The sequence below is a fragment of the Perognathus longimembris genome, chromosome 3 (assembly GCF_023159225.1).
Source record: "Perognathus longimembris pacificus isolate PPM17 chromosome 3, ASM2315922v1, whole genome shotgun sequence".
In the NCBI taxonomy this organism is placed as follows: domain Eukaryota; kingdom Metazoa; phylum Chordata; class Mammalia; order Rodentia; family Heteromyidae; genus Perognathus; species Perognathus longimembris.
In genome coordinates this window covers 15102689-15246867 of record NC_063163.1, presented here as the reverse complement: position 1 = coordinate 15246867, position 144179 = coordinate 15102689, and positions in this window count along the sequence as shown.

Sequence of the window (144179 nt, the reverse complement as noted above, 5' to 3'; positions counted from 1 at the left end):
CAGAAAATTAAGGTGCTTCCTTAAATTACTGAGTTGCTGTTTCTCCAGTTTGTTGATGTATATACTCAGAGATATAAATTTTCCTCTGAGTACTGCCTTTGCTGTGTCCCAAAGGAGCTGGTACTTTGTGTCCTCAACTTGGTTGAAGTCCATAAACATTTGAATTTCCGTTTTAATTTCTTCAATGATCCACTGATGGTTCAGCAGTGTGTTCTTTAGTCTCCATGAATTGTGGGATTTTCTGTGGTGGCTGAATGAGTTGAGCTCTAATTTTATTCCATTGTGGTCTGAGAGAATGCAGGGAATGATTTTGATACTTCTGAATTTGTACAGATTTTCTTTGTGCCCTAAGATGTGATATATTTTGGAGAATGTTCCATGTGCTGCCGAAAAGAATGTGTATTCTGTCCTTGCTGGGTGGAATATTCTGTAGATATTGATTAAGTCTAGTTGGTCTATGCAATTGTTTAGTTCTGTGGTTTCTTTGTTCAGTTTTTGGCGTGTTGATCTGTCCAGAGGTGATAGTGGAGTGTTAAAGTCCCCCACTATCATTGTGTTTGGGTCTATGAATGTTTTTAGAGCCAGTAGTGTTTGTTTGATGAAGTTGGGTGCTCCTGCATTTGGCGTGTAGATATTTAGGATGGTTATTTCTTCCTTTTGGAGAGATCCTTTTACTAGTATGTAGTAACCTTCTTTGTCTCTTCTTACCTTTTTTAATTTGAAGTCAATTTTGTCTGATACTAGGATTGCAACTCCAGCCTGCTTATGGGGGCCATTTGCTTGATAGATTTGTTTCCAGCCTTTCACTTTTAGAAGATGTTTACTTTTGCTGGATAGATGTGTCTCTTGGAGGCAGCAGAAAGATGGATCTTGATTTTTGATCCAACTTATGAGCCTATGTCGTTTGATTGGAGAATTAAGTCCATTAATGTTGACAGTTAGGATTGAGAGGTGATCGTTTGTTCCTTTCATTATCACTATCTTGTTTAAAGCTGTGTCTTCCCATTTCTTGATCTAGTGTTAACTAATTAGGGTTCATTTCTCTGTCTGTGTTGGGATCTTGATTATTTTCCCTGTATAGTACATCTTTAAGGATTTTGTGTAAAGCTGGTTTGGTGGAGATATATTGTTTCAGTTTTTCCTTATTGTGGAAGACTTTTATTTGACCTTCGGCTATGAAGGAGAGTTTGGCTGGGTACAGAATTCTTGGTTGGTAGTTATTTTTATTTAGAGTTTGGTATACTTCATTCCAGGCTCTCCTTGCTTTCATGGTCTCTGCTGAGAAGTCTGGGGTAATTCTGATTGCTTTTCCTTTATATGTGATTGTTTTCTTTGCCCTAACAGCTTTGAGTGTTTTTTCCTTGCACTCTGCTGAAGCTGTTTTGATCACAATGTGTCGGTGGGAAGTCCTATTCTGGTCTGGTCGATTTGGGGTTCTAAATGCTTCTTGTATGTGTATAGGCATTTCCTTCTGGATGTTTGGGAAGTTCTCAACTAATATTCTGTTAAATAGGTTGCCTATCCCATTAACCTCTTCCTCCAAGTTTTCCTCAATACCTATTATCCTTAAATTGGGCTTCCTGATCGTGTCTTGAATCTTCTGTAGCGATCTGTTTTGTTGCTTGGACTGGATTTGTATTGATTTTTGATCTTTCTCCATAGAGTCTAAGGAATCTTCAGCTCCTGAGATTCGATCCTCTGCTTCAGTTATTCGGGACTGTAGGCTAGCTACTTGATTTCAAATCTCTTTTCCTTCTGACTGGTCTTTCCTGATGATTTCCATGGCATTTCTTAGGTCCTGTATGGACTTCTTTACTTCATTAACTTCATTACTTTGGTTTTGAGTGTTGTCTCTCATATCTTTAAGCTGGGTAGCTATCTTTTCATTTGACTCTTGAAGCTCATTTATCTTTCTATTTGTGGATGCCATGAAATTCTCAATTAATTTTTGCTTTGCCTCCTAACGCTCTAACATAATTGAAGAGTTTCAAACTTTTCATTTATCATGTTTATCAGTAGACTTTGTAGAGCATTTTGGGGGTTTTCTATGTTTTTGATTGACTGCTCTGCTTCCTGCTTGTTTTGAGTGGGGGATAAGACTTCATTGTTTGCCATCTTTCTTGTGTTTCTTCTGCCCATTTGAATTGGGAATGCCAGTCTACCAGCACCTGTGAGCACCGTTTAAGACCCAAAGCAGCCCTTACCAAACACTGTTGTGTAAATCTTACAATTTCACAATTATATACAGATAAATTGTATACCTGTCTATAAAGATAGATTTGGTGTTCTTAAAGAATACAATTTCAATATAACAACCGATCCTGGGCCCTGTATTCAGTAGTTACTTATTTAATGTTACAACCCTATATGCAATTCTTGTTTTTATATTAAGTTCTTTTAGGACTGGCTTTCTCTATGAACCCCTTTGATTAACTCGTATTAAGCTGGGATACCCTCTATCCAATAACCAGGAGTCAATGGAACCTGGAGGTCCAGGCAGTAAGTCAGGAGGGTAAGTTGGAGGTAGTAAAGAGAATAGAGTAAAATGTATTGGGGGGGGTGGTGATTTTGGTTTAGTTTCAGTGACGTGGAAATGTGGAGAAGAGTAGAATCAGTAGAAAGAACAATGTTAAAATGACAGACACTGGAGAGTTAGCAGAGAAGGATGGAAGTGTTGTTTATAGGAAAGTAATTTTTAAAGGAAGAGGACGCAACGAGAGAAATAAAGTAAAAATACTGGAAGACAGATACACAAAACAGAGAAAAATTATTTAAAAAGGAAGCATACGTAAATAAAAAGGAAAATAACAGAAGAGGAACAACACAAACAAATAAACAAACACAAAAAAAACTTGATAAAACAAACCGGTAAAAATGGAAAACAAACAAACAAAAAAACAAACAAACCAAAAAACAAACAAACAAAAAAAACAACCAATGATGTTTCAGATGTGAAAAAATTAAAAAGAAAATTTGAAAAAAAGTTTAAAAAAATGTTTGAAAAGAAAAAGAAAGAGAAAAAGAGAAAAAAAAAAAAAAAGGTCCTCCTTGTTTGGGTGGTTTCTCCCCAGTCTCTCGTTTCCCTGCAATGGACTGCAGTCTATTTTCCTGATTGGCTGGTTTGACTTGATTTCAGTTGGCAAGGGGTGGTTCTGTGCTGACCTTCTCCCCTGTTGGTGCACTCGTGGGTCTCTGAGGTTCGCACAGCTTGCAGGCAGGCCTTGGGCATCCTCTGTAGATGGGGAGGTGAGCAGTCTCAGGAACTGTGGCTCCTCTGTCTGCTGTGGGGCTGCTGCCTTTGATGCCTGGTCTTGACTAGGCTGTGAACTCAGCAGGGCGGGGCGCCTCTGGCCTGTTTTGCTCGGCTGAGAGTTGCTTGCCTGAGGGAGGCAGCCTCCTTGGCATAGGTGGGTATGGAATGCAGCTCCGTTTTGGGCTGGGAATTGGGCTTCCTCTGTGATGGGACCGTTTAGCTGTCCCAGGAACTGTTTCTTTCTCCCTCTGGTGTTTCCGTGCCCCTGGTAGCTGCTCGCAGCTTTTGCTTTAAGTTTAGAAATTCCGGCGGGCAGGGCGGGGCACCTCTGGCTAAGCCCCGGACTCGCCTCCCGCCAGGACAGGGGGCGTTCTTCTGGGTGGGGCTGGTTCTCACTGATTCTGCCCCTCCTGCCCTTTTCAAAGATGGCTTTTTTGACCTCGCTTTCCCCAGGCCCGCTTCAGTTCCAGTCTGGTCTGACCCTATGCCAGTGGCAAAGATGGCGCTTTGCTCTGGAGGTGGGGACAGGGATGCCTTCCAGAAGCTGGACTGTGGGCACAAGTGAGGATAACTTTTGCGGGGTACTCACGCTGTCTCTGCGATGTCAGGTCCTCCGTGCTCAGCTGCCGTCTGGAGTATTTAACGCTTTAGCTGTGCGGAGTGCGGGGGGGGCTGTGCCCGGCACTGTGCCGGAGCTGGCGTGGTGGCGGGACGCCGCCAGGAGCTCAAATCTGTGTTTTCAGACGAGCAAAGTCGATTTTTCCTTCCTGTCCAGAATCCCTGTACTGTTAGAACTTACTTTGGTTGTCTTTCTAGGAGTAACAGTTTCTATGGGGTGAGAAAACTACGATATCAGAGGGAGCTCTGCAAGGGCTCTGCTTCACCTCTGCCGTCTTCCTCGGGCCCCTCTCACAAAAATCTTTTTTCATAATAAGGGGAACGAACAGACCTTAAGTTTTGCAGTGAAACAAACAAATAAACCCTAATAACAGATTTACAGTAGCATATGCCTCGTTAACTATAAGTATATGAAGTGTGTATTCTAGTCTTCAGATCTTAACTTACATACATTTTTAGGAAACACAATCTGTCCTGTATCTTGGTCACTTGAAATCCATTCTGCTTTTCAGTGGAAACAAATTCTTCCTGTAATTATTGAGACTGCCGAGGTTTTGCAGGTTAGACTCTGATTGGACCTGAGTGGCCCCCTTTTACTACAGAGTCACAGTTATGTAAGTACACTTTCTTAACATTGTTTACCATATTTTACATAAATACAGTATTTGATTTTTCTTTATATTTTAGGGAGGTGATATTAGGTAGCTGATAAAGAGATAGAAGACAGATAGATGTTAGATGGATAAGTAATAGATGATTACTAGATATAGACAGAAATGATGGTATATAGATTGGTAGATTGTTGGTGTCCTAGTCATTTTTCTTTGATCAAATATATTTCATTTTCAAAGTGATAGAAAACCATCGATATTAAATTAGATGAACAATAACCACAAACAACATATTGGTCCAGTGGTTTTTATATATACTTAGGTTTTGCTGCCAATTTAATTACAAAATATTTCACTCCCTTTTCATTTTGTCATTTCTGATAAGGCATTAAGAATTCAAATGTTCAATTTACAAAGACTGATTATATTTTTGTTCAAGTTACAGCTAACTCTCCCTTTATGTCCTGAGCATTCTATTGTATTCAGCCATAGCAAAGCATTGACAAGGAGTTTCATCATTTTATAAATGTGAGTGAATCAAATACTGATGCATGATGTACATCTATGCATCCTCTTGTTTAGTTACTTTTTATTTACTTGCTTTAAAACATATGGTCATTTTTGTTGCCACTGGCTGAAATTATCTGGATATTTTGATAAATATTAAAATGATAAGTTTATTTATTTGTATGGAGCCAAATTGTCTTCTCTCTCTCTGCAAGAGTCACTTTAAAAAATTATTTAATTTATAGACAAATTGATGTACAGAGGGTTTACAGTTTTGTATCTAAGGCAATGAGTACATTTTTGGTGAATGTGGTTACCGCCTCCCTCATTTTTCTCCCACCTTCTCACCAACTCACTTCCTTCCCCTTCCCCATGAGCTGTTCATTTGGTTTACAGCATATAATTTTCTACAGTATATGAAATTGCATTGGTTTGTCTTTTTATCCTTTGGTCTTTCCATGTTGATGCTCCCCTTCCCTTCCCTAGTTCCAATAAATGAACACACGATACCCAGGGTACTGAAATCAGTAACAGTGACATCAGTGGTAAAACCCTGGGGAAGAAAGACAAAAGAAAATGGCATAATTTCACATGACATTTAAAAAATAACAACAGTAATAAATCACTTATTTCCATTGGAGTACATTTTACTTAACATCATCTTATGTGTTCATAGCTAAGAGAATGGCCAAGAGACACATGAAGAAGTGCTCAACATCACTAGCCATAAGAAAGTGCAAATCAAGACAACATTGGGATTCCAAATCACCCCAACATCCATTATCAAGAAAACTAATAACAAGTAATGCTGGACAAGAGGTGGCCAAAAGGGAGGGCTACTGCACTGTTGATGTGAGTGTAAACTTGTTTAACAATTCTGGAAAGCAGTATGAAAGTTCCTCAAAAGAGATCCCCTATGACCCAGCAGCCCCACTCTTGGGCATCTACCCAAAAGATTACAAACAAGACCACACTGAAGCTACCTGCATAGCTATGTTCATCACAACACAATTTGTCATTGCTATAATATGGAACCAACCCAGATATCCCTCAGTAGAAAAATGTGTCAAGAAAATGTGGTACATAATACACAATGAAATAATATGCCTGTATCAGGAAGAATGGCATTGCCTCATTCATAAGGAAATGGAAGGACTTGGAAAAAATCATACTAAGTGAAGTGAGCCAGACTCAAAGAAATATAGACTCTATGGTTTCCCTCATTGGTAATAATTAGTACATGTCTAGGGTAGTCTTAGCAGAAGATCACTTTCCTTTTATACTTCTGCCTTCCCTGAAATGCATACCATATACCTTTATTATACACATATACACCAGAAACACACACACACATACTCATATATGCATACAAACATATATACATTTTATAGCAAAGTTGAAGATTTGAAATGTAGGCTGCTGTATTTAAAATGGACAATTGTAAAAACATACAGTAATTATTCCATACAAAGAAATCAAGCAGAATATGTCAGTACTATACACTGATGGATTAGTAATGTCACAAGAGAAATGCTAACCCAACAGACATGATCCATCTTTGCCTAAGAAAGAAAGCATTTGCATGTCACCGAACAAACAATCAGGCAGTAATGAGACACAATTAAGTAAATAATAAACAATACTAATAGGGAGGAGATTTGCTAGACATGGTAGAGGGCAGATGTTTGCAAAAGCTGAAACAGATTGGAGGTGAGATGAAAAGTAATAAAACAAATGCTTCCTGTCTACAACCTAACATATAAATCTCTATAACCCAGCATCATGACAACAAGAATAATTTGTGACTATGTAAATTCTCAGTAATAGTTGTCATGAGTATATATTAGTTTTACAAGGAGGGGTTTCATTCTGACAATACTATAGCAGTGTACAATGTCCTTCTAATCAAGATCTACCCATTCTATTTGATTCCTCATTTATTTTTTTATTTTTTTATTTTTGGCCAGTCCTGGGGACTGAACTCCAGGCCTGAGCACTGGCTTCTTTTTGCTCAAGGCTAGCACTCTACCACTTGAGCCACAGCGCCTCTTCTGGCTTTTTCTATATATGTGGTGCTGAGGAATCGAACCCAGGGCTTCGTGTATACGAGGCAACCACTCTACCAGTAGGCCATATTCCCAGCCCCTATTCCTCTTTTCTTAGGTTAAAAAAGTTCAGTAGACTTTATTGTTCCATGTTCAGTTTTAAGACAAGTGTAGCCACTCTAAATGGGTATGAAGTAAATTCCCTTTTGTCCTTATTATGTTGTCAGTGGATTGTTAGAAACACATGAGTTTAAATACATAAATCGTGTTTATAAATCTATATTACCACACTAAATCTACCAGCACAACCGTGTTCATTACGTTGTTTACCATAGCTAAGGTAAAACACAATAGAATTCTATGTTTCCATCAGAAAGAATGATATTTCTCCATTTGTAAGGAAATGAAAAGACTTAGAGAAAAAAATATATTAAACAAAGCAAATCAGACCCAAAGGAAAAAAAAAGGCTGTATGGTTTCACTCATTTGCAATAACTAGACTATGTCTAGTTGTGTCTAGCAGAGCATCTTACTAGCTCAATAGCTAGGTGCATATGACAGTATAGCAAAATATAAGGAAGCTTATAAAAATGCATTCTAAGAAATGGAAACAAATGTTTTTTTTTTTATAATGTACGGTTTCCAGGTATTTCTTTCTTTATTTTCCCTTTAGTTTATGTCCAGTTGTCATTGTTTTTGATTTCTATACATTTGTCTTGTCTATAAGTTTATCTAATTTGTGGAAGGGAAGGGTGATCACAGAAATGGTGGGCAGAGGGTGAAACAATGCAATAGTGTCACTAGACACTATTTTGGAAGTGAATTTATCAACTTGGTGGGGGTAGATAGTCAGAGAAAGTGGGAGAAAATGAAGGAGGGGTTAACACTGTTCCAAAAGAAATGTACATATTACCTATTTCCTTATGTAACAGTTACTCTCTGTACATTACCTTTACAATTAAAAATATTTTATTTATTTTTATTTAATAATACAAAGTCCAAGTACTATGGACCAGCATGAAAACTATAATAAACAAATAGATATCGGTCAGGGCTCAGTATGAGAGTGAGAACTATTTTCACTTTGTCCTATATCTAGCTTATTAGAAAGAATACAATATTGTTCTCCAGATTTACAAAAGGATTTTCAGCTTCCAATGTTTCCAATGTGCCATTCTTATTTCACCTATAGGGCTGTGTGGATAGAGCTATTTCTACACATCCTGCTGCCTTGAATGTTTTACCAAATGTTATAGAAATGGATTAAAGTTTATTAAGCTATTTATTCTCAAAATGTCAAAAATTGTAAACCACTCATCTCACTACTATAGTTCTCACATTAAAAGTTATCACTATATTTTTAATATATTTCAAAAAGATGCTAGTTATGTCTATATGTGTTGATTTGTCTGTAGTTATTCTTAAATGAATAAATGCATATTTCAAACTGTCCTCCATTTTAACTTAAAAATTGTCCATTTTATGATATATGATTCACATATACATAGTTGCTCTCAAGTCATCAATACATTTTAAGAGTAACAGATGATTTCTGTGAGAGAGTTATTTGGGTATTACATCTTTGACGCATCCCAAATGTTGTGGAATTGGATTTTGCCAATGAATCATACATGATTTTTCAGTTTCAACAACATTTTTCAGTATAATTATTAGATCTGGAGTTCTCTTGTAATGTCTCAGGTGAAGCCATGTGACAAGATCATCTCTCAGAAATCCATAAATGTTTCCAATATCTCTCATTTTTGGTCCCCAATCATATTATAACTATTGACAATTTCAAGAAATTTTAGTCCATTTTCTCTGTAATATTTGCCTCATGTTTTCTGAATATTAGAATTTTACTCATACATCATTGGCTTCACCTGTATTCCACTCAAAGTTCACTCAGACACTAAATTTATTTTGATCCCAGAAGACATAGAATTGTTAAATATTCTCAACAATTTTAGAGCCTTCTGGGAAGAAATAAAACGACACATCTCATGTCTAGTATTTCTCACACATTGTACTAGCTAATGAAGACAGTACTGCAACATCTACAGGAACAGAAAGCAAGGTTCAGGTCATGAAATTTTAATATGATAGTTTTCTTGTTTTGATGGGACTGGGGATGTTTGAATAGGATGTTCTATATGTGCAATCTTGGATTCACACTCAGTCCTTCCAGGTCTTTGATATGTACCAAGCTATCCTTGAACTTGTCATGCTATATCCATCTCTCTAGAGCTTGGGGTTATAAGTATAAGCCACCGCACACCATCATGTCATATATTTTATTTTTTATTCCATTTATGTATCTTAATGTAGAGATGCATGTATGAATGGGTATTTTTTATCTGCAGTAGCAAGGATTGACTTGAGGGTGTGAACACTTGACACACACCTATCAGTCCTATTGTTGGAATTAACAAGGGTGCAGGTGTGAGTTCCTTGTAGGTGCCGGTGAGAGCTAGTACCTGCTAATTTCAATTACATAAGTGCAAGACTCATATTTATGTATTAGTGAAATGTCAATTTTATGTCTTGGTGTGAGTACTCGATGGAAACATTCTAAATGAGTTATCTTGCAAATTTTTTCTTCCAAGCAAATGAAGTAACTTTAAGATATACCTGAATGAAAAAAATATTAGTTAAAGGCAATATTAGTTAAATATTAAAGATAGAGCTTCAAACCCTGTTTTGCTTATACCACTCATTTTTATGAGACAAACTCCAAGTTTTTCAAGTTACATATAAAATGATGAACACTGACATTTTTTCACTGGCACTAGACTTGGGAGTAATTGAAGGGTCTTTTCCTTTCCACTGTCCCCTCCACCCATCCTCAGTGATTTTCAAGTTTTAGAGTAAATGCATACCAACAATTGAATTTTATTCTTTTCAATATCACTAATTTTTGTACATTTTGAAATATATTATTCATAGTTAGAAATAAAGTGAATGCCAAAATATATTAATTTTATCAATGGTGATTTAACTTTTAAATTCTCTTCCTTAAATCTTCCTCAATGCACTAAGTTTAAGCTTTCAGTAAAATGTTGAATTACCGAATCTAGGTACATTTGTAGCTATATAGCACTTCACTTCGGACTGGAAAGCTATATATGTGTATGTTCAGTAGAACATACAGCCAAGGATGAATTATTATAAAAAACTCAAAGTAATGTACAACTAGTAAATACTATAATAAGCCATTGATAAAAACTTCCTTGGAGTTATATAGAACAGACTTTATAAAGACATCTTTGTGTCAATTAATTTACCAAAATGTCAAGAAAAAAGTCATTTTCTCTTTATGCTCAATCTTAGTTATTGTCTCAATTTTAGGTAATTCTTTATTGTAATAAATTTTATTACTGGAAATATAATCACAATGTCAATTACAGGATAAGAAACTGTTCAAGATATATCACATTGAATTTTACTCCTTCATGAATTACAGATGCAGCAAACCCAAACCCATCAAAACTAAATGGTGGAAGTGAACTTTCAAAGACAATTTTAAATGTTTTGTGTATCATTTATTGTGCCTCCTGTATCTCATTATATTTTTTTATATTAGATTTAAGTTTTTGTCAACACACATGCAACATATTTATAATGTTTTATGATAATTAGGAATAAATATTTGGAGTATTACGTCTGAATTTTCTCTATCTGTTTTGACATTTTTAATTGAACAAACTCCCAAAGGAATATCTTGAAGCACATGGAAATTTTTTCAAATGAAGTTTTGTTAAGGCCCTAAACAAATGGCTTTGGGGTAAGGATAAGGAAAAACAAATAGAAAAAACAGATTTAGTTCAAAGAACTTTAGTAATTATGCCAGCAGTAGATAATAAAGAAGCTAAAGATAAATATAGAATATTTTTTAGTTTCTTTTTCTTAAAAAACATCAGAATCTTAAAGTTCTAGTAAAAATGTGCTTTACAGTTTTCTCTGTACCAGGTACTTTGAGGTTTGGTTTTTTTTTTTTTTTTTTTTTTTTTTTTTTTTTTTTTTTTTTTTTATAAAGTGTAAAGAGATAAAAAGTTTGACATTGTTCCATATTGAAAGGCAGGGGGAAAGAAAACTAAAAGCAACACTATTCTGACCTTGAATATTTTTGAAGATTAATGAAGTAAGTTTAACAATATAGGCTTACGCTTTACAGTTTTATTTTAAAAAACAATATAAGCCAAAGAAAACCTCTCTGGGAATATAGAAGTAATAACGTCTTCCTGTATGTGCCTTCAAGAATTGTTTTTCAAACAAAAACTCTACCACTTTTTATTTTGTTATTAGCTTAAACCAGATTAATTTTTAAAATTATCTTTGGATCTGACTGATTCTCTCATTGAACAAAGCCAGTTCCTTCCTCAGTCTATAAGAAATCTATACCTTTATTAAAATCATAATAACTGTGGCTCAGGAACAAAAATGACATGAACAAAATAAATTAACCTTTAACATAAACATGATATTATATTTATATACAAATACATATCTACAATCAACATTGCACATTTGAAATCAACATGTATTCATTTACACAAATAATATTTTACTTGTGTACTTCAGATTTCTATTTCAGAAATAGATAAAACATTATAAATAGATTTAAAAGATTATAAAAAGATTTTAAATAGATTAGTAAATAGATAAAACTTTATAAGTTTAACTGAATCTATTGATGAAGAATAGGATTGAGGTCACCATTGATTGCTAATTTGGAGAAACTATTTTATGACAATTAAAAATTAATTTAAAATGTTTAACCCCCCTCCTTTATTTCCATGAAAATCTAAATTCATTCACTAAATTTATAAGGTGAAATAAGCAGTGGAAGAATATCAGAGGTGTATAAGTATCTATTTATATCTCAATATACTTTTCACATACCAGTATGGACTGTTTCATAATTATATAATTTTCAAATGTTAGTGTCAAATCAGAACTAGAACGATAACATTTTTGGAAATTTTCAAATTTTTGGTTTTGAAGAAAATTCTGTACACAATACAAAGATTAGTTATGTGTAGTAGAAATGAACTGTCTGTTTTTGAATATTCTTTTTCAAAATTAATTTACATTATTGTTATTATAAAGTTTTTGTACAGAGGGATTACAATTATTTGAGTCAGGTAATGAGTACATTTCCTTTTATACTGTGTCTTCTGTTCCCTTGCTCTCTCACAGTCCTTCCTTCCTGTTTGTACCCACCAGCTGTATAGTTCACTTTCATCAGAACTCCGGGAGGGTGGGGGAGGGCGAGAGGGAAGTTGAGAAGTGCATCAGTGGAGCTAACTGGACACAGATGAAAAACAAAAACCTTCTATTAAATTTTAAAAAATGCCATTACCAACATAAAATGATTTTGATACACTGCCAAAATCAAAGCAATAAAATTTGTAACTGGATGAAGGTATAGTGAGCAAAGTGAGAAGGCAAAGTGAGCAGCAATGAAGTTTTAATCTGAAAAGACATCTGCGTCGAATAACACAGTACCTGCAAAGCTGCAGATACATAGTCCGTACTCCACCTAGATTCTATGGATCTCATTTGCATTGAGTATCCTTGCATTATTGCTCCACTTCTGAATGCAGACAGTAGTTTGCAAATATACACGTGGGCCTCAACAAACCCATGGTCACTACAAATACAATGTTCATGGACAGAGAAGAAAATTATAAATGGGCTTAGAGAAACAGTATTTGCAATCTAGCCCTGTAATAGAAAAAGTTGGAATAGAATAGATGGATACAAACTATCATTTATCTATGATACTGAATAAAATGTAAGAATTACAAAGTGAAGTGCAAATTCATTAGTGAAAATATTTTCACTGAAAAATATGAAATAATTATGATCAAAGGGTGGTATTTAAAATTTAATGTACTTTGCTAATAAAAATCAGGAATCCCTAAATATCATAGTGTGCTTACGTACCCAGTCCAAGTTACCAACACCACTGCTCTTGTACTGCATTTGTTGTTAAGAGTGAAAAAATTGACCTGAAGGAAATAGTTAAGAAAATATATATTATTCAGAACCAAGGCATTCCTGAGGCATTTTTGGAGGAGAAGATTATATTGATAAGCAGAGGCTCAAATCTGAAAACCTTTATCTGCGACACTTTTGTCAATTAGGTTTCTCAAAGAGTTAGGAAAAGGAAAAGAGTAAGAATGGAATTTTATATCATCTGAAATGATTCTTTCAGTACTTTTGAAATCTGACAAGAATATTTGAAATGAATATCTGAGTCAAAATCACACCCACGCCAATTGCAAGTTACAAATTTGCATGTTTTTACTTATTTATTTATTTGCCTCAGAAACTTCACTATGGAGAGGGTTCAGATTTAAAATTTACTGAAATATTATAGATAAAACAGCCAGATACTTGAATGCACTAAACACCATAAACAAGTGTCATGATTACACTTTTCATGAATAATGCTTCAAACATATCAGATACATGGCGACCTGGTGATAATTGCTCCCAAGTGGGAGCAAATGAGAAAGTTAAGAGAGACCCTTATATAGCTGCTCAGGCAACATCCTTAGATTCTTGAGAGGCTGAGATTAAGAGGATGAAAATTCATGTCCAGCTGATCAAGGAGTCCACCCAATGGGTATGATGGTTTGTGACTGTCATTCTTGCTATGATTACAGTTAGGAATGTGAGCATGCAGGAAGATATATCCTATTTCAAAACAACTGTTCCAAAAAAAGCACTAAAGACATTACTCAGAGATAGTCAACTAGCCATTATGACCCACACGGAGTCACACACACAAATACACACCACACCATAGTGGATTGTTCAGGAAGTATTTAATAAAATAAAATTTCTAAAACATCTAACTCACCAAGAGAAGTTTGTCAAACCTGGGGAAACTACATACAGATAAAGAAATGAAATAATAACAACAAGAAACAAACAAGATACACAACAGCATTCAGAAAACACCTCTTAATGCTGTAGTGTCAGTCTCCTGGATTCAGTGATGGAAGAACACAGCATGCCTCATATAGGTTTAATATTGTCTATACAAGTTCCACATGTTGAAATTAAGGAAATAAAATCCATGTTGTTTAAGAGAAATTCCATATTGATAATAAGGAATTATATTTTCCTGCAATGCTTTGGTGTCTGCACTCAAACAACTTCATGAACTGTTAAACTCCTCAGCTTTTGGACGCTTCTTAAGAGGTCTACCTATCTCACAAAACTATTTGGTGTAACCCAACTGAACAACTTGTGGGGGAAGAGGGAAAAGGGGAGGGGAGAAGGGAGGAAATGAGGGAGGATGTAACAAATTGTACAAGAAATGTACCCACTGCCTTATGTATGAAGCTGTAACTCCTCTGTGCATCACTTTGACAATAAATAAGTAATTATTCAGAAAAAAAAGGAGGTCTACCTAGCTGGAGTGAACGGAAGTTGGACTGAGAATGTGTGAAAGAAGTGGGAAATAATATCTCTTTAAATTTCTTCCCTGGTGACTAAGAACCTATTGAAGATCTCTATTAAGTAGAAGAACTACTAAAATAGAAGGCTTAATTTTACAGTGCTCGACATCTACATGTTCTCAAGAAATTATTGCTGATGGCAGACTTTACCTTGAAATTCTCATATGTAAAATATTCATACTCTTGGAAACAGTAGCTTTTCTGTTATCTAATAAAACTTCCCAGATGATTTTTAATTCACTGAAAAGATCTATAGTAAAAGGACATGCATGCATATCTTGATTTTTCTGCTAAACATATTTGCCCATTATAGTTTCTCAATAATTGTTTGAATTTAATATTGGTGAATTTCAACTCTGTATTTGATAACTCATGGTACAGAGGATCTTTGTCCTAATTCTTGTCCATCTTCACAAGTCACAAACTGTTCTATATAAGTTGGTTAATCAATACTTTTAGTTTTAGTAGTGAAAAAAGTTAAAACTTCTTTAACAAAAAAATATTTTTTCAGCTGCATATCTGTAAAATCAAAGTGAAAGCTCTTGCTGAAGGCAAGGCTGACTCTTGAAGTTCAAAGATGTCATCAGTTGTCTGCTTCTTTCTTGTTCACTTTGATCCATTTTAAGTATATTTAAAACTTAATTCTCTAGCATGCTTTCTTCCATATGTTTGTCTGAGTATATACATGGACAACTCTAGGATCATCTAGTAGTCAGTAATAATCATATAAAAAAAGAGACTTCTGCTTTCCTAGTGTCTGTCGTGAAACCACGAAAAAGAATTGTATCATTGGTGCAAATTTTAATTCAATCACTATATCTAGGCAGGTATTCTTGGTTATCCCAGGTCATCTGCATAAAAATATGATATGGATATCCTTTTCAACTGGGGACGAGGCCAGTCTCTAAAAGTCAACCTATATTTATGTAGTCATAGAACATGTATTTGATTCTTTTGAGCTCTTTCTTTCTCTGCATTTCACCTCATTCTCTCAGATTGCTTGGGAAATTGGACTTTTTATTTATTATTTTAACACATGTTTGCCAGTGAGTTTTTCCTAAGCAGTACTTGGGAATTGTACTTGAGTAAGGCACTGATAAACTATGCTCACTGCAGGTGCATCAGCATTGCTGCAATTTTATTGTGAACAGAGTAAAACCCAACCTGTTTTAAAGTGAGCTATTATGGTGAGCTGGGGAATAGAAGCTTCTGAAATGATTTAGACATCTCATTTCTGATCAAAGGAAAGGAAAATGCAACCAAACCTTAATCATCCTATTTGGTTAGAGTGTCATAATTTGAGGACTTGTGTCTAGTGATTACCATTCTATCAGCAAGAGTTACTGAGCTAATTGTTATTTTAACTATGGAAATTATTAATGATGTGTCTGTTCCCATAAATTTCACTTATAAAACAAATAATCAGAGCTCCATGTCAAAAGTTGATTACTGATTTAACACCATGATTCCACACAAGTTTCTTGATTGCCTTTAAAGGAGACTATTTACAAAGATATCACACTGTGTGATTAGAGAATGTTCCACTTTTCTTAATGACAAGTCCTTAGAAATGTATGCATGCAAATCATAATCCATGATTTATTTCCAAAAGGGAAATATAACAGGTGAATCTGCTTTCTAAGCAAATATATATTCTGTGCTGTGCCAAAACTGATGTTACATTCACATGACAATTCTTTTTTTTTCATATGGGAGTTTAAATGATTAAGACTGATATGCTGTATAATCTTACTGTAGTTTTGGATGTAATGATGTATTATTTTATTTCCATCCTTTCTAAGACCTTTAAGATGTGAAAAGATGCTACCATGGAAAGCTTTAATACTCAAATTTAAAATCTGTGAGTGTTCTGGACTAAATAACTAGTTGTTTAATTTTATAGAAACAGTTTGTTATAAACACCAATGCAAACAATGAAAATATTTTGCATTTCCCTCTATATGTGGATGTATATAATATGTACATATAAAATGGATGTATATAGAATGTAGATATGTGTATCTTGGCATATGTGTATGTATACACATACATATGCATAATTATTTTTGATGGGTGAAGGTAAACATGCATCTACATTTATGTGTATGTATATATATGTATATATGTATATATTTACACATATGTGTAAATATATACATATGTGTAAATATATACATATATACACACATTCAGAGAAGTAAGAAAATAGCTGAGAAGGAAACACTCAATATGTTGGATATGAAATATGGGATACACGTTGTCTTCACAAATTTACTTATAATTTACAAAAAACTGGCTAATTATAAGGATCAGTAGTAACAATTTATACAGAAGTATCTTAGAAACCAAGACAAAAAGTTGTGATATGATAAAAATATTAAACCCTATTATAGACACACTATGGAATGCAGACATCAATCCTTTGTAGATTTGACAATGGAAGAGGAAATTTGTCGTCCTTGAATACATAACTATTTTTCCCTCTTGCTGCGCCATTTCCCATCCACCCCACCATTTTCTAGTTACCTCATTGCGAGTCTTTGTGATTTCTGCAAGAAGTACTTCAGATCACACATAAGCCAATCTCCCACAGTCAGTAAGGCAAAATTCTTCTCTATGCCTAGATACAGATAATATTCAGATGCACTTCTGTTACAGAAATACTTGTTTCTATATCCTTAGACTCCATGGCATGAACAGTCAAAGAGCCTTCCTTGTCTTCCAAATTTTATACAGAATGGCATTTCTTCCTATCACCTTAGATAAGAAGCTTTCCAAATGTGTCACTAATCATAATAGGGAGGGGCACTTGGAAATGAATCAGAAGTCAATTTAATATTCATTAGATAAGAGCTTTCAGGAATGAGATGGTGAGAAATTCAGACTTGTCATAAATGCTTGCTAAATATTATCCTGTATCTACTGTAGCATTTAAAATGCATGCTTGAAGGGTGCTGGTGGTTCACACTTGTAATACTAATTAGTCAAGAGTAGGAGATATGAGGATCATGATTTGAAGCCTGCCTAGGAAGCAAAGTTCACAAGACTCTCAGTTCTAGTTCACTAGCAAAAAGCTGGAAGAGAGGTGTGCTTCAAGAAAAAAAATGCAACAGGCTTAAGGGGAAAAGCCAAGTGAGAGCATGGAGCCTTGAGTTCATGACTCGATACAGATGCAAAATAACAACATGAAAGTGTCCCCTACTTTTCAAAATCAACCAAAGCCCCATTAATAGTGGTAAAAAGGCTTGAAATATGGCCTAGTGGCAAGTGTGCTTGCCTCGTATACACGAAGCCCTGGGTTCAATTCCCCAGCACCACATATATAGAAAATGGCCAGAAGTGGCCCTATGGCTCAAGTGGCAGAGTGCTAGCCTTGAGCAAAAAGGAAGCTAGGGACAGTGCTCAGGCCCTGAGTCCAAGCCCAAGGACTGGCCAAAAAAAAAAAAAAATCGCGGTAAAAATGTGCAATCTTAAAGTAGACTCCTAACTTTAATGTATTCGTATATAGACAATTTTTAAACTTCGTAGCGACCTATCATTAAACTCATAAAATCAGAGAGAAAAATTAAAATGATTTTAATATTTTGAAGCAATATGAAAATATATAATACTTGTAAATTTCATATTATCTGTTACCAAGATTATTATGATTTGGAAAAATTAAATGACATAACCAGCAATGTAGAGGACATGCTGATATTAATTGCCCTATTTTTAAATAAATCTCCCAGATATTTTTTCAATTTTATTAAACTGTCATCATTTTAGAGAGGGGAATATATAGGAAAATATATAGTGTATAGAGTATTTGATTACTCTTCTAAAAATTAACAAAAGAGAAACAGCAGTAGAGAAAGTTTATCATTAAATTATAATATATGCACATCTGAAATTCCATAGTGAAATTCCTTGTTATAATCAGTACATACTGAAAAAAACTGATTGCCTCCCAAACTGACCATTTGGGAAGCAGATGCCTGTGGGCTCAGTATGTAAATAGAATGGGTAAATACAGTGTAAGTAGTGTAATATCATGCATACTAATACAATGAAACCAGTTGATTTTTCTTAGACTAGGGAAGGAGGTTAAGAGAGAGCAGTAGAGTTTTAAATTTGATTGATATTCATTGCATGCATGGAAATGTTACAATGAGCCGCTACCCCTTGTACAGCAAAGAAGACTGGTTAAAATGTAAAAAAAAGTATAAATGATAAATTCTTAACTAAAATATTAAAGTCTTTTTCAACACTTGTCATCTGCTTTTCGCATACATTCATAAACCCATATAACCCTTAGTGTTTTCTAAGGGCAAAAACTCTTTAGTCCTTCCAAAGCTCTTGAATCCTGTTCACAAAATGCCTTCTTGAAACCTCTGTAATTATTCATAATTGCTTCCTGATTGTTTCTTTTGTTCATTCTTAGTTCAAGAACAGAATAATGCATGTTAGTCTGGAATTATGAAATATTAGAATTAACAATAGTAATAATATAGATGTTATGTGTATGGGTTATAGAGTCTAATTTGAGATTACTTTTTGACTTTTAACTAAACATCTTTATGCAGTACAATATTTTATGTTTAATTTTTCTTATCTAAAAGCCAGATGATCATATCCACGTGAAACTATTCTCATGATATAAATAGCATAATTTAAGCATTTACCTCAAGACCTGGCACACAAGAGTCAAATAATTGTCACTGGCAATGATTATGGTTCCTTCTGGGGATAAATTGCTTACCTATAATTCAATATTATTAAAGGTAACCATACAATTAAACACAGCAATATGATTTCTACTCTATTGTACTCATTGGCTCTGTTTTTAAAGTACAATATTATTGGGAATAAGAATTGCAGAGACAATTTCATATGCCAACAGAAGTGACTTCTTTGGGTCATGAACTCATGTAGGTTCGTCCTCCAAATATGAGTTATAATAAAATGTGCTATATGGGTAGTAAGTGGTAAAAAAAAGGTTATATTATCTAATTTCTCATAACAGAACTGTAAACTTTATCCATCTTTACCTTTTAAATAATATTCATTCGAGAGAAAACAGTATGCCTTAACTCACAGCTAATTTCCATTCCTGATCACATGATTAGTACCACCTTCAATCACTTCCCTTGCTTATTTACTGTTCTGCACCATATATCCCCCTTTAATTTCTCAAAGAACATAGATTTTTCATTCTAATGGAATCCCTCTTCTATAGCCCACAGGAATTTGATATGTCTCAAGATTAGGTGCCCCTACCTCTCATGTAAAAACAACGCTAATTGATAAAATGAGGAGAAAAAAAATATAACTGAATCCAAATGAGGAGAAGTATAAGCAACCAACCAGAAATATTTATATATGGAAGGTCTTCAGGTGTATACCTTAAAGAAAGGAACGCATACATAGCTAACATTAAATACTAGAATGGTTTTCCCTGATGATAACTCTATAAGCCAAAAGGCAAGCTTTCTGTGAGGTGCCTTTTCTCTTATCCTCTCTCTTCTCTTCAAGCACCCATCAAAATTTTAGATTAGTAAATCTATCTAAGGAAAACAAGAGATAGGTAAAAAGACTAACATACGAAAATTAAGTTTTTAAAATTTTGTTCGGTATTGCTTCACAAGCCAGGAGCATATGCTGTGTTTTGTTTTGCCTGGCTAACTTCAAAGCCCTAGATTTTACTTGCCTTACCTTGTGCAATCAATCTTCTCTAAAACACCCATACACATACCCTGGAGACCAGGCCAGGCGTCATTCTTAGTTGAGCTTAAAACATGTTGCTTTTTTCCAATTAACTCTGTAATTTACTGCAGACAGCCTGTAGTTTCTTCTTATCTCACTGTAAATAGTGACATAAACTAGATAAAATAGAGTGGTGTAGACAATGGTTGGCATCTATTTCACAGCTATTTCTTCAAAACTAATATCAGAGCTGAAGACACACAAAGCGATTACTAAGATCAGGCTTTCACCTTTTGTTGTCTTGGAAAATTTTGAAACTACTTAACTGTCATAATCTTAGACTATTATAAAGATAATCAGTTGGACAAAATGACGCTTAATTCTCTTCCTGTCAGCCATAATTAAGGGATTTAGTTGTAAGTGTAATGCTTTGAAGGAAATAATTATTTGTACTTGATTGAGTTGAGGACATCACAATTAATTACTAAACTTTGGTCAGGAAACACTGGTCTGCATTATTTTAATTTGTTTTCTTCATGTTCCATGACAATAGGCTTTTCCTCCTACTAAGTAACAAATGTTAATTTACTTGGCTAAACTGTTAATACTCTTGTAGCTAATGCCTTTTCTTCTATATAAGTTTTTCTTGAACATATTACATGACATAAAATAAAATTAAAATTCTGTTTTTTGGAATTCTATCCTTCAAATATTTCTGGATGCGTTTTCCTTTGTCTTTGGGAATATTGATTACATAGTAATAAAACTGGGCATTGTAAAAGTATTAATGTGTGAGAAAGTATTCATTTTCATGTATTGTTTTGCATATACTGTTTTATTATAAATAAAATGGCTTATGAACTCATGCATATTTTTATTTAGATGTTAATAACTTTTAACCTATGCTGGGAGCTGAATGATAAGTGCTTTATTTTATTATTATACAGCATAGTTAATTAGGTAGGTAATTAGAATATGTTCTTATTTAATGCAAAGAAGTGCATTCATTCTTGTACATTGTGGCTTACATTCTTATATAGGTGTCTTTATGAAAAACTAAGGAGCATATAATATTGATCTGAATATCAGAAAGTATTTCACTTCTAAAAGCACATATTTATGAGATTTATGGGAATAGTATTTATGAGAAAACTGAATTAAGTTTCTTTTGCTTATTTAAGAATAAGAAAGGATTCTTATCAGATACATTAAATATAGAAGTAAATTAAAAGTCATTCTAAAAGTATATATGAACCCACCAATTGGAAAATATTTTACATTTGATATACATACACACACACACACACACACACACACACACACACACACACCTATGCCTTAAGGTTGCTTTAGGAAAAAAAACAAATCTGGAAACATAATATATCCTTTGGAAAAGAGTGAGGTAGAAAGTCCTCAGGTAGGAAATACATGCTGAGATTTACTTGCTACTGTAATAGTAGTGAGAGATGACATCGTTAAGAAGTAGTTATTCTATCAATGGTCCACCTTTCTGGATAGGATAAATATAATTTTCAAGTCCATGTTCAGCTTCAATTTTTCCTGTCTTAGACCTGGATCATTAGTCCATATTTCCTCTGATGGCTCTTAAGGCTCCGTTTTAAGAGAATGGCCCTACAGGAGACCAAAACTGCTGACATTTTTTCTTTAGACAAACTTGCCTTCAGAGTTGTGAGATAATAAGTGATGTTTATACACTTCCTAGTCTGGAGTATTCTGTTACGTAAGCAGAGTCAATCGAGACACAAAGGAATCCCCAGAAGATTAGCACTCTTACCCTGAGAGTCTGGACATGACGCACTCAGTTCCACTCTCAGATACATGGCATAGTGGTATTTGGCAAAGTGAACAAAAAAGTTTTCCATTTTCTCCACCAGTCTCATCTTTAAAGTGATAGAAAAGACAAAAAAAATTCACTTTCTCACAAAATGAATTCATGGGCCTCTTATCGTCTTTCCACATTCCAGATTTCAGAACGGCTTGCCAAATCCAAAAGTGCTAAAATAGGATTAAGATTGAAGTACTGAATCAATGAACATATCTAAGACTCAAAGATTAGATTAGTCCTACAAAGAGAAGAGTGAATTATCACTGAATATTACAAGTAGGTAAAAAATAGACACTAGAAAAATAATTTTAAAATTGGCTTTGTTAATCTTACTTGTGTCAGAACCTACACCATGAAAATTTTGTCAACAGCCTTGACTATATGCATGTCTGTTTCCTTTAGAATATCTGTATGTATACACATAATATGTTATATGCATATATTATATATACTATACAATATATTATATATGCATATATGGTATGTATATGCATAAAAACACCCATATATATGACATATCTATATTTGCATTTACAGACAAAAATCCACAGTTTTTTTCTTACAAATAATACTGAATATATATGAGTAATTTCCTTTAGAAATGAATTTATAAATTTCCTATTAACAATTTTCTATTGTTCTTTTAAGTGGATAATTTCATAGTTATATTTTATACAATTGCTGCTTGCCTATAATCTAACTAAATTTACATTAACTCTTTTTATTCCTTTTCTTTTTTTAATTGAAAGAAAACTTGAATCAATAGTAGCAGAAATATAAATTAATCCAGTCACTATGGAAATTAGTATAAATGTCCTTCAAAAATCCAAAATAAGCCAGATGTCTGTGGTTTACTTCTGGAATCCTATCTATTCAGGAATCTGAGATTTGAAAATCAATGGTGGAAGCATGGCAGGTTAACAAATCTAAGAGGTGCTTTTCTCCAATTAACAAGCAGAGAGTCAGAAGTAAACATGTGACTCAAGTGGTAGAGAACCAAACTGGAGCTAAGCAAGCACTCAAGGCCTTTAGTGCAAGCCCCAGTGCCATCACCAGAAAAGAAATTAAAAAAAAAATAGAATTTCCATATGATTCATCCATACTACATTTGTTTCTATACCCAAGTAAATCAAAGTCAGTTTACTTGCGAACTAGTCACTAAAATAAAATTATTCATTTGAACTTAATGTCCATCTGTGGATGAGTGTTTCAAGCATATGGGGGCAGGATATCAATTTAAATTTGCTATTATTTACCTCTAATAAAATATTTTTTCATTATTTTATTTGAAAGAAAACTTGTCAGAAACGCAGAAATCAGTAGAAAGCAAAACCTCTTATAGTCAGTTGTCTGTATCTGTCACTGGATATATCTACCAATTTTATCTGTGTAATATTTGTAGCACTTGGAAAATTACTAGTGTAATTTCCCCTACAATAACATAGCCCATTCAATTTGTGTTAGGTTTCAGAGCCTTTTCTCTTACTATTGGCTACTAGGACCATTAGGACATATTTTGCTTTGTCCCCAGAATAAGTTTGGCAATCTAACTTTTAAAAAGATGAATAACAGTTAATATCATTTGTTGTTGTGGAAACATCTATAGGTAGATTGATTTACGTTTCATTGAGTACTGTTTTCCACAGCGCACAGCTATAGTTAATGACACTAGGAAAAAGTAATCGCTGCCAGGAGGCCTTAGGAATGTTGTCTGAGATTGTATCTTCGAGCCAATTACTATTTTCTTTAACAGTTGATGCACTTTTTGAGGAAATTGTAATTCATTACAATAGTCAGAAAAGAGGCTGTTTGGATTACTAAAATAGAGGAATTGTGCCAGATTTCTGAGAGTTGGAACTGAATAAATTACACTGTATTCACAACCCAAAATGCATAGAGTTCAAATAAATATTCTATTCATTCATCCACATTTAAAAAAATAACCAATTTCGTAATTTGAGGAATCACTTTCTGATCAAGGACTTACAGTATAGTCTTTATCCAGTATTATGCTAATCAATATTTCAAGCACTTAAATTACTCTTAGTAATGATGGAATTTTCATGCATTGCAGTGGGGGAGGGGGACATTGTATTTTGTGTGTGTGTGTGTGTGTGTGTGTGTGTCATACTCACTTTTCTGGCTTGCATAAGAGAAGGTATGTGTAAGTAATATAGGGAACAAAGAAAGTAAAAGATAGAAACCATATTATTTCTATCACTAGAAGGTTCATTTTATACATGCTTTTAATTTTTGTAACTTGAGACAAAGACAAAGATTGGTAGTCACATACAATGAAAATACGAAGGAGGAGGAGGAGGTGGGGAGGAGGGGGAGGAGGGGGGAGGAGGAGAGGAAGAGGGGAGGGGGGAGGGGGGAGGGGGAGGGCTGAGGGGGAGGGGGGAGGGGGAGGAGGAGGAGGAGGGGGAGGGGGGAGGAGGGGGAGGAGGGGGAGGAGGGGGAGGAGGGAGGAGGAGGAGGAGGAGGAGGAGGAGGAGGAGGAGGAGGAGGAGGAGGAGGAGGAGGAGGAGGAGGAGGAGGAGGAGATAGTTAGGCCGGCATTGATTTACTTAGATATGGATGAACTTTCCTTTTTTTGTTCTTAATTCTACAAAGATTGTTGTGCTTTTATCTGACATTATTTCGAATTCTTATGTATTTCTATATAATAGAAAACATTAAAGGAGAAAAGTAGCAATTCGTATTTATTTAATCTTTAAATATTTGTACAAAAGAGTTGCCATTTAACAAGGCAGTTTTTTAATACAATGCATATCGATCAGTGTCCTCCATTTCAACATTTTCACCCCCTTTGATCCACTCCTTCCCTTACGTTTCTTAATTTTGCAATGTATATAATTGATTCTTGAATGTATTCGCCCCTCCTTCCTCTCTATAATATATCTATTTCTTTTTCTCTTCAATCTTTTCTTCATTTATCCAGTGGTAAATCTGTATAATTTTAATCTGGAAGTGAAGTAAAAATGATATTATGAGGAAAAATAATACCTTAAATACCTTAAAGAATACAGTCTCTTGTTTTTGAAATTTACCGAATTGCTCATAATAATCAGGAGTTAAATTTATAGTACTTTGTTATTTGTTTTGGAATGCTTTACGGAAATAATTGACAAAAAAAGGCATTTATACACTCATATGTATGAGTTAAAACTCTGTATAAAATGGATAATTGTAATGTTACTAAAAATAAAATCCTCTGATGTTCAAAAATATTATAAAGAGTAATAAATAAACTAGTTTTCTGTGTATAAATATAATAAATTGTGAATCTTGCTTTTGATAAGAGTCTCAATATCTATCCTACATCATGTAGAGGAATAAAATGTCTTATTTTACCATTTTTAAGTATTATCACCAAGGTTACTGCTTACATAACTGCATTCTTCATTAAACTTTCCTATTTGGGGTTAAATTCAAGCATATCTTTAATAACATGAATTCCTATTGCCAATGAACAGTATATTACAGCCTTCATGTTTGTCATATTTAAATTTTGACAGAATAGAAAACATGCAATTAATGTATTATGCATGTAAAACTGTTATTTTTTACATTTTTCTGCAAAGAAAACAACTTAAATATACTCCCACTCTTTTGTAGTTATTTAACAGGCATATTGAACTTGAATCCAAATTTAGTACCAATTAGTAAACTGCCTCCCTAGCCTCTTTGCTGAGAAACTTCTTCAGAAGAACTTCAAATAATATTGAAGCCTGATTTTGACATTTATCCAAGTTGTAAAGTAAGTTTTTGTTAATCCTGATACTTTTAATTTTCCTTCATAATAAAAGGGAGATTTTACCAAGAGATCCTGAAAATGCCAAATAACCTTCTCCCACTATTGGTTTGGCAGCATCCAATGATATTATAGCTCTAATTTTACTTTGGCCATTATGAAAGAGTATTAAACCACAATACATTGGGATTTGTCACTCATAATAAAAAAGGTATGTGGCGAGTTTCAAGAAAAGTTCAGAAGAATTTATTGTGGGTTTTGCTTATTTTAAATTTCATTATTAAAGTTCCAGTCATTTATAGCAGAACATATCTCAATATCAAGGTTCTAGAGATCTTATATTTTACATTGTGTATTTGTTTTCAACTTTACTGACAAGTGAGCAAGAATTTAACTGTTTCTGAATATACATTCAGTTATTGCCACAGATACTTGAGAAGGAAAAAGTATCATGATTTCTAAATATATGCAAATATTATGAAAAACATGTAGGGTATTTAGAGATAATGACAAAAAGAAGTAAAATTTCCTACACAGAGGTTCTATATGATAATATTCACTTATTTTAAGAAAAAATATGTACCTTTATGGGAAGAGTATTCCATGCATATTTTTATGGAAATTATATCTATCTATCTGTTACTAATGTATTACTAATAAATTACTAATATACATTACATGAATATATATATGTAGCCATTACGAGATCAGTCTTTCTAGTTTCTTTTTTCTTGACACTTTTTCCAGAAACTACAAAACTATATTCAAATTTGATACAATGATACATCTTTGAGATGAACACCACTTTTTAAGAGATATTTATAAGTTGGCTTCCTTGTACTTACTCTATGTCACACATTACACACAAGAAAGCCTAGGTTTCCATGCATGCGTCTAGGTGTGGTGGCTTATATCTGTGATCACACCTACTCTGGAGTCAAAATTATGAGGCCTCCTGATTCTGAACCCAACCTGAGCAAAACTCACAAAGTTCCTTCTCAAATAATAAAAGCAGGATAGAATGGTGTGTTCTTGTCATTATAACTATGTAGGAAGCACAAATAGGAGGAAGAGAGCTCATGCCAATCCAGAAATCAGTATGAGAATTTTCTCCATGATAATCAAAGCATAAAAAGACTGAATTCCTGACTTAAGTATCCTTGCCTCACCAAGAATGGTGTGAGTTCACATCCAATATTGCTAACCACTCCACTAAAAATAGTATTCATTGAGGTTACAAAACATTACTTATTGATTCCAAGTATTAAATTTGTTGATATTTCTTAAAATGCACTGGACATAATAAATTATACAGGTCTCTAGGCATTCACACACAGTCAGACCAAAAGAGGAAACTTAATAAAAGAACAGGAAGGCACAATGACTATGTGCATCTGATCATATAGAATAATATTTACTGCATTAAACTCCAGAAAATGGAAAGAAGAGAATTTTTCCTTTTTGCTGTTTTTCTTTTCTTTTCTTTTAGTTTTGTTTTTTGTTTGTTTTTTTGTGTGTGTGTGTGTGTGTGTGTGTGTGTGTGTGTGTGTGTGTGCGTGTTTGTGTGTGTGTTTGTCTTTATGTGCTTGGGCATGTAAGGGGGAGAGGACAGAAACAGAGGAAAAAATGTTAAACAAATACAGCAATGATGGTCACTGTACACTATTTTGAAAATAAACCGTGAATCATGTAGATGAGATGGGAGGGAAAGTCAGGGAGAGTAAGGGACAGAGTAACATTCTCCAAAAGTAACTGGATTCTTTGCCCAACTTATGTAAAGGTAATTCTGATTACTAAAGATTCTAAAAATATTTTTAAAATATATTTACATTCAATGTATAGGTCTCAGTGCCCATCAAAGTGGAAAAAAATGTACCTCTCTAACTCTAAAATGTATATTTACTGAAATGCCAGTAGAAGATATTATCTTCATAAATGTCCAGCCTCTATTTATTCCTTGTGTTGTTTTGTTGTTGTTGTTGTTGTTTTGCCAGTCCTGGAGCTTGAACTCTGGGCCTGAGCACTGTCCCTGCCTTCTTTTTGCTCAAGCCTAGTGCTCTGCCAACTTGAGCCACAGCACCACTTCTGGCCTTCCTATATATGTGGTGCTGAGGAATCGAACCTAGGGCTTCATGTATATGGGGCAAGCCCTCTTGCAACTAGGCCATATTCCCAGCCCATAGCCTCTACTAATTCCTAATAAACATTTTTTCTGCTCAAGAAAAAGGACAGAAATGTGTACATATTTAGGTATAAATGTCTGTAGATCTTACCAATGAAATATTGTAAATTAAATAGGTATTTAAATAAAAATAATGGAAACATTGCAGAATGACCATTAATTCTTTATTCCATTAATTTATGTTGATTGTAATATTCTGTTCTCTAATGAAATATCCTGTTTCTATTTCGTTAGATAGCAGGATAGATAGATAGATAGGTAGTTAATGTATAGGAGAAAATATTTCTAATTCATACAAAGTCTAAGTTTGCAAGAATACTTGATTGCTTCCATTTGTAAGAGAGATATGTCTGTTAAGAACACAACCCTGTAAATTTCCCAGAGAGTAATAATAATACATCATTTTACACTGTAATCACTATGTCATGTGACATTATTAAAAAGATAACATTAATATTCCTACTGATTTTTACTATTATTTACAGTATGTAGATATGTGTGAATCTATTGTGCTGTATTTTTCTCATTTATTCTTTGAAGAAATATTTATTGACCACATATTTTAGCTTAGATATTGGATATACAAAAATGAGCAGAGCAGTAGAAAAACATAAATAAGTGAAGACATGCTCCCTGCTGGATCTATGAGTAGTTTATTATACACATATTCTAGGATACAAGGAGAATTATGGACTGGACATAGTAAATCAGCAATCATCACTTTAAAGGTGGAATATAAAGCTTTGATGCACGAAAAAGGCCTCAAAATGGATAATACTCTAATCACGAATTAAATTTATAGAGGCTGAGAAGATGAGTTGGTGAAGAACTTGGAAGATACCAGGAATGAAAGGTGAAAGGTTTTAGAAAGCCACTCAGCTGTACTCTGGCTTGTCTAGAGACTTACAACACATGGATGGGTGACAGGGAGGAACACAGAGTAAGTATTCTGAAATACCTCAGCTGTATGACCCAGCCCTTCTTATATCTCATCATGTGTGCTGATCTCCTAGAAATGCAGAAGGGTTAAAAGCTTATTGAAGAAGATCAGCAAAGTTCATCTTCTGGAACTGGTCAGGTGAATGACAGAATAACTGATCCACAGGAAAAGAAAGTTAAGTCATATAGCATCAGTGATGTTTCTCACACCTATAATGAAAGGGAGGAAAAAAAAGGAGAGGAGGACAAAGCAAGTAATAACAATAATATTATATACAATTATTTAAGAGAAATATCATCAAAGGGGAAGCTACAATAGTTAAATGCAGAGAGATTAAAAAATTCTAGTTCTTAGATTATTTCAGACATTGGAGCCACTTTTGCTATAAAAGGAATTAAAATACTTTAAATGTAATTGTTATCAAGTTCTATGGAATTAACCTGGACTTGTGTAGCTGAGGAAAACCATATCTAGAGAAATAGAGTTGCAGGAAAATTTCAGTCATGTGGAAATTGGAACTGAATGAAGGCAGTTTGATTTGAAATGAATTCCTGGCATGGTTCATTTTTGAACCTGGGAATGCGATATGGAGGGTGTGTTGATGACCCTAAAAAGTAAGAGTTTCTCAAAGTAGCATTTGTAGATATGAAAGCAGTGTAGTCTCAGGAAGAAAGTAATTGAAATGAATCATGTGAAATGAAGACTCCTGCATACCTGGGAATACAGATGTACACCACCATATCCAGCTTATTTGCTGAAGTAAGGTCTTGAGTGTTTTTCTTTCTTTCTTTCTTTTATTTATTTATTTTGCCAAATCTTCTCGGGAATCATGATTTGTTGGGGGTTTTTAGCCTCCCGGGCTCTCCTGTCCTGCAGGAGAGATGGAAAAACATGCCCCACCCTGAAGGGCCAGGAAGAGGAAAAGAGGGCTGACAGCCTGCCACCCAGCCCCCCTCTCAATGGAGGATGCACAGACAGTCCAGGAGCCAGTCAGTGCTAAGACTCCTTTAATGGTGGCAATGAACTTCTCTTTTAAATGGGTTGGAGGGTGGCAGAAGGGGAGGGGTACGTGCACCTATGTAGGGGCTGTGATTGGACACCTGAGCTGTCCATCAGAGTGGAGCTCCGAGGGACCTCCCTAAGGGGTGGCCTAATTCTACATCACAGCCCACAGGACTGCCTCCGGGTTCACCACCAGGTGCTATCTTGGCTACACATGGTCTGAGGCGGGAGGCGGGAGGCGGGGCTGGTTAGAGCAGCCTTTCCAGTTCCAGACCCCGAAGGCAGGCGGGGCTACCAGCCAGGTGGCCCCAGGGCTGGGAAAAGAGGTGGTGCCAGGTAAAACCGCCTTGTAATGAGGCTAGGCTTCTGGGTGGGTGTGCCCCACAATGATTCACCCATCTCCACCTCTTGAATATATGGATCACTCCCCATCCATCACTACCCCTTGGACCTTGGCTTGGAACATATTTTGGCAATGGTAGAAAAAATATGGGTCTCAGTTCAGGCTTAGTGAAAATTACATCTTACCTCTTTGAGTCATGGGTTTCAATCTGGGATAGGGACAAGAGACAACTGGCCAAGTTTCTGAAATCAATTTGACTCCTTTGCATGTCACTGGAGAAGTGAAGAACAATTCTCAGATCTCTAGCTACTAATAGAATTTAGGCATAAGCCACCAGCACCCAGCTCTGTGATTATATTACAAATTTCTCATAATAGGCATTACAAAGAAAATGAATTACTAGCTATCAGATTATGTATGGGCATTTTCAAATAAGTTAGGGATACCATTTAAGTCAGTTTTAAAAAATATTTTGTTAGAAATATTTAGGTAGAATCAGTGTGAATCTTTTACATGATATTTTTTAGTAACAGCATCAAAACCTGTTTGTTTTGCCTTATGAAATAACATGCTAGCACCTACTTTTCATGTAATTGTCTTTGAAAAGAAAGGTGGATTAGAAATAGATTTCTCATGGGTATAAAGTCATGGAGTGGAATCACTGTAACAAGAAGCCCCTTGGGCAGGCAGAGCAAGCTATCTGTCTCGCTGATGTTCTGCATCCTGAACAGACACTTTAATTTTCTCAGAACAAGCCTAGGGAAAACCTAAAAGAAGTAAAGTCATTCCACAAACCAACTGGGGTTCACCAAGATTTTATCAGTCACCAGTCACATCCATTCTAAGGAACTGGATACTGAATGTTGAGATTATACACACTGGAAACAACAAGAGGAATTGGACACATGCACCAAATAAACATTTATCGATTAAGGGGAGGTAGAATTGTGAATGGATGTAGAGTTCCCTTTGGTTCATAGTAAAATTGATATATTTTCTTTAGATCAAAGATTGTTTATTCATATGTTCTCATAGTGATGTACACAGGGGTTACAATTTCATACGTAAGGCAGTAAGTATATACTTATCAACCTTTTTACCTCTTCCCTCACTTTTATCCCATCTTCCCCCATCTCCAATTCAGCCCCTCCCCAGTTGTACAGTTGGTTTACAGCATATTGTCTTGTAATTAATGCTCTTGCATTTGTTCACCTTTAACCTTTCTGTTTTCAAGTCAAACACTCTACTACTTGAGCGACAGATGCACTTCTGGATTATTTTTTGTGGTTAATTGGGGATGAGAAACTCTAAGACATTCCTGCCTAGGCTGACTTCAAACCAAAATCCTCAGATCTAAGCCTTCTGAGTAGCTAGGATTAAAGGTATGAACCACCAGCACCTGGCTCTAGGATTTCTTGCTTTTTTTTCTCATATATGTATTCATATATATGTACATTTTAAAGACAGAATTTCACCACCTTTATGTCTAAATTGGCCTTGAATTTGTGAATCTACTTTATCTATGTTTCAAGCTGCTGAGATCATAGGCCCATGATAGTACTCCTGGATTTGAAGTGCTAATTCTTAATTTTCCCATTGAAAATAAGGTTTAGGCGAAATAATTGAATACATTTAAATTTTCTGTCTGTATGAGGTAACATAAACTGAGACAGTATTTCATTGTATAAACCATATCAATCTCTTGACATTTACAATTTTGGTGTTATGTTACTTTTCATAATTAATGAATTATATTAGTATCCTGTCAAACTCTGTTTTCTATAAGGTTTTGAAAAACCTTATAGGTTCATCCTAGATACAGATGTGTCCATACATACTCACATATAAATTCTCCAGCACAGTCCCTTCCCTACATTGTTCATGCTGCTTTCTTCCTCCTGGTCCAATATTTGTTTAGCATACTTCAAAAAGCTTCTTTACAGTCTTTTTTTTTAATTCAAATTTTTATTATCAAACTGATGTACAGAGAGGTTACAGTTTCATACGTTAGGCATTGGATGCATTTCTTGTACTGTTTGTTACCTTGTCCCTCATACCCCCCTCCCTCCCCCCCTTTCCCTTCCCCCCCCCCCCCCGGAGGTGTTCAGTTCACTTACACCAAACAGTTTTGCAAGTATTGCTTTTGTAGTTGTTTCTCTTTTTTTACCATGTGTCTCTCAAATTTGGTATTCCCTTTGAATTTCCTACTTCCAATACCAGTAAACACGGTTTCCAATATACTCAGATAAGATTACAAAGATAGTGTAGGTACAACCACAGGAGGTGATACAAGAACATCATCAATAACAGAAGCTACAGATACACATAGGACGTTGAAAGTAGTTACAACTGTGATATAACAATTGTTTCCATAACATGGAGTTCATTTCAGTTAGCATCATCTTATGTGTTCATAAGGGTATAGCTATTGGGCCTTGTGATGCTCTGCTATGACTTGCCTAAACCTGTAATAATTATTCCCAATAAGGGAGGCCATAGAGCCCATGTTTCTTTGGGTCTGGCTCACTTCACTTAGTATAACTTTTTCCAAGTCCTTCCATTTCCTTACAAATGGAACAATGTCATTCTTTCTGATAGAGGCATAAAATTCCATTGTGTATATGTACCACATTTTCCTGATCCATTCGACTACTGAGGGGCATCTGGGTTGGTTCCAGATTATTGCTATGACAAATTGTGCTGCGATGAACATTGTTGTGCTGGTGGCATTACTGTGATTTTGTTTGTGGTCTTTTGGATAGATACCCAAAAGTGGGGCTGCTGGGTCATATGGGAGTTCTATATTGAGCCTTCTGAGGAATCTCCATACTGCTTGCCAGAGTGGCTGAACCAGTTTACATTCCCACCAACAATGAAGTAGGGTTCCCTTTTGGCCACATCCCCTCCAACAATTGTTATTATTAGTTTTCTTGATATATGACATTCTTGCTGGGGTGAGATGGAATCTCAATGTTGTTTTGATTTGCATTTCCTTTATGGCCAGTGATGTAGAGCATTTTTTCATATGTCTATTGGCCATTCTCATTTCCTCATCAGAGAAGTTTCATTGTAAGTCTTTAGCCCACTTGATGAGGGGGCTATTGGTTCTTTGCGGTTTTGTTTTGGAAGAAGGTAATTTTTTTAGTTCTGCATATATTTTAGAGATGAGGCCTTTGTCTGTTGACTGTCCGGTAAAGATCTTTTCCCAGTTTGTGGGCTTTCTGTTTATCTTTCGAGCTATGTCCTTTGCCATGCAGAAGCTCTGCAGTTTGATGCAGTCCCATTTGTCCAACCTTTCTTTGATTTGTAGCCTTTCTGGGTCTTTGTTAAGGAAGTTCCGTCCTGCGCCAAGGAGCCCAAGTGTTTCTCCTACTCCTTCCTTTAGTGTTTCCAGGGTGTCTGTTTTGATTTCAAGGTCTTTAATCCATTTGGAATTGATTTTGGTACAGGGTGATATATAAGGATCTAGTTTTAGTTTGTTGCATGTGTTGAGCCAGTTTTGCCAGCACCACTTGTTAAAGAGGCTATCTTTCTTCCATACTTTTGTTTTAGCTCCTTTATCAAAGATTAAGTAGGCGTAGTTCTGTGGGTTTAATTCTGGGTATTCAATTCTGTTCCATTGGTCTTCAGGCCTGTTCCGGTGCCAATACCAAGCTGTTTTTATTACTATAGCTTTATAATACAGCTTGAAGTTGGGTATTGTGATTCCTCCAGCACTGTTCTTTCTGCTTAGGATTGTTTTTGCTTTTCTAGGTCTTTTATTGTTCCATATGAATTTCTGGATTGCTTCCTCTATTTCATTAAAGAATGGTGTTGGGATATTAATGGGTATTGCATTGAATTTGTAGATAGCCTTTGGCAATATTGCCATTTTGATTATATTAATCCTCCCAATCCAGGAGCATGAGAGGTTTTTCCATTTTCTTAGTTCTGACTTAATTTCATTTTTCAAGCTTTTAAAGGTCTCATCAAAGAGGTCTTTCACTTCTTTGGTTAAGGTTATTCCTATGTATTTTATGTTTTTGGGAGCTATTGCAAAAGGAGTTGCTTTCCTGATTTCAGCCTCGGTCTTCAGGTTGTTAGCATAGAGAAAGGCCATTGATTTTTGAAGGTTTATTTTATACCCTGCAACTTTGCCAAAGTGTTGGATCAGCTCTAGTAGCTCGGGGGTAGAGTCTATGGGATTCTTTAGGTATAGGATCATGTCATCTGCGAAGAGAGAAAGTTTAACTTCATCTTTTCCTATTTGGATCCCCTTTATATTTTCTTCTTGCCTAATTGCTCTGGCTAGGAATTCTAGTACTATGTTGAAGAGCAGGGGAGAGACTGGACATCCCTGCCTTGTTCCTGATTTTAAAGGGAATGGCTTTAGTTTTTCACCATTTAGAGTTATGCTGGGTGCTGGATTTTATCGAACCCTTTTTCCGCATCCAGTGATAAAACCATGTGGTTCTTTACCTTGCTCCGGTTGATGTGGTGGATTACATTAATTGACTTGCGTATATTAAACCAACTTTGCATCCCTGGGATGAATCCAGTTTGATCGTGGTGTATGATTTTTTTGATGACCTGTTGAAGTCGGTTGGCCAGAATTTTGATGAGAATTTTTGCATCTATGTTCATCAGGGAGATTGGTCTGAAGCCCTCTTTCCGTGATGAGTCTCTGCCTGGTTTTGGGATGAGGGTTATACTGGCTTCATAAAATGAGTCTGGTAGTGAACTTTCTCTTTCAATTTCATTGAATAGTTTGAGAAATATTGGAGTGAGTTCTGTTTTGAAGGCCTTGTAGAATTCTGCAGTGAATCCGTCTGGACCTGGGCTTTTCTTGGATGGGAGATCATTTATTGCCGTTCCTATTTCAATACTGGATATGGGTCTGTTTAGAAGGTTTAAATCTTCATGGTTCAGTTTGGGGGTATCAATTTTTTCTAGGAAATCATCCATTTTTTCCAAGTTCTCGAATTTGTTGTCATAAAGGTTTGCAAAATAGTCCCTTATTATTTTTTGAATTTCAGTTATTTCTGTGGTGATGTTACCTGTTTCCACCACAGAAAATCCCACAATTCATGGAGACTAAAGAACACACTGCTGAACCATCAGTGGGTCATTGAAGAAATTAAAACGGAAATTCAAATGTTTATGGACTTCAACCAAGTTGAGGACACAAAGTACCAGCTCCTTTGGGACACAGCAAAGGCAGTACTCAGAGGAAAATTTATATCTCTGAGTACATACATCAGCAACCTGGAGAAACAGCAACTCAGTAATTTAAGGAATCACCTTAATTTTCTGGAGAGAGAACAGCAAGCCAAACCCCAAGTCAATAGACGGAAGCAAATAATTAAAATCAAATCAGAATTAAATCAATTAGAGACGAAAAAAACCATCGAAAGAATCAACAAAACAAAGAGTTGGTTCTTTGAAAAAATCAACAAGATAGACAGACCCCTGGCAAACCTGACCAAAAAACGAAGGCAGAACACTCAAATAAACAAGATAAGAGATGAAACAGGTAGCATCACCACAGAAATAACCGAAATTCAGAGAATAATAAGGGACTATCTTTCCAGTCTTTATCCCTTCATTTTATGTCCTGTTGTTCTTGTGTCCTCCATGGAATGGAGAGAATACTACCCAAAATCACTTGTCTGGACCCAATTAAATCTTATCAAGACTTTTAGATCTACCGTATCTATCCACATTCTGCTGATTGTGGTGACTCCATAGAGACATCAATTTTGTTTAGATATCCTAATGGAATCTAACACTAGGGCATCACACAGCATTGATTCTAAGTAAATATTTTTAACTACAAAAGAAATAAAGCAATAGTCTTACCAAATATCTCCTCACTCATAAATGTTTTTCCTTTGATAATGAGGGAACCCAGTGGTTCTCTGGGACATCTAGGTGGACATTTAAAGAAAGGTTTTAAATACAGCTTTGGTACAGTTTATAGACAGCTTTCAAAGTTATAAAATAATTACTTTGCAAGCCAAGGTTTATGTAAAGCTGTGCCATTTTGTTTTAATGTGCTTTTAATGTGCTTCATATATTTGAACGTTTTGGGTTTTTGTGGGGGAAATCACTGTACATAATACTCATTGTGGATTTAAATGTTACTTACACCTCAGTACACAGTCATTTTGAGGTATAATGTCAGATTTTAAATTACCTGCTTTCTGCTAGACTTATAGACAAGTTTTAGCATCATTTTATTGGATTTACAAACAGAAACTAACTATCCTTTGCTCTCTGCTTTTCCCTTGGCTTCCAGTGTACCTCATGTTCACCTGTTTTGGTATTGTCAGTGACAGTTTTCATTTTCCTCACAAGTTAGAGAATAATTTATGAGTGTCCTTAATCACTTTCACATAGAGAAGACCTTATATATTTACTACAGTTAATTGACTCCCACACAATTCTTAAAACAAATAACATTTGTAAACCTCTATGGTACTAATTTCTCAATACAAAAACTCAACATGGCAAGCAGATGCATTTCCCAAAGTTGACAGCATAGCTAAAATTTCTGAAAGTTTTTTTTTCAATCTTCTTTGTTGCACTTGAAATCTTTATGTCAGTATTTGTAATAAGCTTGTGTTTCTTCTTGGTCTTCTCATTTTATTTATTTTCTCCTCTTTCTCTCCTCCTCTTGTTTTCTTTATTCTTTTTATCCTCCAATAATAAGCTTATACTCTCATTTCTGGAACATCTATCAAATTTACTCACATAGGGTTAGATGCCTACAATTTACATTTTGTGTACATTATGAATACTTGAAATTTATTGTATTTACACAGGACTTTTCATATACCATCTTGTAATCTCCTGTCTCAAATTGCTTTTGCAATATCATTTACCTTCTCAAATGGATATTCCACTTGTATACTATTTTAGACCAAAATTGGCATTAATATAGAAATCCTTCCTTTTCTTTGAAATACTTTAATTAAAAATATTATTTCTTATTAATAAGCAAGCTCAAATAGCATTATATATTTAGACATAATAATTTTAATTTTGTGCCAAAGTGTTACCATGTTCCACTTGCACTGTTAATATAGATTCCTACTTTCTTTCTATTTTCTGTCTTTTCTACATTCACACTGTGCTCAATACAGTAGCAGTACAGTATTGACACAAAAACAGAACTACAGAACAATGCCACAGAAGGAAGAGAAGGCGGGCTGGGGATATGGCCTAGTGGCAAGAGTGCTTGCCTCATATACACGAAGCCCTGGGTTCAATTCCCCAACACCACATACACAGAAAATGGCAAGAAGTGGTGCTATTGTTCAAGTGTCAGAGTGCTAGCCTTGAGCAAAAAGAAGCCAGGGATAGTGCTCAGGTCCTGAGACCAAGCCCCAGCACTGGTATAAAAAAAAAAAAGAGGGCTGGGGATATGGCCTAGTGGCAAGAGTGCCTGCCTCATATACATGAGGCCCTGGGTTCGATTCCCCAGCACCACATATACAGAAAATGGCCAGAAGTGGTGCTGTGGCTCAAGTGGCAGAGTGCTAGCCTTGAGCAAAAAGAAGCCAGGGACAATGCTCAGGCCCTGAGTCCAAGCCCCGGGACTGGCAAAAAAAAAAAAGAATGAAGAGAAGGCTTAGAAATAACTATGCACATTAATAGAAAACCAATTTGCAGAAAGAACAATCTTTTAAATAAGTGTTGGTGAGAAATGTGAATATACAGAAGAATGAATTATATCCCTTTTGCTCTGGAATTACAAATGGTTAAGTTAAAATGGACCAAAACCTCAAGAACCTAATGTAACAGCATAAAACTACTTGGAGAAAATATGGTAAGTGTTTTAGTATAATTTTTCAATATATTTCATCTGTACAAAAGCTTATTTTGTCTATCATCCCAAGTACAGAGAGAAGATAGAACTTAAACTTTGAAAGTTAAAACAAATGATGCTTTTTTTCTCATTATGAAAGCTAGAACAAATTTATAAATGTACATGTAAACAAATAGGAACTATAGAAAAATATACACAAATGTATTAAACAACGTATGATATTTGCAAAGGTAAATTCAAATTCTGAAATTCCTTAGGAAACTCACAGTCAAAAACTGAGTATTGGAAAATTGGAATTGAGGGGGCAAGAAAGCCAAAGAGAGGAGGACAGATAAATGAAAGAGCAAGGGAGAAAATGTAATTATAATATCCAATGCATACCCTACAAAATTGGCAAGATTGAGAAGAAGAGTTGGGTTGATAGGGATGCAGGAAAATTATGAAAGGTGACATGAATCAAGGTGCATTATATTCATAAATGGATTGGTTGAATGGTAATTGATTTGTACAAATACTTAAAGACACTGAAAATGAAATTAAAAAACAGGAAAATTTTCTGCATAGTAAAGAAACAAACCACCAAGTAAGGACACAACACATATGTTGAGAGAAAATATTTACAAACTGCACATCAACCAATGGATATAATATCCACATTTTATAAAGAACTTAAATTACTCAAAAGAATAAAATCAAATAATCTTAACTATAAATGAGTTAAAGAACTAAATCAGTATTTCTTAAAAGAAGGCATGTGAGTGTTCTTGCAAACACTTTATCTTAAGTTAAAGTCTCACAATATTTGTTAAAATATCACTGACATCTTTGTCTTTTAACTCTGTCATACTAAATCTGGGATTTAACATAGTTTAAGAAATCTTTTCCTCCTCAGCTGATTCAGAGACAATTAAAACTGAGTGAACATTCGAACACCATCACAGTTCACATTGCATCTAGATAAAAATAAAAGATTAATGAAGTAAAACTCTTTGTTTTAAGACAAAAATGAAGCCTACTGCGAAATGCTTCTAAATGGTGCATAAAAGTTTTATGAATCAGGCACAAGGAACTAGTATAAAATGATAAAATAATTAATGATATTCATTGGACTTCCAGGAGTAGAGTGAGAGTTGTGCATTCAAGGCTTCCATCACTGGAAACAACTGAGAGGCAGAATGAATTACCATTGAGCTCTAACAGCAAGTACAATTTATTGCTGGAAGGTTTTGTTTCACTTATATGAGTAGAACAAATAAGATGTGTGAAGAATTAATTTTCTGGAAGTCAGATGCACTAGGAAGACCTTTAAAAAGGCAATAGAAATCAGAAAAGAAAATGCCTCAGTACTCCATCACATTGATAAAGTGGATGGCCAAAATATGATAATCAATTTAGTAGTAGTGTTAAGCTTCTTATCTTCAATGAACAAAATATGCCATAAGTCATTGGAGATTAAAACGATCTCCTGAAAAATACATTCATTAGTTTACAGCATACAATATGTCATGAGTGAGTTCATTTTCTATATGCAGTTTGCCTGAGTAAATTACCAGATATATCAAAAGAAATGGAAACACATCTAACATTAAATTCATACAGCAGACAAAACTCATTATGGTACTATGTTTTAACTTTAATTTCATTGTATAGGAATCGTACAGAAGGGTTACAATTACATAAGTAAGGCAACAAGTATTTTCTTGTTGAACATTATTACTCCCTCTCTTGTTTTTCTCCCACTTTTCCTACCCCCACACCCCCACAAGTTGTAAAGTTCATTTCCAACATAGTGATGAGACTACTTTAATATTTTAAAAACTTCATTATTTACTGGGCAATAAAAAATTCAGATTACACATTTTTCAGAAATGAGAACATGATCGAGTAAAAGAAATGGACGTGCCATATATGTGGACAATGGGAGAAAATTGATAACCTCTACTGTGAAGTAATTGTGTACTCAATTGTCTGCCTAAGAGTGACAGGGTGAAAGCTTAAGCTTTTGGTGGTAAAGAAGATTGTCTGAGCAAGATGGAAATGTGTTAAATGTAACCAAATCTAGATTTCAAGTACTTATAACTAGATTTTATGTTATACATTTGGATAATTTGACAAAGTGATAATAGACTCCAGTGAGAAGAGAACGAAATTATATCACATCTGAATAGAAAAATCTCATTTGAAGACTCAACTACTCTCCTGTTTAGCTAGAGTATTATACTTTAATGAGAAACAGGCACTCAGATGCCAATCAGCAAGTCTAGACACTATTTCAATATTGTGTGACCAGATGAAACTCTAAATTTGATTTTCATGTTCAGAAAATTAATAAGCAGCAGTCATAGCATATGTGCAATTCCCCTTATAAAGAACTGAAGAAAGACAAGAATACTTTTTCTTTCTGCACTTCGGCAGTTTAACACTTGCCCACAGATATTATGTATTTATTTTTCCAAATTTTATATTGTTCATGTTATGTTGTCTTACGCTATTTAGAAACTTCAAAGCAATGTAAATATATCTGGATGTGTTAGACTATATAATGTTAACACTATCAACTATGAATTACCTGTTGAAAAAAGTCATGTGATTTCCCATCCTATAATTGTTGCACTGTTTTCAGTAGGAGAGTATTGACATTAAATAGTCTATTAAGACATCAGATCTGAGTTGGGCTCTTTACTTTTGGGGGTGATGAAATCCTCAACTCTCAAGTCTTGTTTTTAGCATTTCCTGCAAGTTCCTCTTTAGTGAATGATAAAGCATAATTTAGACTCACAATGTCAGGGAAAGGTCACTCATCATTAATTAATACCTGCTAAAATTTAATGTATTACTGGAGACTGGCAAGTGTGAGGAAGCTCAATTTATAAGAAATTATAAAATGGACACTAATATCCTCATTTGGAAATCATTCCTCTCTCCAGTCCTTCTTTGGGTGGCAGTCTGCAAGCGAAAATGAAGCTTTTTGGAATGCTTCCATTTCCTTTTCATATTTAACTTCTCTTCTAGGCCAAAAGTGAAACAAAGCTTGCTGGGCACTTATCTATACTTCAGACTAAAATTCTATGTGTATAAATTCTAGTTGAAACAATGCAATCACTGCAATAGTAGGTCACCATTAGGTTTTACTGTGAGTGGTTCAAACAGTTGTTTCTCTAAGGAAACCATCATTTGATAGTTCTTTTTTGCTACTGTTTTCCCAGTAATTCATTGTTGTTTCACATCACAATGATTTTATGGGGTTCCTGCAAGTATTCATTTAGAGAATTTTCATATCCATTCCAAAAATAAGGTGTCTTATCATTAATGTTGGGTGTTACTTTTTGCTTAGAGACACAATATCACAATACCATCTTATATCTGTTTCTCAGGAGTCAAGAGGAAGCAGGACCACCTGAGCACAAGAGTTCAAGGTCAGCCTTGGCAACATATTAAGATGTCCATCTCAAAATGTATTTACAAATAAAAAACCAGTATATCTATCATAGTGCATGTTGTTTATTGCATGATAATTACAATATTTTGTAAATCACAAAGCTTAGTCAGTCCCTCACAAGTAAGGACTGACTTTATATCAGTTAATTCTTACATTAAAATAAATGTAGCATTCAACTTTTATAAACTCTGTCTCTGTTTCTCTGTCTTGTGCTTCTTCAATCTTCAGGCTTATACACAGGGACAAGGCATTGCCCCTTAGATTTTTTTCCTCAAGTCTACCATTCTAGCACTTATGCCACAGCTCCATTTCAGGTTTGTTTTTTGCCTTTCGTGAATATTAGATAAGATACTCCTGTGAGAATCCTGCTCCAGCTGGAGTCCAATCACAGTCCTCAGATCTCAGCCTCCTGAGTAAGGAGGAGGGCAGGAGGCAGACACCAGTGCTTGTCTTTAAGATCTTCCTATTAGCGTTTAGAAGACCTTTCCCCAGGCTGTTGTTCAGTAGATGCATTGCATTTCGCAAACATGATGTATTGTTTACAGCATCAAACCTTTTAATGTATATTTTGTTCAGCTACATAATTTTTTTTTCTGAATGATGCCTTCTTCCTAAGAACTGAACCCTGTCTAAATTCTAGCTTTATTTTAATAATAATCCAACCTAATAGTTGTTTTTTGCAAAAAATATTTTAGTAATGTCCAAATTAGTGATACAAACTCTATGCGCATTATAAATAGCAATTATCATTGGAATTTTTACAACACATTAAATCTATTTCTCAATATATTTAATATTCAATTTATATTTTGATATATTTATGATACTACTTTTGTTCTCTCAGTAGACTGAAAAAAGGATCTAAAGTAGAAATACACAATTTTTTCAGTTCTTTAAGTATGACCAAAGCCATAGCAAATTCTTTTTTTTTGCCAGTCCTGGGCTTTGGACTCAGGGCCTGAGCACTGTCCCTGGCTTCTTTGGCTTCTTTTTGCTCTAGGCTAGCACGCTGCCACTTGAGCCACAGCGCCACTTCTGGCCATTTTCTGTATATGTGGTGCTGGGGCTTCAAGTATACAAGGCAAGCGCTCTTGCCACTAGGCCATATCCCCAGCCCGGCAAATTCTTAGTAAAATGAAAGCTATGTCTAAATATATGTTAAATGGACGAATGTACAGTAAAGGCTTTAATGTTTCAATATGTGTTGAGAAAGCAAGAGAAAATTTAGAGTCTTGGATGCAGCCCTATGTTAAAGTATTTGCTAAGTAAGTACAAGGACCTAGATTCAATTTTCATGATTATATTCTACATGAAAAATCTTTTACTATTCCGATATTTTAATAAGTAGGATTTAAAGAAGTCATGCATTTCTGCTTAAATTTCTAGTAACTGTAAACTGATGCTGAAACCAAAATCACAAGAACTTAACAAAGGTAAAATCCTAAATAAGTATGCTGGACCTACTCTTGCCAATCACAATTTTATCGGCATAATGATATGTTGCACTTGATGGTAACTTTATTTATGCCGTTCCATTGAATGACATGGGTCCAAAAATACTCTGACATTCTTTCACATAGCATTCTGACATTCTTTCCATATGACTTCACTATAATTATACACATGTACAAAACTGATTTGAGTTTGTACTGTACATATGAATAAAGGTAGTTTTCATTACATTTCTATCAAAGTGAGTTAAAGGTAGGTATATCAGAATGTCAGAATATCATGATGAGGGGAGCTTTTTCCAACGACATGTGTTCTAGCATCCTTCACCTGAGGGAATTTAGAAATGCAGATGTCCTAAATTGTATGTGCCTACTCATCTGTAAACCTCTAACTGTATCACAATTGTTGTCCCTGGATTTATACCAGATATCTTACGTATTTCACAGCTGCAAACACATTTAAATCTATTCACTCAAGTAAAAGAGCTATGCTTCAAGAAAAAGGATAAAAGTATTGTGGAAAGCAATACTTTCTCAGGTATATGTTTAAGAAGCAATCTTTCTCTTCCTGTTTTGTCATTATTGCTTTTTGGTAAATCTTTTAGATGATTAATAGTGAGGATTTATCCCTATCTCCCAAGCGTAGATGAAAACTGCAACTCATTTCTTTTCAATTCTAAGTTAATATTACCTTTTTCAGTCTTCTTTGATTTTAGAGAATAATGATTACTATTTTCTGCAGAAAGAAAAAAATAAGACTTTAAAATTCAGGAACACGGAAAGATTTGTCTGTATCTTCCATTCTGTCTTAGGGGAAAAAAAGAAGTCCACACTGTGGTAATTTCTGCTCAGATTTCTTTTTTTCTTTTCTTTTTTTTTTCATTTCTGCTGAAGAGCTTTGGACTAGAGATGCAACTGATAGATGGGTAAAACCTTTACATATTTATAGCATGCTGATTAGTACTAATTACAGAAGCACATAGGTGTGGAATTTATTTTCAAGAGAGCTAGAATCAAATTTATAATACATTTACATTCAGTTAACTATACAACGGAACTTTCTTCATTTTTAGATTTGAAGATAAAATTGTTTTCTTCAACCAAATGCTAAATGGTACTTCAAATCTCGATGTAGGGTTGATATAAGAAGTTTATGTACCAAATTATTTTTTTAAATGGTAAGCCTCAATAAGAATAATGTTTATCTTAGAGCTTTGACATTCACACATTTACACAGCAAGAAACTTTAATGTCTTTGATTTTATGAGTCTGACACACTGACAGTTTTTTTACACATAATTGTATTTTTTTCTTTTAAGTCATTCTGAAGTTATGTGTTCTTAACAAATTAAAATTATATTTATTTGCGTAATTATTTTCAATGAAACATGGGGCAATAGTGATTTATAATTTCATCTATATTATTTATAATTCAGGAGATACTTGTGGTTTTCTCTCTCTTCTTCCCTATGGAGACAATCAGCATGTCTACTAGTGGCTACTTTGGAAGGAGGTTAATGTCACAGATAAATGTCTAGGTGACTCTCATTGAATATGTATTGAAGTGAGAAATTGAGAAGTAAATCCATAAGGAAACAGATACATTTTGAATCTTTAAATCATTGAAGGCTCAGAGATTTTGCTACTACAGTATAAGATAATCTCAGTGATTCATAACCCTCTTCACATTGGTCAAATTGTGATTAAAATTTGAAGACATAAAGCTTTGCTAAGCTAATCTCAAGAGTATGATTTCATAAAGCATCCATTTATTGTTCATTCCAGTTAGTGATTTTAGGTATGTAAATTTCTTAGTTGGCATGTTTAATCTACATGAATGACAGAACACTTGCATAGATTTTTTTGGTTTATTATTTCCTTTGGTGGAAGAAGAGGTGAATGTAGTCAACAATCTATTGCATATGCTATAAAACTGAGACAAGGGAGGGAGGAGTGGGTAGGGAAAGGATGGGTGAGAATGCTGACAGGAATGACATTGATCAAGATACATTATATTCATAAAGTGCTTTGTTAAATGGCAACTCCTTTGTACAACTACATAGAGAAAACAATAAAAAGAAGAAAAGAGAATAAAAGGCCCTTTGTTGTATATTGCATTTTGAAAGATGACATTGTATTTCTATATAGAGACAATTAAGTATTGTATAACTTTGAAAATTCAATATCCTAAATAGGTGTTTCCTGTTCGCATTGTGACAAATGAAATACAGTTAATAATTAATATTCTTTCAAAATTAATTTCTTGTGTTACTCACTACAAGGTATTTTGTCTTCTTTTCATTTACTTAAAAATAAGTTTATATTCAGACATATACTTTTATTTCCTTGGGAACCTTTTTATTGTATGAATGTGAACATTTCAGTAAATACATTATAAGTTAGCCATTGCAACTGGGTCTTTGTTGTTTTGTTTTGTTTTGTTTTGTTTTTGGCCAGTCCTGGCACATGAACTCAGGGCCTGATCACTGCCCCTGACTTCCTTTTGGTCAAGGCTAGCTCTCTACCACTTGAGCCACAGTGCCAGACCTGGCCTTTTCGATATATGGGGTGCTGAGGAATCAAATCCAGGGCTTCATGTATATAAGGGGAGCACTTTACTACTAGGCCATATACCCAGCCCACAACTAGGTCTTCAACAGAAAAGAGTCACATATTTACTTCATGGTTCTTTTGCTAATAATTGCTCAAATTTCTCTATTCTGAAATCTCACATTTGTTTTTACCCCTTCTTTTCCCTAGACCTCACATGCTATGCAAAATGTAAAAGTATAAGAAGAAGCTGTCATAAACCCCAGCTGGCTTGCAAGTGTACCTACAACCATATTCTCTTGTTTCTTTCCTCCTGATCAGAGCAGACATTTGATTGTACAAGTGGAAGGTAAAGATTCTTCTGTATTGCCTACCATGTACTCTAGGTACCTGTTCATCATTGCTGTTTCTTCTGCTTTTTCAAGATTTTTCACCTTTTCTACTCACCTGAATACATCTCAAAACATGTCTGAGAGCACAGTTATATCTATCATATAGAATCTATAAACAAAGTCTCTCACATTGTTTCTGAAGAAAATTAAGATCCTCTCACCATGTGATTACTTATCCCAAATATGTTTAAGTTTTTCTTAAATTTCATTTATGATTTTGAATTTAATTTATTCTTTTTAGGAAGTTGTGCAAAGGAGATACCATTCACCAAAGCAGTTTGTGATTATAGCGCCTAAGATTCTGTCTTCCTTTAAAAAGCTAGAAAATTTTAATTGCAATATTTCTTCATTTATTACTTTCAACAACATAGAAGCAAATGTGGTGAAACAATTATTTCAGACCATTTAAAATAATTTTCTTACCCAAGTCATCAAATACTCAGAAATATCAACTTGTCACTTTTCTATTTATGTTCTCTGCTTAGTTTAGCTTGTCAGTTCTGTAGCATAATTTCTCATTAGGATAGCCAACAATTCACAGACATCATTCCTAATTATGAAAGTTCTTCAATTCAACACACCATGATCTTGAGTAAGGCAGAAAAGTAATTAGAACTCCAGAAGAGGTTAGTAAAATATACTTTTCCTTTTCATTGGCAAAGTTAAATAAAGATTTTTATTAGACAAAAAAGTGTTTAAAGTACAGTAATGTTAAGACAAATAAAACTTGACTGTGTAGATCTGTTACTTTCTTATACTGCTGCTGTGATATTGAATTTTAACACTGCCACCTGTCTTTACTTTCTATATATATATATATATATATTATCAAACTGAATTACAGAGAGGTTACAGTTTCATACATTAGGCACTGGATACATTTCTTGTACTGTTTGTTACCTCGTCCCTCATTCTTTCTTTGATGCTTCATCTGAATGCATCCAAACTTTTATGTGGCATTGACACTGCCCTGAAAATTTCCATGTTATAGTTCAGCTCTCAACTTTAAAAGAAGTCAATGTATAATTTGATATTATCTTCCTTTGAATTGATACTTGGGTTTGAAATTCTTGACATTAGCTACATAGTGATTAAGCAATCTGCAAAAAAAAATAGAGAACTCATTTTTCTGAGACAGAAAATTTATTTGGTAGTATAAAATGACCAAATACATATTCTATACTCAGTAAATTTTATACCACAATTGCCACCTGATAGTAAATAAAAAGTGTGTCTCAAACTATTTTTAGGTATATATTAGATGGAAAAATGGAACAAAATTATTGTGCAAAAAACCAGAAGAAAAATATGAAAATAAAAAATTTGGAAGAAATCAGAAGCTACCATGGCCTATTTTTATACATTGCTGTTCATTTTTATTAATGTTAAGGTAGATTTACTTCCCTGATAACTGATAATCCTCTGTGATAACTCTGATATAAACTTACTAGAAAACCACATTAAAATACCTGATATTTGGGGGAGGTTATTAATTCCACTATTTTTCAAAGAATACATACACACAATGGGACAATCTTATTATAAACCACAAAAAATTAAAATTTCATTGGTGAAATTAACCCAAATCTATAGAATTGAGAATTCCTGTCTACTCAGTTCATGTTACTGGGAGCAGATAGGTCAGTGGTTGCATCTACTAACTGCAGGGATCCTAGCCTTTTTCCACTTCTTAGTCCTTTGGTACCCTCTGGCTTCCTAGCAGACTGATAAGGAGAAAGTACAGGAAGCAAGGACAACTTCCTCCATGCCTACACAGAAGAATCTCTCATCATTGTCACTGAATTCCAGCAAGTAAAGCAGGTCACTGATCTCCAGTTAGTCTCTAGGGGAACAAAAAGAACAGTGCTGATGGGAGATCTACCCTTTATCTTTTATGTTAAGTACCACTAGTGTGTTTCCTTGTTTAACATTTTCTTTTCAGGACACTTTATGTTAGTTTTCTTAAGTTTAGACCTTATCCAAAAATGGTCTTTTATCAGCAATTTTTTTTAAAGTTCAATTTTACCTTAATATAAATTAAATTACTCTCCTGGTTCCAGGTGAACGAAAGTAATTATTGATATCTATCTGACTTTAGTCTGCATCTGACTCATATTCTTCAGAATTAAACGTGGAAATGAAGGCTTTTCTCTCAAGGGTTTATTTTTCCTCTTAAAATAAATGACACGAATTACTTCTTCTTTCAGAATTATCTTTCCCCAAGTGTTGCTGATGGTTTCTTTTTTCAAAAAAAAAAATTACTTTGCATTAGCAAGTGCCATCCAGATGAAAAGCCCATTTCAACTTGACATTAATTTTACACTCAGTGCATAATACTCGACCTTGTCATTAGGGCAACTATAAACCATCATGTCTGAAATGCAATTTTCCTACTACAGTGCTATTTGTCCTTCTCATACTTATACCCTGATGTGTACAGCTGATCTTTCCTGTCATCTTTGTCCCTTTTCTATATTGTTCTTTTATTCAGCACCTCTCATCACTAATATGCCTTTTGTTTTTTGTTTTTTTTTTTTTAATTTTTATTGTCAAACTGATGTACAGAGAGGTTACAGTTTCATACGTTAGGCATTGGATACATTTCTTGTACTGTTTGTTACCGCCTCCCTCATTCCCCTCTCCCCCCACCCCCTTTCCGTTTACTAATAAGCCTTTTGTTTACAAAGATAAAGTTGTTTCCAGTATGAAGACATACTTACGTTCTTTTTCTCATTGTTTCTTAACAAAATAACAGGAGCAACCACAAACCTTTGAGTAGCCAAAATATTTGCAAGTTTAAGCCTAGAGCTATCACATGTGGAGGATTGGTTGGTAAGTTGTTAAACAGGTCCATATTGTCATTTCCCTTTCTGTACTTGATCCGGTGATCTTCCTTACAGGCTGTGAATAACTGGTTTTTAGTATTAAAGCTCTCGTGCAGCCTGTTGGGTTATAGTCTATTTGCATCAAAGGTTATTCTTCTAAATTAGTTTCACTGACAAAAGAACCACCTTGCCCCCAAAAGCAAGATAAAACTCAATGTACTTACTTGAAATGATATGGTACCTAAGTAGAGTATCCCTTCTCTTCATCCTTTTCTATGTACTCCCCATCTCTACCTGCTCTTCCCCTCCCCTTCTTTCTTCTCTTCCCCTCTTTTTTACCCCTCCATCTTCTTTTTCCCTCCCTTCCTATTCAGTAGTTTACAAACATATCCTCCCTTCCTCCTCTTTCTTCTCACCTTTTCCCTCTCCTTCCTCCCCTCCTGTCTTCCTCCCTCTTCCAGATATCCTTGGAAGATGTATTTTGAGAAATAATGAGACATCTTCATATATTTGAATTCATTTTATACTAAACTTCAAAAACCCGTTTAATATGTTAATAAACATATAGTGCATATTTTTTACATTCTCTTGTAGCTTCTTATTGATTCTAGGTGACTCATCGAAATTTTACATTAGTTTTCAATTTTTTTCTCTTGCCTGTGAATATTTCTTTTGCCAAATAAATTTTTTATACTTATCACTTACTCTACAAAATAAGTGAAAATGTTGGTAGGAGAATTTTAAGATTAAGTAGCTGTAAATTCTTTATCATATTATCATTCCCTTTTCAATACATGTTTCCTCACTGAGAAATTCAAAGTTTTATATCTAGACCAAAATTGACATGATTTAGTGACTGAATCTAAGAAATGTTTAAAATTTTTAAATAATGTTTCACAGAATCTTTATATGTGGCATGGAAAAAAATGTGCCAATCTATTGAAGACTATATAGAGGATCCAATTCCTTGCGTGTAAAACCTCTACTTTTCTGACTCTTTTTGTTGTTGTTGTTGAATTTGTGGCATTTATTGATGGCTTAATATGTGCCAAGCCCTTTATATTTTTTAAACCTCAAGATTAGTACATACTAACTTATATTTTTATTTCACATGGAAAGATCTGAGGAATATACCAAACTCATAGTGTTTGTTTAGTGATACCGGAATGAGTTAGTTTGATCCAAGAGAAAATTTTCTTTTGTGTATAAGCTCTGAAAATTTTCAGAAAATATATAGTGCAATTTTATTTTTACTCTATTCATATAATTTTACAAAGGAATGGCCATCCCACAAATCAGTTTATAAGTATAATGCATCTTTTTCAATGTCACCCCTTTTATAATTCTAATTTTTTATAATGTTTCATTTTTCTGGCTCTTAATTACTTTATCTGATTCCATGCATAATCCCCTGAAAACCAAGGAAACACAGTGTTAAACTCCTCATAAAGTCTGTCTTATTTTGCAAGAGCATACTGTCTAGTCAATTCCATCCTTCTTGCATAGATTTGGTTTGTGGCCTTCTTACATCAAGACTTCACTCTCACAACTTTAAGTTCATCAAATATTCCACTATTGGGCAATAACTTGGAAAGTAGTAAGAAAGCAGGATTTAAAAATCAAATAAAAATAAATATTATAATCTCCTTTCTTAGAATGGAATGCCAAAGTGAATGAAAACAAAAACCTGACATCTATTGTATATTCTTGGTCCTCAGAATGCTGACAATAATAAATGTGAGAGAATAAAAGTATGATTGGGTTGATTATTGATATTTTTATTACATTTCTATGTTGTCAAGACAAAGCTAAACTGTTATCATATTCATCTTTCCCTGTCTTTGCTGATATTTCCTCCACCCCTTTGGAATTATTCATGGAATAATTGGAATTATGAATTGGAATTGGAATTATGAATAAAGTTGAAGTTAAGCGAATTTCTAAGGTTGAACTATAGTTAACCTAGCAATAGATAGTTGCTTTTATAATTAATAAATTTTACATTTAATTTATAAATTTACAATGTATCAATTGTGCATACATCTAAAAATACTTTATGGGTAATGCAAGCTTTATGGTTCTTTAAATTGCATAGCATAATACTCAAATAACAAGCATTAAAAACAACATATTTTTCTAGTAACTAAAGCTTATTAGAACTTATATATTAAATTTGGAGTTGTTAAAAGATTTTACAATGTTTCACATTACTAATCTATAGCCATTTTTTTAATATAGGAGAAAAAATATTTTACAGGACTCAATGTCCAAATATATTGAAACCTGGAAGATACTGAAAAAGTTTTGAGAGAAGAGAAAGCTAAAAAGAAAAACAGTAAAAAATGAAAAGCACATTTATTTACATTTCTATAGAGTTTAGACCTCAAAAATGGAAATTAGATGATATGATTTTTCATATTAAGCCACCTAAACAGGGTTAAGTAGTGGTTAGAGAATGTCTACCTATGTGATATTGTAAAGAAAACAGGGAGAATTTGATGAAAGTATATTATAAACATATTTTTTTTTCCAAAAGAAAATAAATGAGTGTGAATGAGAAAAAATGGAAACAAAATGAGGAAGATATCTTAACTTAGAAATTCAATATTACATCTATAGATAATTTTATTTGGGAAAAAAAGATAGAAAGAAATGAATAGCTCATTTACACATTATTTTACTCATAATTTGTTTAGTGTATTATGCTGCAGGCCCTCAGCAAAGTGACAGGAATACAGGCAATGCCAACCATGTGTATGAGGTCCACTGGGACCTCGGTCAGTCAAATGGCAAATACAATACTGTAATGAATGTACTTTGATCCTTGGCTTTTAGTTTTGTTGGCAGTACTGTGGGTTTGAACTCAGGAGTTTGAACTTGGCCTTGCTATGGCAGAACTTTAGCCCTGTAATGAATATTTTAAGAAAGATAATCCCAGATGGCTATAAAAGGCCTAACTGGGTCATAAAGGTGTCAGCAGGATTACTTTCTGGAGTCTCTGAGAAAAGCAAAAAAAAAAAAAAAAAAAAAAAGGAAAGAAAAGAATCTCTCCTTACTCAATTCTGTTGCTGCCAGAATTTGTTTCTCTGCAGAAGTTAAATTAAGACTATACCCTGTTTCTTTTCCACTCCTCACTTCATTATTCCCAATCCTAGGACCATTCCTAACTCAGATAGGCTGTTATATTCCTTATAGCACCTGTCTAAATTTTTTGTTTCCTGTATTTTTGTTCTTGTTATGTCAAGCCAACAAGCCACAATCAGTGTATGCAGTGAATTTCTCTAACTTGCTCTTCATAGTTCTTCTTTTACTACTAAAGAAAGGATCAAAGGATTGGATGGAGCCCACATAGATAATGCCAAATATTCTTCCCACTTCAATGTCTTTCTTTATCTTTATTATTTACATATTGAATTATGTTTGACAGGGTAGATTGGGGTATCTTTGTTAATAGAGGATGATGGTTTGTCTCCCATCCTTAACTCAGACTGAATTAATGAGTAATGGTACAGTCAAAGAAACAGGAGGTAGGCTTTAAAAATACCAAATTATATATATATTTCCTCAAAGTAAATAAAATATTCCTATGTGAATTAAAAATTACTATAGCAATTAAATTAAGGGAAAATGTGCTATTTATAGAAAATGAGAGGTTTTAATTCTGAGTAACATAAATGACATTGTTGAGATAATGGAGTTTAGAATTGATGTAGATATCAAAGCAGCTGGGCAGATGTTGAAGAAAACTGAGCCTTTCCTGTTTCCACGCTTGGACACTTGACCTTCATTTAAAAAGTACCATAATGCCACAAAAGTGTTTTAAGAAATAAAATTGCATCATATGCTCTTTTATAAATCTTACTTGTAGTGGCATCAGAAAGAACTGGAGTACAAGATTAAAAAGTGAAACAGCCATACTCACAAGACAATATGTTGAAAATTAACTGTACAGCTCAGTGACGGGGGCAAGGTGGGAGAAAAATGAGGAAGGGGGTCAAAGTGTGAAAAGAAATACACTCACTATCTTATGTATGTAACTATACCTCACCCTCCGTAAATAACCTTGACAATAAAATTAAATTAAAAAACAAAAACAAAACAAGTGGAGAAATAGATAAAACTTAGGTAGTTCAAACTCCAAATGAAAAGATAAATGGTACCATCCTGGCCATGGGCATCACAGAGATGGCCTTACAAGAGAATGGATTCTAACAATGTTCTAGAGTATAATTTAAGTGGGGCAACTTAACAACCAACTGTAGGTTGAGGATAAAGTTAATGGAGATGAAAGAATTTCTTCAATATCTGTGGCTTAGAAAGCTGTAAGTAGGGAACCCATATTGGCTCATGCCCTTTTCGATGTGTTTCTGAGAAATTATTAACTGTTTGCTGCACTGGCTCCCGTGTCCCACAGGGAGATTTCTGCTTGAACAAAGCCTTTAACCTAAGAGGGTCAAGTCTTCTTGAAGCATATGTGTAACTGTAAACAGCTACCATCCTTGTTGCAATGATGGTAATAACTCAGGAAGGTTACAGTCCTCAGCTCTTCTGCAACAAGTGAGACACACCTAGATGTGTGTCAAAATTAAAATTAAAGCGTTAAAGGCAGGTTGAAGTAACCACACATAGTAGGCCAAGAGGAATTGAAAAACCTGACTTCAGTCAATTCTACCTGGAAATAAACATCTGACCTTCTGCAACTTCTCAATATTTCCCCCAATTTATACTGAAACCCCTTTAGAGCAAATGAAGACAGGAAAACAGCTGAGTTTTGTGTAGTGCATCCTGGTCATTGTGAGACTGATATTCAGGCATCTCAGAAAGATTTCCAGAGATAAGTTAACCATAGTTTTACTATTATCAGATGCAATAAGCTGTTCACAAGCTTCCTTTAAGTAGGCTGCTCAGAGATTGCCACAGATGCCTGTCATTTAAGCAGATATAGACACATACTCCCTATGGAAGGCAGCGCATAAGTTAAAAATTCTTTCTGATTCACTCTACACTGCAGGTCAAAATAACATCACTTGCCAAGAAAATGACCTGTTTCTTCGTCCAAAGAGGGATGCTAAATCATACCAGACAATTGGCCATGCCTCCTGCCAGGAATTTAATTTAATCACATTCTTGGCCCTCTTTCAGAATGAAGTTTTAAGCTGGAATTAAACACACTAACTTTATGGGCGTTGCCTGTAGACCAAAGAATCCCAATACTCAGTGGTATGGGAAAAATTGTTAAAATACATACAGAAATACACATAGTAATAGCATTAGAAATATATCAATGTGGTATTATATTATTATATTAATATGTTTAGTCAAACTTCCTTTCAAACTTCCCTTACAGATGAAAACAATAGCAAGACTTTACAAAACTACTTAAATTTAACTGGTCTTCAAGATTCCCACGGGGATTAAATTACCCTTTTCTTTTATTTCTTTTATATTATGAGGGAGTATATCCAAAATAGATTCACAGAAATGGTCAATGCATTCCTTCTGTTTCTGCTCCATCCTTATTTACTTTCTATTGCTCATGATTTCTGAGTGGATCTTAACGTAGTGAGTAATATTTTGTTTAGTGCATCTTTAAGTTTATTGTACTTGTATTTTCAATATTTCATTTGGAGCATCACTTATGAATGAAATTTTACTCAACAATTTGGTCAATAGCTAACGAATGCATGTCTTTAACATACTATTTGTCATTTTGTAGGGCATTACTCTATTTACTTGTTTTATGAAATAAGTTCTTTGCAGTCTGAAGCTAAGTACCTCCTAGCAAACTTCAAACTCAATTGAATATTCATTGAAATTATGCTGCATTGATTGATATAATTAATAAATTAATGTTCCCATGTTCTGTCTATGTTATATAAAATTGGATAATGATGTGTTCAACTAATGAAAAATTGAATGAGTAAACATAATTATTTTGATGAAGATATTTAATCTTATTTTATATTACTATTGCTTTAATACTTTTTCTTGAAAAATTGTAAAAGCATGGAACTAAAAACATGAGCACATGGAGAATGAAAACTTTTACACACAATTAGCAATTACATTCAGATTCATTGCTGTCACATTGAGAAGGGTACAAATCTCAGCTACTTACAGATGCTAACCAAAGATGAATAAATGTTGAGCAGATCCAGTAGTTTGTCCAGAAAACATAAAGATTATCAAAGAGTGAAACAGAAAAGAAACAAATTGGGAGTGTAAAATACATAATGGGAAACATCTTCTGACTTATTTCACAGGGCAGTGCTAGGGAAAAGACAACGGGAAGGTAATGAGGTGTGGAAGAATTGTAGTGCCAGCTAACTGAAGGAGAAAACCCTTGAATATTGCAGTAAATGAATTGTATAGAGCTTAGAATAAGCCAATATGAAACACTTTAAAAAGCATTTTTAATTAGAAAGTAAATTACACCATATGTAGATAAAGGGAAGATTTGGAAAATAAGTACAAAATGAAAAATAATATGTCTTTCTGCTTTAAATTACTGAAATAATGCATGTCCATGCTTTTAGAGTACCATTGACTAGTAACATTGATGTGACAACCCCGGGAAAGCAACAAAAAATATGTACATCATTCAGAGTATGCAAATGTTAAAATTTTCCTGTAACTGCACATAGGAATTGAAATATTTCTTTATTTTACCATTTTATCTTCATTGTTGATTCATTCTTGCTGTTATGCTCTAATTTCCACAGCAAGCAAAAAGCTCTGTGATTATCAGATGACTGTGCTGGTCTTTACTTATTTTTTTCTTTTATTTTTTATTTTTCTTATTTATAGTCAAAGTGATGTACAGAGAGGTTACAGTTTCATATGTTAAGCATTGGATATTTTTCTTGTATTGTTTGTTACTTTTGAAGCAGTGAAATTCATGCTGGTGTTAATAGCTAGCATATTTGAAGGTTTTCTCTATGATTGTTTTCTCTAATAATTTCCCTCCTAGAACATAGTTTTGAATTAGGCTAAGAAGTATATTCAGTGGTAAAAAATCCTTCAAAACACAGTCCAGTTTTCAGACAGCTGTTCTATACTATCACTATTTATGTGTATAAATTATAATTATAAATTACATAACTTTATTTTAATTCTAGGTTAAAAGAACATTGCTTTTAAAATCTACCATGTTTAACCTAGTAAGCATCTGACAAAAAACAACTAAAAATAATAGGATTCTTTCTGCTCTGCCCCCCCTCACCAGTTTACCTGATTATACAATTTCACCTCTTTTGAGTAAACCAAACTGTCTTATAAATTTGAATCTTATTGGTTGATTTCTCATCTATGTGTTACACAGTATATCTTCTGTCTATTTATTCCCTATCCCATAACTGATACATTCTATTAAGAGAATATAATTAATTTGAAGTTTATTAATATATAGAAAATGGATATGCTTTCAGATATATCTATTAATTCTTCTTTAGAAATTAAAAATAATAATAACAAACCTAAAGGCTATAGTTTTGAAGTATATAGGTTTTTCTCCACTAGTATGTACTTTATTAAGTAGTAGGTGTTGGGTAACATCCTTACCAAAATTCATACTTTTTAATCTGTTTTTGTCCTTTTATATCTTTGCTTATCTTTAGTTTCATTTTACCTTTAAGTAGTTGTGCAAAGGAGTTAATCATTCAAAAAATGAGTTTGTACATTCACTACATCATGACAAATATCATCCCTTTCACCATTCTCTTCTCTCTCAACCCAAATCCTCCATAAGTTTTATTAATTTCATAGAATATGTACTGAATAAAAAGACTGAATTTTCCCTACCTTTCTAACTAAGTGCATTTGTCTACTCCTCCCCTTAATAATCTCTCTGTCACCTTTCAAGTACCAGTCTCCTAGTATTCATTTAAGTTAGACTGTGAGTTAGTTTTTCTCCACTTGAATTCTCCCCTACAAATATTATAATTTGCTTAACTTATTTGTGTACATTTGCCTTATCATTATATGTGTTTACCCACAAATTTATAAAATAGGTTTTGCTTCTATATATGAATGAAAATATATATCTTTTGTTGCTCGGGCCCAGATTACTTCAGTTAACATACTTTATTTATTTTTTCAGATCCATTCATTTCTTTACAAATGATGCAATGCTTTTTTCCTAACAAATGAGGAAAATTCTATTGTACATATATACTACATTTTCTTGATCTCATCACTCATTAATGGCCATCTGGGCTGATTTCACATCTTGGCTCTGGTGAATAACAAAGCTATGATCATGGTTTTGTACCTTGCTTTCCTATATCCTACTTTGTCAACTTTTGGATGAATTCCCTTAATGGTATTTCTGGTATTTCCACATTTTTTTTTTTCAGAAACCATCAAACTGCTTTCCAGAGTGGCTGAGCAAGTTTCCATGACCAACAACAGTGTGTTAAGGTTCTTTTCCACACTTAACCCTGTTACCCGCTGTTGTGTGTATACTTTCAGATGGTCATTCTAACTGGGGTGAGATGGAATCTCAGTGTTGGTTTAATGTTCATTCCCTTTATGGGTTTTCTGAATATAATATACAATAACAAATATATAGAAGCATAGATACATACATGGCAAACCCCACAAAATCAAATGGTGTAAGGTTTAAAATCTTCAGTTCAGAAATGAAGTTTTCCTTCAGTGAAGGTTATAAAAACATGACAGCCATTACCACCAATAGCTATTCATGTATATTCCAGAATTTTCAAGACTAAACTAAAGTTATTCCTTGATTATTCCAAGAGGGTTGTGGTTGTGAATAGAGCTAATATAGTTACCATCTTCACCATGGGAATGTGGCGTCCAGGGATCTTCATTCATTCTTGTAATTGAAGTATCCTAGATGTCACAGTTTTCTACTGGATAAAAGGATTCTTAATGAAAAGGTAGAGCCTCATTTATCAGTCTGCACATTTAAATTAAATATTTATAGATGCAAAATAAGGGAAAATTCTATGGGGGAAGTGGGGCGTTTTCATGACGGGAAATAAGACATAGGGCCAACAAAGCAGTGTCATTTGGATATGAGATTTTCAGGAACTATGTTTAAAATATAATGATAAAAGTTACAGGAATGAAATACTGATTTTAGAATTGCTATTCAATTCTTTGCATAAAGAGTGTTGAAGATGGTTCACAATGTCTTTTCGTTTAGCTTCTTTTGATGTGTCATAATGTGTACATTACATATAAAATGTTTACCATTCTCTCTGTTGTATGTGGTCCATTCACCACATTGACATTAGGTATTATAATTGGACAGGGCGTGGCAGCTTGCTCACTGATAACAATATGTTTTCCCAAGAAAAATATACTATGCTCTTCATCTTTCAGGAAGTATGTTTGAACAGATAAACAGTCAGTTATTTCCTAGAAATAATCTGCTATAATTTGGGGAAATTGAAGAAATTGCTTAAAGGAATTGCCTGGTGACATGATTAAAGCATAGTTAGCAATAGTTACCAACAGAGTGTATATCTTCTACATTAAATTGCATAATGTAACATAAAGTATCTAAATGATATACATTTTAGTTATTAGAAATGTTGCATTGTTATAAAATTCTTAAAATTGTGTATTCATATTTATTGCTGCGGTGAGAAATAATCATACAATGTGGCTTTTCACAGCACAAATATATTACTTATAATTCTATAGATAAGAAGTCCAGCACAAATTAGATTATTGATATAATACCTCTCATTCTGGTGATCTTGGGTAAGGGGAACACAGTCTTTTTGAAACAATGACATTGTTTGTTTTCATAGCAAATTCAGACCAGTAAACACTGTCAAAAGATATTTACAAAATCGAAAAGAAATATTAATTGAACCAGGTGTCCTTTCAAAGGCAATACCCTCCTGAAATGATGGTCTCCTAAGGATTTTATTCCAGAAGCAAGTGCATCAGCATCATCTATGAATGCACTTGGAGAGTGGACACATTTTCAAAAGTAGCCGATTGAAGATGTATATCACTGTGCATGTTGAATATAATATTATTATATAAGAAGAGAGACATATTCCTGGCCACCTTTTAAGGTTAAGTCATGGAAGCATTTTACAACTAAATCAGACAGGAATATGTCTATAACAAGTTAGCTTTGGTCATAAAAATGGCAAACAGGAATACTGAGTATATAATATTCTCCTATGGTTAGACTCATGGAAGACCAAAGAAGGTGGAAATCTGTAAATCTACCCTTTTGTAAATGTGAGCAGCAACAAAACTATTATAACATCTACACACGTAAGAGGGAAGATGGGTTTTTTTTTATCTATTTCATGTTTTCATAACTATGATATATGTTAAGAGAAGTTTAAAAGAAAGCACTAGTTTGGTGATAAGAAATTATAAGCAAGTTATAGAGAAGAAAAATCTTTTTAGACCAAAAAAGTTTTAAATTTAAATAAGTTTTTCCTAAAAGCAAAAGAATTTCCATAATTGGAAACAGACAGATGAGTACAAAACTAGAAGAATGAAAGCATGTCACTGAAGTCAGCATTAAAGTTGGGATATAATTAATGGAGTTTGGTTGGATATGAGAAGGAGTAACAAAATTTTATGTAAGAGGATGCTTTAGGGACAAAAATAATTTTTAAATAGTAAAATAAAGTTTTCTTTATAGGTATATTTAAAATAAAAGTTAAGCAAATTGGGATAAATCCAGAAGAGTAGAGTTTGTCTTAAAGATTCTACTATATATTTTTGTGATGGAGCAACATATGTTGAAATCAATAAGGATAAAAAGAAATTTCACCTTCTGCAAGATATATGCCATGTCATGTGACTGATAGAACTCCACAAGTAACTTCTGTGAGAGAGAAAATAACTCCATTTGACACTTGATTGGTCAAAATCACATTGGTTTAATTTGCTCTGTGCTCACATAAAAACCTGATGTTTGGGTGCCTCACTTCATAACAATTTTGCTACTATTGTCTGTTTCTCTGAATTTGAGGACCAAAATCAAGCACAATTAACATTGTGGAAAAAACATTGAAGCAATTTCTGAACTGAGTAGGGAGACAGTGCAAAAAAATATATACTCATTACATGACTTAGGTAACTGTAATCCTCCTGTGTAACTCTTACAATGAATAATACAGAAAGAAAGAAAGAAAGAAAGAAAGAAAGAAAGAAAGAAAGAAAGAAAGAAAGAAAGAAAGAAAGAAAGAAAAGAAAAGAGAGAGAGGGAGAAGAAAGGAAGGAAGGAAGGAAGGAAGGAAGGAAGGAAGGAAGGAAGGAAGGAAGGAAGGAAGGAAGATAATGAACAAATGCAATAATTAAGATCTCCAAAAGGGATTTCCTTTTTTATTTTTCCAAAGCATTAACATTTATTTTACCATTGTTTAAACACGATTCTTTTTGCTTGTTTTTGTTTCATTTGACTTAAGAGAAACAATTAAAGGAAAAATGAGATAAAAAAGCAGATGTACTCACTGCCTTACATATGAATTTGTAACCCTTCTGTGCCATACTTTGACAATAAAGAAAAAAAGTTTAATAAAAAAATAAATAAAGCTAACATAATTAACCCATGAAGGTTTTTTCAAAAAAAAAAAAAAAACAGAGAGAAAGAAAACAAAAGAGTGAGGAAAAATTCTCATCAGGGATGTTTAGGTAAACTTAATACTAGAAAATATGACATAAATAACACTGAAATATCTGATAAGGTTATAAAGTGGTATGATTGCAATGCATCAGACTGAGGCCAGGCTTTATTTGCTGAAATCTGGGCATGACAAGTAACTTACCATGAAGAGTGACTCCTTTTAGTATCAGGTCTGTACCAGATGCTTGAAAAGTAAGATAAAAAAGTAAATCTTTCCACTTATTCCATAATGTGCGAAAAGCGTTGAGACAGCATTATGCTTTGTGTATTATTTTATACTTCTTAAAAGATGTTGGTGTCTGGAAAAGAGAATTTGTGGAATTTGAATCACTTTTTAATATCTGAGAAAAAATGTTGTATTCTTGTTGGGATTTATTATTTTTACCTAGCTGAGATAATATGTAAATTTAATTAAACATTTAAAAATAAAAAATAAAATGCCCAAGTTTTATAAATAATTCTATAAACTATTGTCTGTTTTAGTCTACTTTTCTAGTTAGGTATTTTTAAAACTTAAGACCTGTTTAGGTATTCTGGAACATATTCAAAGCCGAATATTAAAAGCAAATAATTTATTATAACAAAGCCGAGTTAGAGATTTTTAAATGACACCTTTTATTTATGTATTTATTTGTTTGCTTATTTGTTTATTATCTTTGCCAGTACTAGGGCTTGAACTCAGGGCCTGAGCAGTGTCCCTAGCTCCCTTTTGCTCAAGGCTAGCACCCTACATCTGAGCAATAGGGCCACTACCTGCTTTTTCTGTTTTTTTTTTTTTTTTTTTTTTTTTTTTTTTTTTTTTTTTTTTTTTTGTGGTGTTGAGGAATGAAACCCAGGATTTGTGCATGCCAGGCAAGCACTCTCCTGCTAAGCCCCAATCCCAGGCCCCTACATGACACCTTTTAAAATACAAGTTTTCATATCTAAAATACTAGTCGGCTCAGTTGTAGACTTTGAAACAGAAAAGAATCCTTAGCAATAGGAACTATTTTGTAAGAGCATATTTTAGAGGAAAAGGAGTTCATTTGACTATTGTATTAGTAATACAATTTCTCTTCAGCTTAAAATCAGCTACCTCTTCCTCACATTCTTTGATTCATATGTTTGGGTTCCAACAACTAAGTCTTTTGTCTTTTGAGAGAGTTAAATTTAACAGCATGCAGTTTTTGCACGGTATGTTTAAATGAGACCTCTCAATAACTCAGTAACATCATTTTGTTAACAGATGCAGAACTCAGATTTACATGCTTTGTGAAGCCTGTTACTATGCTAAGATTTCTATGAACTTAATCTAAATTTATCAGTATTTTCTTCCTTTTCCAATGGTACAATTATAACCATGACATTATTATATTTTGTAAGGAATCATCAAAAATACTTGTCTTAGTCATTAACACAGAACATAAATATATTTATGGATAAAATTAGAAGTACACTTAACTTCATTTATATAATGCTATAGTAATCAAAATCAGTCAATATTTTACTCTACTCCAGAGATTGTAACCCTAAGGCGTAAATATTCATTCAGCTAGAATTTTTACTGAAGCAAAATATATCACTCAACACCAAGTAACATGAAATTTTGTTATTTCATAATACTAGAATGTCAGGAATTCAACGTAATTATATAGATGGTATGAAGGATTGGAGTTGGAATTAAAAGACAGGAAAATAGATTCTTATGTTCACTTACAGCACAATATGGCATATTTAGAAGAAACAATGTAAGAATACTTTTAAAATATTTCAGTTTTTCATGAATTTTAGAATATGATATTTTTTCATAAGACTTAGTAATGAGAAATATACATAAAACCAATATAATTTGAATAAAAATGCTGGAAAATATATAAACACATGTTCTATTAATAAGTAGTGTACCAATGTACCAGATGTTTAACTAGAAGGACTTTCAGTTTAAAGCAATTAAAATAGAGTTCATTTCCATTTAGATCAGAATGTACATTCTACAAATTATTTTATTGTTTAAGAAGCAAATATTATGTAACTATTCAAACTATGAAAATTGGAAAATGTGGAAGAAAGAGATATAAAGATCTTATTCTCTCTTTTATGAACTAAGTGTAACTCTTCAGATATATGTGTTATGAGAACATAAATAAGAACAAAATTCTTCAACTGATGCTCTTTGAATTTTAAAAAAGAAGCATTTCCTGATACATTTTTAGCCAGTCTGAGTGAGTAAGATTCCTGCCCTTGTTCATAATTATCCTATTCTGTTATGGCCAAAGACATTCATGAATAAGTTGAAGAGCTGATGCTGAGGTGAACTTTGTTATACCACATAATAATCTGTGTGTGTGTGTGTGTGTGTGTGTGTGTGTGTGTGTGTGTGTGTGTGTGTTTGTGTGTAATAAGTAAACCCCCAAACTTGACCTCATCAGCATCATGATCTGGATAATGGATCTTGTTAGTACCAAATAGACCTCATCCATATTCCATTGTGGAACACATTTCAGTCTCAATTCATAATTGATTAAATTTCCATTAATCATTATTAAAGATTTCTGTGTGCAAATGAAATGGCATTTAGTTCATTTCACATATAATTGAGTTCTAACTGAGCAGCAACTGACTCATGTAATTGTTAAGTACTGCTTAAATGTAGACTAGCACAGGTACAATTGTGTAAGTAAAGTTTTCTTTACCACTCTTGCCTATTAACTTTGGTATATTAGATCACTAGTTAATGTTCAACAAGGTAAACAATCTGCCCATCCCTGACCTAATTCTTCATCCTTGAGTAATATTATCCCTTCAGAAAACTGAATACGCTTTTGAACACCCTTTTCAATATTTATTTATTTATTTCTTCACCAAATGTGGGGTTTGGATTGGGTAATTCTTCTTGACTGTTTTCACTCCAGCCACAGATCCACTTCTGGATGTTTGGGGATTAACCAGAGATAAGAGTATAATGATCTTTCCTGCACTGGCTGGTTCCAACCCTGGATATTTGATCTCAATCTCCTGAGTAGCTAGGATCACAAGCATGAGCCACAATCAATGGCTTTGATTAATTTTTTTTTTGGTAATTGCAGTGTTTTTTGTTTCTGTTTTTCAGTTCTACAGACTTATAATAAAAAGAAGACCTGGGATAATCTGTTAGAATAAATGCCTTTAAAAGATGTTATTTCCAAGTCTGAGCAATGCCTTCTGACAGAGGAAAAACATTTCATTTAACCTAATCACAATAACAAAACAAGTTCCTGTCATTTTTTCTTTTCTATTTCCATTTGAAACTAGAACCCCTCATCAACAAATATTTTTGAGTGTACTTTTGCATTAATTTACTCAGTTTTAAGATCCAGCATTATTTTCCTTTCCTAACATAAGTGTGTGATCATCATTGCTTGTGAATTCATATTTATAATTTTACTGACATACATAATTCATTTATAAGCTTAAAATAAACATTAAAAAGACTTTGGTAGCCATTCGTTGGCATCATTGAGTGGAAAAATATTGCGTGACCTAGTGAGCAGGTTTGACCATGAAGAGTCATATTTAATCTTGAATCCTATTAATAAATAACTTCCCTACAGTGACTTTAGCACCACCATTTCCACTATTTTGTCATTTTTAGACAGACAAATAGAGGGACAGGTAGGTAGGTAGATGGATGGATGGATGGATGGATGGATATGTTCATATATACATACATAGATGATAGATATGATATATTGAAGTTGATATGGATATAGATATACAAGCAATCTGTTCCTCAGAAAAACAATCTTCACCTGATCTGCCTTTTCACCCCAGACCTCTTATGTTCATTTATATTTATAGCTGAAGAAAACTTTAGCATGAAGAATACAGAGAAGTGTGTGCATTCTGTCTTGTTTAGACCTTGAAATCTGTTTTTCTCTTAAAAACAGATGTGATGTGTATAAATTAACTTTAAAAATGTTAAGTTAGACTCAGGTGAATCCTTTAACATAAGATTCTTCACCTTGCAAAATAAATTACTTTACTATTTCAGTAATTTCTCTCCAGTAAATTTAATACATGATCTATTTCTTTCAACTATTACACAACTTTAGGGAACACATTATTTTGATGCATATTTATACAGGAAGTTCTAATATTAGCACTGGGATGATGATCAATTTTAAAAAGTACCTACTGTATCTGAAAGGTATGCCATGTAGCAGGCTTCATTTATTTTTGTTTTAATTTATAACAATTGTGGAACTCAAATATGTGTGACACTCATTACAAAGCTCTTTGTGACTTAATATGTAGATGTAGTCTCTGTATACACTGAAGGCAATGCATTTATCTCAATATTAGAAATAAGATAAACAGATTTGTCTAAGTTTTTAGCCTGAACATGCGGAGATTATAATTACTAGATCCTTGAGCAATATAGACCCTTCTATCCATTATTCACATAGCTGTTATGCAAGTACAGATTTTGATCTTCACATTGCAAGAATCACAAACTTGGTATTTATACACTATAATCTGGAAGAGAATATGCTACAATGAATGATAGGAAGAGCACATTTTTGTTATGAATGGGTCGTTAGTATCCTGTATTAGCTTTTTTTTTTTTTTTTGCCAGTCCTGGGGCTTGAACTCAGGGCCTGAGCACTGTCTCTGGCTTCTTTTTGCTCAAGCCTAGAACGCTACCTCTTGAGCCACAGTGCCACTTCTGGCTTTTTCTATATATATGGTGCTGAGGAATCAAACCCAGGGCTTCATGTATGCGAGGCAAGCACTCTAAAACAAGGCCATATTCCCAACGGAGAAGTAGCTTTTATGCTACTAAACACTATTGGATGAGACTTGTCATTAGTTGGTGTTTCTTCTTTTAAATCTTTGCCTTCTCTATTCACTCTTTCTCTTCTTCAGTTCTGTCTGCGTATCTGTGTCTCCTATGCCCTCCAGGTCCTGGAACTCTCCTCTTGAATGACTGACAGCAGACATTATTTATGATTTGCATTAGAGGGCTTCACAATTCTGTTTCCCTGGGAGAGAATGTCAGATATTTTTCACAATGTTTCATTTTGTTATTTCAACCAACAGTGTGATAGAACTAAGAATGTGTATTATACCACAATGCATGAAATGTATATACTCAGATATGCTCGTATTTATATGCTCATATACAAATATGCTCATATACATACATGCTCATATACTACACTGAAAGCAAATACTTGGCCATATCTCCTTTACTCCTCTTTAAGTTTTGTAGAACTAGAGAGGGAAATACTGAGATGGAATTAAAAATTTTGCTTTGCCATATATAATTTATAATTTTTGCCATTTTGTTTCACTTCTGTCTAAAATGTCTGTGAACGTTTGAAATAGGACCTTAAAGAATGTCAGAAATTAACATATCCTTATTTTATTTATAATTCAAGCTATTTTTGTATATCATGTCTAGTATTATAATATAAAATGTGAATAAAGCATAAGTAAAATATGACCTGCATCATATATGCTATATTATACACATAATATTCCTTTGCTCAGACATTATTAAGAAAGCAAATATACTTCTGAGAAAAAAAATAATTCAGTAGTAAACATAAGTTTTTTTCATGATGCCTTCTGCCATCATAAACTGCGTAGTGAATTTCTATGGAGAAGCAGAATTACCAAGAACAAAAATTAGAATTACCCTGGGAAGAGTGATATCCAAAAATATGACAGGCTATGTAGGTTCATGTGATACAAAGTCCACAAGAAGGGATTAGAAGACCTAGAATTAGGATCATGATTATTAGAAGGGTTAAAGAACATGTGAAAGTTTATATAGACGGTGGTAACAGGAGACTGCAACCAGAGTTGTCATTCTTGTCATTACCAAGTAGCATTGCTAAACATGCATGATAGCATCACCTGGGTAAACATTTCAAGCATTCTTGTAACACCCTAAGAAACATAAGAAGGGGAGCTGAAAAGCAATCATTTATCACAGATGTTACACAGTGGTTTTATGGGAAGCAGAGATGGTTATTTTTATTACGGAATCATTATTCCTATTTCATTGCACTATTCTGAATTACTGGAAAAATGTAAATATAATTCCTAATTTCTTGCCTTATGAGATTCTGTAAGCATAGTGATTTTCAGTAATTCTATTAGATTAATTCAAATATCATTCAAATGCTTACTACAGATGTGATACTACTATCCATTTTAAAACAATCTATATTCTAGATTTCAGTTCCAGTTTGCCTTTGTAACAGTTAGTTTTCACTTTGATTGAATTTCTGCTTCCTTATTTGCATAAAAAATCTGTTACATCATGTTCCATTCCAAACAGGACTTAACATATACTTTGGCACTGAAAAACTAGATGGTCATTTCTTGTTATCTCAGATTGATAGCAGTAGCTCTCTTAATTTTATGTTTACAATTCTCAGAATCATCAATCATTTTAGTCTTTTTTACATTATTTCTGTACAGCTCCCAGAATTTCTTATACTTGATATTAATTAATTGATTCCTTTGAAATATTACCTATTTGAACTATTACCTATTTGTCCTTCATACACAACCTGGTAAATACTATGAGCTTTCTGATTAACTAAAACTACCCATGAATCTTGTGCGGGACATACTTTCTCATGCATGTCATCCTAATGGCTAGATTGGGTCAATGTAGGAGCTCTGCCTTTTCTACCAAATCGTCCTTAATTATAGTAGACTTGGTTATAGCTTGTGTTTTCGAAGACAGTTCCAGCAGCTATTTAAAAAAATCCTCTCATGGATATTTAATATATAGATGAATCACATTTTTCATTGTAAGACCTAAACCATAGTAAGATGTCTTTTTCAAGTACAGCTTTTAGCGTGAAAAGCTCTATGAAAGTTTGCTTGCACATAACCTTGCATTTATTGTGTTATTTTATTGTTTTGCTTGATTCCACTTGTGTGATTTTGCGGTGTTTGGCTTGCCTGAACATGGATTGAGAATTGCTGTGAGAAGCCTGGAATAGCTGCTTTTCTTTACCAGGTATAACAAAGCAGGTAAGATCTAAAGTCAACATTGATGATAAGCAATATGATACACATATTGAGGCTAAAGAATATTTTCCAATCAAACTTTGTCCTGCACATTATTGTGGCTAAAATATTTTGACTTTATATCATTGTATATTCCCTTCCCCAGTTCTAATACCCATATAAACAGTATCCAGGGTATTCAATCCCTCTGGAAAGCAGTGTGGAGGTTCCTAAGAAGGCTCCCCTTTGACCCAGCAGCCCCACTTTTGGGCATCTAACCCAAGGGACAGTTTTTATTTGTCAAATAAAATCTATATCAAAGTACCCTCTAGTAAGAATATTGCATATGGAATAGAATTTCATTAGTAATGAGATTCTGTTCAACAAATTTAGCATTAGAATCCCAAAAGGAGCAATAGTATTAGCGATGCTTTTTTGATGAAAGATACAATTGTGTACCATGATTTTAAACAGTTTTCTTGAATTAAACATAAGAGAATATTTGGATGGTGAAAGTGAGAATGTACAGAGTTCTTGTCACTATTTTCTTCAAGAAAATTGTGATTCATAATATAGAGTCAATATGCATGTGGCTAGGAAAACCATGTAATGTTTTTATACTAATAAAATCCTCCTAGGAAATATAAATGATTTATTGTATTATATCTAGTAGTTGCATGGCTGCAAAAATTAAGTAGATGTTATATAAATCTCCTACTCCTAAATTAAACAATTTATTATCAGAAGAAAAACAAAGTCAATATCAATCAATATGCATATGCAATACATTTTGACCAATGATGTGATTTTTTTGGTGGTTTGATTAATGGATAGTTAAATATCAGTTGCTCTTCGAGATCTTCCATTTTTACTCAAGAATATAACAAAGGGGAGAAAGGATTAAGGAATGGTATTGATGTAGGAATGGAGGGAAACATGAGAAAATTAAGAAATGTTAATACATTGAAAAGGAATAATAATCAAGTAATAAAACCAGAATGATGATATAAAAAAGAAAATAAGCATAGTAGTGAATACTGAAGACAAGAAAAGATGTTATAGAAAGGCAAACATAAGGGTGGTGAAAGAAGGGATAGCAGAATAACAAAGATAGAAAGCAGTAAGAAAAAAAATAAAATGGAAATCAGGACCAAGGGGGTAGGAATACAGTACAATAATCCTACATCTGCAACAATTAATTCATTGCAGTAAATATTAAAATAGTATGTGCTTTTACTCTAATATGCTTAATTGCTTAGCAGTTGATTTGAAATTATTAACTGTGCAGTTTTTATTTCTTTTAAACATGCTAAATTGGTTGGCATTAAACAAATAAAACATTTGTTGAACAATATGGTTGAAATTTAAAAAGGTGAATTCTTGACAGAAACTTTGCAGCAATAACAATTACTTTTTTATATAACATAGAACTTCCATTAACTCCAATTTAAATCAAACTGACAGGCTTCATGAAGAATTTGTTATGAACACTGAATATTCTTACAAAATTTTGTAGGAAATAAATCTTCAATTATATGATAGCAATCATGTAGCAGAGTTTATAAAGAAATGTACTCATTACCTTACTTACTTAAGTGTAATGCCCTGTTCACCAATTTTACAATAAATATATAAAAATAGAAATGTACTTGAAATAAAATATAAAATCTAGTTTTTTTTTCCTTGCCACATTGGTCATTCAGTTATGTTTAGTAGAACTTTACATACCTAATTATGCAATATTTTATCTATAAGTATCATATCTCCCATTAGGTATTACATGTACAAACATGGCCACACATACACATGTCAATAATCCCAGTGGTTGAAGGTATTCTTGAATTGTCCTTACAACTACTTTTAGTTACCTTTGTTACTGTCATTTCACTATTAAGAATATAATGAGGGGCTGGGGATATGGCCTAGTGGCAAGAGTGCTCGCCTCGTATACATGAAGCTCTGGGTTCGATTCCCCAGCACCACATATACAGAAAATGACCAGAAGTGGCGCTGTGGCTCAGGTGGCAGAGTGCTAGCCTTGAGCAAAAGGAAGCCAGGGACAGTGCTCAGCCCCTGAGTCTAAGGCCCAGGACTGGCAAAAAAAAAAAAAAAAAGAATATAATGAGATATCATAATAAGAAGGAAACTACCCATGTTTTTCTTTCTTACATTATCCACATGTTTTCTTCAAGCTCTATCCTGAATATATTTATTTAAGAAGAAAAAAAAAAAAAAGAAAACATCAGAGAGCCCCTCTGTCACTTAAAAAAAACTGTGTCTCATCATTTTCGCATGCATATATATGTTAAAACAGATCAGGCCAGTATCAAACAAGTATTTCTTCTATGTGTTAGTTTGGCCTTCAGCACTGTTACACGTAAAATTGTCCAAAATATAATTTTGATGTAGATGAATCTTAGTGTTCTGGCTGCATGCTTACAAATTCTGAAATCTAAAATTGAGTAGTGAAAAAGGAGCACATGAAATCTAGGTCATTATTTTCAGCCTGTTATTATTTCAGAACATGCCAAAGCATTTGAAATGAGCTGTTCATTAATACCAGGATTGACAAAATCTGGAAATGTGCCTGGAAATCAAAATCACTCATAATGTCATTAAAAGAAGAATTAGAAAACAATTGCTATTGTGCTGATTAGAATGGTAGCTTCTTATTTTCTAAACATTAATTTTAAATATTTTATTACTATAAAATGTTTGACATTACAATAACTTTCATCATTTTGAGGTCAAATCCTTTAACTAAATTATATTTGTATGACTAAATTGACAATAGAATATTCCAGTAAACATACATGAAGATGAACATTAAGAGAAATAATTTTTGTAAGATTTGGATGAGTTAACAAAATATCAAGTGGGTTGGTTGGTTTAACCTATAACAAAGCAAAAATTCAGGAGATTAACAAAATAGTCACCATTACTCTAATTCATGTAAACCTTCAAAATGAATACTGGGAGAAACAACAATTTAATTTATTTTCAGTATATATGCATATATATGTATGTTCCTCATACAGCTCTTACATATGTATATATAATATATGTATATTTAGGTGTATATATATGTAGTGTAGATACATATTAACATTGATATGTGCATAATAATAAAGTATTTATTGTATTAATATGTTATATCAATATATTAATTAATATATTATATAAATACATACATGTATATACACATGAATACATGCACATATATACTTATATACACATATGCATGTGTATATGCAGTATATATCTGTGTATGTATTTATTGTATGGACTGCTGAACATTTTTGTGCATTTAGGATATCATATCATTTTGAAGGATTTTTATTTTTGTTTTCTGACTCAAATCTAATTTAATCTCCCAGACACTCACCTCTTCATAGAAGTGGAAATGCCTCTTACAATCCACCTCTTTTCTCCCACTCTCAGACTGCTTTTAAGTTAAGTTCTCTTCTGTTTCTATTCTTCTGCACTACTTAGTGTTAAGACATACAGTTCCAAAGTCTTTACAACACCTCCTTGTTTTCGATGGTATCTCAGAACTTTTTAAATCTCTTCTGATTCCATTCCCTCTTAAGAATCTTCTGTGCTTCATTCCTGTTAACTTGGATCACCTGTTTTCAAAGTGTGATGCTATCCACAGTAAGTTTGAAAATTCTCAAGGTTTAATAATATGTAACAAAATCTTTGAACTCAAATGGCATTTCATGAGATCAGGGTAGTGGTTCAGTAAAACTCAATTAATCAATCGGGGGAAAACTGCATAAAAATGATGCTTCTGTGAAGGGAGATAGTTAGAGGAAGACTGAGAATCATGAGATGTAATGTTCTTTCCAGAAGCCTCCCAGTGCACATGACCCTTCCATCCATATCCCTGCCAGTTTGGTTTATCTGGCATGATTTTTCCAACACCTGGTGAGGTTTTTTTTCTTTCAAAAATCTCTCATGCTTCTAGATACTATTCCCATGATAACTATGTTATCTGTATTGACACAAATCTTCCACCTGTACCTTATTTTACAGGTGTTGAGCATTTTAGCACCTTTATAAATCTCCCCACATTGGCCTGGTTTAGAGAATGCAGAAAGTAACAAATTACAAGAAAATTCCATGAGGAAACAAAGTACAGAAAACAAGCAATCAAGAAACAAGCAAGAAACAAAGAAAGAAAAAAAAGGTTGCTTAAAATTTATACCTGATATCTTATTGAATGTTTAAATTTTGTGTTTCAAAATATTATCCCATGTTTAGCATTGACATTTAGCATAGAGATATTTATAATTTTTACTACATTTTTTTGTAAATTCTTGCCTAGTTGAAACTAGTATAAATTCCCTTTCAAGACTGCAGAGGAAAATGTTCATCACAGACTTTTACACAGAGAAATTCTAGCCATACCAGAGATAGAGATCAAATAAATATACTAATAACAGTTAGTTCAATGAGTTTTCTCAGTAGGCAGGACTCCTATTTTATTGAATTAGCAATTTCAAAGTTTACCTCAAATCTTTTGTATTTAAGAATTATTCATCCACCATCTACAAAATGTTCTTCAAGCGTGATAATTAACACATTTCTTGGTAGAGACTCAATAAGTAAAAATATTTTTTTTATTGTGTTATGGACTTCATCTCAACAGGATGTACATTCCTGCCCACCCTAATTAAGAAAGCTGGCATATGAAACTTTCTGCAGATGGATAAGCAGCAGGAGCTGCATAGATTTCCTTCAAGGACTTAATGGTTCTACCAGCAGTCCACATCACTTGAAAACAATCATGCTTTCTCCACTCCATAGGCCTTCTCAAGTCTCCACAGTTCCTGCCAATACTTCCTCTAAATTACTTAAATTCCCCTCAACCTTCTTCAGAATACTCCTTTACATGTCAGATTTTATTTTTCTGACATCACATTCTCCTTTTCTTGTTCAGCATTTTCTTGTTCTTGACAAAAAAATAAAAAGTATTTGTACCCTCTTAACGGCTATATATCAACATTAGAGAATTAACGTCTTGAACATTTGAAAAAAGATAATGTAGAACATGGAGCAGTGTCGAGCTATGAAACCTCACTGTGTTCTATTTATTCTTTCAGTTTTGGAGAATGGTTAGAGAGCTTCTGGGTCTTGAATGGTTTACTCACAGGAATTTTTCTGGGTTTGTTCTCACTCACCAGTTTATATCTGTCTCCCATAGAGAAATAGCTAGAGAAACCAAGTATCTCGATTTTATCCCTGTTTCTACAATTGAATATAACATTTCTTCATTTTCTGCTTCTCCTTTGAAGTCATCTGTTGTTTGAAAATCCTCCTGGCACAAAACAATAATGGATTCATATGTAGAATGTAGAATGAGCTGATATTGCCTGTGTGATACTTTATATGTACAATCTCTAACACAAAGTGTGAGAAGCATATACTAATGCATAAACACTGATTCTTAATTTCTGTTTTCATAAAAAGCAACACTTGGAAAATGTTGATAACCTTTTTGCAGGCAATGAATGAATGATAATACATTCTAATTTTCAATGATTGCAATGAACGAACACTTTCATGAAACAATTGAGAATAAGGACATATTGAACTCTAGTAGTCAGAGAATTACTTGATTAAAATGTATTCTAAATTAATTAGCAAGGGAAAGAGCATATGACTTATCATAGGGACTGGTGAATATCCATGTCACTGTAATCTACTTGTTACTATGGTAGGTTTTTTTTATATCTCCTGTTGGGACTAAAATGCCAAAAGTAGAAATCTAAAGCCTGAAAGGAAAAAAAAAATCATAGACCAAGGAAGATACATGTCCAAAGAAAATGCCTGCCTTTTTCCAGGTCCAATGACTGTTTAATATTGTTCAAAGTTTCTCCCCATTATCTCAACTTGAAAAAACCAAAACAAACAAAAACAAAAACATGTATAGATTGCTATTCCAGTCCTGAGTATTTCATAGGATAAATGTGGACTCTGACAAAAACTTTATGACACCTTAAACTGTACCTAATCCTGTATCTTTCATTCTTGTAAAAGCAGATTTTCACAGTGAGCTCTACAGTTAGTTCTTTGTGACAAATTTTGGTCTCAGAAGCAACTGCATAAACAAATGGCCTATATGGTTTATCTTCGCAGAGAACGTACTGTTGAAAGCCTGCACAGAGAAAAGGTGGTTAATAGCATTGTTCAGAGAAATGTGCTGCTCTAACTCCCATCAACACAACACATTTTATTCTCCTCACTAAAATATGCAACAGCACATAACCTGTATTCATACATGGCCAACTTCCAAGTGAAAGTCTGTACTAAGACTCCAGACTTTGTGTAGCTGATTTCCTTTGGTAGGAGCCTCATATCAGAATGGATTGCCAGTCTTTAAATATGAATCCTCTACTGAGGAATTCACTGTAGTATAAATCTTCTCCCAAGTACAAGCAAGAAATTTGGTTTGCTAATATTCTTTCCTATTGAAGGCATATATTTATGAAACGTGCAGTCTGGTTGCACAGAAGCAAAAAAAAAAATTTCCTTTGAAAAAGAAAGCCTAGCAAAAGTTCTGCATTTAAGATAAATTTTCAACAAAATATCTCATCTATAATTGTGAGTTTCTTGAATTGTTTACATTGTTTTATACTAAGGGATATTTTGTTAAAATCTCTGATTTGTGTTGCTCTGATGTTTTGTCAGGAATAATATGCTAAAAATTTTACTGCCGTTATTGAAGAGTTCCTTTAAAACTGTAAATGTGAAAAGCATACATATGGACTATTTGGGGGAAAATGGAATGTGCATATTTGACTTATGAGATTTTGTTTGTGTTAATGAACATGAAACAAATATCACGTTTTTTATAATAGAATGTTATTGAAAATCTTTACTTAGTTAAATTAACCGAACAATGGTCATTTTTGTCCTATTTGCCTAATAAAACCATATCACATAAAATCATGAGAAGGAGCCCTCAAAATACTTCTATTATTATTAATTATGTAAAGCAAAGTTCATTATAAGCAGTGAGAACAGTCGATGATACCAGGCTACATTGCTAACAACAACAAAATTAAACAATAATCACAGACCAGTTTATTTTTTTAACATTATGAACCTTTAGTGTTTTCAGCATGTGAATCTTTGATAAAAATACTTGTAGAAGGCTGGGAATGTGGCTTAGTGAGAGAGTGCTTGCGGAGTACACATGAAGCACTGGGTTTCATTCCTAGTACCACATAAACAGGAAAAGCCAGAATTGGTGATGTGGCCCAAGTGCTAGCCTTGAGCAAATGAAGCTCAGGGACAGTGCCCAGTCCCTGGGTTCAAGCCCCAGGTATGGCAAAAAATAAAATAAAATAGTACTTGAAGATACATGTCTAAATATCCTACAATTCTTGAATTCTAAGTTAATACGATAAACTTTAAGTGTTAGAGTATTGAAAACAAATCTCTCATTTGGAAGCCAACAGAAGATATGATTCTACAGGCAGGAGAAACCAGCACTCTTTAAACAATAAATTTTGTCAAATTGAGTAAGCAGCAAAATTGTCTGGAAGCAATGTGGGAGGATCTGTGAAATCTGTCTGTGGCACATTTCCAGTTTCTCAGATGCTTCTCATCAACCCCAGCCATCCTAGTCAATAAAATCTTTCCAGTTCTGGTTTCTATCACATTCTTGTATTTTTTTTTAGCTTATTCTCATTGTAGAAAATTAACCATATGTCCAAGAAACTATTTTGTGACTTTTTATCGAATCCTAATGTCTAGACGTATTGTCTGTGTTATCCAATAAATTTCTATAATCTACCATTAAAAAAAATCCCATAAAACTAGCGATAACTGAGACCCAATTTTATTCCTGTAACATAGGATGCATATACTTTACATAGATTTAGCTTTTTAAAACTGGATTTATATACATTTTCATTTTTTATTTTGCTTTTCCTACCCACAAATAACTAGACACCTATTGTTTAGATGCACATTTTTCTATTGACACTACTTAATGGGTATTTCTAATATCACATACATTATATCGCGTTAATAAAATATTTAAACAATGAAACTTCGTTTTCATTTGACATGCATGAAAATCCCTCAGAGAAAGCAAGTATATACAGCTAACTTGTTAATGATTTATCATTAGGTAGTAATTAATTATTATAACACAAATTGCACATTTATAAATATCATTATACATCTCTCCCTATCATTAGTTTTATTCAAAAAATTTTTCAAATCATTTAGCTATGGGACAATTGTCTCATCTTATCTTTCTCCCAAATTTAGATAAGCCATTTTAATTTTGAATCAGATTTTCTTTATAATATTGTAACTTTGATGACTTAAAATGACCTAGTAAGCAGTCTCCACAGTTGAGTCTGGTGAATTTCCAATCTCTGGCACGTCAAACCAAAGCAAAGTTCCTGGTACTTAATATTCAAAGTGAAATGTGTATTCATTTACTTCTGTCTTTGTAATTCTCATAGTCCACACTATTCGAATCCTCTAGATATATTTGGGTCTAACATTTCATTTACTGACTGAAAGCTTACCTCTTATCACATCTTGTTTATTTCTTTTCCTAGGATGGCAAAAACTATTGTGTCAGTTAAAAAAGTAGCTGAATTATATTATAAATTTTTTGCTAAATATTTCTATTTCCTGTACAAGATTATTGTTTTCTATTTTAATCTTCATATTGATTAAATGGCCTAAATATTGTTAACCTAATACATTTTACCATTTCTGCTAATACTTCAAACAATCATTGATAATGTTTTTACTTTTTTATAAGTAGAACATGATGGTGCTATTCTTTTAAGATATATCCTTTTTATTGGAATGGTTATTATAAAATCTTGTCTGAACAATTGTATACTGACAGTTTGTATAAGAGAGTTGGAACAAATGCTTGAGTTCAAGGCCAGCCTGTGCTAAAAGTAAGGCTATGCTTTGTTCAGAACAAGGCAAAAACAGAAAACAAAACAAAACATCAACAACAAAAAACATAATATCAGTGAAAGAATATTCACCAAGTTTTTACAAGTCTTATTTGTAAAATGGGCAAAGTTTCATCACTTTTTGTTTAGGTGATAGTATTATAATGACTCATTTATAAAAATGTGAGAATGTTCTAAAAAATTGAACTACTTCAGTCAGCTTTGGCTCATCAGTAAGCAGCTTTCCCTTCAGTATACCTTAGCCTTCAAAATTATTGACAAGAAAAATGGTAAATGGTTTCTCTTATTGGAAAAAAAGTTTCTTAAAATGACCTAGGAGAAAAATAAGATGAATCCTGAACCTGATACCCAAGAAACGTAGTTGTAACAAAATGTCCCTCATCACTGGGATGCTCTTAGTCCACACGAAATAATTAAGTTCCATATTAAATTCCATAGAAAAAAAGCAGAATATTTTTGTGCATCTGAACTGTCGCATAAGATTCAGGACCTCTAAAGACCATTCTGAACCATGGAAACATCCGCAGAGGTGTGTTTGATGACATCTTTGAAGCATCTGTGATGAGATGGGTCACTCACCTGGACTCCAACTATGTCACCCTCAACTGGGGTTCAGCACAAATACTTTGAAGTAACCCAATGAAGGGCTGCTATTGACATTTTCTAAAAATAAGAAGTGAGAAAGGAAAGTTTCACAAACTTCTTCAATTCATTTCAACTCAATAAACATTTTTGAAGGCTCACTAATGTGCACAGTCTATGCTGCTCTTTGCATCTTTCCTATCTATTAAATGTTCATCCTTCTTTAGATCCCTGTAAGACCTTCCCTTCACGCTGCTGTTCTAAGAATCCTTTTTCAAACATTCTCCAGATAGGGTCAATTCCCCACCTAAAATCCCCAGGATAAAATCCAATAACTTTAGTAAAATACAAAATGTCCTTAATGATCTGTCCCTTCCATCTCCTCTCATCTTACATAGCCCCATGCTACTACCATGTACAGCTAGTTATATGTCTTCTGGTATTATGCTTATCTGAATCTCTATTCAGTATTCTTCTATGTCCTCTTTTTTAAATGGACCTTATGTTAATTAGAGTATATAGTAATTGGAGATTAGATAACACACATGTTGTATTCTACGTGGGTGAATCTTTAATTTTTCTAGCTTGCTTAACTGTGGTTTTTCTTCACTGGAGTGTAAGTAATGAAATCTAAGAAACTAGGTGGTATGCTTCTTTGTATAACCATCACATTTGAACACTAACAAAGCCAGTAAAATTTTTTGAATATTTAAATAATATTCTCAAACATCAAACAATACTTTGCTATCTCAAAGAATTACTTATCATCTCTGTTTCTAAGGAAAAAAAAACCACTTTTCTTAGTAGAAATATATTTCTGTCTAAAATGCACACAATGATCTACACTGTGATCTACACCCGTTGCATGAAATAGACACTACACAATGTAGTTTCACACATGTCAGGAAGGAGAAAAATTAACCCTCTGAATTTCTGAGGTGGTAATTCATTATTTTATTGGAGCCTGGTTTAAGGAAGATAGCCTTGAATTCAATTAACAAAAAGCTTTTATAAATAAATACAAATTGTATTTACATGGACAGGAAAGCCTGATTGCTTTCAAAAGGGTGTCAAGATGTCCTCCAGTCTTTCTTCTGGGCATGAAATTGAATATATAAATATAATATATGTATGCATATGTGTATAATATAATCATAATATGTAATACATTATGAAAACACACACATATACATGTATATATTTTCTATTTTCTAGTTAGAAAATAAAATCATTGCTTTAGTATCTGAATTTCTTTTTTGGAGAAACATAGGATCTTCAGTGTGGAACACAAGCTGGCCTGGGATTTGCCATCTTTCTTAATTTGATTCATATTTTGTAAGACTAAGCACATTATGCTATAGTAATATTGAGTATTGTATTATATGTATAATGAGAATTCACTATAACATAGTCTTTCATTTAAACTCAAAATTAGTTGCCATATATACAAAAATATATGTATGTTCTTTTAACTAAATTGTACTTTAGACCCTCATATATACAATATCAGACGCAATGTGTATCATGGCCGTATTCTCTATTGTCATTTATCCTACAACTTTTAGTAAATGCAGCACACCATAAAAATGTGTACAGAGAGACAATGCAGCCATCTGAAGCCAAGGCAGAAAAAAAGTTTCAAAAACTGAGTACAACCATCAGAAAAAAAGAAAAAATACAGAAGGAATGTAATATTTTCTATACTACTAATAAATCTGTCATCATCTTTTAAGGTGATGCTATGTGGGGATACTGGCTGCATGCGAACAGGTGTGGTCCCCGATTGACCCTCCCCTCCTCCCATCCTGGGGCCATATGGCCGGAAGCCACTCCTACGCCTTCCAGGTCCGGAACCGGAAGGAGTAGTTCTGGCTTGGCCTGCCTCCCATCCTGATCTCAGGTCCTCGTGGATGCCTTCAAGATGGCACCGCCAGAGCCCATGGGCGGTTCTATTGGGGCATGACGTCAGCCTGTGGGAGGAGTCCCAGGATGCCACTCTTGCCAAGACAGCCCAGCTCAGCCAATTAGCCAAGTCCTTCCCTTCCTGCCTTCCCACCTCTGGCACCTTAATAAATCCTCCCCCCGCCCCCTTGGTGTGGAGTTCAGTTCAAACCTCAGACTGTCTCCCTGGACTCTTCTTTCTGTGCCAATCTCTGACACGTGAGAAGGGGCAGGGAGGGAGGCTTGGGTAACTCACTCTCCTTGGCTAAACGCAGTTGATGAGAGTACGCCTTTGCCTTCTGCTGGCGAAAGACAAGGCCGAGTGCCCTTTCATAGTTTTTTGGGTTCAGGCATTTTCCCCGGGAGATAGGGGAGAAAGGATCCCAGAGGTCCCGACAATGCTAATCAATTCAATGGCATAACTGTTGGTGCCAACAATCCCCAGGTCATGTTAGACACAAGTTAGGTGCTATGACTCATGAAGTGCTGCTATGTAGTGGCCCCTTGAGGAGGATAATAATATTATTAGGAGAGTATTTAAGAATGAAATTTAGTGCAGTTCCCATTCTTCCCCCGACTTTGTGAAGACACAGGGAGAATCTAAAAACTGGCCTTACCAGACACCCAATTTTCCTTCAGTTCAGTTATAATTTTTCCAGCTTGGAATCCTGCAAAAAAAAATTACTGTTAATAATTCTATTTTATGATCTTTAACTATAGAAACTAAAGTCAATATAATAAATGCTTAAGAAATTATTTTTGTCTCTGAAGACTGAGAGAAAAATAATAATTTAGTGATGATAAGCCTGGGAAGTTTCAGCAAATATCAGCTAATGTGAAATGTGATCACTAAATATGAGAGGCATTTTAGAATCCCTTTAAAGATCTATAAATTTTAAATGCACACTCATCTCTGGAAATCCAGAGATGCAAATCTGGACAAGGGAAGACAAAGTTCTCACTGATGATTTGTTTACTATAAAGAGATAAAGAAATTGTGATAATTTTGTAATAACAAGAAATATAATACAGTGAAATCATAAACAAGGTCTCCATCATATATAATGCACATTGTATAAACTTTCTTTTTTAAAAAAATTTTATTGTCACACTGATGTACAGAGAGGTTACAGTTTCATACGTTAGGCATTGGATACATTTCTTGTACTGTTTGGTACCTCCTCCCTCATTTCCCCCCCACCCCGTTTTCCTTCCCCCCCATGAGTTGTTCAGTTCATTTACACCAAACACTTTTGCAAGTATTGCTTTTGTAGTCATTTGTCTTTTTCACCCTGTGTCTCTCGATTTTGGTATTCCCTTTCAGTTTCCTAGTTCTAATACCAGTATACACGGTTTCCAATGTACTCAGATGAGATACAGAGATAATGCAGGTACACCACAGGAAGGGGATACAAGAAGATTACTGTAGCTTCTATTATTGATGTATAAACTTTCTAACTTGAGGTTAGGAATGGGATGGGGAAGAACAGGGATAAAAAAGGAGGAGGTGACCATTCAGGATGCATTGTATTTATGCATCCATTATATACACAGGATATTTGTAGAAATTAAAATATATTAACTAAAGATATCCCTTAAAATTCCTTTTTATTTGATTATGTCCTTATATTGTATTTTTTTTCTATTTATATGTGAAGTTTTTGAGATATCTCTATGACAAAAATTGGTTCTTGGTGGTATTTCTACAAGAAAAATTGTTATAAATTTAATATCATTCTATACTGTTTCCCATTTAGGAACTTGTTCTAATGGCTCTCCTATAAGTATATAACCAGTGAATACAGAATCAAATTATCCCTTGCATTACAGTTAGTTTGTGTTTAAAAGACTCAGACAGAATGTCTTAAGGTGAGAATTCTCTGCCCATGGTTTCCATTGCTGCTGATTTTTGGAGAAGATACTAATTCATCTTTTAAAGGAAGTTTAATAATATTCATAATGGAAAGCTATTTCTCCTAATAGAAGACTGTTTTACTCACTGTATGCATTTGAACTAGTAATTTTCATTTCTTAATATATGTTGGAACATTAATGAAAGTAAGACTTTTTTTTAATACTGGCATGTGTAATAAATTTCTTAAATTTAATTCAGATTAAGAGCCTAAGAGGTACTTTAATAAATTCCCTTTCCAAGATCCACTTTATTCTTAAGCCAGGTTCTAAGGTTAAATGGATGTAAAACTCTGTGGATATTCAAATGTTTAAAGTAAATATTGAAGTAAACATAAAAGTTAAAATAAATGAACTATTAAATCAAGAAGAAACAATACAAAATAAATTCACAAAAGGTGCTGTAATTTATTGTGAGATAGATTCAGAACTAGGTGAATTACACTATTTCCTTTAAGCTGATTTTTGCATTAAAATTTATTAATGAAAAAATATTTCCATGACCAATTGACAAACTCCAGTGTAAGAAATTTGTTCTTCTCTATTTCATCCAGTAAATGTGTATTAGAAGCTGGCTTTAAAGTTATTAATACATTTTTTACAAATTAGGAAATAATTGGCATGAATAAAATGTGTTATCACTATACTTAAATAAAATAAGGTAGCAAAGAATTTTAACCAAAAGTTGTCAAGTATACAATTGCAAGTTTACAATTTTTCATGTTATATTTAAAAAAATAGTTTGTATTTTTATGTTACTGACTTAATTTCAAAAATAGTTATTTTAATGAATAATCCTTTTAATACTATACTACAAGTCCAGCAGGCATAAAGGTTTTTGATATGTTGGTTCATTGCAGTATCAAACAATTTTTTTATTCTCTCTCTCTACATATATATAATTATTATGGTAATGGTGATTTACAGTGGGGTTACAGTTACATAAGTCACGCAATGAGAATGTTTGTTTTTTTTAATAATGTCATCCCTTCCCTCACTCTGTCCCAGTATTTTCCTCCAGTCCCTACCAACATATTACATGGTAAATTTTCAACCCAGTGACTAGTGAGTATCACTGCTGCATTTGTTCACCCTTTATTCCACCCTTTCAGTGCCCCAACGTAGCCTCCCAAAGACAGATAAACTAACAAGACAAGAGGTAAAGATAACAAAACCGCTACAAAGAAAAAAAAGCAGTAAACACTCATTTCCATTACTTGGAGTTGGTTTTTTAAAAAAATATTATTTTATATGATCAAATGCGTATATCTATTAAGCCTTTGTGATCCTCTCCTAAAAAGTATTCTACTTGGTTCTCACTGTGGTAGTGTCTAGAACCTTGTATAACCTGTATAATTTATCATGTCCTAGTGTATTTTTTTTGTCTTTTACCGTCCAATGTTTATACTTATTTATTTATTGGTACATTCTAGTTACCACAAAGGAGGGTAACCATGAAGTGTATGTTTCTTTGGGTCTGGCTTACTTCGCTTAATACAATTTTTTCTAGGTCTTTTTATTTTGTTATGACTGAGGACCAGTGTTTTTGCATCTACAAAGTTATTGATATTCAGTTGAGACCTAAACAAAGACTTAACCACACTTATTCAAGGAAAGCATCACAGTCCCTCACAAGTTTTATACTTATCAGGTCCCAGAATATTATTACAAGAACTCTTATGATCAATTAAGAAACTCAACACCACTGTGCTCTCATTCTAAGCCACATAGTTTATTTTCTATTTCTATCAAATACCAAGTTACTATATTTATTTTGCCTTCAATTCCATTTTCAACTGGTCCTCTTGCCTCTTCAAAGCTCTGGGCACTAACTACCCTCTGAACACTTATTTTCTATTAAATAAGTCTTGCTAAGACATTGTACTGTTTGTTGTCACACCATTTGAAATTAGCACTAGTGAGGAGTAGAGATATTATCTTAGTTATTTTGGATTGAAGGAGTGTGATGTAAAAGCATCCTTTCTCACCATTATGTCATCAGTCTTAGCCTTTTAATCTGCCTCTTTTCTTTCCTTATATCTATTTCTCTGTTACATATTTATGGCATCATTCTTGAAACTGCAGTTTTATCTTTATTGAACCACATCTTCCAACTCAGGCAAAAGAGACAGAGACACACACACACTCACACACACACACACACACAGAGAGAGAGAGAGAGAGAGAGAGAGAGAGAGAGATTTCTATAATTACTTCAGTTACAGTTGCATTACTACTGAGGACCAGATAAAGAAGCATGGCAGATCACCCAGGGGAAATGAGCATCCTCTTCATACCTGTTTTCCTTTGGCTCATGGAATGATGGATGAAAGCATTTTATTTCCTCAGTATTCACAATATTTGGGGAGCAGGCAAATCATTGTGAAATTCGACATAAGGAAATTCCATACAGGAACTATGCATGCAGAGGACAGAACTCCCCTCAAGAATTGGGGGGAGGGGGTAAATCAAAAGACAAAGAAAGATGGAGGTAGAGCTGGAGATTAGAGAGAGCAAGAGTGAGAAGCAGAGAGAAAGAGAGTGGGGAGAGTTTGCAAAACAGAAATCTCTTGTGTCTTTGTCAAGTAGAGAGGGGTATGTGTGGAAGTGTGTGTGACTTGTTAATTGCTCACACTCTGCACATGAACAACACATTTAAGTATCCAGATAGATTGATTTTTTTTGTAAATTGGTTCCTATTACTGTTATTCAGTTGAGCTATCATACTGTCCTCATAAGGGTCTCCTACTTTTCCTAAAGTACTCTTTGGAAGCCCAATTCATTTTAGCAAAAGTAATAAAACAACAAATTACATCTTATTTAGTTTGTCCAGAGGTATTTTACTCAAAAGAAGGTCTCCTGACATAATCATATCCAATCATTCAGAACATAGACACTCCAGAAAACAAATATTTTAAAATGAACACTCTACTATGTCACTTCTGCGAGAGTGATGGAATGTAAGCTATACTGAAATTTTGTTTAGACAGATGATTAAACTTGTAGGAAAAGTCTCTTCTATGGTCTTATTCAGTTAGTCACTTAATTCATTTTTATACTATTTTTTCATGCCATTCATAGCGCTTGAAATAAGAACTTGTCTATGTTATCTGCTAGCACTGTACCACTTGATGCACAGATTTACTTCTGCCTTTTATTCTGGTAGTATATTGGAGATAACATTCTCACATTGCTTCCTGCCCAGGGTGTTTTCAAACCACAGTCCTCAGACTCAACCTCTCAACCTCCTGAGTGAGTAGTTAGGATTATAGGTGTGATCCACCACTGCCTGGCTGAATTATAGATTTTTATATTATCTCTATGTCTTACATGAAAGATTAGTTTCATATTTTTTCATTAAAGGTTCAAAAGCAACATAACAAGAAAAAGAAAAGCATAAAATAGCTCCCTTAATCCAAAGTTGAGCTGAACTTTAGTTTCTGAAGTTTCTTACACTTAATGTTATTTTCAGACAACAAATCCTTAATGAAAAATATTGCTGTGATGGAAGTATCAAGAAATTTCCACAAATTATGGAATATCTTTAAAAAAGCATACTATGCATATTTCTATTTTTCATAGTAACTATATGCTCAGCAGATAACAAAGGAGTGAAAACATGAAAGTATGATTTTAGTTTTACTACAAATGGCTAAGAATATCTGGCTCTTGAAATAGAATCTACAAAATGTAGGATATTTTTGGTTAACTCTCTGAAATGTGCAATAAGATCTTTAATTAATTTAAGATGGCTAAGATGGCATTCATTAGCATTATTTATAAATTGTGTGTGTGTAGAGTACAAATAAAAGAATATTTAATAATAATCTGTCAGTCAAGCAGATACAGATTAGTGAATTTTAGACGTCTGTCCCACACAATATAATACTGGATTTGGATTCCTGTGTAATAGAAAATAAACCAAGAACTAAGATGTATGGGAACAGTATTTTTTTATTAATGCACATTTGAAAATATTTTATGATGTTACTTTTAATCTTACATGAACTTTCACTAATATATAAATATATTATGTTGTTAAAATCAAATCATATATGATTTATTATCATTTAATAATATAAGGATGCATAAAACCATAACTTGAAAAAAGCAACATTCAGAAATATATGACAGTTCGGAAAATATGTATTTCTTTATCAATTATCCACTGAATCATACTTGTTTTCCTTATTTATTTTTATTGTGGGTGAGCATTTATGTGAATGGGTCTGTTTGAACTATTAATATTTGGCATGTTCTGGTATTCTGTATCTCAGGATGCAGCATGGTATGCATTAGGAATTTAAACCATTTGAGTTAAACAATCCTTCCTTCCTTCCTTCCTTCCTTCCTTCCTTCCTCCCTTCCTTCCTTCCTTCCTTCCTTCCTCCCTCCCTCCCTCCCTCCCTCCCTCCTTACCTTCCTTCCTTCCTTTCTTCCTTCCTTCCTTCCTTCCTTCCTTCCTTCCTTCCTTCCTTCCTTCCTTCCCTCCCTCCCTTTTTCTTTCTTTTTTTTAGGCCTAGGCATCATAGCTGAGCTCTACCACTTTGGCCACAATTTCACTTCGGCCCCTCCTCCTTCTTCTCCTCCTCCTTCCCCTCTTCCCCCACCCATCGACTTTCCTGCATGGGCTGGCTTTGAACTGTGACTCAAATAAGCCACTGGCACTGAGCATAGTTAAACATTTCTCAGTCACTAATTCCTTAGTATTGCTACATATCACGCCAGTAATTCCTTTCTGTTAAAGAAAAAAATAAATCTTATTTTCTAATTCAAATAGTCTGTGAATCAAGAATTCACATGTGAAAGCATACTATAGCATATATGACTTGATATATCATTTATTACTTAATTGTATTTACTTGAATAAAAGTTTAAAGGAAGTTTTCAGCACTAATTTGAATGTTATCACATGCAAAACATAAAAGCAACATGATTTGATACTAAGAAAGAAAGAATAAATGTGTAATTATTGACATTGTAAAAACAGTCATTTAGGATTAATTGAATGAATGGACTCAGATTATTGAAATTTAGAGTTTGGATGTAGACAAGCTAAAGTATAAAATGTGAAAAATAGATGTCATTTTAATCTTAAAGTCATCCTGATTTTTAATTATTTAGTGAAAGGCTTTCAACCAGTAATCTTGAACTGAATCTTGACTATATTGAAGTGAAGAGGTTTGTATTTATCAAGAAATTCTCTAAATCAATGTTGAAACCATATGTGTATAAATGATTTTCAAATTATGTATGACCAAGTACTATACAAGCAATCTCACAAATGATACGGTGAGAAAATATTTTCAATATGTATTTAAAGTAACAGATTGTTCTCCTTATTATATAAATATTCATTAAAATTTAAGAAAAAATATTCCTTGAGGCAACACGAAAATTGCAAAAAGACGTATGAAATGGAGGAAAATGTAATTATTGCATTAATTTTTGTTTCTATGTTCATTCATAAGAAAGATGCAGTTTAGAGTGTATTGAGATATAAATTTCCAGCTCTTGATTTTTTAAAAAATCCAATGAATTGCAAACATTAAGCGGATGCAGCATAAAAATACTTGCTTTCTATTTCATTCTAGGAGAAAAGATAAATCAATAAGCCTTTAACCTAGGATAGTCTAATCTTGCTTATCAATGTAACTAGATTTCACACACGGCTTTCAGGAATTACTTTGTATATGTTCATGAAATATAGAAATTTATGGATGTACAGACTTTTCTGATATTCTTATGTGTAATAGCAATGAATAAAACAAACTATGAACCTAGGCAGTAGAAAATAGTTAACAAAAACACCTATGCCTAATCCACCTTTAAAGAAGAAACATAATCAAAGGAAAAATAGTAAAGGAATAAATTCTCATAATCATTGATATTTCAAGTGAAAATACAAGTTGCAATTCAAGTTTGGCAGTGCACTTTATTAATGATAATGTAAAAATAGTATTTTCATTTTTAATTAAATGCTAGAATTAAGACATAACAATATGAATGACTAAAAGTATGGCATATTGAATTGAAACCTCTTCCTACAACTACTTAAAAACCATTAAAAAGTAAATTTAAAAAAAAAAAAGAGAAAGAAGTGGAGTTTGGACAGTTCAATATAACAGAAGAACTAAGATGAATACTATGGAAATATTTTATCAAGAAATTAATTCCAGGGGGCTGGGAATATGGCCTAGTGGCAAGAGTGCTTGCCTCGTATACATGAAGCCCTGGGTTCAATTCCTCAGCACCACATATAGAAAAGAGCAGAAGTGGTGCTATGGCTCAAGTGGCAGAGTGCTAGCCTTGAGCAAAAACACAGGAACAATGCTCAGGCCCTGAGTCCAAGGCCCAGGACTGGCCAAATAAATAAAGAAACAATAAAATAAACATTTAAAAAAATTAATTCCAACCTTTAAATTCACTGTTATATTTTTAAAGTATATATACAAAGAACAAAAACATATACATATGCATGTTATATGCATATATTTCTAATATATGCATATATTCTCATTGTTAAATTAGCTCTTAAATACTTCTTTTTTTCTCCCCAGCTATACAATTAACTTGACATTTAAACTCACCTGCAGCCAAAGGAAAATGTTTAATATAAATTAATGAATTTGTGTCAATTTTATCTGAAAAGCTCCAAAAATGCTAGAAGAAAAGATCTTCTTTGTCTTCTGAAATACTGTCTTCATGTTACCATCAAATATTTTAAGCTTCCTAATGAATCATTAGATTGAATTTGAACATGTATACTAATACATATATATATATATTTAACATTAATACTGAAATAATCTATTGTGAATGAACACTTACTTTAAAAAATCCACTTAGATAGCACTTTGTTTTTGTTGACATGTTATGTATGTAATTTTTAGTTTTTGAAAGAAGGTCTCACTATGTAGCCAAGGTCAGTCTTGAACTTGTCACACTCCTGGACTGAGCATGTAGAATGCATAGATTGAGGTAAATTATCAACACATGTAACTTACAAAGAGCCATTTGAATCACTCCTGGAGGATGGGATCCTTAATTCAAGGATTAAGTATTCATAGAGGCTCACAGATACATAGTATGCAAAATTTACAAAAAGTAAAACACAAACAAAACTAAAGATATGCCTATATATGAGAATCAGAAGTGATAACATCATTACAGTCACACCTGCAAAGAGTAAAGCTATTTGAACTGTAGGAAACAAATTCAAATAATTACTTTTAATAAGTTTAAAGAAATAAAAATCTATAAAAACTATTATGAGTACTTCCAAAAACTACCAGAGCTTCACCAATTTCAAACAAAATAAATTCAAAATCTCTCCTGAATTCTACTAATGGATTCCACTCTGACTATAAGCAAACTTCCCTACATATATTGAAATGGTGTGTGGGAAGAATACATTGCTCAGACCAACTGAATGATGTTGTAAAAATACATGCATTCTTTGTCAAGTTTTGTAGTCACTCTCACTTTTAAGACAGTTGTAACTAGGTGAGTTGATTGGGAAACAAAGTACACATGCTCCTTGACTTAAGATGAAATGATGAAATGAGAGGCTCATTTCATTTAATATACTTAACTTATTGAAAGTCATAGCTTCATAGGGAATGGGCAGAATGTGATGGCGCTAAGGAGAATGAGTTGTCTCGTCCTGTTATGGTGTGACTGAAGGAACTGCTGCTTGCAGGGCATTTTAATAGCTTGGCTTCTACATTTATCATAAAAACATGTCCATCTCAGTAGCCTTAAGGAAGAGGAAACATTGTGAACTGGAACTGAATTGTCTTAGTTGAGGTCATCCTTAGACCATATTTCAACTACTGTACACACTGGAATAAGTAAAAGTCAAGGAAACTAGTGGATATTACTGTTCTTGGGAATCCTATCAAACAAGTAAAAGGAAGATGAATAAAGAGTTGGAGCTTTAAAACAAATACCATATGAGATACAACTGCTCCTATTCAAGAGACATAGCTTAAATGGCATCCCAAAGGTTAAATGAAGGTTGAAGATAAAGCATTTATGTTGCTTCTTGTATCTTGTATTAAAAACTACAAAGAAACACTAACTCTTGCTTTTATCTGCTTTTCTTTTCATCATTTCTTCATTCTCTCCCTTCCTTCCTCCTTTCTTCTGTTCTTTGCTTCTCCTTTCTTTATCTGTCATTCCAACGCATTCAAATTGGCCTCCATTGTATTAAAAAAAAATCTTACCAAAGGTAGACAACAAATATGACAGGATTCTGCACTTTCATAATATATTTTCTTAATATCCTTTCTTAGAAGACTATATTGTGCTTAGCAAAATAGTGACTGTGCACAGATCAACTCATAAAAAAGGAAAAAAAGTAAGGTTTTGTATCTATTTAGAAACTTAAATAATGAATGTATTTTAAAAATAACTGTTCATATGTATGAGCCACTAATTGTGGAAAAAAGATATCTTCGAGAAAACTTTATTTAACTAAATGTATATGGAATGTTGACTCATAATATTTTAATCATGCTAAAAGATACATTTTACTATAACAAAAACATGTTTTCATAAGTATGCAAAGAAACATGGACTCCATGGTCTCCCTCATAAGGAATAATTAACACAGGTTTAGGCTAGTCACAGCAGAGGATCACAAGAGCCTAATAGCTATACCCTTATGAATGCATAAGATAATGCTAAGTGAAATGAACTCCATGTTATGGAAATGAGTGATATATCACTGTTGTAATTACTTTCAACATGCCATGTGAAACTGTAGCTTCTTTGCTGATGATCCTCTTATATCCTCTTCCTGTGGTTGTACCTGCACTATCACTGTATCTTATCTGAGTACATTGGAAACGGTGTATACTGTTATTAGAACTAGGAAAGTGAAAGGGAATAGCAAAATGGAGAGACACAGGATAAAAAGTCAAACGACTACAAAAGCAGTACTTTCAAAACTGGTGTAAACAAACTGAACAACTCATGTGGGGAGAGGAAAAGGAGTAGGGGAGAGGTGGGGGGAATGAGGGAGGAGGTAATAAACAGTACAAGACATGTATCCAATGCCTAACGTATGAAACTGTAATGAAACATAATGAAGCTGTATGTCTCTGTACATCACTTTGACAATAAATAGGAAAAAAAAAAGAATAGTAAGAAAGAATTTGTTTAGGTTCTCCACTTTGCTTAGAATTTTAATAATTAGCACGGCATGGTAAATTGTGAAATATAATTATCTGTACTCATTTTCACTTATGAAATATTTATTTCTTTTTTATGATATGAAAAGAGGTTTTACTTATTTAAGGTTGAAAGAATATTCTTGCCAAGTGGCTTATTTTTAGTTTTGCAAATAAGCACCTCAAAAGATTATTTAAATAATAGTTATTTAAATTGTCTGTAATAACTTTTTCAGTTCTTTGATCCATTTTCAAAAACTGTATTACATCAAAATACATACTGCATGTGTAAATCTGTATACTTACATATAAACATTTAAATCTGGTTACTAAGGAGTTTGTTGGACATTCTTTTCAACTGTTAATGATGAAATAAAATATTCTTAAAATATGTTTCATAGACATCATTGCTAATACATATTTTTTTAATGTGAAAAGGAACTTCCCTCCCAACTTAACACAGTATATGCTACAATGATAGAAGTATACGACAGGTTGCTATTTGTTTCATGTCTTTTATTTTACAGTTTCCCATATAGTTAGAAGGAAGTTAGACCCTAGGTAAGCATATAGTAAGTTGATTCATAAATTACATCTGAATGCACAGAGCCTGGAGATTTGTCTTCCACAAAATTTTATTCTAAAGAGAAGTAATTTGTTAAATATAACTCTATGATCCAAAGGATATATGAGATTTCCTAAAGCATTTTGACTTTTACTGGTTAAAAAGAAATATGCAATAACTCTAATATGCCAGGAACTGTGCTATGACCTGGAAATGTAAACAAACAAACAAACAACAACAACAAAAATAAATACACAAAACACTCTCTCTGTAATATTTCACAGCCTGGGCAGAGAGATAGATTAATATTAATCACTATAATAGTCAAGGGTACATACCCTATTTGAAAAGTTCAATATACTCTATGGGAACTCTTCCCACAGAGAAAGGTCTTACTAAAGCAATTACAAACTTTGAATTCATGGAGACAGAAAGTAAAGTACCATATGAATTGTTCCATTCCAAATGATGTGAACTGAACTGAGACAAAGAGTTAACATGGACGCTGAAGACAGAAATGTCCTAACAAAATGTCACAGGGTGATTACTTCACATTACCCTTATGTGAATATTTTTACTTAGCCACACAGAAAGCAAGGAACAAGGACAAGTGTCTACCAACAGAATATCTTTTAAATATCATTGGTTTTCTAGTCTAAGTCATGTTAAGTAGAGATGAAGTAGAAATAGAAATAAAACATTTTTATAAAACTTGTTTGCAAAACAAAAGAAAAGAAACCCACCATTTTATTTGGTGTTTTAGGGATATTATGCCCAGCTAATTAATTCAACTGGAAAAGGAAGACTGATCATGAAATTTAACAGTTTTGTAGATGACAGATTAAGATAAGAAATTATTGAGCAATCAATATTTTCTCTAAGATTTATCCATGATGCTTCTTGGATCTTAGCTGAATTTATTCATTATAGTATTCTAATCGATCTTAGAAGTAGAAAAATAATCATTGTATCTGTAGATGCAAAGGAAGCAATTTTTTTTAAAGTACTATTTGGCCTGTGATTTTACTGCCTCCACTATTATGCTTCAGAAAATCTGACACAGAAGCTTTAAAAGTGGTGAGTTCTGAACACAAAAATAGAATGTCTATGGTTTTATTCATATTTAGGAGGATCAGTTTGAAGGAAGGGAAGCTATAGCTGTACTTTTCCATGTTACTTAGCAACTGGTATGAGTAAAAAAAAATCACTGTAACTCATAGGCGCAGTGAGAGCATGACAAATGACATGGAAAAAAAAATCTTGTGTGAGGTCCATCTACCTGTCAACTTTCAACGTGCTATTAAGATATAAAATGAGGTTCATTACTACATTAATGATAGAAATTAAATTTTAAAGATTGCTAGTGACTGCTAAGCACAGGAAATCTCCCACAGAACTGAGCACAATGCCTATTGGACTATATTTGCCTTAGTCAGATTTAATGCATTGAATTATTAGGCATATATTTCTGTTTTTAGGCACTCATTGAGGTTATGCAAAATTAAGATAAAATTTCAGCTTTGTATTGATGAATTTTGGTTAAATTTGTTAAAGACATGTGTATTACTCTTGAGATACATAAAAACAGTCAAAATAATTATACTCAAATATGTTCTCCTAATACATAAAAGCGTTTCTGGTAAACATAATGGAAAAAAGCAAGAACAAACAAATCAATTAGTTTACAAAGTTAGAAGATAGTCATAAAACCAGGAATTACTTCATATTTAGGTAAGTATTTGAGCCCAGCAATAATGGCTCATGCCAATAATCAAGAACCTGAGATCAGAAAATCAAGTTTTGAAGTCAGCCTGGGCAGACAAGTCCACATCACACTGATCTCTAATTAATCGGCAAAGAAAACTGGAATTGGAGCTGTGACCCAAATAGTAGGAAGCCAAGGACAAGTAAGCACATGCGGCCCCCAATTGAAACCCAAGGACCACAAATGCAACAACAATCAAAGAAAACAGAAATAATTCAATGTGCTAAAAAATACAGATAGATTTTGCATTTAATGCTTAAAATTTTAAAGCAAAGTTGATTAAATAAAAAGTACATCATATTGGAAAATATTCTGTGGAACCCTAGACAGTATTTTTTTCAAGTATTTTTTCAAGTGTCCAATAATATTTAAATGTAATTCAGATTTTCACCTACCAAGTATATCTTAAAAATGAATTATAAAACTGTGACAAACCTTCTTTAGTGATTATTATTTATAAACATTTATAAACTATGTGATTTTTCAGTCACTTAACTTAATCTTTTTTCTGTTTCCTAATGGAAATGAAATAAGCCAGTCAAAAATCAATCTCTGGACCATATGCTTCCTCCCGCATAGCCCTTCTTGCCCTCATTATGAAATCTGTAATTTCTCATTGGAAATACAAAAAAAATCGTTCTAGTATGTCATTTCATATTTCCTTAAATGTCTCCAGGAGTCAGAATGATATATGAACAGATAAACACATTATTAAATCAATCACTTCCCTAGATGTTTCAACTGTCCTTTTCTACGTCATAAGTTACTTACCACCTGAATAATTCAGCTCCTGTTTCCTATAGTTTCACAGACCCTGAGGATCTTACCTTAGGTTGAAAACTTTCCCTTATTATTACTTTTCATTCATCACATCATGTAGAGGTTTGAAGGTCTCAACAGAATATTATACCTTTAGAGATCTTTTCCTCCAAAGATTCTGAGTCTACTTTTGTCCTAAGCACTTACCTTATAATTTATTACATTGTATTTTTGAGCACACAATAACATACTAAATATTTGTTTTATCATTAATAGATTCATTAGGACATCATTGTTGTTATTTTCAACATGCGATGTGAAATTATGCCTTTAGCTTTTGTTTTTCTTGCCTGTGTTCTTAATACTGTTGTCATTGTATTTGATTTTGGTACCCTGGGTATTGTACATATGTTTATCTGAACTAAGAAAGGCAAAGAGGACATCAAAATGGTGAGATAAATGGTCAAAATGAAACAAGGTAACAGAAGACATTATGCTATAACCCAACTAGGTGCATGGAGAGGCAGGAGAGAATTGGGGAGCAGGGAAGGTGGAAAAAATGAGGGAGAATGTAAAAATTTTGGCAAGAAATGTACTCACTGCCTTACCTATGTAAGTGTAACCCCTCTGTACACCACCTTGCCCACCTTGATCTTTGGTATCTTTGCTGTTGTCATGTTTTCCATAATATCAAAAATTAGACAAACCCTAGAACAAAATGGAAACAAGACAATTGAGATGATTTACAATTAGAAATGTCTCACACTAGAAAGAGTGATGTTACCTGAAAATTTAAGTTACATTGCTAATCTTCATATTTTTCTAGACTTGTTTATTCCATTTCTTAAATATATTGCAGTTTTTACATTGGGCCATCTCTAATGAAATATCTTACATTTAAGAGGATGAGATCTGAAGATGATGCTTTGAAGCTATCCTGAGCAGGAAAGACTATGAGATTCTTTTTTTAATTATTAATTAATTCATTTATTGTCAAAGTGATGTACAGCAGGATTCATACACAAGGCAGTGAGTACATCTCTTAACAAACTTCTTTCCTCCTCCCTCATCTTTCTCCACTGCTCAATTCCCTGTCCACCCCCACCCCCACCCCTGAGAGTTGAACAGTTGGTTTACAATGTATTATCCTGTAAGTATTGCTGTTGCATTGGTTCACATTTTACCCTTCACCTCTTCATTTTGATGTTCTCCTTCTCTTCCCTATTTCCAAATATATATTTATGATACTCAGGGTACCAAATTCAGTTACAGTGACATCAGGGGTAAAAGCCTGGGGAGGAAAGACAAAAGAAAAAGACATAATTTCACATAGTACACTGAAAATAACAACAATGATAAAACATTTATTTCTATAACTTTGCATTCATTTCATTTAGTATCAACTTATGTGTTCGTATGTACTAGCTATTGAGCTATTGTGATCTTTCTCTAGGACTATCCTAGACAAGTACTAATTATTACCAATGTGGGAAACCATAGAGTCTATGTTTCTTTGAGTCTGGCTCACCTCACATAATATGATTTTTTCCAAGTCTTCCTATTTCTTTATGAATGGGGCAATGTCATTCTTTCTGATGGAATCACAGAATTCCTTTGTGTATATATACCACAACTTCTTGATCCAATAATGTACTGAGGAGCATCTGAATTGATTTGGCAATTTCGTGATGGTAAATTGTATGGTGATTAATATAGTTATGCTGGTGTTTTCATTTGTATTAATGTCCAAAAGTGGGGTTGTTTGGTCATAGGTCATAGGAGAGGTCTATGTTTAGCCTTTTGAGGAATCTCCATACTGCTTTCCAAAGTGGTTGCACAATTTTACACTCCTACCAAGAGTGCAGTAGGGTCCCTTTTGACCATATCCCCACCAGCATCTGTTGTTGTACTTTTCTTGATAATGGACATTCTTACTGGGGTGAGGTAGAATCTCAATATTGTTTTGATTTGCATTTCATTCATGGACAGTGATGTTGGGCACTTCTTCATGTGCAACTTTGCATTCTCATTTTCTCTTCAGAGAAGTCTCTCTTTAATTCTTTAGCACATTTATTGAGGGGGAGTTGTTTCTTTGAAGATTACTTTTGGAAGAATTTAATTTTTGAGTTCCACATATATTTTAGATATGAGATGCTTCTCTGTTATATGGCCAGTGAAGTACTTCTTCCACACCGAGGGCTTTGTATTTATCTTGCTAGCTATGTTCTTGCCATGAAAAGTTCTGAAGTTTGATGTAATCCCATTTGTCCAACTTTTCTTTGATTTGTTGTGTTTCTGGACCTTTATGAAGAAAGTTTCTACCTAAGTCAAGGAGCCCAAGTGTTTCTCCAATTCCTTTGTGCAATGTTTTCAGGTTATCTGCTTTTAACTCGAGGACTTTGATTCATTTGGAATTTATTCTGGTGCAGGATGATATATAAGGATCTCACTTTAGTTTTTTTTCATGTGTTTAACTATTTTGCCAGCACCATTTCTTGAAGAGGCTGTTTTTCTTCCATCCTATTTTTTTAGCTCCTTTGTCAAGGAATAAGTGGCCATAGTCCTGTGGGTTCGTTTCTGGGTCTTCAATTCTATTCCTTTGGTCCTCAAGCCTGTTTTCCACCAATACCAAACTGATTCTGTTTCTATAGCTGTGTAAGAGAGTTTGAAATTTGGTATTGATATTCTTCCAGTACTGTTATTCCTGCTTAGGATTGTTTTTCTCTTCAGGGTCTTTTATTTTTCCATATGACATTTTGGATTGCTTTCTCTATTTAAGTAAAGAATGGTGTTGGAGTATTGATGGGAATTGCTTTGAATCTGTAGATAACCTTTGCAAGTATCGCCATTTTCATGATGTTAATCCTCCCAATGCAGGAGCATGGGACTTTCTCTATTTCCTTAATTCTGTTTTAATTTCCTTTTTCAGATTTGTAAAATTTGCATCATAGAGATCTTTCACTCCATTGGTTAAGGTTATTCCTAAGTATTTTATTTCTTGAGGTTATTGCAAAAGGAGTTGCTGTCCGGATTTCAGCCTTGCTGTTTGCATTGTTTGTACATAGAAAAGCAATTGACTTTTTGAGGATTTATTTTATATCCTGCTACTTTGCCAAAGTTTTGGATCAGCTCAAGTAAAGTGTGAGTAGAGTCTATTGGGTTCTTTAAATACAGAATCATGTAATCTCCAAAGACAGAGAGTTTTACTTCATCTTTCCCCATTTGGATCTTCTTTATATTTGCCTCTTTCATTATTGCTCAGGATAGGAATTCTAGTACTGGGTTGAAGAGGAGGGGAGAAAACCAACATCCTTTTCTTGCTCCTGTTTTTAATAAAAATGGGTCTAACTTTTCACCATTAAATATAATGATACCTGTAGTTTTCTCATACACAGCCTTTCTTATATTCAGGAATATTCCCTGGATTCCTAGTTTCTCCAAAGCATTCATCATAAATGGTGTTTTGAGATGCCTTTTCCACCCTTACAGAAATAATCATGTGATTCTTTTGGTGAATTACATTAATTGAGTTGAATACATTAAGCCAGCTTTGCATCCATGGAATAAACCCAGTTTCATCATAGTGTATCACTTTTGATGACTTGTTGAAGTCGATAGCCAGAATTTTGTACAGAAATTTTGCATGGATGTTCATCAGATAAATGGGTGTATAGTTCTTTTTCTTTGATGAGTCCCTGTCTGGTTTGGGGATAAGGGTTGTACTGGCTTCAGAGAATGTGTTTGGTAGTGAACTTTCACTTTCAATTTCATTGAAGAGTTTAAGGAGTATTGATGTGAGCTCTCCTTTAAGACCTTATAGAATTCTGCTTTGAAACCACCTGGACCTGGGCTTTTCTTGGATGGGAGAGCAGTTAATTCTGTTTCTATTTCATTGCTTAATATTGGTGTCAGTTTAGTAGATTTAAATCTTCTTCGTGAACTGTTGGTATATCAATCTTTGATAGGAATTCGTCCCTTTCTTCCAGACTCTCAAGTGTGATAGCATATAGATTTGTGAAATAATCCCTTACAATATTCTGAGTATTGGTTGTTTCTGTGGTGAGGTTTCCAGTCTTCTCTCTGATTTTGTTTACTTGGGTATGTTCTCTTTGTTTTTTGTTTTTTGGGGTTTTTTGGTAAGATTTGCTAAAGTTGTATCAATTTTGTTGTTTGTTTGTTTGTTTTTGAAGAACCAACTCTTTGTTCTGTTGATTCTTTTGGGGGGGATCTAATTAAGTTAATTTTAATTATTTGCTTCCATCGGTTGGCTTGGGGTTTGGCTTGTTGCTCCTTTATAAGGTCTTTCAGGTACGTCATTGAATGCTTAAATTTAGGTTTCTTCAATTTGTTGATGTAGGTGCTCAGAGCTATAAATTTTCCTCTGAGTACTGCTTTTGGTATGTCTCAAAGGAGGTGGTGTTTTCTTTGCTAATTTTGGTTAAATACCTTAAAATTTGAATTGACATTCTGTTTCGTTTTGTTTTCAATGAACCACTGGTGGTCCACAATTGTTGTTCAGTCTCCATGAGTTGCAGGATTTTCTATGATGGCTTTTAGTGCTGAGCTTCAATTTTATTCCATTGTGGTCAATGTGGAGAATGCAGAAAATAATTTCAATATTTCTGAATTGAGGAAATTTGCTTTGTGTGCTAAAATGTGGTTTATTTTGGAGAATGTTCCAAGTGCTATAGAGAAGAACATATATTCTGGCATTGCTGGGTGGAATTTTCTGTAGATATTGGATAGGACTATGAGATTCTTATCTCTAATAACATACCAAAAATTTAAGGTAGAACTGTGGCTCAAGTGGTAGAGTGGTATCCTTGAAAACAAAGCTCAAGGAGAGCACTCAGGCACTCAATTCGAAGTATGCCACACACACATACAAACAAGCACAAACCTAAACCTTGAAGGACAGGGGACCTTGGATACCACAGTATATTACATATTTCATGAACTCAACTACAATGCCACAGACAACAGGGGATTATGACAAAGTTATCTCCTTTACAAAGATTGAGGGTTGAAATCCCATTACATATAATATGTTAATTTGCACTAACTTTAAATCTTGTCTCTGTGATTTCCTTATAGATATAATTTAAATTAAAATAACATCTGTTAATAATTATTGTGCTAAGATTTAGAAACATAAGCTTAATACATGATATGTGCATAGTAAATTTAATTTTTCTTATGTGAACTGACTTTGATGAAGGTATACTAAAAATGAGTGAATTTTATCTAGTGTATTTCTCTATAAATTCATAACTTAAAACAAGTGTATTTTTAATATTTGGACAGAGAATAAAGGTCACAATCTAAAAAACATTTCCAAACAATTACACACATGTTTTTCAGATTATAATACCATTGATATTTTTGTAGAGCCATAAAAGTAACTATATTAAGTAAAATTTAAAAAGAAATTATTTGATGAAGTTTTATGTATCATATTCTTATTTTCCTTACAATGTTCCTATTGTTTGATTTCATTCTGTTTTTATAACATAAGAACTTTTGAAATATGAAGACTGTAGTCCTTTCCTGCAAAAACATTTAAGAATACTTTCATATTTTCATTTGTTCATATTTTGGTTTGACCTTGAGTTTGGAACATCTACAATGAAATATAAAAAGTTAAAGTAGTGAATCTACTGTTTGCTTTTTGGCTCTGTAAAAAGTCACTAGTTAGGTGTTTTTATAAGAAGATGAATAAACTAAGTCTTTAGTTGTTTTTTTAATCTATTAATTAGAGATAATCCAGCTACTATGACTAGTATTGGGTGTGTGTGGTTGTGTGTGTGTGTTTGTGTGTGTGTGTGTGTGTCTTGTGTGTTAAGCTCTATATAACTTAATTTCTCTCTGGGATAAGAGTTTCACAATTATCATTGTTATCAGAAACTAAAAATAAAACTGTAAGGTGGAAATGTAAGCTATTAGAGAAATAAATGCATACTAACTTTTCTTAGTAAGCTACTTTCATGGGAAAGTGAGACACAAAGATTCTGTAGTATTCAAAAGGTGAATATAAGACAGAAATACAGAGGACCAGCAGAATGTTCCTAACCTAAGCAACCTGAATGTATGGCAACAGAGGAATGAACATAGAAAATATCTCAGGGAAATTAAGGTGAAGTTAGACGTGAGGATTTGCAAAGAGTTTGTGTGTAAAATATGAGGATCAAATTGAGGCAAGTGTGAGGAGATTTATGTGGCTGAAAAGATGAAAGTTTGTGTGTGTCATTAAAGCTCCTAATAAATTCTGACAAGGGAACAGAAACTTACAGAGTTAAGCATCTATGAGATCAAGTGAACAGCATTGATGATGGGGTGATCATAAACGTGTCTTCAACTCAGAGTAATCAGTGTATAAGTGGGAAGGAGGATGCATTAGGGAGGGACTAGGTTGTTAACAAAAGTAAAAGCAGGTTGTGAGAGGCGACAGAAAATTGATGAAGTAACGATGGGTGGATCACGTGGGGGAAGTTTTTGGCAATGCTATTAAGTTAGAAATCAACAGACTTGCTATCATGAAATGATCTCATCACGAAAGATTGAATTTTCACATGAATTCTTGAGTTCATGAGGGCAAAATGATATCTTGGTATTTAATTGATTCCAAACTTTTCTTAGTTTCTTTAAAGTTTAACATGTCATTAGTTTGAAAAGTTTATCAATGTGTTGTTTCCTCAACTGTGGATCAATGATTTTATATGCAGTGTTTTTCCTATAAAATAAGCTGTAATTTATTTTTATATAAATAGTGAAGGATTACATAAGTGTGCCATATTTCAAAAGCTGTAAAGTTCTGTAACAAAGAAATCCTCATCTCTTAAGAGCTGGATGAGACATTCTGGTATACCTGAGCCCTTTGCATTTCAATGTTCTTTTCATAAGGACCCTCAAGAGAAAGTGCTGTCTGATTCAACTGTGAAATACAGTCTATTTTCTCCTAGAAATCACTTTGTTTGTATCTCATGGATGTTGTAAATTTTATAACTTACCATCGTTTGTACCAGTCAGATCCATCTTTCTGGTTTATCCACAGTGGGCTTGTACGTTAGGTTATTATGACACATATTTTTTCTTTTTTTGGGGGGTTCTACTTTGTTCCTTTTTTTTTGAAATGTTACTCTTTCCATTTTATGCATGTTTGTAAGATATTTTTAATCATTTTGAGTACACGGTGTGGCATGCATAAGAGATAAATAAACTGTTCTTATCTTGAATTTCTCTGCTTTGAATAATGTTTTCTGTTCATTAAGGGTGGAAGAGTTAGTATGAATCTCTTCTCTCCATTCCTTAAAAATCACACTTTGTGAAATCACATTCTAAAGAGTTGATCTTTTAGATATATATGAACTTTGCAGGAATGTATGTCAGGAATACATACGAAGTCTTTGATATGAAAACCCTAATTAATGTTTTGCTTTAAATATGTACTAGAATATAATGAATATTGACAAATGTTAGAGAAATATAGAATTGCTCAGATCAAAACACAGTAATATATCCTCGATATTTAAGAGAAGGTGCTGGTCTACTCACTTCCAGTTAATAAAAATTTTGCTGGGAAGAAAAAAGAGTGGACAAAAAATATCTTAGTGATAACCATTGTTTGGCATTGCCTAAGTAAGTATTTCTAAATGCTCCTTACAAAACTCTACTGGGAATTTCAAAATCATTTGTCATAGAAGAATAATATAATTCAAAAGCATCTCTGCTTTAGTAACTATTCTACCTTTTAAAAAAATCACATTTCTTATTTCTTTTTCTGGCTGCATATGAAGTAAAAGAGAACATATTTGACAGCTTTTGAAGAATAATTGATGGTGATAGAGAAAATCATATAGATTTGAACTGAAGCATGAAAATGACAAATCTATTACGTGGGATCTTTCTCTCTTTCTGCATTAGGTGTTTGGTCTTGAAATAAATCTAATTCAAATAAAGACAGCAATGTAGCATTTTAGGCTTATGTTTTGATACATCAGTTATTAGAATGTAAAGGTCTGCAGATTCAAAGTAAGATGTTTGTTGTGCCTGATCGCAGACCAAAGTGGGGTGTCTTAAGGAGAAATACTGATATTTCCTTCCTCTGAAAAGTAGTCTTTTTCAGAGCAGAATATTCTCTACATTTTAGTCTTCTGGTATCAAGGTTACTTGGTGATAGATTAAACTGGAATCAAATTATACTCTACATATTCTGTCTTTCTAAGCTGATTATGTTAAGCATGTAGGTCAGAAAAATAAACTATTTACAATTTTGGAATATTTGTCAGAATATTATTTCTCATTTTTTATTATTAAGGAGTGTACAAAGAGGTGACAATTCCATAAGTCAAGTTATGAATACAGTGTTCCTTGGTCAATCCTTTCCTTTGTTTCCCTCATTGTTACACAGTTCATATTTTACATTTTATATCTATCTATCTATATAAATATATATGTAATGCAATGATTATATTTACTCATACTTGATCTCTCCATTCCCTTACTCTTCCCTTTATCCCACCCCATAGCCCAATACACATACAGGGAAAAAAAAAACTACTCAAGGGAGAATTCACAGTTACAACTGTTCTGAATAATTAAATACTGTTTATCAAAGTAAATTCCAGGAAATGGAAACATGGTTAATTCCTTACTTTTAATGACAGAATGTGTGTGTGTGTGTGTGTGTGTGTGTGTGTGTGTGTGTGTGTGTACCATTTAAAATGATGTTCTTCTATGATAAAACTGTAAGGACAGAAAAACACACATATACAGTATTTTTAAAATGGATATTGCATTTTATAGAAATTGAGACTATTATGACATTAAATGGTTTCTTTTGGCCAGAAGATAGGGTCATATATTATTCTGATTATTATTAATATCTAGAGAAGACATTGTATTTTCTAACCACAGTTGCTATGTGGCATACACATTGCTTTTCTACAAAAAAATAATGTTACAAACATTAAAATAAAGTAAATCATGTCTCCAGGAATTCTAAAACATGACAGTAGGTGCTCTGAACCTTCTTCTCTAATTCAGACTATGATACCTTCCTATCATCCTACTCCATTGTGAGCTGTGCGTAGTTGCTCAAAGCAGAGACTACACATGATTGTATAGCTACCTTCATATAATAGATATAAGAGAGACAATCTAGCAGCCAAGGCAGTTTGATCTTTAAAATTTGGGTAGAATTCAAGAACCATATACACCTAACACCCCACCTCCCATGTGAATGTTCATTCAAAAGCAAACAAGTCAAGAAATAAAAGTAAACACTGGGCTAATGTCTATGAGCTGAGTATTTTCCATTTGATTCCAGAATAACAGAGGGATTTGGGAAATCAGAAAGGTTTTTCTTCTAAGGACCTTTGCAAGAAGCTAGCAACAGGGCTTGCTGCAGAGTTGGCTGTCATTGTGTTCATATTTTCAGGGCTTGCACAATGAGAGATGTTATAAAGAGGTCTGCATTTCTAAAATGAATCTTTCAGGAGAAAGATTTGAGTCCATCTATGAAAATTTCAATCCATCCAAAGAAAGAAAAATCAGAATATATATTTGTTGAAAATACACTGTGTAGGAAGAAAGGAAAATTGAATAAAATTCTAAAGAAACAAAGAGTGTCACTCAAAACTCAATACTCAAACCCAAATCTGAAACAAACATATAAACATATATGACAATAGAAATAAGTAAATTTTTTCACAAAAAATAAAATTATCTCAGATGTTAAAAATATAATTTTATTTATAAAATTCATATTCAGAATGAAAATGATAATCATCTCATTTGAGATACAAATAGAAAATCTAGCAAAATGGTCAGCAAGGATTTTCTCTGAAGATCTAAATAATGAATACTTTAGTTTTGTAGACAGCTTAATATTTGTTGTAATTATTTATCTTTGTCATTGGAGCACAAGTGTAGCCATGTGAACATATGGCTATATTCAAATAAAAGTAATTTCAAAAGCAGGCAGCAAACTGCATTAAGCTCATGAACTATACTTTTACTCTCTGTCTTCATCTCTATATATCATCTGTCTGTCTGTCTGTCTGTCTATGCATCTATCCAAACTAAGAAAATCATATATGTGCATGCGTGTGTGCATATATGCATACATATATGTATATAGCCACTGATTTATGTATTCCATATATACATATGACCATTGCAAAAATAACTCCAATTTTAGAATAATAAACTTGAAATCATGAGAAAAAAGTTGAAATTATTAAAAACATATCTAGAAAATAACACTAAAAACTTAATTTTATATTAGGTATCATAGAATAAAAGGTATCAAACAGATATGTATGGATATGTTTTATTTAAACTTAATTCATGAAATGAACAAAATTGTTTACTGGACCCTTTAATTCAAATTAGAAGGTACAAAACAAAAAATAAGGACACAAATCTTTATGTATTAATTTTAAATTATTGATGACACGGAAGAAGATTCTTAATACTTTAGTGGGATACAAATTATTCATAAGGAAAATGTCACTTTTCTTCTTCTAGCTGCTATACTAGGAACTCATTTTTAATGGTTTCCCTCACGTCCTCTTAATCCAATCAAGGGATCATGACCACATATGACCAGTGAACAAACAGGAGCCTTAATATCAGAAGTAAAAGAAGGATAGGAACAGAATGAGTGCTAGAAGGGATCTTCTATGTGCCTCTTATATGGACAAAAGTCTAGTCAACAGGTTTATAATTTATCTTGTCAAGAATCTTTTCAAAGCAGCAAACTAAAGAAGTGAGATGGTCTACTTACCTAGAAAGGGGCAGTTTATATACCAAATAAATGCATTATCATAAAAATAATTGATTTTTGACAGAATATTTGGATTTCTTAGTATACATTTTTTCCCCACTGTGTGCAAAGCAGACACCTTGACCACTCTCTGTAGCTCACCTGGGGACTTGAGGTGTAAGACAAGTTCATGTGGGACTCAGACTGCTGCTGAGGAATTATACAGTTACCTGTCCTTGTCCCAGGAGGTTAGGACCAGCACAACTGTGGTAAGCAAACTTAATAGCATATAGAGTAAAATCTCAGGTCTTGATTGTATATCCAACAAAAAAAAAGAGAAACTTTCCTTTTGCAAAGTTAAAGTCAATATTTACGTTTACTTTATTATAAATAAGTATTCAGGATAAAGGAAAATCCAATACAATTATAACTGACTGGACTTTAGGACACTTATATAGTTCTTGGTCTTCTATTTATTTAGACGAATGAGTGGTAGTATTTTAAAAGAGGGTGGAATTTCAGCAAGAGTGGAGAAAATGGTTTGGGAAAAATAAAATAAAAATAGAAAATTAATCAAGATCCAGTGCAAGATAAGATTACGCAAACCATAATTTATAGCAGTGATTTTCTTATTTTGTTTGTATCCAGTGGGCCGTGCTGACCTTGACTCTGCTAAGCATATTATTTACACTAAACAGTTACATGAAGAATGACACATTTGAATTTTAAGAGATTGGAGGGTGGATGTCAGAGCAAAAAAGGCATCAGGAGACACCTGAGACACTCACCTCATTACATACATGAGGAAATTATAATGCAGCAGACAACGAGACAGAGAGCTGGCTTGGAATGTATTAACAGGCAATGTAAAATAACTTGGTGTAGGATTTCAAAAGCACATTGAAAATAGTCTAGTCTCTGTCATTATGCCAGTTCCTTCTGTACACAGGTGAGTACTGAGAGATGATCTTTCATCAGTTTCTTCCACAAGCAATGGCAGAGTCCCCATTTTTTTATTTTATCTTGTCATGGATGTTTGCATCCTTGTCAAGGAGTACACATAACAGCAAGCATCAGGTTTATTTTTTCCTTCCTGGCTTAGTGAATGTGCATTCATTAAAAACTCAAAAACAAGAGAAAGTAGCACTGAAGGATGAGTACTTCTAGGACAAAGATGCTTGCTCTTGTTCTTGCATTTCTTCCAGTTCCTAAGGGTTCTTTTTGAGTCCTTTTCCTTTTGACTTGCTTTTTCTACTTCAGCATGTGTGATTTACTTTTCCTTATTTATCAATTTTTCTGAGAAGAAAAACAGGGGGAAAACCCTATAATTTAACAGAGCAATTTTTAAATGACTTTAATTTTTAAATTATTTTTAAAACAATTTGGGTTTTATGTCTATGAAAATTGTGCCCACATGAACAAGAATAAACACCAGGTTCTGATGGCATTCAGTTTTGTGTCCTTACAATGTCTCCTTATCATAAGGAAATTTGTTGATAATCATGCCTTCAACACAAGCCAATGGAAAAAGGAGAGTAACCTGTAGTTTTGTTCTGCAACTGAGTGTGCGCATAAATAAGAATAGATGTATCCATATACTCATATGCATTTGCCATATAACATGTATATCACTCTATTTTGTTTCTGTTATGAATGTAACATAGTTTTTTTTTATTTTTATTATAATGAAGTTGTATGGAGAGTTACAATTCTATAAGTTAGGTAATGATTTGAACAATGTCACCATTTCCTTCACTTCCCTTGGGTTCCCCCTCTTATCCCTGCACATAAGTTGCATAGTTCATTTTACAATCATGTATACCATACCCTGAATGTATTTTTTCACCCTCTTTCCATAACTGTGCCTCCAGTAACTCCCCTACAAAGACAACAACAACAAAAAGTAAACATAAACAAACAGCAGCAACAGCACCACCACCAACATTTTCATTTTCATTTTGATAGGGAGTATTTTAAATGTTTAGATGTCATACCTTTGTGCCCCGCCAGGTATATCCTTTGTTAATTAGTCTTTTGGTATATAAGTGCGCAGAGCCCTGTACAAATTATCACATCATCCACTTGTACAGTTTACATGTAGTTTCCACATAAGAGGGAAAAAAAACAGACAAAAAAAACAAAAACACTTTGTCTCTGTGAGCTTGACTTGTTACTTAAAACGATTGTTAAAAGGCTGTCCATTTTCCTGCAAATGACACAATATTGTTCTTTCTAATGGATAAGAAAAATTGTATTATTTATATGTACCACCTCTCTCTCTCTCTCTCTCTCTCTCTCTCTCTCTGTCTCTGATCCACTCATCTATATTCAGTCATATGTATGTCATCTGGGCTGTTTGTATAACTTGGCAATGTGTAACACTGTATTCTCAATGACCACTGATCATTCATTTATTTGAAATATGACTTTGTTACAATGTTTCTGCTATTAATAGAAATGAAGAAAATAACATTTGAAATCAATATTGTTTGAATTTTAATAGAAGTAAAAGCATATGAATTCATATTACAAATGCTGAGGGAGAAATTAATTTGGAGTAATTATAATAGAATAAAAGGGGCCAAAGGGGAAACTCAAGCACAATGATACCGGCAATGTTTTACAGAGACATTTCTACATCATTGCTTTTGTTTAAGATCTTAAATTACCAATCCGTTCAATGATTTTCAGAGTATATTTTATCCCAGGTTTTCAGAATGGCAAATGTTAGATAATTCCATGAACCTGAACTTGTATTCTAGAAATGTTACATTCCCGAAGATCAGTTACTAAACATGTTGAAATTTTCAAGGCAAGATCTCTTCATTATTTCTTTTGTTAATCTATTTTTATTAGTATTTAGTTGCGTAAGATAATTTGAATAATGCAAATTTGTATTCTTTAGTAATGAAAATGTTATAAGTAGATACCTTATGAGAAGTCTTATCCAATCTGCTTACATTTTGCTTACTTGTGGAAGTTTATAATTGTGTCTTAATTATGTAATTTTCACACCATAAAATGAGGATTGCTGCATGAAAGATAAGGTAATACAAGTAAAGATTTTATGAAGTTCCATACTTAAAGCAAATATGCAATAAGTGCTATTTATTATTAATAATAATTAGTAGTAGGAGTACCACGACTTGTAGCTTCATCTCTTCTTAGAACACTTCCTTAAATTACCAACTCCAGAACAATATCTTCCAATAATATGCACCTTATGTGTCTCAAGCATGCGAACCTATCCTCCCATCCCTCTTAACTAAAGATAGATCACTGCAGATTTAGACTGTTAGCCTCTTATTTCAAAGAAAACTTCCCCCCACCCCAGGAATATTAATCTTAAAAATGGACTCTTCGTCTAATACTATGTAGATTCATGATAACATTGTGAATCTTGATTAATGCAAATATAAATTATACATTTCTCTCATGTATATAGAAATGTGTACTTTATGTAATATGTATAAAATGTTGAATTTATATATATGCATTAATTAATATTAAATGAGGTCCTTACAGTGAGACTCTTATCCAGTAGGTTTAATGTACTTACAATAAGAAAAATAGACTTCCAGGGATAATGTCTACAAAGCAAAGATAAAATGTAGGCACAGAAAGAAGGTGGTCATCTGTAAGCTAGGAGGAGAATCATAAATATCAGCTTAAGCTACCGTCAGTTTTATTTCAGACTCCTGGTCTCCAGAATAGTAGGAGACAAATGTTTGTTGTTTACAGCACCGAATCTGTGCCATTTTGTTGTGTTAGCCTTTAATAAACTAATATGTACATCAAATATTCTGATAAAGGACGTCAGGTTTTATTCTGTTTTTATTATCACATAATTCTGTTACACTTGCTCTGATGCTGAAAATAATCATATCTGGATAAAAAGATATATGTAGAATCCCTTCATAAATATCTGCATTCTTCCTATGTAATGTATCTCCAACTAATGCAAGAAGAAAATTCTGTGAAATTTAGTTTTTATTACTTCTTCTCATCTTCAGCCTTTAGGAAAAAGTTGACATGAAATACCCATCCTCTTTATTCATCACTTCACATCTGAAGGCAGATAGCTTTAGTTAAGGACAGGTAAGGGTTTATTCTTGTCTTTCCTAAAGTTTCTAAAACATACAACACTTGAAGCTATATTAAGTACAAATATTGCTTTGGAGTTGGCTCAAGACAATGCCAATCTAATAGATAAAATGTCTGGATTTCAGTTACCAAATTTTGGATTAACAAATTTCTTCAACAACCATAGACTCACTTCTCATCTCATATGCATCAGTAAGTATATATAATTGAAGCTCATTAATACTTTATCTTTCAGTAGCCAGTGTATCTTTTTTTATTCGTATTAACCATGAACATATTTCTATCTCCATTGGTTTGTGTTCTTCGTAAGCTTACCACTTTTTTCTCTCTGCTTAAAATAGAGAAATAGTTGTACAGTAAGTTGAATTTATAATCAGTAGCACTCTTTACATGACCTACTGTAGGACACCAACATTCCCCAAGTTCTAGAAAGTTAGTATTGGATAGGATGTATACTGCATCCTGTTGTGATCATGTTTGCCATAACAGGGACCTTAGAGAACATCAATCCTTATTATCTTCAGTGGTTGCCATTTCTTTAAGCCACTGTCTACTGTTTATCCCAAACCAGCTTCCTGTCTTTTCTGGGTTTCCAGACCCAACATGTTAGCTTTTCAGACAGATGTCAATTCTGCAATAATCATAAAATTAAACTACAAAATCTCTTCATTTTAGGCATGAAAAATTGAGAAATATAAAAAATAAAGATGACTTATGCAGGTTATAGATTAGTTGGTAGAAATTACATTCAAACACAGACAACATGATTTCCAATCCTGGATTCTGGAGCTATTACATACTATTTACATATTTTATAATGCAGTCATTAATCTTATATTTCTTTCCAATTCTATGTTGTATTTTGAAAGCTAATGGTATGAGATTATTTACGCTAGAATCATGGAGGTAAAAATGCTCCAGAAAGGAAGAAGGGCTAAAGACAGCATGTGAAGACAGAGAATCTGTCTTTAACATTGCATGGAGAAATTGAGCTTTCAGTGTAGGGAATGTTCTTGGAAACTTTACTGGACAGGCATCAACTGCCATTTGGACCTATTTAACACTTAAGTAAGAAACTAATTAGACATCTAATTCACAGAACAGTAAATAACTTTTAGGTATATAACCTGAATAAAGTGGCCATTTAATTGGTGATCATCTACTTTTAACTAACCTCAAACCATTTCTTGCAGCTTAAGTATCTTGTAAAATGCACACAAAAAAAAAAAAAGAGCACATGGTCAGTTAAGCTAACAGGGTATTAAAGATCATCTAAGCCTGGAATCTCTTCTAAGCCTTTACAATCAGAGTCTGTTGGATTTTGGCTTTAGTTCCTTGTATTTATGAACAGATAGATGAAGGATGATAGACAGACAGACAGACAGACAGATTGTACAGCTTCTATTTTAGTTTCTGGCTTCATGTTTATTGAATCAGGAAGAATTTTTTAATATTATTTATGCCTACATAATCTGACATCTGAACCTTTTAGAAGTTTTGTGCTTCAGAAACTCCTGTTTATTCTCTCTGATGCTATTATTTACCCCATATACACTTAACATTATAAAAAACAAACATCAATGTCTATGTTAATAAATTTAGGTTTGTTCTTCACACAAAACATCTTCAATGTCTTTTCTATGCTCTTAAAATAAAATTCCAACTGTTACCTTGACCCACAAAATTCTCATTTATCTAGTTGCTAGCAACCTCCTAGGCTCTCTTAGATCACAAATCTCCTCCTCCTCCTCCTCCTCCTCCTCCTCCTCCTCCTCCTCCTCCTCCTCCTCCTCCTCCTCCTCCTCCTCCTCCTCCTCCTCCTCCTCCTCCTCCTCCTCCTCCTCCTCCTCCTCCTCCTCCTCCTCCTCCTCCTCCTCCTCCTCTCCCCTCCTCCTTCTCCTTCTTCTTATTATCATTACTATTATAATTTATTCTCCCTTATTCTAAGGTTTAAAACTCATTCTCACTTAGATTCTTAATTTCTTTCAGATGCTTTTCTTACAGATACTTTCTGCATGCCAACCACAATTTCAATACCTCCTCAGAGAGGCTTCCATTAGTCTTCATACTTTCTTTTGGTACATTTGCTTCAACACAAAAACATAACTGAAAAGATTTTGTCACTATATCAATTTCTAGTTACATTTCCACTAGAATTGTAGGTCCATGACTACAGGGACCTTGCCAGATTCATTCATCATTGTATCTGTTATGCTTTGAATATTATTTGTAACAAGCTTACTGGTGGTGAGATTATGAAAGCAATCTGAAGCCTACAGTCTGTTTAAAGTCAAGTTAGAAATAATCATCCCAAGGTCCTCAATTTTCACAATGCTTGGTTACTGAATATTTTTCCAGGATACTTAGAAAGTTAATATATTTACATATACCAACAGAGAAGTTTTTCATTTCGCGCTTGATAGAATACCAGTCCCAAGATTATCTCCCTAGATATAGTTGATCCCACTTTTCCTCTATATACATACCTTGATGGGAATTTGATCTTTTGTAGTATACATTACTTTTGGGTAATGAAAGGAAGTACAAGATCACCCTCACCACCCTCTACGCATGCGTGCACACTCACACACATAAACGCACACTCACAAACAAACACGTATTTTAGTAAGGAATGAGTCCCCTTTGGGAATCTAGAGTGTGAGGGAAGAGTTTGAAATACACACATAACATTTTACTTGCTTTAAAAAAGTAATGATAGATAAGAAAATAATTTGAACTGTTTCTAAGGAACACTGTTTTTTTATCAGAGTTTGATATTCTGGCTCGGATTGCATCATGACATGGAGAAAGTATGTTACATATTATTAAAAAAACAAACAAACAAAAAAACAAAAGCCAGTTTTCTGAGATAAACAAAAACTATAAAGGACAATTCCCTGATGACAAAGTGTCAGAATATTTGAGTAAAACTCATGAGACTACAAGGAAAAAAATGATAAATCTACCTTTATCATGAAGACTACATAACTTCATAGCAGACACAACTGACAGATTAAACATCAGAAATTCTTTAAAAATAAAGTGAGACTACACAGCACTAGGCAGATTTAATCAGCATGTTTAGAGATTCACATAAAGCCTCAGAATTTATTCTTTTCATGTACCCATAAAATATTCACAAACACAGAGCATAATCGATTATACAAAATACACTTCAGTAACTATAATACAATAATTTGAATCATTCAACTAGGACTGGTCATGATGGCTGGGGCATGAAATACTAGTAGCACTGGGGAGGTAGAGACAGAAGAACCACACCAGGGAATTTTTGTCTCAGAATTAAGCTAGGGAGGAGCTGGGAATGGTGGCTTAGTGGTAGAGTGTTTTCCTAGCATGCACAAAGTCCTAGGTTCTGTTCTTCAGCAACACATAAATAGAGAAGGCTGGAATGTGCTGTGGCTCAAGTGGCAGAGTGCCAGTTTTGAGTAAAAGGTAGTCAGGGACAGTGCTCAGGCCCTGAGTTCAAGCCCCAGGATTGGCAAATGAAAATAAAAGATTTAAGTTTAAAAAAACAAATTAAGCTAGGGATGAAGGCACACATCACAAAACTAGCTCTTCAGGAGTAAGAGGATTCTGCCTAGGGGCAAACTGAGTAGTGGCCTTATCAAAAACGTGAAAATCAAAAAATATTTAAAAGTGCACTGGAGATGTGGCTCTGAATGAAAGCATCTACACTGCAAATGTAACCCAACACATTTAAAAACTGGTACCATAAGAAACAAGAAAGCTTGCCTGGAAGGAAGGGAAAGAAAAGAGGGGGGGGGGGAACAGGGAAGGAGGGAGGGGGGAAGGGAGAGAAGGCGGGAGAGATGAGGAAGGGAGGGAGGGAGGAAGAAGACAGAAAGGAAGTCAGAGAAGAAGGCAGGTGGGTGGGTGGGTGGGTGGGAGGGACAGAAGAAGAGAGAGAGAAAGAGAGAGAGAGAAGGAGAGAGGAAGGAAGGAAGGAAGGAAGGAAGGAAGGAAGGAAGGAAAGGAAGGAAGGGAAGGAAGGAAGGAAAAGGAAGGAAGGAAGGAAGGAAAGAAAGAAAGAAAGAAAGAAAGAAAGAAAGAAAGAAAGAAAGAAAGAAAGAAAGAAAGAAAAAGAAAGAAAGAAAGAAAGAAAGGAAGGAAGGAAGGAAGGAAGGAAGGAAGGAAGGAAGGAAGGAAGGAAGAAAAGAAGGAAAGAAGGAAAGAAAGAAGGGGAAAGAGGAAAGAGGAAGGAAGAAATCAAACATTGCTATAATGTTTCTCTAAAACATTGCAAATAAGAGACAGTAGTTTACACAATCAATTTGAAAACAGAATCTGTACTGAAAAATCAATAAGATAAATTTGATTCCTTGGAATATTAATAAAATGAATGGAACTGTAAGCCAAGTTAATTATGAAAAAACGAGGTTCACAAATTGTATCAAAAAGGAGGCATTATTACTAAGTTAACTTTTACTATCTTCCTTTCCCATCTCATTCTTTGTACTTGAACACTGTTTTCCCCATTTTTTCTAATTCCAAGGTTTATTTTAAACAATTTTGCTTAATTTAAGTCATAATGAGAAGTACACACACACAAAAAAAACTAATTCAGTTTACTTCAATGTTACTTTAAAGTGTTATGAAATGTTTGTATATGCTTTCTAGCTATGTAACTAAGATCTTTAACACTATAGCTATAGTTGGTGATGGGTGAAGTATAGAAGTAATTAAGACTAGCTGAGGTTATGGATATGGGATGTTGTTCTGATAACAATGTTATCTTTATCAGAAGTGGCACTAGAGAGCACCCTCTTCATTGCCCCCTACATACCCCTGGTCCTAGTGTGTGTAGAGCAGGAGAATGTCTTGTATGAGGGATACCATGGGAAGGTGCTAGCTAGCTACATAGTCTGTAAGAGAATCCTTGCAGAAACCATTATGGCCAAACCTTTGATCATGAACTCTATGTCAGTATCTAGATCAATGAGAAAATGAAACTTTGTCCTTTAAATCACCAGTCCTATGATATTTTGCTAAAGTAGCCTTTACAGAATATGTATATGGATATTTTCCCTTCAATGAGCTTCATTTCTCTAAAAATAAGATTAGTATCTATTTCCAAAATTTTATGTATTGCAATTAAATAAGAGAGATAAATCCATTAATTGCAAATACTCAAATGTTTTCTGCTTATAATAAAAAAATACAATGAATGTTTTAAGTGTAAGGAATGGTCATTGGAAACATAAATCTATGATTTTACAATGATGACTAATTCTCAGTCACTCATGAGTGTAGAAAAGTGTGTAACTCCTAGCTTCTGGACATCAAGAATTAATTTCATCAATTGTAAATCTGTCAGATATTTCATCTAGCTCCTTTCAGTAAAGAGTAAATGCTACATCAGTAATAATTCTAGTTCTTGCTTGATTGCTCTTCTGAGTATATTTTCCATATTCTAGTTCTTAAAACTGCTCATAAACTATATAGAAACATAGCAATCAATATTTTATTTTTTAATACTTGCTGATAAATCATGTACAATTTCAAAGGATAATTTTGATGAAAAAAATGAAAAACCATACATAGTATCAAAAATTGTGTTTAAACTCAGATGATATTAATACCTAAATTGTTAATTTTCTATATAAATGCACTATTTTACCACAAGTTATTTTCCTCCTAATGCCCTGTTAAAACTCATGGGGTTTGCATCGAGACACAAGGTACAACAAATGTCCAGACATCTGTTATTTTATTTGGTTTAATGTTTTATTTCAGTGCATGGAGCATCAGTTAGCAAACTGTGAGAACTGAGCATGTTAATACATTTCTATAAAATCCTTCAGGAAAGCTTGAAACCTAACTTGAAGTGACTAGTTGCAGCTTGGATTAAAGAATGTCTTACTAAGACAACAAACCAGACAAAAAGATGTGTTATGATCACCTTTCATTTTAAAATAGATCATGTTTGCCGTATTGACAGGACTATGTACATCTTATGAGATTATAAATGCCATTATATTATTTTCAGACGAGATCGGGTGCGTTTAGAGTGGTATGGCCGTAGACTGTTATACTATTTTTAAAACAGTGAATTAGGATAACATCTAAGTTAGCATAAATCTAATGAAGTGCAGTGAACACTTTTTTCTGTTTCATGTTTTTAATTTAATAAAACTGTCAACATATTTTGGCAATCTTAAATTCTTAGTTGCAGTGAAAAATTCCTTTTGGATGAGGACAAGGGGAAGTGGGAAGGGAAGCATGTGAATTGTATGGAGTTAAGAGGCTTAGACTTGAACTTGTAGAGATTGGAAAAAAGTCCCAGCATTGATGAGATTTCTGAGTATAGTATGAGCCTCCCATTGAGAAGAGTAAGTAGCCATGTACTGAAATAATTGTGTTCTACATGACATGATATGTGATTGACTCATTCACAACCTACTTGTGCACCTACCTCTACATATGTCATACAAGGCTTACTATTCTAGAAAAAAAAATAAAGTGTGCCCTGGCACCAAGGATTGATGTCTATAATCAAAGATATTCAAGAAATTGATGTCTGAGGATCATAGTTCAAATGCAATCTGAGTAGGAAAAAAAAAAATTCTCTCCAATTAACCAGTAGAAGATAGAACTGGAGGTCTGCTTTGAAGTTAGGGTTGAGTCTAAGTAACTTTTATTTTCTTTTTTTAATTTAATTTTATTGTCAAGGTGATGTATAAAGTGGTTACAGTTACTATATAAGGTGATGAGTACATTTCTTGCCAACTCATTACCTCCTTCATTTTCTCCCACATTCCTGCATCTCCAACTGCTGCCCTCCTCCCCACCCCCCAAACATACAGTTAATCCATCCTGGTGCCTTTCCCTGGATAGGGGGAGCGCACCAGGAGCTGAAAAGCCTACAGGGGAGAGAGGCCATTCACTGAATTTCAGATATCTAGTTCAAGGTGAGCTGGGAGAGGCCTGCTTCAGAGAAATACAGATATCACAGCCATAGGAGAGCTTTGCATTCAAAGTGCTCTGATTCTGCCTTGAATATCTCTCCCTAAATGGCTTGAATCACCAGCCCCAAAGATTTCCCTAAATGGAGAAATCTAAAGCATAACTCCATGTATGGAAGGTTTACGATCATACCAGAGTTTTGGTCCAAAGAATATCTGCTTCTGTTAGATTTGGAGCTGCACCTAAACATGGAGTTTTTTCTTGAAAAGCTTTGTGTAAGCTCTGTTCTAAGCTGCTCTTCTTGGAGACCATAGTCCTGCAGACACTGGCTCTCTAATAAAGACTACCAATTTGACCTCTCAAAACATAGTTTCTCTGTTTTTGTGGCTGGATTTACTTTATAGAACACTCAATGATAGAACACAGGCTTGACTGAAAAATTTTAAAAAGCACACTAAATTTACATAAATCAGAATTCAAACCCTAAAATAACAGGTTAAAATATTTTTAATTATTTTTAAGGTGTATTATGTAATTCATGTGTTTACATATACATTGTATAATACTTGAGAATTACGTTATAGTGACTAGTGTCAGTACAGATATTTAATTCAGTAATTTTTAGCCAAAATACTATGATATGTGTATGTATGTATGGAAGTATATATATGAATATATGTATGTGTATACATATATATTTCCAATTTCAAGTAGTTCAGTTTATTACCGCCATAATACATCATTCCTAATACTTTATATGGCAGTGGATTCCCTTTAATGTTAGTTAATTCCATTGATTTTCTTACCTCCTTCTTAATATATTTAACATGTGGAATTGTATATTATCAGTTCTATTAGGATAATCTTTGAAATACTAATCCCATGAGAACACTTTCATTCTTGTACTTCAAAAGATATGTGGAGAAAAAAATGAAACTGGTTGATGTGTGATTTTTAACACTTGCACAAACCTGGTAAAATAATATGGCCATCAAAAGAAGTGGTTGAAGAGAAACATGGAAAGACTATAAAAATCCTACTCAGCATTCTAACTTTCTCTGCCTACAGAAAAATATTATATCAGAAGAGAATTTTATCAACTAAATGAGGGAATAATATTAAAAACTTGTTTTTGATGATTTTTAATGGTGATAATCGTCATAGAATATTTACATGTCTTATAAATACCATTGTATTCAGAATAATGTTACCCTTTCCAAATAAGACTATCTTGCTTTCAAGTAAACACTTTCAAATAATAAGCTGAAAATTGCTATATAAACTCAATGTATAATACTAAACTTTCTGTTTCTTATTAGTTTATTTTTTTCCTTTGATTTTTCTCTTTATGAATTGTGGAAGTTTAGGGGCAATTTAATTTTTAAGCTGTGTAGGAAACTTCATGTGTGTGCTTATAATTGTTTAAAGTTAAAATGTTATAAAGTTCGTTAAATATTACCTCCATTAATATATTATTAAACACATATCACACAATTAGATCACTGTTATTCATTCTAAAATGAAAAGGCACTTTGGTTCAAAAACTGCTAAGGATGTGTTTGCTATGGTCTCCTGGGAATCACAAATGGATAAAGTGTAGTTCCGGTAGAGGTCATCGTTTCAGTTTATGGTGTCAGGACTTTAGCAGCTGAGGTTGCAGCTTTGATCTTTGATGCCTTCAGCACTCAGTTGTGGATGTCATCAAGTGGGGTTAGTGAGTCCTTGTGGATTTCTCATATTCCAGCATCTGGGGCTTACAACATTTCTGCAAACCCGGTTCTCTATAGTGTCTTTCATTCTATACTTGTTAAAACACTTTCTGTCCTTGTCAGCATACCTGTCATAAAGACCACAAATAGGCAATAAATAATACCACGGAGGCTTGATTGGGGCCACTTGTTAATGATACAGGTGAACAAAAAGCATAGGCCATATCTAGGAAGAAAAGCATTGAGGACTGAACAAAAGAACTTAAGAATCCCTAACTCACTGCAATATTTAAAAATCATACCATTCTGTGGAAGCATAGTGGGCCGGCTTTTTCCAGCTATCTTGTATCGTGAGGTTGTTTCTCCTCAGTTTGATCGAAGACATTCATAAGGAAATGCAGATCAGTTTTCAGCAGTGTCGTCTGTAGGTTTTACTAAGGTGTCCTTTCTAAATACAAGCCTACTAGAGCCATTGCAGGGGCTGGAGTAGTCATAACTGGAACCTAGACTCCCAGAACAGAGTCAAGTTGAAGCAGTGGCCAGAAAAACTGCATCTGTTTCTGTGGGTGGAAACCATTTCCCCGTTGCATTTACTCATGAGCTGTACTGAATTTTCTCTGAGAAACCATAAGATACTTAAAGAAGGTCTTCTCACAGCGATAGGTAGAGGGATAACCAAAGATGCTTCTAATCGATTGGAAGCACCTGTGGTTTTCAAAGAACTGGTAGGGCTGAAGTTGTGATTGCTAACAATCCCAGTGGATTGCTGTTCCTAGCCCCATCAGACTTGTCAAGCACAGGTACAAACATATGGTTCTGATCTGGCCTCCATCCCTTGCTATCTAAAGTAGTGACCTAGTTTTACAGGTATAGCTGTTTATAGGTGTATAGAATGAAGGTTCTGACAATAGTTTAACAAAAGGCAGTCTGCTCTCTCAGGAGAGATGTAGCCACTTGAAACATATATAAACAAACATATGCTAAAATATTTTAATAACAAAATTTACTGAAAATAATAAGAGTTCTTCTTCTGTGACTCTTATCTAACCTTTGTTAGATAAGCCTAAATTCAAGCCTAACACTCTCAAATTTTTTCAAAGTCAAATATTTAAATTAAAGGATTAATGTAAGACTTCAAATTACTTGGAATCATTGATATACATCATAGAGGATATTATAAAATTCTTAAGAATAAATAATAGCTCTTAGAATACAATTTAAAAAAGAGGAGGAATAATATGCCAAATTTTCACAGATGCTTACAGTATAACATATGTTAAAATCATGTTTCTATATGTAAATATGCAAAGTTAATATCTGACTGGAAGCTCCCCCCCCCAATTTTCATAATTCCTTGGTGAATATAGGTCATGCTTATATAAATTAGAATTAACTTAGTATATTGACATTCCATTGTTCTAACTGAGATAGGAATACCTGATTTTTCACACTACCTAACAGATTAATAACACTCACCTGAATGTTCATTTAGTAGAATTGTTAAGCAATCTTCAGTAAGTATAAGTAACTATTCTGTAAGAATCATTCAAGGAAACGTCACAAATTTTCCTCCTGCTAAGGAAGTACTTTAGATATATTTCCCATGCACCTAGAAGTCCCTTAACAGTGTGTCAATCAGACTTGCAAAATGATTTCTAAATCATTATTTTTTTTTGCTTTTAGAAATGTAAATGCAATACTGTCACCATCAAAATCTATAAGCATAATAATCATTTAATGTTTGTGGAAGATAGTTCTTAAAAGATAGTTTTTATTTTAATTTCCTCTTGTAAAGCCAAAATTTTCAATATGCAGGTGTTACTTTTTTCTTCTGTTTTTAACATAGCATGTATAATGATAAATTCAATCAATGATGTTTCATTTTACACATTCTTCAGTATCTCAATGCTTTTGGTTTAATATAAAGTATAGCGATGATTTTGTAACTATTAAATAATCATGGTATGTGATATTTTCAGAGTAACTTTGTATTCAATAGTTTTTAATATAGTCATTGTCTTACAGTTTTAGTTAAGTAGCTCATGAATACTTTTTTTTCAATTGAATAAATTCACTGAGATACTTTCTGTGTATGAAAGATATTTTGATAAATAAATGCACACATATATGGATATATTAAGAAAACATCAGCATACTCTGGAATACGTATACACTTATACCCACCTTTTAATTTTGATGACAAAATAAAAATTGCCTATTGTTATAAGTATCCATTATTATGTACCAGTATGAGTGAATTAAAACAAAATGATGTGTAAATTATAAATGTGTTTTATGTAAGTTCATGATCCAGAAGAAAGCTACTATAAAAATTTAGGAAAATAATTTTATGGAATATTTTCAGACAAAAAGTAAAGAAAAGTTCTGACTTTGGGAAAACAATGAAGTCTTTTATGTACGGCTGCACAATCAAACTTCTTTTTTGTATCTGTAAGAAAACACTAAGTCATTTAACAAAGAACTTTATCTTGATATGTGACACATTATTAGTATAGATCACAATAGACTAAGATCTTCATTATCAAACATGGGCTATAAGAAAACTAATAATGGCTCAAATAAACAAAGATCATTTTCTTTCTAATGGTCAGTTTTCACCACTTTATTGGTGAAGAGGTCGGGTGCTTCAGTGGATTTTTTGCTAAACTTTATTCCAAAACATAAAGAATTGCCAGTAGCTAACAGATGTCAAATGAGGTTTTTGTTTATTTTTTGTATTGCTTTTATTTGGGCCCCTCTCAGATTTTATGAGAAGGCTAAAAACCAACTTGAGAAAGTAGAAGCCAAGGGAGGCAATGGATGAATAAGCAAAAAAGAAAACCAGTGCTGTCGGGCGAGGCCCATCCTTCTCCCCGGGACATATGATTGCCTATGGACAACATTCACGTTTCCTCAGCCCCTCTTTTTTTTTGTTTTGCTCCATCTCAGATTCAATAACCTGAGTGCTCCTGCCACCTGACTGGCTGAAAGTGGGTTCTTCCCATATTCCTTAGAGACTCAGAAACAACAAAGAAAGCTGAGACCAATCTAATATATTATTTTACATAGTTATAAAAACAAGTTTGGATATTAGAGAATGTTGTGCAGTGATTAGTATTCTAATCTATTTTTTCAAAATTTTGGATTCCCCTCTAGATATATGAACACTGTACATCTAAAAAAACACAAGGTATAATAGCAGAAATAACTAATAATTACAATACTGGTAGCCATGACTAAGAAAAATAAAGTTAGGTATGAAGGCCTAGAAATTGCAATGCTAGTTTGTATGGGAAACTGAGAAGAAAGGTAAGAGAGATTACAATGGACCTCACATTCCGTGATAGTTCTGTTATGGATTAGCAAGTTTCCTTTTGAGTTGTGAGAACAGATGCCCACTTGTATATTCCCTTAGCAACTCTTGTGAAAAGGCTACCTATTTAGCTAAATGTTGTAGAAATTATAGCCAAAATTTCAACTGGTACATGATAAACCTTTAGAATCATCTTGTTAGTGCACACTGCTCAAAGCTTTTCTTTGGCTTTCCCATTTTTGGCTGAAGTAAAAAAAGAGTTTGTCTGACTGGTATGTCCATTTCTCACTAAAGTGATTGTTAAGACTAGTTAACTGCTAATTGTATGAATGATATTTGTATGTTAATGATTTGTTTATATTGAACAGATTGTTTTAATAAACAATGTTTAGACATATTCATGAGATGAGCATTGATAGGTAAAGAATTCTGAGATGTTAAGTGTGAATGTGCATTGTGGTGTCCAACAGAGGCTGCCACTAGCAGAAAGGTAGTGTGATGATTGTAAAGGAGTGTCTATTTCTGGTAAAAAATATTGAGTCTTTTATCATCTTGATGACATCATATGCCCAATAAATAAACACATACATGTTTACATACATGTACAAATAGTACTAAAAGCAAGCAAAAAACACAGGAAAATTTTTCCAAATTGATGTGACATTGAATTTCAATATGATGGCAATTCAAGAAGCTAATTATTGAGCACATCCAGGATAATAGCAAAATACAATAAAAATTGCAAGGTGCCTGAAACCAGAGTTCCCACATTTACACACTAATGCGTATTTTCTCTTCTCTAACATTTTCTTTTAAGCAAAGTATCAATATCCAAAGAAACCTCTTTACAGTTTCATCAGGAGGATGTGATTCATTTAAAAAAGAATATTCTCTGCCATGTAGAAGAAATGTAATTACACTGCAAAAAGGAAGGAATATGTTCTCTGTTTTGCCAAGTTAAAGAAGGGCAACGTCTTTTTTTTATTTCAAAAATACAATTATCTGTGGTTTCTATCTCATCCAGGAACTCATCAGCCTATTTACTCAGGATACAACTTACTAAGCAAAATATTTGAGATTTAATTGAGGTTTTACTGATTTTTTAAAATAATGAAATACGATGTGTTTACTGTATTTACTATAATGACAGTAAATATTCTAAATCATAGTGGCTTTACAAAATAAGCATGCTTCTCTGTTTGAATGTATAATAGTGTGTATTTTCAAGTGAGTGTACTCTTGTGCCTGCAACATGCTGTGTGTTGGCCAGGTTGGTTTGTGATTGTGACTTTTCTTTCCTGTGTCTTTGTGACTAATGATCTAGCATAGACCTGGCCAGAGGCTGTTAAGCATTTTACATTGTGCCTGATTGTCCCAAGCTTCATCCTGTGAAAGTGCCAGATTCAAAAAGAACAGAAAAATTTTGGACTATTAGGGCCAACATTCAAAACTTGAGAGACTGAATAAGTAGCACCCAATAGTAAGAATTCAGAGGGGAAAAAAAAAATTAAAAAAATCCTCAGTCTCCAACGAACAACCCTACAAAGGCTATAATGAATATATCAACCAGCTGCAAATGTTGAGAACTTCCTAGAGGATTGCAAAATGTTTAACTCTGTGTCCCCTCTTTCGTTTGCCATTCGGGGCGCACGTGGACTCTCTGTTCCTTTATTGCATTGTGAAGAATGCCCATTTAGGTACTCTCTAAGTGTAGTATCTCCCTGCTACTCTCTAACCAAGGAATATGTGAAATAGGATTTGGGGGGCGGGGGCATGATAAAGCTTTCCAACTTGTCTGACTGGCTTTGAATCTCTGCAAATGCAAATGGAGATGGCTAAGGTCCCTATTACAACAATCTCATTTTTTGTTGTTGTTGTTCTCTTTGCCATGGGCATTTATAATCACATAGGTATGTTCTCTTAGAAGTCGCAAAATTCCAAATGAGTGCAAGTAATAGAGAAAGAGGTTTTATCATTCATTGGAGAGGCCTAATGCCCTATTTTATAGATGAAAGTATTGGTACATTATGGATATTTTGCAACTACCACACACACACACACCCCTCTGTGGATAAAGAACTTACTTGCAATTAAAATTGATTTTTTAATATTTAAATTTTACTAAGTATACCATGTTAAAAAGACAAAGTATTTCTAGTTATTATTTTAAAAAGCATTTAATAATTAATTAATTACTAATGAATTTCAAATTAAAGCTCTGCTGCACTTGTTTTCCTATCAAGTCTCCTTAACGCAAATGTACCTAATGATTTTTTTTTCCCCCTGACCAAGTTAGTTCCTTAACCTTGAGAAAATATTGGTTCTCTGCCAAACTCATTATTATTGGGTACTTAAGCAGAGAAGTGTATGCATGAAAAAGTAATAGTAGAATATTGTCACTTCTTACTGAAGAAACTTGGCTTCCACCTAACTTCATTTCTTGGCCCCGCTAGGCTTTTCCCAAATTGATTTCCCCTTCCTGTTAGTAACACAGGTTTACGTGTCATGGAACTGACAGTATCTTGTAATGGAGTTTGGTTCTTAGCTTTGAAAGAGAATACAATGATCTAAAGCCTTCACAATTAACATATGAAACTGTGACCTCTCAGTACATCACTTTAACAATAAATAAGAAAAAAATAAATATTAACAGTGAAAAAAATATAAAACCTTCACAATTATATCTGAATAACATACAGCACTTGCTTTTAGGAACAAGGAGACAATTTTCTGATTGACCTGAAAAGCTATGAAAAAGAAAACATGTAAAGAAACAGCACATCTGCACACATTCTTCTTTAATTGTCTACATACAGTGAAACTTCAATAAAGTATCTGCGAATCATCGAGTTTTATGCCATGGTGGAGACATTAGCACATTACTCTCTAGCAAACCTAGGCAGTATTTGCTCAGAGCCATCAAATAATATTATTATATATCGGTGTAGTACAGTCTCTGAAGATTCATACTCCTTCTGGTAATTTGGAAAACATAGGAATAATTAACAGGAAGCATTTTGTAGAGAAAATATTACTCTCTAGGAGAGGATCAGAACAGAAATCTGACTGCAGAAGTCAAAAAAGAAAAATAAAATTGATGAAGTCAATTGTAAATTCTAAAACTTAAATAAGTTTATTTATCTGGGTATGAGCTTTAGTGTGAAGAAGCATCAATTTCCTCTACCTCTCTCCTGCCTTTCACTTCCATGGTACCAATTTATCATAAATTTATCATAAAATGGGGTTTGGTGTCTCCCGCCTCTAATTCTAGCTACCGAGAAGGCAAATCTATAGACAATTCTCTCTAGTAAACCAGAAAGGAAAAGGAATCAGTCATGACTTGAGTGGTAGACTAATAGCAACAGCAACAACATAGAATACAAAAGCCAAGAGAGGGCATGAGATCTTGATTTCAACACATACTATGAAGTCAAAACAAGAAGAAAAAAATTACCATAAAAATGATGTAAAAAGTCAAGGATTTTCTTTCAGTATGAAGCATAATATGTTCTTTGCTTCAGACATGTAAAATGATGATGCATTATTGCATCATTGCAATGTGATGGACATATTCTAAAAATGAGTTGTTAGTCAATTTTGTCCACATGTACCTGTCAAAGAGTTCATAGCCTAAGATAGCGGTTTCTGCGAGGCAATACAGTGCTATGGTTGGGCATTGTATGTGCCGTCCTTCATCCAGTGAAACCCACACAGCATAAATGTATGGAGAAAAAAAAGAAAGTAGAAAACCAATTTTTAAATGATCTGAACTGAGTCTATTAAAAGGGAAACACTTTCAAATATTATTTTATGCATTATCCAGAACACATATTTGTATATTGTATAATTTTTATTTTTTAAAACTGAACCATGCACTTTATAGTGCATGTTTAAAAATGTTTAAGGCCAACAAATATAATATTAACATGTTTTTATAATATGTTGCAAATTCGATGTTTCATTCCTTTCTAAATTGACTTTACACATGTCGTCTCTTTATATAAGGATATGAAAGATAATTTAAAAATCTATAATATTCTCTACTTTTATATTAAATAGATGACTATATACTTTTCATTTCTTGGTGACAAATTATTTCAAAATGAAATATTTTTTCTTGATAATTGTTAATATTTAATTTGCTTGCTTAATAAAAAAATCCAATATATTTGCATTTGGTTGCTTAATAAAAAAATCCAATATATTTGCATTTGGTATGTGTGTTTATTCTTTGATGAGTGAACATTAGTTCTCAACAATTCTTTGAAGCTAGTTATTTTAAAAGAATAAAAATAATTTTTTCAAGCTTAGTTTTGAATTTTATTTTGGGTAATTGCTTTAAATAAACCACTATGTATTAGATGTAATGATAAACTTTTTTATTTTTAAAATATACATTTGTATATTTATTTCTTTCTTAGAGGCAGCTTATGTTTAGAAATGTATGATATGTATGATTAACATTCAAGCAATTCATTGCATTGTATTTGACTTCTCTAAGCCCAAAATATAATATATTCCTCAGAGCAGAGAGTGAGCTCATAGTTTATAAAGCATGAGCTATGACATTGAGAGTTGAAACAGTACATTATTTCTAATGAAATATATTGCAATTATATTACATCAACCCAATGAAACCTCAGTATCATATGAGAGTAGAAATAGTAACATGATAGCGATGTTCAATAATAAAGCAATAATTTCTACACATTTACACAAAGATTAAATTTAGAAAAGTTAGAATCATGTTTGCCTTCTAGAAATCTTAGGAGCATCTGAATGATGGGGATTCTAATTTAAGCTTGATATTTACTCCAAATATGTTCAATGTGCTAAATAACAGAAATACTAATATATTATTCAAATTTCCATTGTATTACACAGCTCTATGAGGCTTTTAGAAAAGAAATAGTAGTAGCAAGAACCAGTATTCTAGGCGGAGTGGTTTTGCTGTTATATTGCTTGAAGGAAAGATGCTGTCTCATATAAAGTGTATGATTAGTCTTATTGTACTTTTATGGTAATCATATGTAATTTTTCCCCCTCTCTTTTGTGTGGGCTCAAAATGGCAAATTTCAACATTGCTCAGATTTATAGTTTTCAAGTACAAGCTTTTCTCAATTAACATGGTCTTCTTGTATAATTTAATTTACCTACATTTCATATTTTAAAAGGAAAATACAAATATATAGAGAACCTAATAGCTTTAGAAAACTGTATGATATGCATCATGGCCTATGTGTGTCTTACACTGGTTTTCACTCCTTTTAAGTATTAGATATAAATGAATAAACACATTGTAATCAGGAAAACTAAGTTACCCAAATGCTTTAACCACTAATGAAATTGGAGAATACACATTGATGAATATTGGAGACCGGAATCTGGTGGACAGACATGACAAATCAACTTTCTTTGGGTTTTATGAATTATATCAAAATAAGATTGAATTGTGCTCAAAGGACTGCATCCCTTGGTATCAGTGAGCCCAAAAGTGAACTGACTCCAGTAACTAAAGCTGTTGTACTGTTTGCAAACAAAACTGTTTCCATAGATGGTTCCATTCTCATATTTGAGGAAGGATATTTAGAGTCTATATACGTTTACACTAGGTAGGAAGAACCACTTTCTTTGTAGTCTTATGGACAAGAAAAAAGAATAGATTTAAGAATGTTTTTCTTCCCACTAACTTTGCGATATATTCCACAATGACTGTGCATAATCCCAACTATACACACTTCAGGCCCCTGAAATATTGGATGCCCAAACACTGAGAATGAAGAGTGACAAGCCCTGAGCACATAGGCCTTTGTCAGTCTTCCCCAAAGCACTTGTGAGTTTGGAAAATGAACAAGTTGCATGTTATGCAATTTCTTCTCTATGTAAACCAGCTTTGACATTTATTCTGCTACAGTTTTATAAAATTGGTTAGGACCAAATTCATGCCATCTTTTTGGTACCTGGATATAAAAATATAAAGAAAGAACTCCTAACTCCCTTTCTTGCAGATCTCACATAAAGGAATTAAACCAGTCCCAGGATTTATAGATAAATCACTTCTAAATCCAAATCTCACAAGAAAAAATTATTTATCTTTATTGAAAAGGTGATGAGAGGGGTTATAGTTACATAAGAAAGGTAATAAGCACATTTGTTTTTAAGCACTGTTACCCCTGCCCTCATTTTTTTCTACTTACCCCTCCCTACTCTCCCCTGCATAAATTGTAAGGTTCATGTCTAACCTAGTATCAAGTGAGTATAAATGTTTCATTAGTCCATCCATTGCACTGATATTTCTCTGATTTTTCCCCTTTACCTGGTTGACTAATCGTATATACAAGCCCCAAGGTCAAAAGAAAACAAACAATGGAGTTCAATGCCTCCAACAGAAAGAATGACATTACCCCATTCGTAAAGAAATGGGAAGTCCTGGAAAAAATTTATATTAATTGAAGTAAGCCAGACCCAAAGAAAAGTAGGTTGCATTGTTTCCTTCACTTGTAGGAACTAGAATATGTCTATGATATTCTCAACAGAAGATCTCAATAACAAGAAATTTTCATTGGGAAAGTAATTCTTTTAGTTTGATCCAAATTTTCTCATAAGTTCAAAAGTGATCAGAACCATAGCCTTTGTGTACTTTGACAGTAACAGGAGTTACTCATGAAAAATAGTAGGCTCACCCGAAATCCAACACCCATAGTAAATTTGTTAAAGAATGAAAGCAGGTTTAATGAAGATATTCTGGAGGGAAATTTCTCACCAAATATTCACCTCCAGCAAAGTCATTTTCCCTTTATGGATTTTCCCTGGTATTTTTTAAATCTCTGCTGAAATGGCATCTCCTTAAGAGAAACTTTACTCTTGTCCACGTTATCACCATTACCTGAAAAAAAAAATGGAATATTTGTTTCTGTGTGTTTGATAGAATGCAAATGTGTGAGCCCAGGCACCATTCTGTTTTGATAGTGAAAATAACTATTTCCCCAAGGTCTCTTTGTTTTATACACCAGGCCTCCAGTAATCTCGTGTCCTCCTCAAATGTGTAATTGTATTTCTCTCACTTCCCAGGTCAGAATGATACCTTAAGGAAATGAAAATGGCCCTTCCCCACACTGGGATATCCACATATTTATTGATTAACTTTAACTAAAAAAGCACCACTCTACCTTGCAGTATCCTGCAAATATTTATTCTTCCAGATACTTCTTGTTTTTCTAAAAATATGATTGTTTTTCATGGTTAATATATCCTACAAAGTGGACAGCAGAGAAAATTGAACTGAGGGAATTATTAACAAAAACAACTCATCTTTGTTTCTAGAAGAGAGTATGTGAGAAAGGTAGATATTTAAGTTGGCAGAGCACTTTCCTACTAACTGCAGAACTGCACACTGTCATAGAAATATAAATTTATGTATTTATTCTATTGTGTAGTACCAGCAACACGAAAATAGGTGGTCACCTCAATTACCAGTTGAGTTTGGGATAAACTCTGTATAGTCCATTGTATTTAAGCACTTTAAGCACTAATGATTATTTTAAGGACAAGTACATAAAAGGTTTTCACTGCTTTACTTTATAAAACTGTGAGGATTTTTTTCCTCCTCTATTCAATTTACTGGCACATTACCTGGTATTGGTATCTCATTCTTGTTTAATGCTTAGTCAGTAATAAAACAGTGTGTGTCTGTATTGTCATTATGGAGATTTCTGAACTGGGAAAAATTGTGTATATGATTATATTTTCCTGACATATACGCACATGCTTTATGTATACTTCAAGTTTAGTTGAAGAAAATATATTAAAATATGAGAACAACACCTAAGATTTAATTACACTGTTTATTTTAATGTTTTATCAAGGACATTCTTAATTAAAGTAGCTTTTTTCTTTGCTCTTCTGAAGGTCTTGTTCATGAAGATTTTAGTGACTTGTAACACAAATTCCAGAAAGAACCTGGGTTTATTGTTAGTATAAAAAGGAGGTTGATTTTGTATAATAAGTGAGACTATATAGGTAGAGAGGAAAAATAAGCATGTTAGTGTTATTGTGACCAGAAATTTAGGAAAATTGATCTACCTTGATACCAATATCTGGCGTGACAAGAGAACATATGGTAAGGATAGGAAAGTTTATTAGAAAAAAAATGACAGAAGAAGAGATCATGTAGAATTATGCCAATGGGAAGATGGCAATTCACTACAGCATTAGCTACTGAGAAACAGACACTGGCATTAGGTTAAGCGGAATTGGAGGCAGGGTGGGTGAAGATAGGCAGTCAAACATCATGAGAATTTTTAGACATTGTCAGTAGTGGTGATCACTCATTGACTGCAGATTCTTTAGATGGGGAACAGTGGCATAGCAAAACTATCAGACAGTCAGACCAAAGAACAGGTGGTATTAGAAACTTAAGATGAAAGTTAGCTAGTTATAAAGCTGTTAAATGTCTGAACTTTTCTAATAATAAAATAACAAATATGTCACTACAAGCTTTGGTAACTTATCATTCCTACCATAAAGAATTCAATATGATATTACAATACTTAATTATGGTTGTCAACTTTGATTGCATTGAAAGCTGCATTGGGGATTAGTAGAGAGCAACTATGAGTGTGACAGATCCATCTTAAATGTCAATGGCACCATTCAATAGAATAGACACCCGGATGGAATAAAGGGAGAGCAGGCATATTCTTTCGGTTTCCTGAAACCATGATACAAAACAAATCTGATCTACCAGATCTTTTCTATTATAATAGCCTATGCCTTTGAAACCATGAGAATTTTTTTTCCTCTCATAAATTGTTTCTCTTAGAAAATTGCCACATCCATGTAAATGGATACAGATTCATTAGGTTATAAAGTACACAATGAAGGCTTTAGATTGGATGTCATTTTTCGTAGCATATGTGATTTATTTAAATAGTCTGTGGAGAATTACAAACTCAAATATTTTTGGGTGCATTTAAATGACTAAAATAAATATGTAAATCCATAAAAATATGTATTTAATTCCCAGTCATATAAAAGTTCTAATTGTTTAACACAACTTCCAGCCCAGGAATAGCAATTACATAGTCCACTTGATAAGAATGTTTTAGTCATTCATAAGCTTACTGATTATAAAAATATATCTCATGACTTACATGTAATCAAACTATGTTCCAGAATTTTAGTTATTATATTGCAATTACCAGAGAAGTATAATCAATAATGTGTACAAGAATCTTGTATTTATGCATTTGTTAATGAAGGGAATGGACATATGCTATTGGAAAATGTAGGCCCAAATTTCTGTGATTGTTGTGAATAAACTAGGAATCAGGAAAATCACTGATGCCATTCAGTCTGAGTCTGAAGGCCTGAGGTCCATGATTGCCAACATGCAAGAGCAGGAAAATATGCTTAAATCTGCAGGACTACTAATTATATAAGACAAACATAAAACATTTTATTACAGTCAAATAAAAGTTTAAAAATCCAAATATAGAGACAAATCTTAGAGAAACAATAAATAACTCAATGGGCTCTCTGCAGTCCAAAGTTTGATAAATAAAATAAAGTACTAAAATTCATAACAAAAATTAGGAAATGAATAACCATTATCTCCTTATTAACATCATTTTGGCTCATGGATTTTAAGGACATGTGAAGCAGGTTAGCTCAGCTCATAATTGTCAACAAATAGAAAAAAATTGAAGAGATCAGAAGAAGAGGAAGAGAAAGGAAAATAAAGGAGTAGGAGGAGGAAGAAGAAAGGAAAAGGAGGAGGAGGAGGAGGAAGAGGAAGGAGGAGGAAGAGGGGAAGGGGAAGGAGAGGAGGAGGAGGAGGAGAAGGAGGAGGAGGAGGAGGAGGAGGAGGAGGAAGAGGAAGGAGGAGGAAGAGGGGAAGGGGAAGGGGAGGAGGAGGAAGGAGGAGGAGGAAGAAGAGGTGGAGGAGGAGAAGGAGGAGGAGGAGGAGGAGGAGGAGGAGGAGGAGGAGGAGGAGGAGGAAGAGAGGAGAAAGAAAAGAAGTGGGGGAGGAAAAGAAAGCAGATGACAAGTAGGAAAAGGAGGAGGAAAAGGAGGAAGGAAGACACAGGAATAATGTCTGTCCTCCTGGGTTCTGCTTTCACCCTTTCAATTCCCTCAGTGATCTTACCCTATGGAATGGTGCACTGAACTTCAGGAGGCTCTTCTTCTAAGTACTCCTCATGAAAACATTCACAAACATACTCAAAGGTGGTTCCATAAAAATCTCTCCAGCTCTCAGCACATTTGAGTAGAAGAGGCAAACATAGGGACATGAATGTTATATGCAATTGGACCTTCATGCTGCTGATTCCATATTTATTCAAATTCTGCAAATGATGAAGAAAAACATCTGTAATGAATATCTATATAATTATATCCTTTCTTAAATAACAATAAAAAACAACTATTTACATCGTTTTACATTGTGTTAAGTACCTAATATAATCATTAACCTATAAATTTCCCAAATATGTGAGGAGATGTGTATAGATTCTATCTGAATAGAATGACATTTGATATAATAGATTTTACTATTTGCTGATTTTTTTTGAATTTGCACAACTTTCTGGTTCAATACCCCATGGATATTAGGCATAGATTGCCTCTCCTATAAGGAGGTTAAATATAATTTTGCATAATTTAATAAAAGACTATGCATAGTAACATATTTCCAATCATTGTGTCAAGTTAGGACAGTGGTTGCTTTATGATTCTTTAACCTAAAAATTCTTCCTCCAGACAATTATGTACTGTGATAATATTGAATTTTCCCTTCTGTATTCGTCTTGACTGAATCCCACAATTGCCATGTTACTGTGAGGAAAGCTTTTCACAAATTCAAGTTGAGCTACAAAACATGGTCAATGCTCCTGGAAAGTGTCAAAGTTGTCCAAAGCAAGGAAGGGTTCATAAGCTGCCCTAAATCAAAAGGGCCTGAAGAAATCAGCATGGTTAGATGGACTGAGATATCTTAGGTGACTTATTAGAGGAAAAATAAAAAGAGACAGAAATATAAAAAGACATTGGTAGAAGACAAATTCTACATGTAATAAAGAATTTTGTTAGAACCCACTTTAAATCCGGAAGTTATTCCAACTTTCTGTGAGTGATCTAGATCCCTTAGAGCTATGAAAAGTGACCTTACATATTGGAGACTTTATTTGATGCAACAAACCTTGTGTCTCCTATCAGTGGATGCTGTAAAAAAGAAACAACAAAAAATACCTCAGATATGAAAAACAAATCCAAAGAACATTTTTTTTCTGGGATAGCTTTACTATGGCTTGCACGTGACTTTAAAGTAATATTTGTTTCATAGTTATTCCTCTTTGTAAAATCATAATATATTTAGACTCAGGCATGGGAGCTCATGCCAGTGATCCTGAAGCTTAGGAGGCTAAGACATGAAGATAGTAGCTTCAAGGCCTGTGTAGGATACACAGTGAGACTGTGCTTTTTTTTTTTTTTTTTTTTTTTTTTTTTTTTGCCAGTCCTAGGCCGTGAACTCAGGGCCTGAGCACTGTCCCTGGCTTCGTTTTTGCTCAAGGCTAGCACTCTGCCACTTGAGCCACAGCGCCACTTCTGACCATTTCCTGTATATGTGGTGCTGAGGAATTGAACCCAGGGCCTCATGTATACAAGGCAAGCACTCTTGCCACTAGGCCATATCCCCAGCCCGAGACTGTGCTTTAAAAAAAGAAATTTCAAAACAAATTAAGTATACACACATAGAATTTATTAACTCAAATTGTGCATCTTCACTACTCTTCTTAATATACTTATTTATGAACACACATTGGGGTTGAATTTCCTGGTAAAGTATGACCACAATTGGCATACCAGGACTATAGAAAATCCAGATACAGGAGATTTGATAGGGCTTGAAATAACAAGGTTACTGAAAAAAAAATATTATCGCCATAGCACTATTGGACTTAAAAGATTTTTGTGATTACAAAACTCGCAAAAAATCTTTAGTAGTATAATCCATTTTTGAGTCTGTCTTTAGATTTTAATATCTATGATTCTTAGTCTCAAGTGGTAGATATTTCTGCATTGTCTATTTGTCACTCTTTAAAAAGGGTGAATTATAGCTTCTCAAAAGACTTTAAAATTGTTATTCAGCTTCCACATTTTATTCTTTGGCAGTATATCACTCAGAAGAAATAGATTAACTGTGCTGAAATGAAAAGCAATGGAAATTAATATGAAAAATAAGACTAATATCAATCTCCTATCTAATTCAAGATTATATTATCAAGCTTATAAACCATTTTGATCAAATATAGACTTAATCATAGGTTCTATACTAGTAAATGAGTAAAAAATCTTTAAAAATTGAACATATATTTTATATGTCTTACATTGGCTTTTGGATAACTTATCCTTCAAACCACATTATAAGCCCATATATTATTAGTGTTAAGGGTGTCACCTTTCTTATTTCTTATTTTTATCCTTTATTTATATGCTATAAATAAAAAGGCTATCATTGACTTTTAAAGTCAGCTTGTAAGCATTTACTTCAAAGTAGCCCAGATAGCATGAATGCATGCAGCTTAGCCAGTAATATAAATGGTAATTTTGATAAATGCCACACATTAATGCTTAAGTAGACATTTGCTTATTCCGTCAGAAGGAGATTTTTTTTATTTCAATAAGTAGTTAACTGCAGAATATAAATTGTGTGCCGAAGTAATTTGGATTTTACATAGCCTAACCTGGTTGAAACACAAAACTCGGAAATATAAAATAAGAAGTGTGCTCTTGTTTAAGGCTGGTCTTGAGCTCTCTATATCAAGCAAATGAAAGAGAGCATTTACCTGTGTACTCAGATATAATAGAAAAAAATCAATCAATGTATTTATCTATGTTATGCAACTTCTACTACTCTTACAACTACTATTATTACCACTAATAATATTTCTGGGTGTCAATATCTTATGCCTGCAGCTCTACTTGCAAGGGTAAGTTCTGAAGATTGCTGTTTGAAGCCAATCCTGGGATAAAACATAATGAGGCTCTTATTGCCAATTAACCACCAAGAAGCAGGAAGTGAAGCTGTAGCTCATGAGATAGCACCTTACGCAAAAGATCTCAGGGACATCCTCCAGGCTCTAATTTTGAGCCCCAATACCAGCACACACACAACAAAATATTGAGTGTAAAAGGTGTACTTGTTTATATAAATGAGGACTCCTATATGCCACTTTGGAGAGAAATACTTTAGGGAACTTTTAGAACATACAATTCAGACTCATTAGAGATGTCAATGGAAGAGTGAAAAACAGAAGGAAAAATAGTTTTATCATTGCAACAGAGAGATTAGCTACTGCTCTATACATCATAAAATAGTATTTCCTTTCAACTCTACCACTTTCCTCACGCTTGAAAGTCACACCATCTCCCATCAGATTTTTCTCTCTAGCCATTTGTACTTTCATTTATTTATCAGACAATTTTTTTCTTTTTACTTTTTAGCAGGATTTTCCTTGGAGTTGAATATTTATGTATTCATTTATGTATTGATATAGTTATTTATCCATTCATCATTTGCTCTATTTGTTTATCTTTTGGCATGAGGCTTGAACTCAGGGCTTGGACTCTGTCCCTGAGCAATTTTGCTCAAGACTAGCTCTTTCTCACTGTGAGTGATAATGCCACTCCTGGTTTTCTGGTTGTTAATTGGAGACAGAAGTCTCAGGAACTTTCCTCTTGAGCTGGCTTTGAACATAAGTTCTCAGATCTCAGCCTCCTTAATACCTAGAATTAAAGGAATTATTCATCTGCCCTTATATCTGCTTAACTCTATCTGTCGTATAACTCAGATACCATTCAGATATCAGGTAGGTCATTGCACATATGCTTTGTTAATTGCAAAAGGATCTTGCTAATTAAAAAGGAAAGGAAGAAAGTAAGAATGAAAGGAGGGAAGGAAGGAAGGAAGGAAGGAAGGAAGGAAGGAAGGAAGAGAGGGAGGGAGGGAGGGAGGGAGGGAGGGAGGGAGGGAGAGAGAAAGAAAGAAAGAATGAAAGAAAGAAAGAAAAAGAAAGAAAGGAAGAAAGGAAGAAAGGAAGGAAGGAAGGAAGGAAGGGAGAGAGAGAAAGAGAGAATGAAAGAAAGAAAGAAAGAAAGAAAGAAAGAAAGAAAGAAAGAAAGAAGAAGGAAAGAAAGAAAGAGGGAGAGAGGGAGGGAGGGAGAGAGAGAAAGAGAAAGAAAGAAGAAAGAAAGAAAGAAAGAAAGAAAGAAAGAAAGAAAGAAAGAAAGAAAGAAAGAAAGAAAGGAAGGAAGGAAGGAAGGAAGGAAGGAAGGAAGGAAGGAAGGGAGAAAGGAAGGGAGAAAGGAAGGGAGAAAGGAAAGGAGAAAGGAAGGAAGAAAGAAAATAAAGCATGACCTGGAACCACAGTTATGTCAGTCTCTACCTACAGAGCAGTTATAATTACAGACAAGTTACCACTATTTCAGGTCCTTGTTCAGAACAAACTAATGAAATGAGTAGTTTCTCCTAGATGCTACAGCATAAGAAGCAGGAAGAAAAATAGGTATACTGACATAAATTAGTGTGAATTATAATATGGAGGTCAGATCTTCCAGGACCATCATTGGCCACATGGTGCATTGTACTATCTGGCATCTTGCCTTGATGGGTGTGCCTGGATTCCTAGAGGAAGGGAAATCCCACCCCAGGTGATGAGTGTTCCTGATTCCCAAGAGACAGGAGTGGGCACATTGCCTATTGGTTAATGAACCTGTCAGTCAAGTGATTGGGACTGGGAGCTTCTTGTGACCGAGCCTCTGGACCCTATTTAGGGTCAGACCAGCTCAGGTGCTATTATCCATTGCCACATGTCTCCATGTTTGCATCCTGTGTCCTGTCTCCTGCCTTGTCTCCAGTCACCATGGCGCCCCAAGTCAGCTCTCCATTGGAATTGGATTGGTTTGTTGGTACTGTTTTTGTTCTGTCTTTCTTATCTGGCCTGTTTCCTGAAAGTGTTAAGTGTATTTGTTGGCTGCAGACCTTTCTAACACCTGGCTGCCTGCAGACTTCTAATGCTCTAATAAAAACTTCAAGATTCCACCCTTCAATATGTGGCTTCTCAGTCAATTTACTACATAACAGAATGAGACCAGAGAGGTAACTTGAGAGGCTGCTGTGCTTTCCAAGCAATTTAGAAGGAGCCGGTGTTCAGTTTATTAAAGTATTAGCCTATAAAGGAGAACGCCATGCAGTATTCAGGCAGGAGAGAAAGTTTTCTTTTCTTTTCTTTTTTCTTTTTTTGCCAATCCTGGGGCTTGAACTCAAGACCTGAGCACTGTCCCTGGCTTCTTTTTGCTCAAGGCTAGCACTCTGCCATTTGAGCCACAGTGCCTGGCAGGTGGCCCACGCCCTGCTTTAACTAAGGCGGGAGCAGGGGTGTGTGGCCACGTGGATTAGGATGTGACCTCCGGGAAGGGGGTAGGTAATTTACTCCAGGTATCCCGGTTATCCATTTAAGTGGGTGGAGATGTAACCAGGTGGGGGTATATGCCTGGAGCCCTCAAGTAATGCAAGAAATGTACCCATGGCCTTAGGTATGAAACTGTAACCCCTCTGTACATCACTTGACAATAAATAAGTAATTATTTAAAAAAAAAAAAAAACAGAACCTGAAGGAGTGAAGTAAAGAAAATAATAGAGATAGGAGCAAGATGGTGACACTGCCTCAGGTGAGCTCACTAGGTGTCTCTGACCACACAGAGATTTAGGGCCATAGAGCACGCTCTACCTCAAGAGACGCACATCATTTGATCTCTAAGCAGATAAAAACTTCCCTTACTAAAGAAGAACCAACATAAAAAAAAAATACAGGAAACAAACAACAACAAAAACCAGGGGCGGACCCCTGGGGTCCCTCTAAAGCAGCAGTACAGTTGCTCACAAACCCCCGCCTCCACCACCCTCCCCCCACAGGTTGTTCGGGGAGACCCACAAAACCAAAACCAAAACCAAAACACCTGTAATGGCTTCAAGAAAACTTCTACCAGATGATCGCTCAAAAATGCAGAAAACCTGCTGAGCCAGACCAGAGGATACTTAAGGAGGGAACGCACCAAAGGTCCCAGAGTCCACCAGCGGCCGCGTGCTCTGAGACAGCTGCAGAGGACTCCAGGCAGGTGCAGAAGGGCTTACACGTCCAGCCCGTGCACAAGCATCACCACAAGCTCCACGCCCCAGAACTAGCCCACAGGGGCCTCTCTGCTCGCCCCCATTCACACTGCTGCCTGCCTGACCACAACCACCAGCAACTTCGCCACTGCCAGGGTGACAACAGCTGGCCACATCCACCCAGGCCACTTGTCCTATCACAGCCAGCCACCAGAACCCACTGGGGGACACACACGCTACCCAGTGGGTCCCCAGCAGTCACTATGCAACCAACCACTCACTCTATTCGGTTTGACTGCCACCCTCAGCACTGCCTTTGCCACTGCTAGCATCAAAGCCACCACCCTTGTTGCTGCTGGCATAGAGGTAAGAGTTTATCCCAAGGATGCTGAGGCTCATGAGAGCCTCTTTGCCTGTGAACGTGCCACTGCTTCTGCTGCTGCCACTGCTGGACACCTTGATCCCTATGGAGGCCAAGTGGGGTCACCACCCCCGAGGCAGCTGCGCCAGCTACAGTCCTTGCTGCCCAGCGAGGCTGCTACCACGACTGCCACCTCCGTCATTACAGTTGAGCGGGTGGGCAGGGGCCCTCTTTCTGCCAACAACCTCTCTCCACAGCACAGACACAGAGGCATCTAGAATAACGACTACCTAGTGATAAAAAAAAAAAAGGAAGACATTGTCCCATTCCTAAGGAAACAGAAAGACTTGGAAAAAAAAAATCATACTAAGTGAAGTGAGCCAGACCCAAAGAAACATAAATTCTATGGTTTCTCTCATTGGTAATAATTAGTACATGTCAAGAATAGTCCTAACAGAAGAGCACAATAGCTCAATAGCTAGTATATATGAAAATATCCGATGATGTTAAGCAAAATGAACTCTAAGTTATGGAAATAAGTGATTTATCATTGTTCTTGTCATTTTCAACATGCCTTTTTTCGTTCGTCTTTCTTCCCCATGGTTTTACCCCTGATGACACTGTAACTGATGTTGGTGGTGTGAGTATTGTATATAGGTATATTGGAAATAGGGAAGGGAAGGGGCACATCAAAATGGAGGAGACACAAAGTGTAAAATATTAACCAATGCAACAGCAATACTTAGGAGACAACATACTGTAAGCCAGTTGCACAATTGGAGATGGGAGGGAATTGGGGATGGGGAAGGTGGGAGAAAAATGAGGGAGGAGGTAACGAGTTGGTTAAGAAAAATACTCACTGCATTGTATGACACTGTAACCCCCCTGTACATCACTTTGGCAATTAATTAATTAATTAGAAAAGAATATCGAAAAAGAAAATAATAAAGCAGGTAATATAGAGGAAAACACAGCAGTAGAGAATTGAACACCTTCACATTTCCCAAAACAATTTAAGGAATATGTGGGAAAGATATAAAATTGGGCTGAGAATGATGATATTCCACAGAAAGAAAACAATATGCCTTTAGCAGAAAAATGGCAGTCACTAATGAAAAAGAAGTGATATGGAGACAGATTCCATCATACTTAATTGGATTATAATTGGAAACATACAGTATAGGGAGCACCTGTGAAACAGTTGTGTTTAATTTCATGGTATTTTGGGAGAGTCTACAAACAGGCCAATTATATAGGAAGGAATTTGGGAGGTGGTCTCTGGTGGATTTTAAAAAGAAACATTTCCCACATGTGCAGATAAATCATGTGGGGAGTTGAGAAAGGTGGTGATGGGTTTCTTAATTTTCAAAACACAGTTTTGGTGACCCCAGTAAATATAATTTCATTGGAAGGCTGGAAATTCAAACCAGATTCACACAGATGTTAAAAGTGCCCAAGATAGTAAACTTTAAGGATGTCACCGTGAGATATATAGGAGAAGCAAAAGCCTGTAGAAGATATTATTTATTAAGGTTCATGTCAACCATAATTACCCATTACAAGTGACCCAGAATTTACTACCTTGTATCAGAGATTCCATTGTCCTGTCATTCTCTTACAAATTTAGAGTTCATTGTTTAAAAAGAGGCATCATGTTCGTCCATTTCTTAAGACTCCATTTTTAGGTGAAGATGTCCAGGTCTGTCTAGAAAAAGCTTTTATGCTTTTGAATATATATTGTACAATGATATTGGTTATAGAGGAAAGTAGGAGGTGATTGTACGTTTAGGGAATTGTAAAAATGAAGGCAACTAAAGTAACAGAATGGGATAGATATATGCAGATTCTTTAAGGCAAATGTAATTGTGTTCTACTTGGATTAAATCAATTTTCTCAGAGCTGAGGCTATAAGTTTAAATTGGTTTGCAAGGGAAAGTTGGAATTCTAAGGACTGAATTGTTATGAATGTTGTTATACATTGGAGGCAAAAAAAAAGCAACAACAAATAAAACAAAACTAGTTGGAACAGAGCCCCACTGTGAGAAAGTTGAGAGAAGTGGCCACCTCAATGATGACCATGTTTTTCACTGCTCTGGTGTGTATGATATATCAATGAGCAATGTTTACTATAAATCAAACTGCCAAGGACATATCAACTGCATGTGAAATATAACTCATTTTAATAAAACATTTAAGACTAATATGATAGAAAGCAGAAAAAAGGTCTGAAATGTGTGACAGTTGACAACTGAGACAAACATAAAATTAATCTTTAAAACACCTTGCATGATTGTCAAGTTACTTTATTTTTATTACCATGTTAACTTAGAATAAAAGTTCAGAAGTCACTATTGTTTGCTTAATAAATAAACAGATAAAACTGTGCTGAACTTCTTTAATGTATTGTACATTGTGATGTTAAGCCAAAGAATGTCCTTTGAGTGGAAGGTATATGAGCGAGAGTCCTGTTTCTTGGGTTAATTTCTCCAGCAGATTTTTGCAATACATGCAGGAATTGTTTTGAAGACTTTAGGATAAATTTCCATACAGCACCAAAAATAGATCTAGCTAACAAGATGTGCCTGAATAGTTTATTATGTCCTTTGTTATAAATTTATTTAAGCATTGTGAACCAGGACGATTTCTACCAAATTTGATGTTTCCCATCTGTTTTTCCTGAGTGAATTCTATGAAATTTAAAATGATGCTTATTTCCACACTCAAATTTGAATAAATTGTTTTGTCTGTGAAACCAACACACCGACAACAGAATTTAACTCTTCTAAATTTACTGAGCCTACCTCTTGGCTGCAAATATTTCCTAGGTAAAACTTTTTTTAAAATGTGACAAAATTAGCTGTTACTTTGGCAAAGCCCTTAGAAGTTTTTTTTTTTTCTTCACACTAACAAACATTCTAATTAAATGTGTCTTATCTTACTAGGTTTAACTGAGATAAATATTTGCTTCAAAATTAATCTTTGTCTTCATTTGGTTCTTACTTTCTGCTTAAACTTTACTTTTGCTTTTCAGATTGAGATACATTATTGTAAGGTGCTGGTATAAACAAATAATGAATAGAACAAATTTATACGTGCAGAAAATACTTAAACTGGAAAATTATTGTCTCATGCATTTGGATTATTGCTTATGATAATATACTATTGGAAGATATATGTTTTATATGGCTTCATATTCACTTGTAAGATATGAACAAATTAAATATGAGTTATGAAAGAGGAGATACCAAAACACAAAACAAATACCAAAACACAATAAATATATGTAATGGGTTATAAACATGAAAGTGATTATATGATTGTCACAAATATCTAAATTTTCTGTTTTATGTGTGAAGATGTATTAGTGTATGATATTTCTTATTGTCCTACATTTAAACATCCTAATAAGTGATTTTATAAAGATCAAGTATAATTGTGATGTCTAGATGTTGTCAATGAAGCACCTAATATATCTCCCCTCTAGATGAGATTTAAAATATGATTTAAAAAAAATTTTTTGTTGGTCATGGGACTTGAATTCAAGGCCTAGACAAAAGCTAGCTTTCAACCACCTTGAGCTTTCTGGTGGTTCATTGGAGATAAGAGTCTCACAGACTTTTCTGCTCAGGGTGGATTTGCAGCCTGAGCCTCCGATCTCAGGCTCCTGAGGAGCTACAATTACAGAGGAGATGCACCAGAGTCTAGCAATATAAAGTATGCAAAAATATGAAATAAGCAAAGTTATCCTGATGCATACCAGACAGATAGGTAGACAAAAGAGAGTAGATGGAGAGATGACATACGGATAAAGTATCAGTCTTACGTACCTTTACATGTCAGCTGCCATTAAACATAAGCTTATGAAACTTTGCTCAATACTGAACATTATAAAATCTTCATTTTATGTATAGTCCCTTATTCACAATGACTACAATTACATTTTATCATTACTAAATTACTATATCTTAAATTCAAGGCTTCTTTCTTGCCTCATGGTTAGCATTCTATCACTTGCGTCTTACCTCCACTTACAACTTATTACTGGTAAATTAGGTATTATATTTTTTTCCATTTGTCTACCTCAGCTGGCTTGGAAACTTACCCACAAATCTCAGCCTCTTGAGTATCTAGGATTGAAGTGTGAACCATAAGCACCTTTATATGCTCTCTAGGGCTGTTTTGTCGAATTTTGGTTGATGGACAAGGATTATTAGTCATGACTGTGGAGTGACAGGGAATGAGAACTGGAAATGGAGGGCACTGAAGCCCTTTGCTCCTTTCGGTCTATGCAATTGACCCTGAACATCGCACCAATGCCCACATTGTAATATATGCAGACATTGTCTGGAAGATGATGTTAATAAATAAGGCAAAGGAAACTGTTGTCACAGGTGAGGGGCACAAGAATCATGTCTGCCCATCAGGCCACACCAATCAATACTGAGTAGTGTAAGACTTGTGGCCTGGGTCTAAATGAGGACTCTATTCGGAAGATTCTCAAACCAATCAATCAAACCTGCTCTTTATGCTTATGAAAAATAATTTTGGAAACAAAGGAGATTTCCAAGGAATTCTAAATTGGAGATAGGTGACTGAAGGACTTGCTTCCTCACGGTCTATGTATAGTAGGTTTCTGGCAGGTTATTGTCCTGTCCAGGGTTAGGCTCTGAGTCACTTTCCTTCAAGCTCTGTAACAAAGATCCACAGAATCACTTGATGGTAGCGATAAGCCTGCAAAGCAGCACCATCCTGATAATCCTTACATCTCAATCAAATGTCTACAAAGCACAATATGTTGGGAGAAAATACAAGCTGTGATAATAGCTTAATTTAAAATTTTTAAATACTTGAATTTAGAGTGTTTTCCTCCTACATTTTCATTCTGGGTCTGTGATGTGATTATTGGGCAGGATGAAACATTGAAGTTTAGGAAAAGTAAAGAAAATCATAGAGAGGACCAAGCTTCTAATATCATATCCCCAAAGAAAACATGTTAAGCCCAACAGCAATTGTAAAAGACAGTGGAGAGCAGTGATAGAAAATGCTATTGAAATAAAAAGAATAAAACTTATAATTCCTGGGCTACAGGGATGTACCCTAATCAATAAATGAAACCCCAATACAGTACTATCTAGCAGTAAAGTGAAGTGAGACAGACTGGCAAGGAGGACCTGAGACTTTGGCTACAACTCATTTCTGAGACAAGTCACTGGCTGCATATCAAGTCTAATGTAGAACTTTTTCTATGATTCCTGATAGAAAATCAATGTTTCAAATTTCCTGAGAAAAATGACACAGATTTTTAATTAGGAGATAGACTCAAGATACAGGCTGAGGGGGAAATCATTTCTGAATATAAAAAAAAGTAATGAGTTGTGATTTTAATGAAAAGTACATATGTCAACTATCAAACACAGTGCAGAGAAGGCAATACAATAAAAGCATCCATCTCAGATCTATAGCCTGGAAACTCAAAAAAAAAACCAACCCAAAGATGTTGATCTAAAGAAATGGACATACACAAATATGTGAAAGGTGTGATTCATAGAGAATGGGGTGTTTAAGTATACTAGGCTGAAGAAGAGGCAAGATTCTTATCAGAAATACATTTTGTAATTTTAAGACTGATATATATAATCCTAAAAGAATATACCACCAAAAGTACACATAGCAATGCAAATGGGAAAATAAAGCTATATCAATGCACACACTTGAAGAAAGTATAATACTGATAATTAACGACAGTTAAAGATACACCTGTGCCTTCTGTCAGATTTACTTTCAAATTGTCCCATTTTCAAATTGCTTCAGTTTGAGTTTCACAAAGCAATTTTTCAGCTATTATTTTATATTATACCTCATTATATGAACTCCCTTTGGCTTATTTAGGATGATTATGATTTTTCTTCAATTTTATGATACCGTCTTTTAGTGTCTTCATTGTCAGTGTGAGAACATTATCCACCTCTTTATGTCTTCAATAACTTTAAATAAGCTTCAAACATACACTTCTTTCCTATATTTGTGTTTTTGTAAAACAACTTTTTTTCTACAGTCCAGAAAGAACAGAATAGGTCAAGGTCACTCACAAATAACCTCATAGCTTCTGAGATCTGTTTGTGCCCTTTACCATCTCTTACAACTAAAACATTTCACTTTGCTTCTACTTTCCATTCCTTCTCTATTTGGATACACATCTAGAAATTTCTCTGAAGTATGAGCTTTTGGCTAATGGAAAATATTTAGTTTTCTAATCCTTTGTTTTCAGACCACCCAGAAGGTGACTATATGACCAATAATTTAGGGAGTTTGGTTTCATTGTCATTTGAACTCAGAGCATCACACTTGATTTTTCTGGGGCTATACTACTAGAGCCTGGCTTTTTGCTAGTAATTTAGAGATGGAGACTTGAAGACTTTCTGGCAGAGCTCGCTCCTACTGATTCTCTGGCTCTCCTCCTAAACAGCTGGAATCATAGGTGTTACCTATTTAAGAATTCTATTTACCTTTTTAGAAGTATTTGTAAGTTATCATGACTTTTTTCTATCCGGCAAAGACAGGCTCGGTATAAAAATCTCCCGTATGTCTTCCCTACCAGGGAGCCTTGTAATGCCTCCATTACACACATTCAAGCTACAGAAAATGTTGTCAAATATCCACTGAAAATCCCTCAAACTTTTCTAATTGCTTAGCTCCTGAGAGGAAAAGACCATAAATGTTAAAGAAAAGAACCAGGGCTGGGGATATAGCCTAGTGGCAAGAGTGCCTGCCTCGGATACACGAGGCCCTAGGTTCGATTCCCCAGCACCACATATACAGAAAACGGCCAGAAGCGGCGCTGTGGCTCAAGTGGCAGAGTGCTAGCCTTGAGCGGGAAGAAGCCAGGGACAGTGCTCAGGCCCTGAGTCCAAGGCCCAGGACTGGCCAAAAAAAAAAAAAAAAAAAAAAAAAAAAAAAGTAGTAAAAAAAAGAAAAGAACCAAACCAAAGCTACAGTCAATGAGCTTAAGTTCTACTAGAACACTACTAGAAATAGAATCTGCTAAATTTAACTTTCAGTGCAACTTAATGACATGTGATTTTTTTTTTTTAATTTTTTTTTTTTTTGGCCAGTCCTGGGCCTTGGACTCAGGGCCTGAGCACTGTCCCTGGCTTCTTCCCGCTCAAGGCTAGCACTCTGCCACTTGAGCCACAGCGCCGCTTCTGGCCGTTTTCTGTATATGTGGTGCTGGGGAATCGAACCTAGGGCCTCGTGTATCCGAGGCAGGCACTCTTGCCACTAGGCTATATCCCCAGCCCCTTAATGACATGTGATTTTATCATGATTCTAACTTTATGATTTGGGAGGTTATACAGAATGGTTGAACACACAAAGGTAAACATCATGTCCAAGTTAAAGGGCATGTTTAACTTAAAATATTAACACTGAAAACCCACTGAAGTCACTCAAGTGTGATCTCAGCTACTTGGAAGGCAGAGATTAGAACCATGTGGTTTCTGACCAAACTGGACAAAAAGTTCATGATACCCCATTCCAACAATTACGCCATAAACAGTGGTGAATGCTTACAATTCCTAGTATGCCAGAGATTATAGTATTGGAAGGTAAAAGATCAAGATCTGAACCTAGCTTGCGATAAAAATATGAGACACTCACCTGGAAAATAACTAAAGGCCCAGAAGTACCAGGGTATGGCTCAGTAACTGAGAACCTGTCTAGTGCGATTCAAGCCCCGAGTTCAAATCTCAAAATCCTACCAGTATAGAAATATAAATAGGATAAAAATAAGGTCATGAATCTGAGAATCCAAAGTAGATTGGATCATC